The sequence below is a fragment of the Phodopus roborovskii genome, unplaced genomic scaffold (assembly GCF_943737965.1).
Source record: "Phodopus roborovskii unplaced genomic scaffold, PHOROB, whole genome shotgun sequence".
Lineage (NCBI taxonomy): Eukaryota > Metazoa > Chordata > Mammalia > Rodentia > Cricetidae > Phodopus > Phodopus roborovskii.
This window is the reverse complement of record NW_026126459.1, coordinates 30126785-30270963: the sequence shown is the minus strand read 5'-3', so window position 1 is coordinate 30270963 and position 144179 is coordinate 30126785. Positions and strand designations below refer to the sequence as shown.

At 40.8% G+C, this 144179-nt stretch overlaps 1 protein-coding gene across 2 annotated transcripts; it reads left to right on the top strand.

The window, feature by feature from the left end:
* The first annotated feature begins 49483 nt into the window (after positions 1–49483).
* Stat4 (signal transducer and activator of transcription 4) lies at positions 49484–143181 on the top strand. Of its 2 annotated transcripts, none has more exons than XM_051190145.1 (24): positions 49484–49588; positions 52727–52855; positions 54825–54969; positions 104238–104336; positions 107613–107705; positions 111596–111674; positions 115184–115269; positions 116741–116892; positions 120071–120229; positions 120782–120874; positions 123748–123807; positions 124052–124069; positions 124157–124250; positions 125227–125271; positions 133801–133884; positions 134204–134302; positions 136285–136420; positions 137824–137873; positions 138066–138160; positions 138405–138541; positions 138731–138922; positions 141094–141160; positions 141555–141663; positions 142894–143181. In XM_051190145.1, exons 2-24 carry the CDS (start codon positions 52728–52730, stop codon positions 142918–142920), a joined length of 2247 nt encoding a protein of 748 aa, XP_051046102.1. In that variant the 5' UTR covers positions 49484–49588; position 52727; the 3' UTR covers positions 142921–143181. The 2 variants fall into 2 exon arrangements, with proteins under 2 accessions (XP_051046102.1, XP_051046101.1); XM_051190144.1 differs by lacking the exon at positions 49484–49588 and adding an exon at positions 49916–50048.
* Positions 143182–144179: the final 998 nt, after the last annotated feature.

Genomic DNA, 144179 nt, shown 5'->3' with positions numbered 1-144179 from the left:
CTTCTTTTCTTCCTTCCTTTCCTTGTTTCTTTCTTTTCTAATACAGGGTTTCTCTATGTAGGCCTGGCTGTCTTAAAAAACCCACTATGTAGACCCAGCTGGCCTTGAACTCAGAGATTCCCCCTGCCTTTGCCTCCCAAGTGCTGGCTATTAAAGGCCTAGAACACCAATGCCCAGCCCGAGTCTTTTGTGAAGACTCTTAGAAATACTGAGTTTGAGACATGTTCCTTGTACTCTAAAATGCATTACCAACCTGCCATTTACCCCTGGCTATATACAAAGCCAGGAATGTCCAATTTCATGGATCTTTGTTAATGTTATTAATAGTCATAAAAAATGACTGTAAAAATCAGTGAAAGTAATATTTATTTTAAAAATAAAAATATATAACCCCCTTGAATTCAGGAACCCTACTTGTGAGTATTGGTTTTGAAAGTTACGTTCCACATGTGTGATTAATAAGGTGTAGTCAAAGCCTCTCACTGAACTGTTGTTATTCCTAACAGTGAATGAGTGGTCAGCCTAAATACCTATCAATGAGGAGATGCCAAATGAATGAATGTGGAAAGATATTGTAAATGTAGTCTTCAAATTTTAAAAAGCAAATAACATTACAAAATACTTCTGTTTGTATGAAAAGGTGGCATCAGGGTGAACACAGAACCAAGCAGTATATATGAAATCTAATTTACACAGGTTGGTAGGATAGTGCTACCAGGGGGCAAAACTCTGTGCAGTAGGAGGTGTCAGGTGAAAGATCTTCTCTTCTTGAACACTGAAGTTGTTTTGTTGGTAGTTATTTAAAATGAAACAGACAAAACAGCCATGTGTGAACAGAAGTCAGCTCTGCGTGGCTGCTATTTTATTTTATTTCTAAGGAGATGGGAAGGTGATCTTACACATGTTAAGCAGCATACCCTGCTGTGTTGGCTAATTTTATGTAAATTTGATGAAGTTAGAGTCATTTGGGAAGAGGAAGTCTCAGCTGAGAAATGCCTGTACCAGAGTGGCTTATGGGCAAGCCTGGGGTACATTTCTTGATTTATGATGGATAGGGGAGGGCCTGAATTACTCCAAGCAGTGCCAAACCTGGGCTGGTGGTCCTGGCTGCTATAAGAAGGCAGGCTGAACAAGCCGTGAAGAACAAACCAGTAAGTAGCATCCTCCATGGCAAATGCATCAGTTCCTGCTTCTGGGTTCCTGCCCTGATTTCCCTTAGTGATGGACTGTTGAAGTGTGTTATGAAATAAACCCTTTCCTCCTCAAGTTGCTTGTGGTCATGGTGTTTTATCACAGCAAGAGAAACCCTGAGACACTTACCCAGAAGATGGACCCTAGACTTTGAGAAGACAAGGTCCAAAGTGGAGAAATGATTAAGAATGAAGCATTGAAGCTCTGATTCTATGGAGTGACTACTACAGATGATGAAGTACATGATACATATATGATGATGAGAATGATAGGTCATGGTTCTTCGGAGGAGCCAGCACAGCCACTAAATGCTTCATAGTGACATAGTGCATTTAGCAATAAGCTATTCGTTCAGCTAACATTTGTGGAATATTTACTATGCTCCGGATACTGGGTTAAAGTGGAAAGGTGTCTCATTAATAGTTCTTTATCTTAGGACCATTCATCGCTGTTAATGGCTATGGTTGTTCTTCCTGAAGGCTAGCTTGCTCATCTTCCCCATCCCTTTTCCAGTCCCTATTCACACCTTGCTCTTTTCTTATTTCTCCATTAAGAGTTAGCAAATGCCACAGACCTGATTGAGTCTCCAGACATGACTTACTTGCTCATAGGGTGCTTAAATATATTTGAAATGGTGGGAAACATCGTAAGCCAGTGGCAGAATTTTTCTGAACAGCAATTTGAGACTGTGTTTTAGAGAACACTGCCACAGATATTCTACTTCCAAGAATTAGCCATTACAAAAGAAGCAGAAATGTACACACACACACTCATTTTTTTTTTTTTTTTAGAAAAATAAGAAGCCCTAGCAACAATGCAGCTCCAGGCTCTGAAATCCGGTGGACAACAGGAGTCAATCAGAGCTGACTTTTTCAGCTGGATCTCTTGACACAACCCTCTTCCATCGCCTTTCTGTTCTTGCTTGTTCCTGAAGATAGCAGAGGTTTCCACAGTTTAGAATAATGCCCGGGAAATGAATGATCACATCCTTGCTGGCTCACAAGTGGTCATGCAAACATGGGCTTTTCCTAATCCTGTCAGCACCAGTAGTTCCCTACTCACGGTCCAGGTCTAGTTTTGATAGCCACAGCTGGAAAGAGAAGTGAGGACCTTGGCCAGGGTACAAGAAAGAAGGCAATGATTAATGCATTGGAAAATAAAGCCTCTGAGGCAAGTTTTAAGGAACTGGATTTTTTCCTGGAAACAAAGGGGGGGGGCATGTGGATGACTCAATTGCCATCTTTAAGTGAACAAAGGGTAATTATGAAGGGAGTGATGCCCAGCTGCTCTCAGTCTGAAACCCAGCCTAGGAAATGTGTTTAGGAGTCCTCTAAAGAACCAAGGATGAGGGAAAGCTCTATCCTCTCAGGGCACCACCTGGAACAGACATACTTTTCTTTATGAAAATTATGTAGTATATCAGGTGATTCCTTGAATTCCTTGTCAGCTTTAATTCTTAACGTCTTCCTCTACCACAGTCTCTTTTATTTTTGTAAACTTACCAGAAAAAAAGTTATAAAAGTTCTTCCTGTGTAAGAAAACATGGCATGGCCCACTTAAAATTCTCTTTAACCACGTCTTTCCTTGATGTAACGCAATAAACAAAAGTGTGTGCGCTCTCTATAAGCACACAGCCAGAACACAGCTGGGAAGTGCACAAGACTCCTTTTCCAAGTTCACTTCCATCAGTCAAATAGTAATTGGTAAAATGTGTTCAAGAACTCTATGAAGACAATTTAGAACATTTAAGTTCCAGGCTTACATGGAAAATAACCCTCTAGAATCATCTAGCGTCCAGATTATGCATTCTTCTATGTTTTGATTTAATTTTAAAGGTAGCACCAATTTTTAAGTGTCCCTTCCTATGATGAAATCTGCATGTCAATGCAGAGGAGATAGAATTTCTCAACCCAGGAGCAATTAGTACACTATAGAGTCTGGTTGATAAGTACTTATGAGACATTCAATACTTCAAAACAACAATAGCAGCCCTCTGTTACCAGCCAAAGGTGTGCCAAATACTATTTATGGCAATCTTATAATGACTCTGTGAGGAAGGTATCGATGTCCTCATCTGACATGTTGGAACACAGACATGAGTAATTTCTAAGGTCACATAACTAGTAAATGATGGCATCCAAGTTCAACCTCAGGTCTCCTGGACCCAAGATCCCAAGTTGTTTCATTATGAATCTGTTCCTAGATGTTGGATTCACTTTGTTATATGAGTCCCCAGCATAGAAGTGAACAATTTAAGGTGTTATTTGGTCAAACTCTTGATGTCATCATTTGTTTACTAAGCTCAAAGATAAATAAAGATCATGTTCAATGATGACATCATAGTTAATCAGTCTGGATTCCTGTCTACATCTGAAATTGTACTTTTCCACTTCTCCATGTCATTATTTGCCCTGAAACTTTAAACCTTCAGTTTAAAGTCATGACTTTTAATTCCTACCAGTAAGCCTGGACCTTTTCCCAAGTTCCTTAAAGGCAATGCTTACTCTAAGTGTACTTGTAGAGTGATCCATGGATTCTTTGCCATAGCATAATGCATATTTGGTGAAACAATAAATCCTGTGCACACCATTGATTCTATTGAGTCAAAATCTGCTTTATTACAGTTTCTATTCTTTAAGAATTTCATATATGTGTGAAATAAATATGATCACATCCACCCCTATTTCCTCCCTCCAACTTCCTCTGTATTCCTCAACACCTCTCTCTCCCTCTCTCTCTCTCTCTCTCTCTCTCTCTCTCTCTCTCTCTCTCTCTCTCTGTGTGTGTGTGTGTGTGTTAATCCACAAACTCCAGTCAGTGCTGCATATTTGTGAGGCCATCCACTGGAACATAGGGCACCTGTCAGTGGCTACACCCTCAAAGGTTTATTCTTCTTTCCCCTGCACCTATCCACCACCAAAAACCCCTCAGTAAGGGGTGAGGCCTTCTTAATTATGTTGAAATTCTGGTTGGCTTGATCTTGTGAAGGTCTTATTCATGCAACCACAGCTGCTGTGGGTTTGACTACAACAGAGGCGTCATGTATGGAAAACAGCATTTCACAACATCCTTCCTATCCTTTAGCTCCTACATTTTTTCTGCTTTCTCTTTCATGAAGTTCTCTGAGCCTTGAGGTCAGGACAGGGATGATGAAGATGTCTGTTTAGGGATAAGCACTGGCAGTCTTTATTATCTGCCCTTTGACTAGTTACATACCTTTGCAATGACTGCTGTCCATTGCAGAAAGAAGTGTCTCTGACCAAAGCTTACAGCAGCCCAGGTCTCTGAGTATAAACATACGTGTTTAGAAGGCAATTTGACAGGATAACCATTTCCTGAAACAACACCATAGGTTGCTCCCACTCCAAGCCTATGAGCTCTCCAGCTAAGGGCTTTCAACTAGGGTTACAATACTAAGTATGGCATTCCTTCTTGCAGAAGGGGCCTTAGTTCTAGTCAGATAGCTGTTAGTTACCACTATTGCCTAAGTGGTGCCTCTGTTGCATAAGTGGGCATATCTTGCTTGACAGGTCAGCATTACACTATGCAGGTTCCACATTGGGTAAGACCAGTGATGTCTTTTCTTTCCTGGCAGCCTATATAATCCCCTCCAGCACAATGAAATCCAGCCTTCAGGGAGGAAGTTTCCTGGCCAGTGAGTTTGAGGCTGATTTCTCTGTCTTACAGCTAAAGTCTGTGGTGGCATCAGCAGCAAGGTTTATCATGTAGGTATTTTAGGTAATCAAGGGCAAGTGCCATAGCCTGTATTGTTGTGGGGACCTGAGTGAGAATATCTATATCTATATTTAATTTTGATTGATAGCTGAACAGCATCTGACATTACTTAGGAGACAAATCTCTGGACATGTCTACTAGGGAGACTCTAGATTGGGTTGGTTGAGATAGGGCAATTCACCCTAAGCATGGGTGACACCATCCTGTGGGGGTAAGTTCCTGGCTAATCATAAAGAAGAAAGACCGAACATGAGCATTCATGTCTCTCTGCTTCTGACTGTAGATGTGGTGTGACCAAGTGTCCACTCTCCTGCCACCATGATGGGCTGTACCCTCAAACCATGAGCCCAGAGATAAACTCTTCCCTTAAGTTAGTCTTGTTAGGTATTTAGTCACAGCAACAAGAAGGGTGATGGACACAGCATCTTGAGTCATTTGCACACACACCAGACCTTAGGTGTTCACTGTGATCACTAGGGAACCTCACTTTTTGTTTGTTTGTTTTTGTTTTTTGTATTGTTTTCTTTTTTAAAAGTACATATATATATATATTCTTATTTTACAAATCAATCCCAGTTCCCTCTCCCTCCCTCCCTCCCTCCCATGCCTCCCAAACCCCTCCAGTCCCATCTCCCCCTCCCCCACTCCACAGGTAGGGTGATGCCTTCCAGGAGGGGGGTCATCAAAGTCTGTCAAGTCATTCAGAGTAGTAGAGACTAGGCCCTCCCTCCAGCCTCTAGGCTAAGGGAGTATCCCTCCATGGGGAAAGTGCTCCCAAAGTCCTTTTGTGCACCAGGGATACATCCTGGTTCCACTGTCAGAGGTCCCTTAGATTGCCCAGGCCTTCTAGCTGAGACCCACGTTCAGGGGGTCTGAGTCGGTAAAATGCTGGTTTCCCAGCTATCAGTCTGGGGGTCCATGAGCTACCTCTTGTTCAGGTCAGCAGTCTCTGGGTTTCTGTAGCCTGGTCTTGACCCCTTTTCTTATCACTCTTCTCTCTCTGCAACTGGACTCCAGGAGTTCAGCTCAGTGTTTAGCTGTGGGTGTCTGCTTTTGCTTCCATCAGCTACTAGATGAGGGTTCTATGATGGCATATAAGTTAGTCATCAATCTCATTATCAGGGAAGGGCATTTAAGGTAGCCTTTCCACTGTTGCTCAGATTGTTAGTTGGGGTCATCCTTGTAGGTCTTTGGACATTTCTCTATAGTCAGTTTTTTCTTCAAACCTATAATGGGTCCCTCTATTATGTAATTTTTTTTTTTTTTGCTCTTGTCTATTTGTCCCCCAACTCAATCTTCCTGGTCCCACATGTTCTCTCCTCCCTTTCTCTTTTTCCTAACTCCCTCTCCACTAATTGGCCCCCCTCCCAATATGCTCAGGAGAGCTTGGGTACCTCACTTTTGAGCTCTAACTTCTGAGAGTCTGATTTGTCTGTGGGGTGGTCTGGACACCAGATTTTTCAGAGTCTACCAGATGATTCAAATACATATCAAAGACCATAATTATTGCCCGAGATCTAGAGTACTTTTCAGAATTGAATATTAAAATCACCTGTGGGATTGTGAGTGCCCAGGCTGCAGCCGCCCCCCCCCCAAGCCTCTGATTTAGTAGTTCCTAGATTGGATTTGAAGAGGCACTTGCTAGTGAAGTTCTAGACAAGGCCGGTGACACTCCTCAGCATCCTCTGTCACCTTCCGTCCCCAAACTAAACATTTTGCAAGTGTTAGTTTACTGTAGACTGATTACCATTATAAATAGAAGATTTACTAACATTTTAGAGAAGATTTAGCTTGAGATTGAGGGAGTGAAATCAGCATTCACTTGGAATAAATAACCGTGCTTCCTAAGCAAATTTCTCCATGTAGAGTGGGAAGGAATCCAATCAGTAGAGATCTATAAATATGTCGGTTGTTCCCAGTGTGCCATGGAAAAGAAAACATTTTTCCAAAAGCACATGGAGGAATCTTGGCCTTTTCATTTGGGCTGCTATGGTTAGAAAAAATAGGTATGGAATCAATGCTTTGGGGACCATGGGATAGAAGCAGGTCACTGTAACTGGCCTTGTCAAGACTACTGCAGGGGACCATGCAGCCTTAGGTGGGGTTATAGTATACCCTCCTGAATTATATAGATTTATGAGAAGACTAAATATTATTCTGGAGTTACAGAAACCTTAGCGATCTCTCCCCAGGCAGAAGACCTAGAAAGAATGAGAACCTATGTCCACAGGCCAGTGTAGAGTTCACTGCTCTTCCCCTACCACACACACTTCTGGTCCCAGGCGCTGGCTCTGGATGTCCCACTAGGGGAAGGATGAGGAGGACAACATAATCCTGGGGACATGAGAATGGATTTGGGTAAATCCTGCTGTCAACCCTGAGGGTCAGGAGAATCGCAGAAAGAGGCCTCTGAGTCAGATGACAACCATGAGTGCACAGGTCCTGAATATCCACCTGGAATTCAGGGCTTTCTCAGAAGCGTGGCTGGAGCTTTACTCCATAGCTGTGTTCCTTCGTGCCTCCCTTCCTGAGGAGCCCACCTTAGAACAAAGCTAGACTGCATATATCTGGGAATGAATGCTTCCATGTTAATTACCCTTATGTGAGTTGAAACTGGGCACCGTCCCATTTAGCTTTGGAAAGATGGGCATTATCAAATACAGTGTGAGGACAATCAGAACACTGCTGCTTCAAGCCCTTCCTCTGCCACTTGCTCTTTCTGGAACCTGCATGGGCATCATGTATTCTTAATCCAAGCACCTTCTGAGACTGAGAAACGGAGCTGGACTGTGGGGGAGTCTTGGCACTGTGACTCACTCAATCATGTAAGTCATCTATTTTTATGCTACTCTTCTAGGCACAAAGAATGAAGTCGGAGGCTGATTGCTTCTCCCAGGCATTTCATCTCAAACTCATTGTTACAGACTTGATCAAATGTTCGTGTCCCAAAATTCATATCTTGAAACTCTACATCCCAGTATAGCTGCATTTGGAGATAAATGGAGTCATAAGAGGGGGCTCCAGGGTCCGGAGAGATGACTCCGCAGTTAAGAGCACTGGCTGCTCTTCCAGAGGACCTGAGTTCAATTCCCAGCAACCACATGGCAGCTCACAGCTGTCTGTAACTGGTTCCAGGGGACCCAGCACCCATGGCAAAAACACCCATGCATATAAAACAAACAGACAAAGCAACCAACAACCAGGGCCCAGACCCACTGTAATTAGTGTCCTTATAAGAAGAGACCCTGGCAGCTTGTTTTCTCCAATTCCCATTTCTGACTTTCAGTTACAGAACTGCTTATCATTAGTCCATTAGTCAAGAAGACAGGCTTCACCAGAAACCAGATCAACCGGAACCATGATCATGGAAATGTGAGAAAATAAGTTTCTGTTGCTAAGCCACCCAGTCTGCAGTACTTTATTGGGATGTTTCTCTTCTCTCCTGTCCACAGTGAAGGCTGCATGGCTCTTACTGTGGTATCTCCCCCTCATCATCACTGCATTACAGTTAGAAAAAGGACTTCCACACTTGAATCTTGGATATAACAAATTAAAGATAAAATGTTTTTCTTCCTTCTATCCTAAGAAAGTTTCCATTTCTTTTTTTCTCACCTTTTCTTCATTCCTTGATTTTCCTTTCCTTATTTTAATTTAACTCATGTGAAATTCTCACCTGAGCAACACTCTCCACAGACAGGTGGGGAGCCAGGGCGTTCTGGCAAGGATCAGAAGCAGGCCTCCAGGCAACTTGATCTTTAAGCCAAACTCAGATAAGGGGAAACCTATTACAAGTGGGGAGTGTACTGACAACTTGATGGCTGTGTGCTAGTCTCCAAACAGAGCTGCAGAAGCAGCAAAATAAACAGCAGAAACAAAAGGCCAAAGAACAAAGCCATTTGACTAAGCCCCTTAGCACTGTTCTTAAGTAAAGTAACAGGAGCTCTCCTCACTAATGCTAGGTCTTCAGGCGTCCCTCTCTTACTCTCTTGTAATCTTTAAATTTTCAGAACTATTTGAGTCCCATTAGTTATCACATTTTTTTCTCTCATAAAGTTACTATGGAGGCAAGGACTGTGCCCCTTATTCATGAGTTATATAACAGCATTAATTGCCTAACATGAGGCCTACAGTATGTTGGGTCAATAGACAAATGGAAGGACGAAAGAATAATTTAGAAAACAAAATTCGGAAGAAGGTATGACTAGGTACATAATAGGCAGGGCATATTTAACTATAAATCACTCTTAATCCCCTTAATTATCCCTTTCAGGCTTCTAAAACAAGGAAAGAGCAGGGTTTGTTTGGGAGAAAGGAAGAGAAAATTCCAAGAAGAAAAGAAAGCAGTAAGGAAATGCGAATTAGGCTGTTGAGAAGTTTGGCCACATTGGCTGATACTCAAACACACTACACATCATTTACACACACACACACACACACACACACACACACACACACACACACACACACACTGCATCTTCTAATATCCATACCTGTTCAAATGGAGCAGACAAAAAAGGGTTACATAATAATAAAACACATATTTCTGACCCCAAGGCTGACCATGGCTCTCAAAAGCAGCCTTCTTATGTGCCAGAGTAAGGCCCAGGGACCACACTGGAGGTGGATTAATTTGCATTTTCTGCTGACTTTTCTCTCTCTCTGTAGAACTCTGGCTGATGAGTAACAGAAAGCCTGGAGGCTGGACAAGAACAACAAACAGGAAGAGGAGGAGAAGAGGCCCTGCTCTCTAGAAAGTGAGTAATAACTGGGGTAAACCACAGGCTTGTCATTCATTTTCCTACCCAGGAATATAACGCTCATAAAAATATAGTCGCAAAAAAGAGAAGACTAGAAGAATGACAGAACATATGACCCGAGTCATTACAGCTAGTGGTATGTTTTCTTCAAGGCTCTCAGAACGAAAACTTCTCCACTGTCATCTGTCAAAAGAGATGCAGCCATGTGCTCCTCTATGTCAATAAAAGAGACACAGATGATGAGTCTTCACTAAACATCTATTAGAATGAGAAAAAAAAAAAAAAGCCACCAAGGACAACTCATGGGGAGAGTAAAGAAGGGCCACTCAGACACTACCTCAGGGATGTAAAATGACAGTGCACTCTGGGCACATTTGGCAATTTCTTGTGAAAAGTGGTGTTCCCTTGCCACTAAAAAACATTCAATGTTATGTTTGTGTCTCCATCTAACCACTCACAGATCCAAGGACCTGTGACTCCTACTTTGTGTTCTCACAAGGGGTCACTTGTACACACACACATTTTTGGTTTCTGAGATAATCTCCCAGGAGTATAACTGCTGTCCTGTCTATGATGTTTAATTTCATAAGACAAGCAGCAGCCTACATGTGATGACACAGTATATACAGTATGTACACGTACATGGAAATGGATGGAAGGAAAACTGGGAAAATCAGGACAGAATCAGTAGACTGCACCAATGTCAACATTCTGGTTATGATGTCAAATTATGTTTAGCAAAAATGTTATCACTGGAGGAAACTGAGTTGTGTTTCTCTGCCTTAATTCTTTTAAGTGCATAGAACTATGATAGGGTCAATTTAAGGTGTGTGTGTGTGTGTGTGTGTTGATGAGATTGTAGAATGATGGAATAACGGAATAACAGTAAGTAAACAACACACCAGCAAAGCAAACAATCCCTTTAAAGATAATTCTGACCATTCCATATATCTGTAGTTTGTCTGTGTTTATTTTCAACTTTACGCTTGACTACTCTTGAGGCTTACCCACATCGTGCCCTCAAAGAACCTTGTTTTCTTTTTTTAAGGGTTAAACTTGTTCATGTAAATGATGTTGCAATATAAAAGACTAAAAAAAAAAAAAAGCTAAAATAAAAATGAGAAAAATAAAATAAATTTACATCTGATCCCACCACCCAATGGTAATTTGAGTAATACAATATTTTAAGAAATTACCATGAGAGGTATCATACAAGCCTGAGAACCTGAGTTCAAATCCTCGGCATCCTTGTGAAACAGCAAGATATGGCTGAGATATGGCTGTTGTTCTTTTGTTACAGTTTTAGGAGAAAACTGGATAAGTGGGAAGGTGGTGTGGCCCCGCATGGGGGTCCCAAGGTAAGGGACCATGTGGGAAAGCATAGCAGGTTCCATAGCAGGTGAGTGACCCAGGCGGAGGGAATAACATGTCAGGCAGATGGAGCTTAAATGAGAAGTTTATTTAGAAAAAGGGACCGAAGGCAAAGGGAAGAGACATAGAGGCACCAGGAACAGAAGAGGTGAGGGAGAGAAGGAGAAGGAGAGAGAGAGGGAGGAGGAGGGGGAGGGAGAGGGAGGGAAAGGGGGAGCTGCAAGGCAAAAAAAAAAAAAAAAAAAAAAAAAAGAGCATAAGTAAGCAGGGGTCTGACTTTTAAAGGGGTCCTTTACACCTGCGTGCAGACTAGTACTCATGGAACCCTGGGCTGACCAGAGTACTGCCTGAGTGCATTGTGCCAGGTGACAGGAGCAGGCCAGCTTAATGCCTGAATCCTTACAGTGGCAGCATGTGTCTATAACCCCAGAGCTCCGAAGACAGCATCAGGATGATCCCTGGAGCTCACTGGCCTGCCAGCCTGGCTGAATCAGCACATTCTCCCTCTGTTCAATAAGAGGCTGGCTCAAAAAATAAGGTGGAGGATTTGATGAAATTACTCAGCGTGTAGAGGGGCTTTCCATGTAAGCCTGGTGACCTGAGTTCGACCCCAGAACCCGAACAAAGGGGAAGGAGAGAACCAACGCCACACAATTGCCCTCTGACCTCCGCATGTATATTACGGTACATGCACACACAGCCTCATATCATGTGTATATACAGTAGTTATTAATTAAGAAATAAGGCGAAGAGTAACTGAGGAAGGCGTCTGACACCCACTTCTGGCCGGCCTGCGTACCTGCACACGGTGCACTCACATGTCTCAGTCAGAGTTTCTATTGCTCTGATGAAACACCAAGACTGAAAGTAACTTGGGGAGGAGAGGGTTAATTTCAGATTCAGCTCTCAGGTCTTCCAGAGGAAAGTCAGGGCAGGCACTCAAGGCAGGAACCTGGAAGCAGGAACTGAAGCAGGGGCCTGCTGGCTCATTCTCCATGGCTGGTTCAGACTGCTGTGTTGTGATATCCTGGACAGCCTGTCCCAGGGTGGTACCAACCACGACGAGCTGAGCCCTCCCCCACTAATCATTAATTAAGAAAATGCCCCAACGCTTGCCTACAACCTTGGGGAGACATTTTCTCAGTTGTGGATCCCCTCCCTAGATGACTAACTTGTGTCAGGTTGACAAAAAAAAAATTCAACCAGGACAACATACCATAAACATGCACGCACACACACACACACACACACACACACAATGCCAAAAAAAATTATAAACTGGGTGGTGGTGACACATACCTTTAATCCCAGAGACAGAGGCAGGCAGATCTCTGTGAGTTCAAGGATAGCCTGGTCTACAGAGTGAGTTCTAGGACAGTCACAGCAACACAGAGAAACCCTGTCTTGAAAAAACAAGACAAAACAACACAACCCAAACAAACAAAACTATGCCATAAGTTATTTTTAGTTATTACATTTTATTATAATGAATGAGGGAATGGATATGTATCTATTTACTCCATGTAGGTTGGCACAAGGTTTCCAGCATACCTTTGAGTCCAGAACACAACTGACAGGAACCAATTCTGTCCTGCCGTTTGGGTCATCAGGCTTGGCAGCAAGCTCCTTTACCTGCTGAAGGCCCCAGTCTGATAACTCCTTCTCCCTAAAATAATGAGTATGTTAGGGGCCATCAAGATGACCCAGTGGGTAAGGGGCTTGTTGCCCAAGCCTGACAATCTGAGTGTGATCTTTGGAAGTCATGTAAAACGCTGGATGCTGTGGATGCAATTCCTGGAGGTTGTCCTCTGACCACTACATGTATACCATGGCACATGGCACAAACACAAATAACTCTTCTTTTAAAAATGTGTATTTTTAACACTGTTCCTGCTTGTTAGGATCAGTAGGTTGCATCAATGTGAACACCTGGGTCATAACTGTAAGCTATAGTCTTGCATTTATGCAGATGTTGCATGCTATGTTTCCTCAGAATCATCCAAGTGCTTAGGGGAGTATCTTGTAAATTCAGACACATGAAAACACAGCTGCTGCTCCTACCAGGCTGATCCCAAGTACCGAATAAAGCAGGTGTGGTGGTACAAACCTGTGACTTCAGCACTTGAGAGGTGGAAACAGGAGGATCAGAAGTTCAAGGTCACCCTCCCTCAGTTACATGATAAGTTGGAGACCAGCCTGGATGTGTGAGGCCCTGTGGAAAACAACAACAAAACAGAAGCTTCAGAGATTGCTCCCCCTGGATTACTGGAGGCCTTACTAGACCTTCTGGGCCTGAGGAGTATGTGCTGCCAAAATTGCTCAATGTATAACGGAGCAATGAAGGTGATTATGTGATTGTGTGTGTCTCAGTCCTTAGCCCCAGGATGCCACAGGAGGGCAATGGCCTTCTCTATATGGAAGGGATGACTCGGGCAAGGCCACATGAAGGTAATGGAGTCACTGTCAGGAGAGGCTTTTTTTTTAAGCACTCAGTAGCATCTGGTAGGCCCAAAGAGCAACTCACAGTAGTTCAAATGCTCTCCTTGCCCAGCTGATGTGACAATCTTGCCTCCAGTGAATTGTATTTGTCTGCATTTTTTCTCATATCTGTATATCTTCTGTGTTGGAGGGAGACCTGAGAGAGTGGGGATACTTCCTCCCCCAGCTCTGCTGCCATCTTCTCACTCTGGTTTGCTTTACCATGAAGTCAGAAATGACATTCTCCCTTTGGCAGAAGACACCCTGAGCCAGCCTTGGGGCATATGGTGGTTGGCATCTACTCTTGGAAATCTGAAGCCAGCTAGTCTGTTTTTTTTTTCCAAGCTGAACTGGGGCAGATACTCAAACAATTAGGTTGCCAGGCTAATTTAAAACATGATAGGAAACAGATTTTAGCATGCAAGAAGTAAAAACAATATTTTTTTTTCTCAGACAGGAAGTAAAACAAGAAGTTTCACAGGATATTATTTGGAACATAAGAAGAAGGAAGAATGGGGCCGGTGAGGTGGCATAGTGAACAGAGGCGCTTGCTAATTAAGCCTAAAGTCCCATGTTCGATCCCCAGGTTCTACACAGTGAAAAGACAGAGCCGACTCACCACTCAAATTGTCCTCTGACCTCCACACCTGCTCCATGGCATGCACAGCTCCCAGCAAAATAAATAATAAAAAGTAATAAAATTCTTTTAAAGAAAAAAGAATGGTGGACTCAATGGCAGCTTTGGAAGCTCCAGACATTGGGTGATGGAAGGCAGAGTTCAGACTTGTACCTTTCAGCACTATGTACCCTTTATCACAGTTACCAGGAGAGCAAGAGTCTCCAAATGGAGCCCCAGGTCAAGTCTGTACTGGAGATATTTCCTGGAGACATGGTGTTTCTATTCTAGGTGCTCATCTATCCTTATGATGGTCACACACGTCTCCTGGCAAGCTGTGCTACAGGAGCTCTGAGTCCAAGGCTTCAGCTTACACAGGATGCCAAAGTCACAGGGGGAAACCTCCAAGCTGTGCTTCAGGGACAGGCACCCCACACAGTAGCTTTGTTGACAGCGCTTCCTTCTCTGGCTCATGCCTGATCTCATCTCTAACCATGAGCCTCTCTCTGCCTCTGCAAAGGCAGCTTCTTGCTACATACACCAATTCATCTGCGAGGAAGGATGATACTGATAAAAGGTTTTTTTTTTCCTCCCCAAAACAACAGGATTTCAAAACCACATAATGTTTTTCCTTCAAGATGGCTTTTAGACATTACCTCACTAAACTAACACCTACAAGAGACTAGTAAATACAAAAGTAGAGCACTGGAAACCCCTCCCACCTGCTCTATTGATGTGATACCAGGGGATGAAGACTGGAATGGAGGCGGGCAGCCGCCCTGCTCCATGAGTGTTTATTTGACTTGAGAGTTCTCTTAAGGCTTCTAAAATTCATACTCTCAGACAGAAAATGGAGAGCCTGAACCAAATGATTTGCCCAGAACCTTCTACTTCTTTAGGTCTGTGAAGGTCTAAAGTGAGAGAGGAAAGGTCTTTAGTAATTTATCTTTAACATCTGGCCTAACTGTCACATCAGGCTTTGTCTCCTTCAGAAATCCAAATTCCAGGAATGTATGCACCAACCCTTTTGGTGATTGGAATTCTTTTCGAATCCAAAGGACCCCCAACAGTTTATCCCAACAGTGCGGTGTGAGTCCAGCCTTCTTCTGTTCAGCCATAGGTTGAGAAGCATCAACAGATACCACCAACCCAGGAATGAGATTCCTGAAGGCACGTGCTGCCTGGGGTTGGCCAGAAACTGATGCAGAAATCCTAAGATGGCCAGCTGGTGGAAATTCACTCCAGATCCCTTCCCCTTCTGAGAAGGCAGAGACTCAATGATACAATGGGGCAGTGATACAATGGGGACAGGCTAACCTTCTCTGCCCACAGTGTCTCTACCACCAGCTGGGGACCCACAGAATGCCTGATGGACTATCATTGTATATATGGCAGAAGAAATGGCTCATTTTTCAGTGAAGGAAATGCAAGAATAAACAGGATATAAAGTTGGCTAGTTTTAAAATGTATTTCTGTTACTTTAAAGAAATCCGGAATGAGCTAGGAAGGCAGGAAAAGGACATTGCCTGTCAGGTGAGTGGGGCATGTGTGTGATGGCATAGGAAGGTGAGATATTAGACAAATAGATGATAGATAGGTAGATAGATAGCAAACAGATAGATGCTAGACAGACAGGTAGATAGATGATAGAAAGATGATAGGTAGATTATAAATAGATTGATTGATATATAGATAGATGATAAGAGAGAGATAGGTAATAGGTAAGTCTTAGCAGCATTTCTGTTGCTGTGATAAAATACTTTGACCAGAACAACTTTTAGGTAAGGAAGGATTTATTTTATCTCACAGTTCTAAGTTGTGATTCTTCATATCAGGAATGTCAAGGAAATAGAAACTTAAAACAGTCACATCACACCAACAGACAAGATCAGAGAAAAATGAATGCATACATGTTTGCTTGCTTACACTTGGGTTGATTTCTCCACTATTACATAGGTCAGGGACCTCTTGCATAGGGAATGGTGCTGCCCACTGTAGACTGGTTCTGTTCATATCCAATAACTTAGTTAAGACAACCCCCACCCACAGACATGTCCTCATTCAGTGAGATTATAGAGTGTGTCGATGACAACCGAAGCTATCACAGATAGAAGACGAGAGAAAACAAAATGATAAATAGACCAATAGACAATAGAGGAGGACTTTGTAAGAAAGCTTGAGAATTTGAGCTGCCCAGCCCCACAACTTTAGTGTCTGGTACTCATTCTAGAGTGAAAAAAATATCTGTTCCAGTTTTCATTGAGCTTGGGGATTTAGACGATAACTCTTTGCTCCACGTGTAATTGATGCTGAGTCCCTTGAGGCATGAGGGTTGCTGCCACACCCAGGGATTTAATAGCTTTTGTGCTCAGTAGTGTCAATCAAAGGATAATTGTTCAAAAGTGACTTGATAGGACTCAGGTTCTGAAGGCAGGAGCCCCTCCACAATGGAGACCTGCACCAGACAAGCAATAAAACTGAGCAAAATTGGGAAATAATGAGAAAAATGAAGTTGGATAGATGAGCTGACTGCCACCCTCAGGAAAGCTGCAAAGGTAGACATGGTAACTGAACCTGCTCTCTCCTTTTCTTTTTTTGAGATCATAATGTAATTACATCATTTCCTCCTTCCCTTTCTTCCCTGTAAACCTTCCCATATACCCTTTCTTGCTTTCTTTTAGATTTATGGCTTCCCTTTTGTTGTTATTACTTGCTTATATGTATATGCATATATATTACTAAATAAAACTGCTCAGTCTGTACATTGCTTGCTCATGTGTCTCCAGGGCTGACCATTTAGTGTTGGATAACTAACTGGTATGCTCTTCCCTGGAAGACTATTTCTCCTCTGTCCGCATCCCTAATTGCCTGTGGTTCCCTGTGTAGCCTTGAGGCCTCATGGTTAGCAACCCCATCCCATCCATGTCAGCAGCACTGTTGCTGCTCCTGCTCAGCTCATGTTTAGGCAGTCATGTTTAGGAAGAGGATGTGACATCCCTCTTCCCCATGCTGCCTGTGAAAAAGATACCTCACAGAAAGCTGAAGGAGTCATGGTGCCAGAATCATGCCCACCCTCAGGCTCTGAAGAGAGCAGAGGGGCTCCTGAGAGTCCTAGCTGCAAAGACATTTCTGACATGAAGGTGGGAGGTGATCCCAGACTCATGTCTGCCTTCAAAGGCTCTGCTCCCCCCAGCTGGACCTGCTGGAGCCATGTCTGCAATCCAGCATCAGTTCTGGAAATAAGAGCCTGTGAGTGCTGCCCTGAGGGTGCAAATTGGCCAAGAATCTCAAGTGCTCTGCAGAGGCAACAAAGCATGGTGTACCGAGGCTGCTAATCAAGTTCCTCCAGAATCGGCAGAGTCACCAAGGATGGAGCAGACCTCCTGCCAGACAGACAGCTGCTTCAGCAAGGCTAAGTGAAGCAGAGAAGAAGAAAACCTTTACATTAGCACACTCTGTTCATGCTAAATAAAACTGGCAGTGTGTGTGTGTGTGAATGTGTGAGTGTGAATGTGTGTGTATGAGCATGAATGTGTATGTGTGAGTGTGAATGTGTGTGTATGAGTGTGAATGTGTGAGTGTGAATGTGTGTGAGTGTGAATGTGTGTGTGTATGAATGTGTGAGTGTGAATGTGTGAGTGTGAATGTGTGTGTATGAGCATGAATGTGTATGTGTGAGTGTGAATGTGTGTGTATGAGTGTGAATGTGTGAGTGTGAATGTGTGTGTATGAGCATGAATGTGTGTGTGTATGAATGTGTGAGTGTGAATGTGTGAGTGTGAATGTGTGTGTATGAGCGTGAATGTGTGTGTGTGGTGTTGTGATATTGTATGGGCTTGTTTGTACACATGTAACCGTGGTCCAGGGAAAAGGAAAGAAGAAATTCTACTTTTTCCCTCAAGAGAACCAAGAAGGCCAAGTGGGAAGACTTCAAAAAAGAATGTAGATCCACATGAGCCTGTTAGATGTGAACATAAGAGGAGGAGAAAAGAGGGCCTCAATTCTGTTCTTTTTTTTTTTTTTCCTTATTTTACATATTGAGTCCAGTTTCCTCTCCCTCCCTCCCTCCCTCCCTCCCTCTTTCCCTCCCTCCCTCCAGAAATCCTGGAATCCAGATGCAGAGAGGGAGGAGTGATAAGAAAATGGGGGCAAGACCAGGCTACAGAAACCCACAGAGACAGCTGACTGAACAAGGAGGAGCTCATGGACTCCCAGACTGATAGCTGGGAATCCAGAATTGAACTAAATCAGACCCCCTGAACATGGGTCTCAGCTAGAAGGCCTGGGCAATCTAAGGGACCTCTGGCAGTGGAACCAGGACTTTGGGAGCACATTCCCTGTGGAGGGATACTCCCTTAGCTTAGAGACAGGAGGAGGAAGGGCCTAGTCCCTACTTGGAATGACTTGACAGATTTTGTTGATCCCTCTTGGAAGGCACTCCCTGTGGAGTGTGTGTGGGGGGGGGGGAATGGGATGGGAGGGGGGCTATAGAGAAATGTTCAGAGACCTACAAGGATGACCCCAACTAACAATCTGAGCAACAGTGGAAAGGCTACCTTAAATGCCCTTCCCTGATAATGAGATTGATGACTAACTTATCTGCCATCATAGAGCCGTCATCTAGTAGCTGATGGAAACAGACATCAACTCTGTTCTTTATGGAAATCTCTAGGCTGCTAAGCCATTGGATAAATTGTCAGATGGCTGGAAGGGCTGTCCTTGGAGTAAGACAGTAAAAATAATGACCCAGGAGCAGAGAAGTGTCCAGTCTGTGGAAGTGAGGATGCAATGAACTAATCTGGGTGTTTCTGCACAGTTGGTACCACCCCCAATTTTGTATTCTAAGCACACAGGTATGTGATGAGCCATAAGAAGACTCAAATATTTGAGTGACAAGTACTTATTTTGAAAAGTTGTGGAGAAATTGCTTTAAGCATTCAAAGATTCGAACTGATCTAGTAAAAACTTTTTTCCTCCATTAGTTCCATACATGCATATAAAATATATATTTATATAGATAAGATGGAGATTAGAGGGGAGGGAGAGGAAAGGAGAGGGGGAGATGGAGGAGAGATAGAGAGAGAGAGAGAGAGAGAGAGAGAGAGAGAGAGAGAGAGAGAATCAGTGTGTTAGTTAGGTGGGCTCGAGGCCCAGGAAAGAGTTGTGGCTGAGGTGTGAAAGTCATCTGTTGGCAGGATGCTGCCTTCATGGGAGTGGAAGGAATTCAGCATTCGTTTTTATTTATTTTGTTTTTCTTTTATTTAGACTTTCAACTAGTTGGATGAAGCCCACCTACATAATGGAAATAGTTTTTTTTTCAAAGTCCGATTTAAATGTTACTTATTAAAAAATACCCAACAGAAACATTTAAAATGATATTTGTGTAAATGTTATAGACAGTTCATGAGTGTATTTAGCTGGATTTTCATTTAGTTTTCTGCACTAAGGCACTGAGTGCATTTGATGAATCTGGGAGAGGAAAAACATGAATGCTCTGACTAGATTACTAAAGAGCACCTTTAGATATGCATGGATTTGTTCTCTGTGTGGTCCTAAGTGTCACAGGCCAGCTAACATCCTAAAGTGTGTGCTGTTTAATTATAAGGTGACAGGTTTCTTGGCTTCCCTGGGACTTTTGGGATGTTGACACTGAAACCTCCGTGCTCATAGGACCCCTCCTGTCTTGGGAAAACTAGGACAAAGATTGCTATAATATGCTAAGCAGCCACCCACATCCCTCCAGAAGCCTGGAAATAAGATGATCACTGTTTGAACAGATAGAATCACCTTCTGAAGTTATTCACCCTCACTGGTGGAAATGCTAAAATAAGCAGATGGCCAGCCACATAGTGTCCCCCTGACGTAGCTCCATCATTTGTGAAGGCTGGTCAGACACTTCACCATGAGCTGTCACGGTGATCTATCCAACAACAGATTTGTTTCTGTGGCCTTTGGCAAAAGCCAGGGCCTGTATTAGGGGTTCATGTCCTTGCATCAGGCATTAAGCAATGCCTGTGACTAGCTCTGGTCTCATGTAGGCCATAGGAGCACCCACGACACAGAGCTGTCACCTTCATATGGCATTGGTTTGCTTCCTGGACCCATTCATTTAGTCAGTATGCAGAAATACTTGGAGTATTCTAAACTTAGTTTGGGGCTGTACATAAAAGCCACAGTGTCTCTGGAAAATGTCCGCAGGGAAAGATAGAATGGCACTGATGTCCTTTTCATTTATTTTCACATTGAGTACCCACACCAAATTGCTTAAAGAAAGTATGAGTTCTACTGAGAACGTGTTAAGTAAAATATAGCGAAAAGTATTTGTAGAATGATTATCTTTGTAGACATGATTTTGGATACTTTAAATGAACCCACTACCACTATCTTCAACAGCATTAACATCTTTGCCCTTTCCTATCCTTTCCAAACATAGAATCCCTCTAGCTTCCCTTTAAATGTAAGGAACGAGAACTTTTTGGGTAAATGCAAGCACTGTCCTTTTCTAATCGTGTGACTGTGACAAGTGAGCTGCAGCTATTGGGGCTGCTGTCCTCAGTGAGTTCGGAGATAAGTGCGTGAGACAGCACAGAGTGTAGAGTTCCTGCCAGGAGGCTGGCTGACACTACAACCCCCCCCTCCCCCGCTCTGTGTCACTGTCCACTCGGCACTTTCCTCTCTCACTACCCTCCTTCAGTCCACTTTGTTCTGGTTTGGGGAGCCCCTCATGTTCTGGCAGAGAGACTGAGTTGCTGTGGGCTTGGGACGGCAGAAGATTCAGGAAGTGACACTCACAATGCCATGCTGCTCCCATGCCTCCTTCCCTGCTTTGGATTAGAAGTTCCACTTTCTTTTATGGCTTGGTCCTGCCACAGCCTGGGTTCAGATCCTAACACAGGGAAGGGACATGGGTGAGAAGAAATGAATTCTCCTACTACCAGATGAGTTCTATGCAAGTGGCTGGCCCCGGATAGTTCCAGCCATCTTCATACATCAAAATCAAGCATGTTTTTCTATACTAACAAACAAGTTTTCTCCATCCTCCAATGTTAACCTCTGGCAAAATTACATCAAATATGTTCCTCCCCAACTTATATCAAAATATCTTTTAAACCCAAAATCAAACTTACCATTTTTCTAGCTTGGCCAAATATGAAGCCAGGAACATCCTGTCTTTACAAAATTAAAAGGTGGTTGACATAGGCACACATTTTCAAGAATAACAATCTCATTCAAAACTTAACAAAGATTATTTACAGAAACAGGGGTGAATTGCATCCAATCCTGCCAGCACTCAATCAGGACAGCTCCCAGGATCTGGAGTAACAGCTAGCATCCCCAGACAAGAAACCCAGGAAGCATCAGCTCCCAAAGAATTTTAGGGGAAATATTTGAAAAAAAAAAATGGGGTTTCCAGGAATGATCACATCTGTCCCATGTGTGACTGACAAGTGACACTAAAACTACCAAGGGAATTATCAATATTATGAGAGAGAAGAGAGTGTGCAGGCCTCAAGGTCTCAGTAGTATTTTGCAATGTCCCACAGTCCACTGGTCCTTGCCGAGTGAGACTGTTTATAGTCCTTCATGGAGGTATATCAATGCAGGAAGTCAGGACAGGAACTTAAGCAGAGGCCAGAGGAATGCTGTTTACTGGCTTGCTCTCCACAGTTTGCTCAGCCTGGTTTCTTATAGCACCAGGTGTGCTATAAGGTGCTATAAGGTGTGCCAAGGTGTGGCCCTGCCCACAGGGATTAATGATAACAATCATTAATCAAGAGCCAAGAGTCACCTAAAGACCAATCTAATGGTGACAATTCCTCAAACGAGATTCCAAGACATGTTTAAGTTTGTGTCAAATTGACAAAATCAACTAGCACACCCGTGTGTGTGTGTGTGTGTGTGTGTGTGTGTGTGTGTGTGTGTATGTGTGTGTGTGTAAACCAGATGTCAACCTCAGATGGCTTCTAGATTACCTTCTATCTTTTTTTTTGAGATAAGCATCTGTCACTGAACCTGGTGCTCACCAATTTGGTCAGCGAGCCCCTGGAATCCACCTGTGTCCACCTATCCCCAGTATCACCACAGATACTCCATCCAGTTTTCCCAGCACTAGGGTTACAGGTGTGCACAACCACACCCACTTTTATATGGGTGCTGGGGATCTGAACTCAGATCCTCATGGTTATACAGCAAACACTTTACTCACTGAGCCACCTGCCCAGCCCTTGATCTGCCCCCAGCTGTGGTCATGTTTCCCTTCTGTTGCTCATTGTTTTTACTCTTTTGCCTTCTTTTGCTCTTTTGGGAACCTACCACCCAGCTCTCAAATAAATCACACATGGAGGCTTATTCTTACTTATAAATGCCTGGCCTTAGCTTGGCTTATTTCTACACAGCTTCTCTTATATTATCCTGTCTATCTTTTGCCTCTGGGCCTTTTCCTTTTCTTCTGTATATCTTACTTTCCTTCTTACTCTGTGGCTGGTTGTGTGCCTGGGCGGCTGGCTCCTAGGGTTGTCCTCTCCTTATTCTCTCCCTCCTCGATCTTTTCTCTCTCTTTTTCTCCTTCTGTTTCTCAGCCCTGCATATTCTTTCTCTTCCCTTGCTATTGGCCATTCAGTTCTTTATTAGAACAATCAGGTGTTTTAGATAGGCAAAGTATCTATCTAACACAGCTTCACAGAGTTAAGCAAATGCAACATAGAGAAATGCAACACATCTTTGAATCATTAAACAAATGTTCCACAGCATAAATAAATGTAACACATCTTAAAATAATATTCTACAATGCCCTTTGTGTTTATTTTTAAATTAGTGCATAAAAATCCTTGGTTCTGTCTTAGCATTTTCATATATAATTCCCACCTCCTCCCTTCCCTGTGCCCTCCCACCTCCTCCATCCTCTGTGCCCTCCCACCTCCTCCCTCTCCAGTAGTCCTCTCTCTACCTCCAGTCACACAGGCTTTTCTTCATCTGACTAACCTCAAGGTTGACCGGATGCCAGCTCCTCAGGGAAGTTTCCCCTTTCTCTTCCCATCTGAATTTGAGGTTCTCCTCAGTGCTCTACCACAGAATGTACCATAAGACCATGAATGACTGTAAATATTTTGCTTTCTGTAGGACTGCGGAAGCAAGCATACTTTAGTGAGTTCTAAGAGGATTGTCCTACTGGAGACGGGGGTGGGCCCATGTTTTATACACTGGAACCCAGCCCACCACTCTGTTCAGCAGAGACCATCTGGAACTGTCTGAGAACCTGACTAGAACCCCTGCCCTGCCGCCTCAATGTTAGCTTCCACTCACAGGTGTGCCAGTGCTGTCGTGACACGCAGCAAGGCAGACGCCAGGCTTTCCATCCCCAAAGCCCTGACTTGGGGAGTCATATGTGAGCCAAGGCTTGGCTTGTTTCACTTTGAGCCCATGTGATGACTCTGGTAACAGCCAGGGTAACTGATTCTCTGAAACAGCTTGGAAAGAAGAACTGGTTCCATTAGATTCTCTTTATTGGAAAATATGAAACAAATTTGTAATCAGTAGTGGAATGGAGCATGGGAGAATTTCTTGAGACTGAATGAAAGATGTGCAAAATCAAAAGCACCACCTGGAACTGCCAGGAAGCAGAAGAAACATGGCTCATGAAGGAGACGTCACTGGGGATAAGAGAATGGAAGTTCTATGTAGAGAGAAACTGACACCATGAGGTGGAGAGAATATGCAGAGAAGGAGCTTCACAGGAGGGGGATTAAAAAAAAAAAAAGACTTAGAAAGAAACCAACGTCTGAGGGGTGAGGACCGGTCCTCAGGAAGGTAGGTGGGGGTAGTCAGAGATCTCCTGGACTGCCACCACCTGCTTTGTCCCCCAAACTAGAAGTCTCTGTGACTTCTCACCCATCACCCACATCCTCTTGTCAATTCATCCTCCCCTCGTGTCCCTGAGATGCAGCTTTCTTCTGTATTTCTGTTGTTGCTGCTATGATTCAGGCTTTCTGCAATGGCTGGTCCTTCTGCAATGGTCTCCTTCAGCCCGTGCCAGTGCAGTATCATGACTCATACTGCTCCATCCTTTGGATGACAAAGGGATAGGTCTTTTCTATGCCTGACATCCTGTTTTTCATCTGCAGCATCTGGCCTCCAGCAGATCCGGTTTTTCCTGACACAGTGTGTCTGGCCTTTGTTCCTGTGAATTCCTAGTCCTTTCTTCTATTTGGCAGCCTCCTACTAAAGCCTCCAAAATCCAACTCCAAAACTACCCCAGGGCTGGTGAGGTGGCTCAGTGATGAAAGTACCTGTGGTCCAAGCCCGGCAAGCTGAATTCAATCCCTGGAACCATATAAAGGGGAAGGAGAGAACAAATACCACACAGCTGTCCTCTGACATCTACTTGTGTTCTGTGGAATGCACACACTCACCCAACACAGGGACACAGACACACACAAGCACACACACACACACACACACACACACACACACACACGTTACCAGCAGTTTCTCACCAGCCTGGTCCCACAGAGACAGTGTATTAATTATGAAACTTTTGGCCAGTTACTAGCATTTCTTATTGGCTAGCTCTTAAATATTAACCCATTTCTATCAATCTAAGTGTTTCCACATGGTCCTATCTTACCAGAAAAAGGGTCTGGACCTCTTCTGTCACATCTTACATCTTTGCTTATCTCTACTACATCTCCCATAGTCCTCCTTGTCTCTTAGTCCCTCCTACCTTGCTTTCCTATGGGCCAACCGGGCTTTATTTAGTAACCAATAAGAGAATCATATTTACAGAATGATGTCTCCCATCATCTCCTCTTTTCTGTCTAAAATAAAAAGAAAGGCTTTAACTTTAACATAGTAAAATATGTAACAAAACAGTTATTAAATAAGAACTATAGTTAACAATATTTAGTTCATTAACATTATCAGGAATTAAATAAAATGTTCTATCATCTATCCTACCTTTGTGAGTCTTAAGTCTTACATGTAACTTATCTTTAATCCTAACTAAGGAAAACTATAACCGTAACTATCTGTCTTCAACTCCATCTAAGACCATAGGAGGATAATATATAAACTCTAGAAATGACAGAGATATTGCTAACTGGACAGTCATCCAAAGTTCTTCTGTAAATTGGGGCATCCATCTTTGGTCCATAGGCCATAGTTTGTCTGGCAGACTCCTCAGCAAAGCAAGAAACTGTCCACCTGTATTGGCAGTTTGTCAGTCACTTTTCTCTGTGTCCTGCAGAATGTCTGGCAAACTCTTCCATGAAGCAGGAACCCTGTAGCAATGTCCATCTTGTTTCAGCAGTCACTTTTCTATGGGTCCTGCATGTCCAGTTTATATAGCATAAAGTCAAACAGTCCAGACAAGAGCAGTATCTTGCCCAAATGACTAGTCATGCCATATTGGAAGCAAACTCCATAATGAGTTTCTTTGATGTCCATCTTCCCTTCTGACACAGTTGGTGTTGCCAGGAGCAGTTGTGCCTCACTGTTAAGAAAAAACCCTAAACCATTTTAAATGCCATATTCTGACGATCTTTGGAAGGTTTGAAGAATGTCTATCCATTGAAATATATCTCTGTATATCTATAAAAACCTAACTATAAGTTTTGACTATTATAGAAAACTATCTATAACTGTACTAAATTATACATTACATTTTTAAATGAGCTATACAAACACAATACATAAACAAGAGGATAAATACGCATATCACAAAACTGACCTTAAATTTGTATCAATAAATGAAAATCCATTCCAAAACTAAGTATTCATTTCTATACCATAATCCCCTTTTTACCTTTAAAAAAAGATTGGTTGTGATTATTAACCATTTATAACCAACCCCATTTAGATGAAAAAAAATTATGGACAATATTTGGGAATTTGGGGTTGTTCTTTCCAAACTGCTTCCTGCTGTTAGGGGGGCACTGTTTTGGGGATCCTAAGAAGACACAGGAATCCTGCCTGAAGTGGTCTGCAAGGCTGCCTTGTCTCAACTGATTTAAATGTTGGATCACCTGGGACTCTGTTTCAGGGGGTCTTATTTGATCAAACCATGTTAGTCTGGAAGGAATACACAGCTTTTCATTTTCTGTGGAAACAAAAATAGAAATTCTTTTCCCCAGTAACCTGTCCTTAGACTTAAATTTTGAAGTCAAAGTATATATATATACATATATATATATATGTATATATATGTATATATATATTATATATATGATTATATATAATATATATATATGATTATTTCAGCATCATTGATAATCAAGTGTATTTTAGCACTTGTTGTTACTTCCTTAGCAATTGAGGAATTGAGCAATTTAAAGACAACATAAGAGCATATGGTATCCAGACTCTTTGTGTATTTCCCATTTTTAGGTGGCTTTTTTATTACTCTATTTCTTCTACTTTTATTCTTTCATTTTTTTGAAACAGGGTTTCTCTGTGTGCTTTTGCCTGCCCTGGAATTCATGATGTACACCAGGCTGGCCTTGAAATCACAGCGATCTGCTTGCCTCTGCCTCCAGAGTGCTGGAATTAAAGGTGTATGCCACCACACCCAGCTACTCTTTCTTTTTCTTCCTTCCTTTCTTTTTTAAGCCACTTTATCCTGTATCTTTTTCTCTCCCAAGCCTACATATATTTTAAGCACATTGTAAACCTTTAGAGGTTGTTCTTTATCTTAATCTGTCTTTACTGTAAATCTTTATCTTTTTTTGGCCACGAGTCTTTTATCTGCTAAACAAGAATATTGCTTTCCATATGGCAGGGGCAAGTTTCCTGCCAGCACTGAGAGCTGTGCTCACCTCCTTGGTCTATGCTGTTGGCTTGGAGATGTGGTCACTGCCACCATCTGCTTGTACACTGAATTGTTAGCAGGGCTTCTTTAAAGAGCCCTGCAGTTTTTTGCCACTTATGCCAAGTTAGGAAACCTTCCTTAAAGGAGTTTCATGAGTCTCTGTTTGTCTCTAGCAAAATAGAGCCCACCTGAGAAAAATGCTGCTACCAAGAATTCCTGCTTGTCTCTGTTCTTCTGTTTTAAGCTTTTGTCAAGTTTTAAGTGGAAGTTCTTAGTACACACATTGCAGGCAACATTTTGTTACACACCATTTCCAGCCAGCCTGGTCCCACAAACACAGACACAAATACAAAGACAGACACACACAATCACACACAAAAGCACACACATAGACACACAAGCACACCCACAGACAGACAGACAGACACACACACACACACACACACACACACACACACACACAAAAGCACACAGACACATTCATAAGCACATCTACACACATGCTGACAGATACACACACACACAAGCAAACCACACACAAACACACACTAAACAAACAAGCAAATAAACATTTAAAATTTTTTTTTAAAAAAAGCACTAAATTAAACATAAGCAGCTGGACACAGAGGTGCAGGCCTGCCATCCCATGTGGGACAAGGACACTGACTCCAGAAGATTAACCTTAGAGTTCTATCCTTAGTTGCACAATGCAGTTTTACAAAAATAAAAACCACAAATCTTAAGTTTAAAATGAAAGAAAAAAATAGTGTAAAATAGCTCAGTAACCCATTGTGGTACAGAAACGCATACAGAAGGTGCTGGCGATTTGCATGTTTTATTCCTCTGGAAAGTGATGACAGATTGAATAACATATTTGTTCAAGAGAAGAATCCCAGTAGCCTGGATGGAGGTGTTGAACTTGGAAACCTCTAGTGGCCAAGCATGATGCAGGGCCTGCTCAACATTAATTGTAGGACTCATGAACCTTGTTGCTTCCATTGGCTGAACAATGATTTCAAGTCTTGAACTAGATTGTAAGTCTTTTCTTCTTTGGTTGTGACTTCCACTTGATGGTATCAGATAGAAAACGAACAGGAGTAGACTGTTGCCAATCCAAGGAAACAAGTCTAGACTGGGCATAACACCATGTAGTACTCAAGACTGAGTGCAAGCCCACGTTTTCAGGCCCTCACTTTTGTAAGCTAGCACTCGACCCCTCCTAAGGTGCCATTTTAGAGGTGCATATGATGTTTGCCATCTAGAATGGAGTGTGCACTTGAAAGGCATCACCACCATGATCAGGGAGGGCATTCCGGGGCTGGGAGACCAGCTTCATTGGTAAGAAAAGAATGTCATTTCAGCTAGGATTGTACTGACAGCCACTGCACTCAGAACACCCACCCAAGGCCCTCAGAAGAGGCCTCCTGGGAAAGAAAAGGCTCACTGTGCAGCCATAACACTTTTTCTCTGGTGGAGTCCAGAATCCCAGTTACTGGGAAGCCATGGATGCTGCCCTTTCTTGCTGAAGGGCAGCCTTTCTCCAGCCAGCTTGCAGGGCTCCAGTCTTGCTAACCACAGATCTTCAGAGTTACCAGGCACCCTAAGAGCCATTTCCTGCCACACCTGTGGCTGTGATTTCAGTGTTTTCCACACCAGTTTCTTTCACACTGAAGGTTTGGGCCCAGCTCACTGCTTCTTCCTCTCTGACTGGAAAATGAAGCTCAGATCTGGTTGACATTTCAAATGGGCCAGAGCCAAATTTTTATTTTTGTGCTTCTGTTACTTAAAAAGAAGAAGAAGGAGAAGGAGAAGGAGAAGAAGGAGAAGGAGAAGGAGAAGGAGAAGGAGAAGGAGAAGGAGAAGGAGAAGGAGAAGGAGAAGGAGAAGGAGAAGAAGAAGAAGAAGAAGAAGAAGAAGAAGAAGAAGAAGAAGAAGAAGAAGGAGAGAATGTGTGTGTAGGCCAAAGGCCATCTTCTGACATAGTTTCTCAGGAGACATCCACCTGGTTTTTTATTTGTTTTGAGATAGGATCTCCCCTTAGTCTACAGTAGGGTAGGATGGCTGGCTATTCAGCCAGGCCCAGGGATGTCCTTGTCTCTGTACTGCTGAGATTATACATACGTACCACCATGCCCTGCTTTTTATGGAGGTTCCCATGCCTATAAGGCAAGCATTTTACAGGCTTCTCTATCTTCCCAGCCCTATTACTCATTTTTGAAAGAGGTGTGGAAAGAAGAAAAATGCATCAGGTATTTTAGGAGAGCGGAGACCTATCACCGTGAAACACATTTCCTCCACACGAGAAAGATCTGTCTGAGCCCAGCTCATGATGTGAAATGCCTCAGATCTGTGGGAGGATGATAAGGATCACATAGACTTAAGGGCACCTGAGAAGATTTGAAAAGTCTTAGAAGCAAACAAACTCCATTTAGGAGGACCATAGTCTAGTATAGAGTTTTTACCTGAAGTGATGCAGCCAGAAATTTGTATTGAAGATGAGCCCAGATCCATATACTACTTGCTTCTGTGTCATAGAACTGTCATTTACAAATTCATATTTCTGATGACTTCTGAATATATCTGTGCTAAGTAATGCATCAAACTGCACCACATTAAAAGCCAGTCTTGCCTCCCCATTGCTGTGTGGCCTTGAGTAACTGACTTGAACATCCTGATTCTCCATCTCTTCATCTATAATATGGGGATAATAATAAGTATCTTGTGAGAATTATCTTAGGATTAAACATAACCAGATCTCTCCACTGTTTACCACAATGAAGCTCCTGATTCTGGTCCCCTGCCTAGCCCACCTTCTTCCCATCTCAATGTCTTCTCCCAGTCACAGCCAGAAACTGAAGCACCAACCATTCTCCTTCAAAGACCTAATCACCTTGCAATGGCATGTACATGTTCTAGTCTTATTTGTCTGTTCAAGCAATTGAAAGGATGATGCATATTTTATACAAATAAACAGGTCACTTCCGCCCATGGCTCCACCCCCCAATGGGCGTGGTCAGTGGCACAGAAGGACTATCTCACTACAAATAAGTGTCTTGGTTTTAACCTACTATGGTTCTTGTCCATTGTTGTTATATGTGACAACATATATACATGGTAACTATGTGTGTGTGTGTGTGTGTGTGTGTGTGTGTGTGTGTGTGTGTGTAAATGAACCACAATTTTAGGCACCTATAAAAACCTTTAAGAAAAATGTTTAGTAATTGCTTAATTTAGATGTTTTCTATCAAGTTCATAAGTGAAATATAAGAATTCTGTCGAGAAGTAAACTCTTGCCAGAGATGTTCAGATGAAGTTTCTTTAATGAATTATTTTGCAAAATAGCATGCATAATAACTGCAAGCCACAGGAAGTGGGAGTGTTATAGAAACATACATTTAAGAATAAGTTTCCAGGCCTATAAGGAAAGTAAAAATAAAAGGGAACATTGGGAAGATAGAAATAATTTTCTTTCCATATGCTTTGTTCTATGTTTATTTCTGACTGTGACAAAAGCAAAAATGCTTTAAAAATGTAACTTTGGGGGGGGGTAAGAGCAGGGTATTGGGCTAGCAACATAAGGAGACTGTATAGAGCAACAAGCAAACAGTACTTTAGGAAATATTATATCTCACCTATCAAAACTCTAAGTCCAAGACAGTGCAAGGGAGCCCAAGTTATAGTTGAAATGGTTGAGTTTAAACTTTATACACTTTTACTCATTTTTTAAAATCATAACTTATTCTAAATTGTCAAAGTAGTAGAAAAAGGCAATCAGGAGTTAGTTTTGTTGTGGTTGCCATTTTTTGATGCAATATATAAAAATTAGTTGTGGTAAAGCAATGATCAAAATGCTTTCCAACACCACCATTATCATTGGGGAGATAGCTAATCAACTAGTGATCATTTTGATTTTCTTTATCCCCAGTAACTCATTTTGTGAATAAGACATTTAGTGTGGGGTCAAATGAAGTCCTGAGTGGAAGTGTATTGTTGATATGGTCACAGCCATTTCAAAAACTAAATTCTCAGACCCATATGAGTGGCAAAGCCTTCCCCAGGTTAGGGTTAGGGGAATGGCAAAGCAAATGCTGACAGTGTGTGCAGAAAATTTCCACAGTAGCTTTCTTGCACAAATATTTATGGCTTAAAGACTTCTCCCCTCCAGAAACTGCTACTACTGAGATTAGCTAAACCTATCTCCTTGCTCATCTGTACACCATAAACTCTGCCTCCTTATTTGTAGGTAATAACACTATTTGCAATAATCCCATCCTGGTTAAACTCTACATGGTAAACATGCTGAGCATCCAGGTGCTGTAGTTTCTCCATCAGAGAGCCCAACCCACCTGATCCCAGCTTTTCTGTGACGCTGTGTTTGTCCTTTATTCCAATGCCATCCTAGTTAGATCAATCCCTAAAGCCATTCAGAACAAGGCAACTCAGGTTTGGAAAGAAGTCTGATTAGTGACATGCTGGCTAAGCAAGCATGAAAACCTGAATTCTGGTCCCAGCACCCACATAAAAAGTGTGGTGTGGCAGTGCACATCTGTAATCCCAGCACCAGGGAAGCAGAGAGGCCCATTCCAGATGGAGCCTTATGGTTAAGCAGCCTTGATGAACCCAGGAACTCCAGGCTCAGTGAAAGACTGTCTCACAAAACAAGAAGGGGAGCCATGGAGTGACTATTGACACTGACCTCTGGCCTGCAAACTCATGTGAATGTGTACACACACCAAATAAATAAAACAAGGCATTCGGAAAGTACTAGTAAGTAAATGAGTTACTAGAAAGGGAACGAAGAAACAGCGCTATCAAAAGCAGTCAATGGCAGCTGTTCACCATCTCAGTTAGAGAATGAAACTCTTAACACAAAAGGTAAAAACCTCAAGGTAGATATTGGGGTTCAAACTGATGGTCAGATAAGCAAAGCAGTCCGCCAGTAGCTCTTACCTCTATCTCAGGCCGAAAGGGTGATCCAGCTTAGCTCCACGAATCCTCAGAGGCAAGATACTCTCTCTGTTTGGAAACTAAATCTCCACATGAGACTCTTTGCTTCTTCCTTTTATACCTCCCTAGTGCTGGGATTAAAGGCATGTGATCCCAGGTGCTGAGATCACCTTTGTGTGAGCTGTTTCTCTTTGGGACTGGATCAATTTTGTGTAGCTCAGTGTAGGCTTGAACTAACAGATATCCATTTGCCTGCCTTATGAGTACTGGGATTAAAGGTGTGTGCCACCACTGTCTGGTTCTATGGATTGTGGCTAGCTTTGCATTCTGAACCTTCAGGCAAGCTTTAGTAAATTATAAATAATATATCACTGCACTAAACAGTCTTTCTAGACCCATGCTTGGAAATTCATTTAAATTAGCATTTTCTTTCTTTTTTATGTGTTTGTTGATGCAGGAGGGTGCATGCCTGTCATGGTGTACATGTGCCCATTTAAGGATAGCTTGTGGTCTCTCCTGTCATATGGGCCTTAAGGACAAAACACAAGTTGTCAGGCTTGTCTGCACACCTTGACCAGATGATCTCTGCTTCCAGTCCAGAAATTCAATTCCATTTTTTACCAGCTGAAGGTAACTTAATATCTTAGATGAACTTAATTTTCTTAGGTTTTGATCCTTGTTCCAAACACCACCCTAGCTCTGCTCTCTACTTCTTTTCCTCCAGCATTAACATGGTTCCTAGGGCTTAGCTCTACATCATGTCCTCCCATTTTCTTATGGACCTAGATCTAACCCGCAGATGCTTATGGGTCATTTGTCGGTACTAAGATATTAGATTGGCCTGGGAGGGGTGTAGTGCCTGTAAAGTCAGTATCTTATTTGATTCCTTATTTACTGTCGAGTTTTCCTCTCCTGCTCTAAAAGGAAACGTTTCACCCATCTTTACACAACTGTGTTATCTTGGTTCTTTCCCCAAGTGTTAAGCAATTGTTACCCTGCAGAGAAGTCAGCCATGTCAACAAGGACTCTACAAAGTAAGTCTTGCCCTTATAGGGTTGAATGCGACTCTGTAAGCATTCTGCTGCCTGTCTCTCAATTCCTTTCTAGAGCTTTCTTTCTCCAGGCTTACAAAGATGGAGTCAAACTGGGTGCCCTGATTGGTTGCCCAAACACATGAGTCCAAAGTAGAGGTCATTAAAAAAAAAAAAAAAGTATGTATAGACAGAGGCTTAGGCATTCCTCACAACAAAACCTAAAATAAATTGGGAATGTGGCCACCATAGTCTCACATCCCAGATCTCATGAACCTCACCTTGAAAATTTGAATTAATTGCAATCAGGATGTAAGAAGGACGCCCATCGTGTAGAAGTGAGAAAGTCTGGGTTTCAGCTGTGCTATTGAAGAGATCCAGTCTGTGAGCAAACAAATCCAAACAATGGGCACCCTGAGCAGTCAGAGCTCACTCTGCAGCCACCACAAAGGTGACTATGTGACTCTTTTCCCAGGTTGGCTTTGTCTCACGGTGTTGGGGGGTGTGTGGAGGGGGTGGGGAGTGGTAACCTGACCTTGAGTTTAGTGCAGGCACCATTTATGAGAGTTAATTGCCTGCCACCAGATAGAATTCTTGCCACTGGTTACCTCCAAGGCAAAGAGCAGCACTGTTGGAAGTTCCCATTTAAGGCATTAAGTGGGGCATGAGTAGAGCCAACTAACAGTTCTGTGCTGTCAGGGTTGAAGGGAAGACAACGGAGTCACTGTATGTCTTACTCTTGGCACAGTGTTAAAGTCCCAATCTGGAGATCCTGCCCTTTGCAGAAAGATCTGTTGTCTGGATGATTTAACTGGGTTTTCCCCTGTTAATCCCTGTATGTAACCCATTGTTATAGTAATTAAGCAGCATCCTGTGGAAATTTCTGGAAACGATATAGAAATGGTTCGAAATCTAAACACAGGGAACTCAGCCTGCCCTGATGATGTCAGTTTCTGTTTTAGTTTAAATATTTTTGTGGAAAGCCAAGTTAAGCCAGACTTCTTGTTTACAATGGGCAGTATTGAGTGTGGGCAAGAAGACAATGCACTTATAGTAGCGTTACCACTGTGCGGTTGGTTATGTCAAAGTTTCACATTACAGCTCGTTAACTGGATGTTTCTGACAGGGCCAGACATGACAAGCTTCTTCACCCCGAGGGGATCAGCAGGCCAGGAGCCATCTTTTAGGGAGCCAAACACATAGCTCTTCACTGTATTACTATGGACCTCACAATCCCTGGTTTTGTTAATCTGACTTTTACATAATTAACAGGACTTGAAATGTTTTATTCCACAAATCAATGAGAAAGTGAATGTAGGGGCAATGTCTTTCTATTATAAGTGAATTTGAGTTTTATGTAAAAATGTTCTTTGTAACAAAACAAACAACTTTCCTGGCTCTAGGGTTTTCCTAAACCAAGAGCGTAAGAAACAGCAACTTACTTGGAAGGAGCAGTCAGAGCACTTGTCCCAGCAAAGGACTTTGCTACCTGAACCCACCATCTTTATTTAGATGACTTGAGAGGCAGGCATTCATTATGGTAGGTGCTATGAAGAGATGGGAGGCCTGAGCCATCTTTGAAGTTACCACCCTCTGGAAATTTGACATCCCTGAGCATCCAAGACATAGAGTTTGTTTAAAAAAAAAAATTTACTTATTATGAATACAATATTCTGCCTCCATATAGGCCTACACACCAGAAGAGGGCAGCAGATCTCACCATAGATGGTTGTGAGTCACCATATGGTTGTGGGAATTGAACTCAGGACCTCTGAAAGAACAACCAGTGCTCTTAATCTCTGAGCCATTTCTCCAGCCCCATTAAAAAACAAAACAAAACAAAACAAAACAAAACAAAACCCGAATTAACTGCATGCCTAGCTCAGGCCTGTCCCAAGTATGTATTAAACCAAAGACCCTGTTCAGGTGTTCAGCTTCAATAATGCCAAGAGTAAACTCTCACGGTCGTTTGGCATGGCTAGTCTTGTTTATTTCCCCTTCCCCGCTGCATTCCCCCTGGTGTATAGGATACCAATACACTGCCTTTAGCCATACAGCAAGGTAGTAGGGTTGGGCTTGTCACTCTGTAAAGCCTGTGATATCACCACGGCAAACCATTACTTGATCACAGGTGAGAAACAGCCAAAGATAATGCCATCTTGTTCAAATGTGAAAGGAACTTAGGGATAAATGAAAATGAACCCATGTCTCCATTGTTACACTAGTGAATTGCTTTCCATAGGAAAATGGTGCCCCCTGGTGCACAGATAGAGTTCCTCAGAGTCCTTCAGAGCAGGCCAAGGAAAAGGCTAAAGAAAAGGGACTTTCACAACTTGACAAATGTCAAAGACTTACATATGGACATGATAGAGTAGTCATCCTTAAAATTGTGCTAAAATTGTGCTTTTCTGTTTCATTTTCTTCTTTCACTGTGTGTAAGATTACTCCTTACAAATGATCTTACATGAAGCCAAGAATTTGTAGTTCCCACAAGAGCAACAGAGATACCACCTATGCAAGTTGGTCAAGGATGATCTGACTCCATGTAATCAAATACTTCTGGGAAAATAAGACATGCTATTAGGTTTCTTAATTTCTAGGAATGAACCCATTATTTTCACACACTGTGAAGCTGCCTAGCTCAGATCTACTGAACCTTCTGTGGAAATATCCAATTTAGATTGGCTTCTCTTAGTTTCAGACTATATAGCTATTATTGACCATTTCTACACAAGGGAGACAAAACACTGTACTCTACTTTCTAATGGTGGATTTGCCACAATTTTGATGTTAGTTCCTTTGGATAATTTCTGTGTGTAGCAAGATATTCTAAGTTATGATGTTCATCCCAAGTCTTTTGGGGGAAAGGTCTGGTACTCATTGCTCTCTGCATGACTAAGAAGCAAGTTTGAAAGTTTCACTATCAGGTAAGTCTATGTTGGGTTTCTCATTCTTCATGAAAAGACTAAACTGATTAGAGCAGAGATGTTTCACTTCCCATCTCCCCAAATGCTTAATATTCAGTCCTCTTTCTAAAAAGCACTATGTTTGGCTTAGTTCTTTTGCCTTCCTTCTTCACATCCTCTCACCTCTTGGAAGATCCCCAGTAGATACTAGAGTTGTGTGCGAGTAATCATGGCTGTGTTAGCATGGGTAAGAGAAGTTGGCATCTATACCAACAGATGTACGTTATTTGGCTAGCGTATGTTAACAAGATGTAATTCAGGCAGTTTTTCTTACAAGTCCAGATTGCAACTGCCTGTGGGAAGCTGTGCCATGGGCCCCAGAATTGGTGGTCCCAACAGGCCTTTCGGTTTCCAGTTAATGATTTCACTGAATGATCAGGCCTCAGGGAGCTAGTGCTGAACCTGAGAGGAAGCCTACCAAAAACCTCACCAGAAGCCCTTTCAGCTCTGTCACACTTCATCTCCTTTGTTCCCTGCACCAGCAAGACTGAAGCACCCCTAGCCCTGTCTCACTTTATCTTCTGAAACGACTCAGTACAGAAATGTTCATGCGCACTGTGCCTCTCACCATAGCAATAGCCAAGAAGAATCCAGCCAATTAAAGAAGCAATCACTTGGAATTGCTTGGGTGGAAGACACTGGAGTTTCTTTCAGGACTATGAGGTACCTTACCATTAGAGAAACCTCTTTATCCAAGTAGATGTAGCTCTACAACAACAGAGCTCCTGTCTCGGGGATTGGAACAGTTTACATATCAATCCCATTTGCCCCTCAACAAGTCACTCTTGCTCAAAGGACAAACTGAATAACTTTTCTCAGAATCTCAGCACCAGCTGAATTTGTTTACAATGCTTCCATAGCACCTTTTATTCAGGTTCTTTTCCTCACAGTGCTGCTTGATTCCCCTCCGATTGATTTATTTTCATTTCTTTCTTCTTTTCTTTCCTTTCTTTCTTTTTTTTTTTTTTTTGATGATTGAATTTTTTTTTGAGACAAAGTCTCAAGTAGCTCAAGTTGGCATCAAACCGCCATGTAGCCAAGGTTAGTCTTTAGCTCTTGATTTCCTTGTGCCCAACAAGAGCTGGGATTACAGGCATGCACCACCACACCATGTCTTCTAAGGATGCCAATTGCAGTCCTGCATCAGCACCTGCCTTAGGAAAGGCTGAACCTAGAGCTTTTCCTGTTGCCCAAATAGTTCTGCTTATGGACTGTGAGCTGTACCCTGACTGCATCCAGGAGCTCATGAATACAGTTCTAGTCCTCTCTTCATTGACAGTAAACTTCTCTTAGTATTTTCTCACTGCAGTTACTTTTAGCAGCCTTTTTGAGTTGTTAGGTATTTATTCTTGTTTGTTTTTTGTTGTTACTTTTTTCAACATAGTATTTTTATTGATTCTTTGGGATTTTCATATCACACACTCTGATCACATTTTGCTGGTTCTCCCATGTTCACTCCCCCCACCCCATCCTTCTGACCTCCCCAACTCCCCTACACACACACACACACACACACACACACACACACACACACACACACGTGCACGCGCGTCCAATCTGTGTTATCTATACGCTCACTGGAGCATGGTCAACTCTCAGTGGCCCTGCCCCTTACATAGAACTGAGTTCTTCCCTCTCCCTCACCCCTGCCAGGAGCCATCAGTTGTGGAGAGCTACACTTCAGCATCCTTATCACACCTTTTAAGAGTTCTCTTCAATGATTTCCTGTTTAGGCTTTGCAGGAAAGGGTTGAGGGGGGTGAGATAGGGGTTGTCACAGAAGCCTTCCTTGTCCTCTTTTCTCAATTGTGTGTCTGCAGTTATTGATACAATTGTAAAAGTAGTTCTTTGCTCTTTGTTGTTTTTTGAGATAGGGTCTTTTTATATAGCCCTCTTCATTTGTCCTGGAACTCACTATGGAAACCAGGCTGACCTTGAACTCAGAACTCTGCTAGCTGAATTAAACAGATTTTAAACACTGTTACAGCTTTAGCACCTAGGAGAACCACTGGGAACTTCTGCTATTGGATGTGATATTGTCAGATAAAAGTGTAGGAAGCCCTCTTAAGTTTGAATTCCAGACCATCTTATAATGTGAATGTGGGTCATACATACAGTAAAAAGTATATTGTTGACATGGGATTAAAATTTAATGGGGGTTCTTAATTTCATTTTTCCTTGCTAATGCTGTCAACCATTCTGGTGTAGATTTATCCTCTTTTTAAGTAGTAGAAACAAGCAAAATGGAAAATTGGCCTTCAGACATTGGCTAACAGGCAGTGCAATGGTGTGAGCCCCAAGAGATGAGGACAGGATAGTGCTAACTGGAGAGCGTCCCCAGGCTTCCCCACTGCAGAGGGAACTCACAGCATGGCAGCCTCTCAGAGTTGAGGTGGTACATATGAATCTGGGGATGCCTGTCTGGCTAGAGTTTACAGAGCAGACTCTTCACCTGGGTGCTAGTTTGCATGGAGAGAAAGATTACACTGCTATGATTTTGAACCTTGCACAGGCAAGGCCTAGAAGGCAGGATTGTCAAACCGAGTAATGTTCAAGACCCAATTCATATGCTACCGGTAAGAAATGCACTTAAGATATAAATAACTACAATAAGTGAGCAGACTGAGAAAATGTTGTATCAAGCTCATACTAATCACAGGAAGCTACAGTTCCTGTAAATACAGGTCAAAGAACAATGGTAAAGTGTTCTGTAAGGAAATGACCATCATGTCATACTAGCCAAGATAATGGTACAACATGGGCTGGGGACACAACTAGGTGCAGCATGTGCCCTCATTTCCATCTTGGACAACTCCTCAACTGACTCCCTCCAAACAGCCCTGAGTGTTTCTACAAGTAATAGCAGAGTTTCAAAATACATAAAATCAAAATTGACAGAGTGAGAATGAGAATGAGAAAGAGACAAGTCCAGATTTATAACTGAAAATTTCAATAGTCATATGATATCAGATGGAGTAAATAGAAGGAAACATATACAAATGTGAAGAGAATTGCCAACCAGCTTGGCCTGACTACAATTGGCAGAACTCCATCCTTCAAGTGGCAGGAAAGCATTAGTCCTAAATATTGATGAAGGGAGACCATACTTTGTACCATAGAACAAGACTCAATAAGCTTAAAGTAATTAAACAGAGCAACAACAACAAAAGCCTACAACTTAAAAGAGGTCATAGGCAACCATGAAACATTTATGAAACATTTTCTTTCTTTCTTTTCTTCAAGATAGTGTTTCTCTGTAAAACAGTCCAGGCTGCTGGGCATTGGTGGTGGACATCTTTAATCCCAGCACTCAGGAGGCAGAGGCATGAGGATCTCTGTGAGTTCAAGGCCAGCCTGGTCTACAGAGTAAGTTCCAGGACAGGCTCTAAAGCAATACAGAGAAACCCTGCCTCAAAACAAAACAACCCCCCAAAACAAACAAACAAACAAACAAAACAAAAAACTGTCCAGGCCATCACTGTAGATCATGCTGGCCTTGAACTCAGAGATGCCCCTGCTTCTGTCCCCCAAGTGCTGGGGATCAATGGTGTATACCACTATACACGGTTGGAACATTTTCAACTGGATGAATGAAAATTCACATGCAACACATTAAACTTTTTGGAACTCAGACACAGCAGCAAAAGAGGGAAATATAAACAGGCTTGTGGCATGAAAACAAGTTGAAACAAGAGGAGAAATCAACAAAAATGATGAAAAATCAATGAAACCAGAAGCTTATTCTTCAAGAAGATCAATAAAATTGATAAAATTCTAGTGTGACTTTTCAGGAAGAAAAGCAAAAAAGGACAATTAGTTACCATTATCTGGGCTGAAAGTGGCATCATTGATACAGAACCTACAGGATTTTGTCTTTTTAACAGTAATTGAATTTTGAAACTGGGTCTTACTACTTGTAGCCTTGGCCAGTACGGAACTCTCTATGTAGACTAGGTTGGCCTGGAACTCACAGAGATCTACCTGCTTCAAAAGTGCTGGGAAATCTATTTATTTTAGTGTGTTACTGTGAATTTTTTCTTCTCCTTCTTTCCTTTCTTTCTTCCTTCCTTCCTTCCTCCCTTCCTTTTTGTTTTTGTTTTTGAGACGGAGTTTCTCTGGCTGTCCTAGAACTCTCTCTGTAGACAACGCTAACCTTGAACTCAAAGATCTGCCTGCCTCTGCGTTCCATTGCTGGGATTAGTGTGCCACCATGGCCTGGCTCAGTTTTGGGGCTTGAACTCAGGCCATCAAGCTTGGCTTTACCTGCTGAATCATCTCACTTATTACTTACAGATATATAAAAAGAAATAGTATAATTTTATGTCTATGCTGTTTAGATAAATTGATAAATCATTTGAGAGACTTGTGCTATTAAAGTTCACTTCAGGGAGATAAAACAAATAGCTTCAGTAATAACAGACAAGCAGGGTTTAGTTCAGAAATACATGCATAATTCTACCATTTGAAAGCCAATTTAGTTCATGATAGTAACAAACTAAGTAAGGAAGAATATGCTTGTCTTAGGTACTTTTCTGTTGCGGTGATAAAATCATAACCCTGGCAACTTATAAAAGAAAGCATTTAATATGGCTTATGGTTTCAAAGAGGTAGAGTCCATGACGGTCGAGAGAAAGAATAGCTGAGAGCTCACATCTTGATCCACAACTGTGAGGTAGAGGGAAAGACAGCTGAAATCACCATCTTTTGAAACATCAAGACCCAATGACACACCTCCTCCAACAAGGGTACACCTCCTAATTCTTCCCAAACAACTTCACCAACTAGAGACTAAACATTCAAATTTGTGGGGCCACACACACTCTCTCTCTTTTCAATTTATTTATTTATGTCCATTGATGTTTGCCTGCATGTATATCTATATGAGGATGTTAAATACCCTGGAACTGGAGCTACAGACAGTTGTGAACTGCCATGTGGGTGCTGGGAATTGAGCTTGGGTAATCTGGATGAACAGCCATCTCTCCAGCCCCTATGGGGGCCATTCACATGCAAACCACCACAATCATACAAATAAATGCAAAAAATTCCCTTTGTGACAGTCTGTCACATTTATTTATGATAAAAATCATCAAATATATTTACAGAAGTAACTTTAATGTTCCAGTTAAATATCTATTAAAATCCAGTTAGTATTATAGTTACAAGTCAAAATCAGGATATTTTCCCCAAGAATGAGAACAGTTCAAAGTATATCTTCCTAGCAACCCCAGCAACATTGTTTGAGAAATCCTACCAATTGTGATAAGACAAGAAAAATTAATGAAAGGAACACACATTGGAAATAAAATAATCTTTATTAATAGAAAAGATGATTGTGCATGCAGACACTCCCAACAACAACAACAACAAAACCAACTCCTGGAATGCAAGAATTTAGCAATATCATAGAATATAATCTCAATGCACAAAACTTAATTGCAATAAACAACTAGAATTTAGAAGTTTAATGTGATATTTTCACTCACAACAAGAAAAGTAATTTGGCACAAATCTATCTAAAATATGTGTAGGATTTTACACTGATGAAAGAAGACCTAAAGATATCAAAGGACATACCACATACATATGTGTATACATATGTGTTCCCATGTGTGGGTTCATATACACATTTGTGCTTATGAATTTGGGGGTCAGCAGACAACCTTGGGTGTCATTCCTCAGGTACATTCCACCTTTTATTTGAGACAAGGTCTGCCATTGGCCTTATCTTTGCTACATTGGCCAAACATGCTGGCCAGCAAATTTCTCAGAATCCTCTGTCTCCCATCTCACATAGCATACTTTTTAAAAACTTCTCTTTCATTTCCTTTAATACCACAGAAACTGTGGTCACTGGAGAGGGTTGTATAATGGAGACACAGCTCAATGGAAATCATTGGTCATTGGTCATTCAGCTCTCACACCAGAAACTTTTCCAGTGTCCTACCTTTTATTTATGTCTTGGAACAAATCTTATTTTTCTCTTTGCTCTATTGTTCCTATGTAAAATTTCAAGTGAAGTCCTGTAATTGCCCTTTCTTTCTCCTACTGTCTCAAGCTAGTTAATCAAGGTATTTTCCTCTCTCTCTCTCTCTCTCTCTCTCTCTCTCTCTCTCTCTCTCTGTGTGTGTGTGTGTGTGTGTGTGTGTGTACATGATACATGTGTATTCTGTAAGTGTAACTGCATGTTGCTGGAATTTCTTGTCCCACCAGGTCCCATAGTCCCTTCAGCCCCAGGTAAGCATACAGAAGCTACATTAATTATAAAATTATTGGTCTATGGCTAGGGCTTCTCATTGGCTCTTAATTATTAACCCATTTCTATAAATCTATGTATTTCCACGTGGTCTTGGCTTACTGGAGAATGCCTGGACCGGTTACACCTTTGTAGTCCACATGGCATTTCCTTCTGGCAGGCTCTCTTCGCCCACCTTTCCCAGAATTCCCCTTGTCTCCTAGTCCCACCTATCTTCCTGCCTCTATTGGCCAAACAGTGTCTTATTCATCAACCAATAAGAGAAACATACATACAGAAGGACAATCCCCATCAACTATAGGCTCACAGATGTCACATGATACATATGGAGGTCAGAGGACACTCTCAAGTGTTGGTACCTCTTCCTTTACCTTGTTTGAGGCAGGGTCTTTTTGTGGCTGCCTGATGTGTACACCAGACTAGCTGGTTTGCAAGCATTCATGGATTCTCTTGCTCGCCCCTTTCTCTCTCCTTAGGACCACTGGGATTCCAGATGTGCATTCATGTGCCCAGCAGTTTATATGGGTTCTGGGGATTATACCTCAGGTTAGGATGTTTGCATAGCAGTAGATTCTCTACCCAGTGAGCCATCTGCTTAATGTCCTAAGACCTGTTTTTAAATAGAAGATTGCTAAAATATTTCAGAAGGAGAAAGAGGCAATTAGCCTCAGTGGAATATTATGTAATGATATTATTGACTTTGTATAGCTATTTGTAAACATAAAAGATAAGAAATTCTTACAACTTTTTATGGCAATAGCAGTCTTGTGGGAATGAAGAACCTGGACAAGGCAGGCTACTAGAAAGACGTCTCCAAAGAGGACAAGCTGTAGTAATGTAGCTCTCCATCAGCCCTTCCCTCTGTTTACTGGACAGATAGTGAACACTGTAATAAGTTTTTCTCTATCCTTGGAAGCTCCCAAATAATGACCCAGAAGCTTAGATTAATTATGAAAGCTTGGACTTGTTTCAACTAGCTCTTATGACCCAAATTAACTTAATTTGTATTAATCTATGTTCTGTCACATGGTGTTACTACTCTTCTGTCTTGCATCTCCTGTTTCTTCTCCATGTCCCCTGCACCTCTCTGGCATAATCTATGTGACTTGATTCCTCTTCCTTTTCCTGTCTCTACCTGGAAGCCCCACCTATCTCTCCTGCTTAGCTATTGGCCATTCAGGTCTTTATTAAACCAATCAGAAGGCACCTTAGGCAGAGATATATCTTTATAGTGGACACAAATACTCCACAACAGAACAGGCACAGGTGGACACTGAGACATGAAGAAAAGTCACATTCAGTCTTGATACCCTAAGTACCCAGCTCAGGGAGATATCAACATATAAGCACACTCATGAAGTATAAAGTGACTAGGGGGAGTTTAATTGATCAGACAAATAAGTTTTTGGAAAGAAACTACAATTTAAATATCTTGTCCACTTTTCAGATTTCTGCCTCAACACTGACAGTCCTCCTGTGGACAACACAGATGATTCTATGGAACCAGACTCCTTGCCAAATCTTCTGAAATTCTTCTGACAATGTCTGTCATCATGGTGTGCTGGGAAATTTCAAATGCAAGTGTATGTCCAAGGATGCTGCTGATGGGTCCTGTTTTTGTTTGTTTGTTTCTTTTTTATTTTTGTTTTTCAGGTCAACTTGATAAAAGCTAAAATCATCTGGGAAAAGGAGGAAATTGAGAAAACACTCCCAATAGACTACTGTAGGCAAGCCTGTAGAACAATTTCTTGATTGAAGATTGATGTGGGAAGGCCCAGCTTATTGAGGGTGGTGCCATTCCTAGGCTGGTGGTCCTGAGTTTTATAAGAAAGCAGGCTGAACAAGCCTTGGAGAGCAAGCCAGGAGGCTGCACTCCCCTATGGCTGCTTCTTCTGAGTTCCTTTCATATCGGGCTGTGATGTGGACTGGCACTGAAATAAAGCCTTTCTTCCCTAAGTTGCTTTTGGTCATGGTGTCTTATCACTAGACTAGGTGGGTAGACTCTATTTCTAACCAACAGACTATTGTGTTTTGAGCACTGGCCACAACAATGAAGTGCTGTGAGGATTAGATAAACAACACAGATGAAGCTCTTAGTACCATGTCTGATGGCAGTCCAGCCAAGTAAGTGCTTTTGGTATTTGAAGAAGTATGATTTGTATATTGCAATGCTTGGACATGACAGTAGAGGGAGCAATGTCATTAGGAATGAGACTTGAGAACCCTTAGACCAGAGGTCTCAACCTCTGGGTTGTGATCCCTTTGGCAGGGAGGTGTGGAACCATCCTTTCATAGGAAACACCTAAGACCACTGGAAAACACAGATTATTTACATTATGAATCACAATAGTAGCAAAATTATAGTTATGAAGTAGCAACGAAATCATTTTATGGTTGGGGTCACCACACGAGCAACTGTATTAAAGGGTCACAGCTTTAGGAAGGTTGAGAACCACTGCCTTAGATAGTAATACTTCTTGAGGCAGGGTTTCTCTGTGTTGCCCTGGCTGTCATGGAACTCACTCTATAGACGAGGCTGGTCTTGAACTCATAGAGATCTGCCTGCCTCTGCCTCCCAAGTACTAGAATTAAAGGTGTGTACTACCACCACCCAGCTAATATTAACCCCTTCTTAGAAGAATTTGTTCCAGTTCTGATGATTCCAGATGATCTTGGAAACCCACATCAGACTGTCTTGTCACAATAATGTTCACAGTACCATTCACCTGATACTGGCACATGTTACTGAGGAATGGGATATGGTTTCATGTATGTGTATATTCTGTTTGTCCATCATCCTAATCTCAAGAAATATAACAGAGGAAGCTTAGAGAAGGGAGATAAGGCCTACCACAAGATAAAAACCAAAAAAATGCTTGTTACTTATACAAGAACTGGGAGGAGATAGATCTGACTTAATTCTATTTCTGGTAATAACAGTGATTCCCCCCCACCCCACCCCCCCTCTCCTCCCTTCTTTTTCTGGCCTCCAAAATAAGTAGCTGTCCTTGGTAGAAAGAAAAATCCAGTCGGATGAAATCCAGATCCATTCTTCTCCTTGTTTGCAAGAGTGATCTGCTGCCTGGGCCTCTCCATTTGCTTCTATTTGCATTAGTATAATAAGGGGGATGAGAAAGTGGAGGAACAATCTCTGACCTTCAAAGTTCCCCATAACTTGACAAATTATTCTGTTACAAACAGCTAGTATCGACAGGACAGCGTTAGCCCTCTGATCTTCCCAAACATTTTACATGGAATCTGTATTACTGTTTCTACAGAAAAGAGTTTGACACTCAGAGAGTTCAGGTGAGTGGCACTACCAGAAGTAGGCACAGCAGAACCAGAACCCTACCTGTTTGGAGACCTACAATTGAGAATTTCCAGGCGGTGGTGGCGCGCACCTTTAATCTTGGCACACGGGAGGCAGAGGAAGGTGGATTTCTGTGAGTTGGAGACCAGCCTGGTCTACAAGAGCTAGTTCCAGGACAGCCTCCAAAACCACAGAGAAACCCTGTCTCAAAAAACCAGAGAGAGAGAGACAGAGACATAGACAGAGACAGAGACTGAAAATTTCCCTCTTGGGAAAGGACAATGGATCATCCAGCATAAGATTTCTTTCTTTCTTTCTTTCTTTTTTTTAATTTCGATAGTTTCAGTTTATTCCCTCCCAAAAGACCAACCACAATCAAATGAGGTGAGTTTCTTTTATTGTCTTCATAACAAGATCAGCTTAGAATTGGATCACTTGGCCCTTTCTCTTCTTATCACCTCCCAGTTCAAAATGCTTGCATCTCTTAATAGCCAGCATCTGCTTAGATCTGCAATTAGGCTCAACACACTCAAGCCTCAGCACAATCTTCTTTGTAATTTTAGCCTTTTTTTGGAAAATGGGCTTAGTCTGCCCACCATATCCACTCTGTTTCCTGTCATAACGCCACTTTCCCTGGGCATACAAAGAGTCCTTGCCCTTCTTGTACTGCGTCACTTTATGGGGCTGGTGCTTGCCACATTTCTTGCAGAACGTCCGGTGGGTCTTAGGAACATTCACCAGGTTGGCGGGAGCAATATTGGCACCCAGCATAAGATTTCTAATCCAGCATAGGGTAGTGTCTTGTAGGGAGGAAAGGGGAGTATGTGGCCTTTTAAGTTTGAGAATTCATTGGGAATTCGTTTTAGAACTTAGTTTGCTTGTTTCACTTGGATGTTTTTCATTGTTTGGTTCTAAGGTGGGCCAGGGTCAATGGAGGGACTTAACTAGTCAGATGTTATTAGGAAACAGTGGGGTGGGGTTAGTGCCCTTCCTGAGATGCCTCCATGGAATGGAGAAACAAGAGGATGAAGACAGATACATCAAGAAAGATGTATGCCTTTAACAAAGACGCTCCCAGGAATACTCCTTGGGTAAAGTGATTGCAGTGCACAGGGGTGTCCACATGTGGCTCCAAGATATTCTTTGGGGCTTTGAGAGATTAAACTATTTTTATAATAACGTTTTGCTTTTCAGTAGCTTGATGTTTGCATTTGTTACAAAAAATGCTGGGCAAAATAGTTGATGCCTTAACACACATCAAAGGAGGCAGCACCAAATGATGCCATCACCTCATACACTTAAAAAAACTTTAGTGCTATTTAGCTAAAGAATATTATTGATAAAGTGGTTAAAAAGTCTTACCAAATCTTAGACCTTCAAGGTCCATCTTTTTATGTATGGTGAAAAAAGATGAAGGCATAAATGGACCTCTCAAGGAAAAACATTTGTTCAGTTATCTGACTTGCCAAAGTGAGGCTGTCACTACTGGGAAGCTAGAGAGCCCTTCCAAGCCAAACCCCAAATGGGGAAACTATTCCCCACCACCAGCTCCACAGCTTCCCAGGATGAAAGAGGTCCACGGTGACATATCCGAATGTGAACTTCTGCCATCGCAAATGAACTGTCCCAGCATTCAGGGTGTTTGCATAATTCAATGGACAGATGACCAGCACAATGCAAAACTGTATATGGATAGGAGTTCCACCAAAACACAAAATACAAAGGGCTAATCCATGGGCAGAGTTCTTGCCTAACATGCTCAAGGCCCTGGGTTTGATCCCCAACCCTGAGGGGAAAGCCACACAATGCAGTTTGCTTGAACAATAGACACAAAGGCTTTTGATAAGGTTTCAGGCTATACAAAATAGCTGGCTCCTAAGAAACTACCACTTACTGAGTGAGTTTCAAAGCATAATATTGTAATAACTTGCCCCCTTTCAACTGTATAGTGATATCAGTCTAGATTTTCTTCAAATATCTCAATAAAAATGATGTTTTACAACACATGAGCTGCAAAAGCAGATAGATATGAGCATCCAACCATCCTCAAGACAGAGGTGAAGGAGATTTAAAGAATGTAAACCAGGACAGGAGAGGTGGTACATCCTGTAATCCCAATTTGGGGGTCAGAGGCATATTCAAAGTCATATTCCAAAGTGAGTTTGAGGCCAGCCTGGGCTACTTGAGACCCTGTCTCAAGACCTGTTACTCCTTTGGTGTTCTACATGGCGTCTGGGTCTGGTGTGCTCTCTCCACCCACTTCTCCCAGAGTCCTCCTTGTCCTAGTCCTGCCTATCTTCCTGCCTCATTGGTCAAATAGTGTTTTATTTATCAACCAATAAGAGAAACATATATACAGAAGGACATCCCCCATCAGATGGGGTGGTGGTGCTCAGCAATTTTAAGTATTATGGCATCTCAAGAACTGCTTGAGAATAGCTAGAGGAGTCACAAGGAGAAAGAGAAGACATGCTTTGTGCCGCAGGTACTCAACAGTTAAATGTAACAATAAGGACATGAAAACCAATGTGACTAACACTCTAAGGCAGGAAGTAAAAGTGTCAAGTCAGTGGCCTTTACCTTTGCTGTCCAGGACGGTAGCCACTAGCCACCAGGGACTTTTAGACACTTGAAAGAAATGCAGTCCCAACTGAGAGTTACACATCTTTAGTTGTTCAACGTGAAGGAACACTGAGTAGCCAATGTAAGAATATAAGTTTTTACATTGATTATATCCAGAAAGGCTAATACTTTGTAGATATTAGGCGATTTGTGCTATGGAAGCCGGTTTTACCTATTTCTCCTATTTAATCATGGCTGGGCCTGGGGAAATGGTTTTGTGGGTAAAACACTTGCATGTAAGTATGGAGACTTGAGTTTGGATCTCCGGAACCCATGTGAAGCTGGACAGGAAGAGGCAGGGGAACCCCTAGCAGCTTTCAGGCTGCCTGGGCTGGCTGACTTGGTGGCAGCGGTAGACCCACGAACAGGTTACAAGGCAAGGACAGACACTGCCCCTTGTTCTCTGACTCTCACCTGGCCTGCACACACACCCACAGCCTGGAATTAAGGGGGGCGGAGAGGGAGGGAGGAAGAGAGAGACAGAGAATAACATGAGGTAGACCCAAAAAATCCAAAGATGAATTCTGTTTCTCTCAGACACTGGTGGTTTGGAAAGAAGAATAACTGATATTCAAAGCAGGAAAGAGTACTGTGAACTTGGGGCATTGTTGAAGTCTTCACAAAGACTGGGATTTCACTGTGTGGCTGGAGCCCAGATGCAGGGAGGGGATCATGGGTAGTGAATGATGACAGTGCCAAACAGGATCCTCTGAGTTGCACCAATCTGCTCCTGGGAGAGAGAAATTTTTCCTGGGTAGGTTGGGGCCAAACTAAACTGCATTTGGGTGCCAAGAATATGGCCTTGTAGGTGTGTAAGCAGAGAATGATTCTGAAAAAGACAACTCAGAGTTCTCTAGCAGTCTATGGATTGCCTGAAGTAGGGCTTTATTCATGTGGGAACTGAACAACACAGGTTTCTAGAATCTTCCCTGTGGCCAAGCAGTCATGATCTGGCCTTCCTGAGCCATAAATGTACAAAGTTGACTACAGTGTTGGTTGACACATGGTGTGGAGTGGGTACATTTACGATATTTTGTCACTTGGGAGAGAAGGATCCAGGTGTGATCTTTGTGAGTGTGCCACATGCTTTTTGCCTCGGAATTCTACCTTAGACACACGTGTGTCCAGACAGGGCATGGTTTTCTACCTTGTAGTCTGCTCATTTATTTTGCTGAACCCTTGTAGACCGGTTTAAGGTATTAATATCTAAGGTGATGGATGGCTCAGTGGCTACACTCCTGTGTAACTTTCCTCGCTGCCCATATAACTTTCCTCAGGGTCTTCAGACAGAAAATAAGGTTTAGAACCAAATGGGATCGAGGTTCCACCCAGCTCCATGATTCTAGAACAGGCTCATGTCACAAAGCACACACCATAGTTACCAGGACAAGGTTACTTAGAGTGGGAGGGAGCTGGCCAGAGAGGGCAAATCCTGGGAACCTTCACAGGAGTTGGCCCAAACCTCTGAGGGAGGCTGGTCTCTCATAGGCGAGCAGACTTGTCTGAGGTTAGTGTGTTGGTCCTGGTTGCCCAGCCCTCCCATTCCAGGGCTGGCTCACCAGAAAGAGTGAGGTTTTGTTTGAGAAAGCAGGGATCCCAGGCCCTTAGTTTGGGGGCAGAGGATCTCTTCTTGCCTGGGAAAGACTGAAAAAAAAAAAAAAAACCAAAAGCGTGTAGCCCTTATTCGAAAATTTCTGGTTCTCTTGGGCTGTTCGCATTTGTGAGAGTGGCTGCTAGGGACGGGCAGTGCTCTCTGCAAGGGGGCTTCAGCCTGACTTTGTAAAGCATTTCTAGAACAGAGTGGGTGGGAAGCAACTAGAGTCCCAGAAACACTGACGCACAGGAAAGTCAAGTGGGTGGAGAAATGCAAATCCCCTAGTGGCATGGCGTCAGCGGCTGTGGACCCTGAAGTCAGATTCTGACTTTAGACTGGAGCAGTAGCAGCAACTGGACAGAGGGAGAGCCAGGTAAGCCGGACAGCCAGCATCGGGTTGCGTGTGGCCTCTTTGCGAGAGGAAGAGCTGCTCTAGGCAGTTGGAATTGTGTTGCTTGTTTGAACGTGCCCGGGGAGGGGTGCCTGTGAAAAGAAGGGACTTACTTTTTGCACTCAAATCACTCACTGAAACCATCTTCCAAAGAGCTGACTTTCTGGCGCGGATCTTCCTGGAGGAAAGGGAAGCCGAGGCATCCTGAAGCTGAGCCACCGGTGGGATAGGGGCTGTGGCTGCGGCGGAGGTGTGTCCGCTGGGGGCTGGAAAAGATCCCTCTTCCTTTTCTGTAGCCAGTGGAGAGCTGTGATGTCTGACCCGAGATGGGCATAACTGGGTTTCAGAGAAACAGCACCCAGCTAGGGTAGTGGGTAACTGTGGCTTTGAGAAGTGTTGAGTGGTGTTGCAGGGTGGGCCGCCCCCTTTGCAAAGGGGTCAGCGTCAACACAGTCCTGCTGGCTCCAGGACGATAAACTCAATGCCCGGAGGAAGCTGCCAGGCACCCAGGGTTTAGATGGAAAAAACCCGTTCTGCGGCAGGAAGAGTAAGTCCCCTTAGAGGGTGAAAACAGAGACATCTGGAAGCAAAACAGCAACAACAACCCCCCAAAATAAACAAACGAACAAAACCCTTTAATTTCTTAAAGTTTCACTTAACGTATTAATGTTTATTAACATTTATTTAATGTTTTAGAAAAGTAATTTGAAAAGTAAATCATCAAATCCGTTCTCCTCCCGTACTCTCGAATCTTCTGTTCTGCCCAGAGTATACCCTCTCAACTTCATGGGCTGTTTTGTATTTGGGTTCAAACCCAATGGGTTCCCTTAGTGCTACCTGTGTTCGCATGGGTGACAGATGTTAGACTGTCTACTGGAATCATGGGCAGCTTCAGGGACGCCATCCCTGAAGAAACTGACACTCCCTCATCCCCATGCTCCAGCAACCATCAGTTGTCATAGCTCCTCTGCCAGGGGCAGACTTCCTCACAAGCTCAAAGCCAGCAAGGTCTGCAGGCTTTCATAGCCAGGGTCAGTCCAGGAGAGGAGGGTCCCTCTTCATCCTGTCTGGGCCTTGATTCTAAAGAGTGACTTTGTGGAGTGATTTAACTGTTAGATACATTTTTAGTTAGAAAACGCACTTGCATTCAAACCATGGAAAGGATTTAGCAATAGAAGCAATGAAAGCTTCTCCATCCCATCCCATCCCATCCCCACCCCACCCACCTCCTTCACTGCCCCAAGGCTTTGTTGCTGGTAGAAGAATACTCCTATTTTATTTCCAGATCAAGGAGGTGTCTCAGAGGTGCACACTGTTGTGGGTAGGGGTCACACCCCCTCTTTGGCCCTCATTTGTTTCAGAGTTTGTAAACCCAGAGTTTCTTCCTATCCTGCCTATTCACGGTGCCATCAGGAGGGCTGTGATGCGTCATTAAACAAGCATTTATAGCTCGCTCACGATGTATCTGCAATGGCCAATTGCAAGTGTTCACGAGCAGAAAGTCATATTCAACAGCAAGGTGGCTTCTCTCCCTAACTACTTGGTACACTTCAGAGCATTTAGCGGGAGCTCAAGGAAAAGACATTTAACAATTGTCCCCTGGAATCTGAAGACTATATATACTCAATTTGCTCTGTAAGCAAAAGGAAACATGCTGCACCTCCAAGATGTGTTGAAATATTGTGATTTACAGTGTGAACGTATTTCCTTTGACTTAACATTATTAATCCAGAATTTTGCACTCCAAAAGAGCAAAATATAGTAACTTCAGGGGGATTGTCACAAACGTGTTTCTAAGCTAGGAAGTGCTGGCCAGAGTGGGGATATATAGGTTATATAACAGGAACACACTTCTCTGTGTGTTTGTCATATAAATGGGGTGGCTTATTCTACTTTAACTTGAGAACTTAACCATAGTCAGATGCAAGGTAGACTTTGTATGTAAAAAGGCGCTACCCAACCATAAATCACTAGAAAAAGAGAAAAGTGTGTATTGGTTTAGAACTATTTTGCATGAATATAACTAGAATCCTGGAGAAGTAAATACATGCAATTCCTCAGGCAGTTGCTATAGAACTAGACTCTAGTCCAGTGCATAATGCTAACTGTAGAGTCCAGACAAACATGAAATAAAGAAAACCAGGCTGGAACATTTCCATGTCAAAAAAACTTTGGAGAAGAAATGAGTGAATAAGCCTTGGGAGGTACAGTTAATGTGGAGAATTTGTTTACTTTCTCCTTGCTGAGGGAGGGACACCTAGGGAAGCAGTTTGCTGACATTACAGCCTCTGTGATGGAGTCTATGTGGACAGTCTGGGTAGGGCATGGGTGTTTCAGGAGGAGGGGTGGGACTTCCTGGAGAGGAGGCATAGGAGGTCATGGTAGAACAAGGAAGGATGTGGTTTGGGGGCAGATGAAGAAGACTGTCCTGCACTAGGGATACCTTTTAAGAAAACACTAAGAGGAATTGCTGAACACTGGGCTTTAACTGTATTTTCTCTTTCCTTTCTGCTTTGAGAAATTATAAAAGCTGAGTCTCTCCCCCCCCCCCAAATTAACCAGTAGCTAACTGCTTATTCAGGTCTGAGGCTAGAGAAACCCAGTCTGATGGCTCCCAATGAACAATATTTTAAAACTCCAACTTTATCCTTCTTTTATAGCATGTCTCAGTGGAATCAAGTCCAACAATTAGAAATCAAGTTTTTGGAGCAAGTGGATCAATTCTATGATGACAACTTTCCTATGGAAATCCGGCATCTGCTGGCCCCGTGGATTGAACATCAAGACTGGTAGGCTAAGACGGATAGATGCTCTGTGTCCTAGCCACATACATGTGTTCTATGGTCTGCATTCGTTGAGGTTCCATATATAATATGTGCCCTCAAGGTTTTAGAAATCCTCCTCAAAGGTGAATTTTGTTTCATCCACTGTAGGTGAAAACTTAATAGAGTTAGTGCATTGTCTCTAAGTGTCTACCATCACAATTGCCTTAGTTACTATTCTATTGCTGTGAAGAGGCACCATGACCAAGAAGACTCTTATAAAAGACTTTAGTTGGGCCCTTGCTTACAGTTTCAGAGGCTTAGTCCATTATTATCGTAGCAGGGAGCATGGTGATGTATAGAGCGCTGGAGCAGTAGCTGGGAGCTACATTTTGCTCTATAGGCGGCGGGGGTAGGAGGGGAGAGACAGACAGATAAGAGAGGTGGGGGGGGGAAGGCCTGGCTTAGAGAAGGCCTGGCTTAGGCTTTTGAAACTTCAAAGCTCACCCCAGTGACACTTTCCTCCAACAAGACACCTCCTAACCCTTTCAAATAATGCTTTTCCATGGGATTAAGCATTAAGTGTATGAGCCTATGGGGGCCTTTCTTATTCAGACCACCACACCAATGTTTTAGGCATAAAAAGTCCCACAGAAACAAACCCATTAATATCAGTTCTGCTATCATAGGCTCAATGCCAGAAAATATTCTTTTTAGGAATCCCTTTCTACCTTCAGTGGGAAATATTCACCTCTCTCAAAAATACCATGTCCTGACTCACCCCCCTCGTTCCTTTTTTTTTTCAACAAGCTTCTTCCCTGTCCCTGGCAGCCTCTAACTTATTAGGATTAAAGCAAGATGAAGGCAAGCAACATGTTCAGCATTTACCATACCAAACTTTGTACATGAGAAATAAATCAAAACCAGCTTTTCTATATGAGTATGAAACTGTCCAGTTAATAAACTTTTTGCAAAGCTGTTTCCCCTTTATAACTAAATTTTGCTTTTTGCTTCAGTCATCTTTTCTATTGTGTCAAAATATAAACCACAGAACAAAGGATTTTAACCACTCTGAACTGTACAGTTTACTAGCAGTAACCGTGTTCTCATGGTTCTGCAGTTATCACCACATCTGCAGTATGAAGTCCTCTCTGTCTGAAATTCTGGCTCATTAAATAGTAACCTTGCTCTTCACAACTCAGGTCCCATCTCTCTCTCTCTCTCTCTCTCATATATATATATATATATATATATATATATATATATATATATATATATCTCCTCTCCTACAAATCTGAGTACAGGAGGTACTGTGTATGAAGGAACCACATACATTTCCTTCTGTGGCTGACTTATTTCCCTGAATGTAACATTTTTCAGATTTATTCTTGTCATTGCATATACCAGAATTTTATTCAGAGTTGGAGCTGAATAGTATTGCCCTGTGTGGACACACTACATGTGGACACACTACCTATGGTCAGAACCATGTACATACTACCTATGGTCAGAACCTTGTTTCCACTGATGGATATTAGTTATTCTACCTTTAGGCCATTGCCAATGCCTGGTCTCATCCTGGCTGTTTGTGTGTAGACCCAAATACAGACCTGTTGAGTCAGCAGGCAATTACATGTACTATAAGTAGCTGTTAAACTTTTCACACTGTTTGTACCACTTTGCATTCTCATCAACAATATGTAAAGGTTTCAATTTCTTACTATTCTTATCAAGACTTATTTTCTGATTTTTGTTTTGATATTTTTAAATAATAGCCATTCCATTGAGAATGAAGTGGTATCATATTGTAGTTTTGATTTATAAAGCTCTGATCATTAGTGATGTTGAAGTTCGATTTAACTTTTAAAACACTTAAATGTTTATCACTGTGGAATAAGTCTGACATTTAAAAATGTATGTATATGGTAAAGAAGTAAATATTTTATTAATTGTTTCTTATAAGTACTAACACCTTGGCATTTTTATTTAATTTTAGGGAGGTGGCTTCTAACAATGAAACTATGGCAACAATTCTTCTTCAAAACTTATTAATACAATTGGATGAACAGTTAGGTCGTGTTTCCAAAGAGAAAAACCTGCTATTGATCCACAATCTCAAAAGAATTAGAAAAGTTCTTCAGGTAAGAATGCATTTCTACTTTTCAAAAAAAAAGGAATGTGCAAGTCTTAAATTTGGGATAAAACTTGGATATGTACCCTTAAATTACTTTCAAAACAGGTTTAAAGATAGAATTGTTTCTTCATCATTTAATTTTTTTCTGCTTAGTTACTTTTTGTTACTATATTTGTTTTCAATACAATTTAGCCTAAGATTCTATGAAAGAAGTCGTGTGTGTTACTCATCTGGCTTATTTCCTAATTATCACCAAGTTTTATATCATGAAAACAAATTCAAACCAGCAGCTATTCATGGCTGTCCTCTGACCATTCCGTGTCTTCATCTCTTTCATACATTGTTTCATACTAACAATGAGTTAGTATTCTCATCCGTAAATGTAAGCATACACATGTTATAATTGATAAATAATGTTGATAGATTATTTTTAGCCTACATTCCAAGAGTCAATAAAGATGAATTGAGAATAAGTCTGTGGGTTTTAACAAACGTGATGTCATTCATCTACCATTACATTTTACAGAAGAGTTTCAGAGTACAGAAGTCTCCTGTGTTTTAGTCATTTTCTCTCCTGTCTTTACACTGAGTGCCTGAAATTAGTGGCTGTTTCCTCCCTGAAGTTTGCCTTTAATGTCTTACAGCTAGGAACATACAGTTTGTGACTTATTACTGGCTTCTTCCACCTAGTGGCAAGTACTTAAAGGCCCTATTTCATGGTGTGATAGATTAATCACTAAATAATATTTCAGCGTACTTATTTTATTCATTCTAAATAAAGCTACTGTTAGGAATTACATGTGGGTTTTTGCAAGGGTCTAAGTTTTCATTTCATTTGAATCATTACCCAAACCATGATTTTTAATGTTGCTATCCTTGGACTTCCTAGTTATTTTTATTCAACTTCCTTTCTTTCTCCCTCAGATAGAATGAAGCATATTCATAATAAAAATGGAAACAACATAAAAAAACACAAAAAGCTAGAAACTATCCAAAACCTAATTCTTGGAAATAAGCATGCTAATATTTGATGAACATCAATGCAACACTTATTTATACAAGTGTATTTTCAGATAGCTCAATAAATTGCAACTACCACCTGTACAACTTTCTGTGCAACTCCTGTCTCCATACAATGCACACACACACAGACAAAAGGTGGGACAGTTACTCTCCCTCTCCTTCTCTCTCTCTCTCTCTCTCTCTCTCTCTCTCCTCTCTCTGTCACACACACCACAAACTCTCCATGTCCTTTCCTTTCCTTCATCTTTCTATCAATGTGTGGTTTTTTTGTTTGTTTGTTTTTTTTGTTTTGTTTTGGGTTTTTTTTTTTTTTTGGCTGTCCTTGGAACTCGCTCTGTAGACGAGTCTGGCCACCAACTCTGCCTTCCTCCACCCAGTTCTGGGATTAAAGGCATGTGCCACAATGTCTGGCCTGTAATTTCTACTTCTATTTATTTCTTGTCTGAAGAATATAATCTCCAGCAAGGGAAGGGCTTTGTTTCCTTTACTCTTATATTCTTAATGCCTAGGCACACAAAAGGTGCTCAATAATTTTCATAAATAAACACTAATATAAGATTGTTTGGAGTAAAAGTAGAATAGTAATATAAATTCTTCTGAAAAAATTTTATTTGTATTGATGGACTATTAAAAGTTGTTTATCAAATAAGTGTTTCCTCACTTCCACAAAGATTTTTTCCCAAAGCATTTCCACTTAAGTTAACAAAATTATCAAAAGCATAAAATGGTGAAATATACACACTATCTCAAACTATATTTTGATTTTTAAACAGTTATCTGTTGACTATCTTTAAGATAGTAAATGTAGTAAATGTGAGGAAATTGTGGTCTACCTGTCTGTCACCCTACCTCTGTGTTTATTAGTTATACTTCCCCATCCTGCTGTCAAACTGCAACATGTTTTCTTTAATTTCATATTTTATTGACTTCAATGAACACAAGAACTTTTTACTATTAGTCCTTCATTCATAAGATTAAAAAGTTTATTCTTAATAGCTTAGATTTTATCTAGTTTTTTTTCAAGAGGGTCTAAATGGTAATATATTTGAGAACTTTTATGTGTTTAATCTTTCAAAGTAACTATTTATTCATTGTGAATGACTTTTTATGTATGTTTGTGGATCAAGTGTGCCACTCATGTGTGTGGAGATCAGAGAACAACTTTCAGGAGTTGATTCTTTCCTTCTACCTCATGGCTTTCAGGAATTAAATTGAGGGTGGCAAACTTGTCTATTAATGCCTTTACTCTTTTTAGCCCAGGTCTGGTGCTTTCAGGGACACTGTGACTGGGTATAAAAACCTTAGGTTGCTTTCTGTACAGATACTGAGGAAATGCTAACTTATCAGATGTTTGCTTATAGTTAAGATGATCATGATGCTGCTTCAATTAAGCTAGTATAAGTACTGATCATTTGAAGAGATGCAGCATGCAATAATCAGCCTCAAAGATGCACAACTGCTATGTACAGCACTACTTATAGTGAAGGTTAAAAAAGAATAGCATGCCTTCTCACAAATCTACATAATAAACTGGCCTTTCATGTGTGCTGGTTCCCTGAGTTGATTACAATTGTTTAAGGACCATTTAGAAAAGGCATGAATCTGAATGGACAAACTTGTTAGTTCAGTCTGAATATTAAAATGAGACCATGCAGTTTAGCATTTGTCTACTATTTCTAATACAAAACACCATGGATGGTTTGCTAGAGCTTTATAGATGTTTTATTTATCTGAAAAGTCATGTAATTCCTTCTTAACTCCAATCTGCTCCTTCCCCACCGAGAGAATGATATAAAGTGAGTATTTACCAGTATCTTCTGTTTTGTTGCTGTTTTATCTTGTATGTTTGAATCCCTAAAGAATATAGAGGTTTGCCACCTATTGAATCTCATATAAATGAGATCACACTGTATTTACACTTCAACAATGTTTCATGGTTCCCAAGATTCATCAGCACCAACCTTGGTTGCAATACTCTCTTCATTTTTAGTCCTATACTGTATTCCTATATATAGATATATCAAAATTTGTCTATTTTATAGTTGGTAGACAGCTGACTTATTTACCATGTTCCTTTTCAACATCAAATATCATTGCCCTGAACAGCTTGCATGTGTCCCTTGGTATAGTGCAAGAAATTCTCTTCAACATACATCTAGTGGTACAGTTCCTGAGCTATGCAGTTTGTATGTATTAAATCATGCTGAATGTTTGTGGTATATGTGTTTTCTTTTTATAGATGCATTTAAAATTATTTTAACAGATACTTTTGTATATTTCAATCTGTAATTCTTTCATTGTATGTAAATAATCCATAATGCCATCCTTGACTACTTCTGCCTAGATAAACTTTAAAATGATCCAACTACACACAAATACTGTAAAATAAAGCATAAACACACCTACCAAATTTAGAGAATTATAGGATAGTATTTAAGAAGCAGCTATAAAGTTACTGTAAGTGGCAATAGGCAAAATGATTTCCATACTTGGCACTAGAGAAAACTATATATATATATATATATATATATATATATATATATGTACATATACATATATATACTATACAGAGAGAGAGAGGAGAGAGAGAACAAAATCAGAAGCATACAAAGAAAAGAGACTGGATGCTAAGCTGGAAAGAAAACAGTTTCTTTACAAAACTAAAATACAAAGTCTATCAACTTAAAATTCTACCTAAGTTCTTAGAGGATTGAAATTTTCCACAGAAATTTGTTTGATCATCAACTATTTAATGAATACTGGTTGTGTACCTCACCACTTTTTAAGTTAATTAGGGGATGTCATGGTCTTGCTGTTTAAAGAGTTCACTCTTTCTGTGTTTTGGTTTTTAAATTTAGATGAAATTTTGTGGGTACTCTTCAGGTCTGAGATGGGGGCAGCGGGCAGGGGAATCTGCTCTGATGAGAGAATCTTTTTTCCTGTCAATCAGAAAGTTCTGTTTGTAGTCTTGGTGTTAGTTCTGTGGTTACTAATCCCACCACCTGCACGGTGCTCTTCACAGGCCGTGGTGAGAGGCTGAAACTCAGTGGGTGAGGTGACACCAGAAAGCGTAACCTTTATAATACCTGGCCTACCCTCTGCCTCACCATGTCCTCTGTGTTAGAGGGACTTGAGTGTGCTTGAATAAAAATAAAAATGTGCCCTTAGTTCTCTTAATGTGACCAGCTGAGTAAGAGACATGCTTGGCAATGCCAAGAAGATAAAACAAATCAAGAAATATTGCTTAACATATGGAGCCCCCCTGAACTCGTCAGATCTTAATCCTCTAACCCACTGCTTTCTCAGTTCACTCCTCTTCCTTCCCCTCTGTACAACACACACGCATGCGCACGCACACGCTCACGCACATGCGCGCGCGCGCGCACACACACACACACACACACACACACACACACATACAAAGAGAAAGAGAGAGAAAGTAAAGAGATAGCCACAGCCTAAGCCTGAAAGGAAAGTGCAGCCACTTTGTGTAAATCTATGAGTAGAAAGTTTACACTGTCAAAACCTCCAAGTAGAAGGTTCTGTATTCCCTTTTCATTCTGCCGCTGAACAAGTCTGCCAATTTGGCAATCAGTTCACAGAGCTGAGTTACTTCCTCAGCCTGACAAACGCTTCCTCGAGGTCTGTCATCTAGACAGCTGTCTGGTACCCACCTCACAGCACTCAGACACCTGGGTGTTGTTAGTTGTCAGGACAGTGTGGCCTGATTTGAAACGGGATAGGTGGATGGTGTACTGTTAAATTCCTTGTTTCAGGAATTTAATCACACCAAACTGGAATCCAACACCAGTGACTGATGTTTCTGAACAACTCAATTTCCATTCATGAATTTCTTTATGCGCATTCCTTCAGCCCTTTATCCTCTCTAAGACAGCTTGGATAGCTCTTTTGAAAAATTGAATCTTGGGCTGTAGGGGTTCAGTTCTCAGCACTTACATGATGGCTAACAATCATCTATAACTCCAGTTCTGGAGATCCAATGCTACCTTCTTAACTATGAGAGCACTAGGTGTGCACATGGTGCAATACATGCAGGTAAAGCACACACACACACACACACACACACACACACACACACACACACACGAAATAAAAGTAAATTAATCTAAAAAATACTAAATCTTAGTGAGTTAATACTTGAGTACATAACAACCTGTCCTTTCCCTGAATTTTGAATGTGAAGAAAATTGATGCAAGTGTTTAGGGCTTCTCCATGGAATAGGCACTTTTGTATAATATAGAACATGCACATTCTTTGCTTGTATGTGGCATGTGGATATGTGGTGGTATGTGTTGTGTGTGCATTCATTCACCCATAAAGGTGCCGTAGGAAGATGGCGGATAGCCTGTTCTATTGTGCTCTGCTTTATCCCTCTGATGTGGATCCTCTCACTGACCCTGACACTCACCTTTTCACCTATGCTGGCTGACCAGCAAACTCATAGGACTTTTGTCTCTACCCTACCGGCAGTGTTGGAGTTACATACACCATGTCCAGGTCTATGTTGGTGCTGAGGATTTGAACTAGCATCCCTGATGCTTGCATGGCAAGCACTCCTAACCACTGACCCATCTCCATAGCCCCTGTGAGTCTTGAATGAGCTTCAGTTATCTATTACTATAATCCTTTGATTGACTGCTTTTTCAAGAGCATCCTATTGCCACCAGATGCTCTGTGGTCTCCCAAGTACAGTGCACAGTGAAGTATAAGTTGGTATAGGCAGCTGTAATGTTTAACACTGATCATCCAAGAACCATGACTATCTAAGAGACAAACTTCTGGGCATGCTGATCATGGAGCTTATAGATTTAACATTTAATTGGGAGGACTCTCCCAAAATGTGGGTGTCCATGCCTTGGTCTGGGATCCCAGTCTGGGCAAAGAGGGTAAATCAGGCTGAGCACGAGCATTGGTTCCTCTCCACTTCTTTGTGGTGTATATTGCTCTCATGGTGCTCTCATGGTGCTCTCATGGTGCTCTCATGGTGCTCTGGTGGAGCAGTTGCTTCATGCTCTGGTTGCCATGTTTTCCCCACCATGATAGGCTGTGAACACTCAAACTGTGAGCCAAAACACACCCCTCCCCCTGGAAGTCGCTTTCCTCAGATACTTGGCTGTGTCAACAAGTAGCCAACAGTAGCCAAGAGCTATGTTGATGCTTAAAGAATAAGACCCGTGTCTAAGCTCTTGATGCCAAGAAGCTGCCTGTCATCTAACCAGGATATCTGCCACAGTGCATAGACATGAGAGGGAAATTAAGCATGCTTTGGGACACTAAGACAACCCAGCCACCCTTTGTAACTTGCCCCCTGTCCATCATTTAGCATTGCAGGTGTAGATGGGGAGACATCTTTGGTCATTATACAAGTCAGCAAGAAAGAAAAAGGATGCAGATGTAGGCAGGGACAATGGGATAAAGGCTTTATGCTGAAATTGTGAGATAATTTGATAAAAGAATTGATGTATAATGAGTGAATGGATACAAAGTATGAGAGAATTAAAAATGAGATGATTTAGTCACTTAGTTTGGGCTATTGTACAGATAGTAATGTATCTTAAAAAATTAGTTGGGAGGGGAGACTGGAGAGATAACTCAGAGGTTAAGAGCACTGGCTGCTCTTCCAGAGGTCCTGAGTTCAATTCCCAGCAATCACACGATGGCTCCCAACCATCTGTAGTTAGATCAGATGCCCTTTTCTGGTGTGTACATGTGTACATGCAGATAGAACACTTGTATACATAAAAGCAATCATCAATCAATCAATCATTTGGGGAGATAACAGATGAATTTGATATGTTCTGTGCTGTTGGAAACAAACATGAAGAACTTGGGACTGCATTGTCATATATATTTAATGCTTGTCTCTTTCACAAGACCAAGTTCCCAGCATACACTGATCTTTGCATTTCCAGCCCTTAACAAACACCCCAAAGTGTAGTACAGGGTCTGGGTCTCATTTAACATGAACATTGTCCTATTTCCCGACTATCCTTTGACCAGTGGATCAAATGTTCTACCATTGCAAATTTGGTACAGATCAATACATACCTGACTTCCTGAAGTCATCAGTTTCTAAGGATGGGGGAACTAGTTTTAAAAGGTAGTGGTTAGGACAAGTGGTTGGAGAGGGAAGGTTAGGCTTCTAACCCAGGCATATGGTTACAAGAAACAAGAAGAGCTAGGGAAGAAAGCTAAGAGAAAAAGAGTAACCAGAAACAAGAAAGGACTGACACAGAATGCAGCTACACACAAGCTCCTTAGAATTAACTTCCATAGGAGAGGCTCTAGTGAGCTTTCTGAACCAGTTTCCACTCTCCAGGAGCTAAGTCAAGCGTACTGGCTCTTTGCAATAAAAGAACATAGATCTTGAAGTTCCTCATATGTCAAAACAAGAAAGCAACTGAGAGATACAAAGTCACTTAGAAACTGCACAAGGTTTCTACCTCTTTCCCTTCTCCACTGGCTTTCATGAACAGGTGTGTAATCGACTGAAAAAGTGTTAGTGCAATGCTTAGGACCAAGTTCATCACTTTAAAAACTGTTTTGTTAGTATATGGTGTGCAGGTAGGACAGCCTGCCTGAAGCTCAGTGTGACCACCAGCAATGCCTCTCTGTGTCACTTCTGCAACCAATTAAACCATTTTCCTTCTCTCCAGGTAGTGCACAGAGGAGCTTATTAGTGAAGGGAAGAATGTCTTGTCTTTGAAATTTTTTCTTCATATGTTATATGTTCTGTATATTGTGGGCTATTACTTTCCCATGTCTTTAACCTTTATTTTTAAAATCTTTTTATTATTTAAGAATAATGTAATGTGTCTTGATGAAACCCACCCCACCTCCTCCCCTCTAATCCTCCCTTATTCTCACCACCACATTTCTCTCCTAGCTTGTTTTACAGCACACAGAGCTCACTTAGTAATGCTTGTATGTGCATAGGTAGAGGGTCATCTCATGGGGCATGGGAAGCCTCTTAGAGGCCACATCCCTGAATAAATAGACTCTTCCTCCCTGTAGCCATCAGTTGCCAATATCTCGTCTGCTTGGGGTGGGGCTTCTTGAGCCCCCACCTGATGCATACTGGGATTTTGGCTACCTTGATCTTGTGCAGGGCTTATGTGTATAGTCCCAGTCTCAGTGAGTTCATGTGTGTGTGTGTTGGTTTGGTTACCTTTACTGCAGATATAACTCTTTTAGCTCTACTAAACATCTATAAGAGCATACATCCCAATCCCAGAATTGTTGATGAATTAAAAATACATACTTGGTAAAATATATATCTTACACAATGCCTTTTGACATGTGCATAATTGATGTTGGTTTTGAGTCGTCTCTTATCAGAAGTAGCCAGTTCTCAGATGTCATTGAAAATGCTGCCATGGGAACCTAGAGCCATGTAGAGGCAGTTATTTTTGGGTTCCTTCATATGTTTTTGATAATGCAGTTTGATATATACCAACTGAGTTTTTAAATAGCCAACTTTTAATTTTTAGAAATGTATCTTTTTTATTTTATGTGTATGGGTGTTTGCCTACATGTATATCTGTGCATCGTGTGTATGCCTGGTGCCCACAGAGGCCGGAAGAGGTCATCATATCCTCTGGAACTAGTCTTCTGTAAGAGCAGTAAATGCTCTAAGCAATGAGCAATCACTCCAGCCCCTTCGATAACCGTTGTATCACTGAGGTAATATATGGCTAAGAAAGTTCAGAAAATCCACATATGTAAACAACCTGAAATCCTATCTTTAACTAACAACCACTATGATCATTACAGCATAATTCTTGACAAGAATAACTTTGTCAACAATTAATATTGTTTTATCACCTTCTTAAACAGCCAACATCTTTTCATATCATTATTTTTTTGATCATCTTTGTCTTGTTTTCTTTTGAGACAGGGTCTCACTGTATAGCCCAGGCTGGTATCAAACTTGTGTCAGTACTCATCTGCCTACTTCTCATGTGTTGGGATTAGAGGCATGTGCCTGATTTGATATCATTTTTATTTACCTCTTAGTTGGAACTTTATTTTTTTCACTACTATTATAGGTGGTTTAACATACCTGTCTTAGTTAATGTTGTACTGATACAAAGAGACACCATGACCACAGCAACTCTTACAAAGAAAAATATTTAACTGGGGCTGGATTACAGAGGTTAAGTCCATTATTGTCATGACGGGAAGCATGGTGGCATTCAGGCAGACACGGTGCTGGAGAGGTAGCTGAGAGTTCTATATCTGGATCAGCAGGCAGCAGGAACAGAGAAAGTGAGCCACTGGACCTAGCTTGAGCTTCTGAAACTTCAAAGCTGATCCTTCCCCCCCACCACCATTGCTAGAGGTTTTTGTCTCTCCTGGTCTCACAACTGCTTTGCCCCAAATAAACATACAGACACTATACAAAATTGTTGGCTGATGGCTAGGGCTTCTTATTGGCTAGCTCTGTCTTAGTTATTAACCCATAACTACTAATCTATGCATTTCTACATGGCCTTATCTTACCAGAGAATGCCTGGCTTGTCCTATCCTCCCAGTCTCTAGATGGCACCTCCTTGTTGCCTGTCTCTTCTCTCTCTAGCATTCTCCTTTCCTAGCCCCGCCAATTTTCCTGCCTCTATTGGCCAAACAGTGTTTCATTCATCAACCAATAAGACAAACATATATACAGGACATCCCCCATCACTCCCCACCCCCCAACACATTTTCTGTAGTAAGGCCACGCCTACTCTAACAAGGCCATGCCCTAATCCTTTCAAATGATGCCACTCCCTAGAGCCTATGGGAGCCATTTTCATTTAAGTTATCACAATACCTATTATAAAATTTTTGTTCATGTTTGTGATTGTTTTGTTAGGACAGTGTGTTTTCACTGTAGGCATCGCAATCACTTGTGATATTGTAACTATTTAAAAATGTTTATTTTTGTATTTTCTGTGTGTTGTGTGTCTGTGTATGGGTATGTGTCCATGAGTTTATTTGTGGAGGTCAGGGGTGTCACACCTGCTGAAGCTGTAGCTTTGGGCTGTTGTTAGCTGTCTAACATGGAGGTGCTGGTAACTACACTTGGGTCTGCTGTAGGAGCACTATAGCATGCATTCTTAACTTCTGTGTCTTCTCTTTGTGCCCCAATGTTGTAGTTTTTAATACTCACTGCTATGATCTAAGCTGACATATCAATGAGGAGAACATTAACTATCAAACAGCAAAATTTTGTTTATTGCATAATATACCACCTAATGCTCGTTATTCTGGTAGATAAATTGGTGACTCATTCTTTCAAGGTGATAAGGAAATCTAGGCTCCTCCCCCTTGTGGCTCAGCTTCTTTGTTTGTTTATTTGGCTCAGCTATTTCTAAGAGACCTGAATGCCTCTGCAGACAGGAAGAGAGTAAGACTGTAAGTTCACAGATCTATCTTTAAAATGCTGACACACTGAATACACACCCAGTTATCAGAGACTCTACATCTTATCCTCATCTAAACAGGGAGTCCACAAATGCAGCTGACAAGCTATCAGCACTACCTTGCTGTCTTTTACTTTACTTTTTTTTTTCCAAGAGGAGCTGGAATTTAAGTGGACAATTAGGTGTGCCATATTTGACTAAAACATAAAAATTTTAAATATTTTGGAAAATAATTTTCAATATCTAAGTTTGATAACTAAGCAATCCATCTCTGAGGATGTGTCCTATATAACTGTCACATAGGTCAAGAGAGGGATAGACATCAAAGAATGGTCATTGTCTTACCAGTCATAATAGCAAAAATGTGAAAGTGTGATCCTAAACACCCGTGCTTTAATGTCTGCAGAGACTGGAGTATTTTCCCATATACTATCAAAATATTAAAACCCTGCCAACTTAATGAAGTGGAATAGAAGAAATTCTTATAGTTGCTAAAGTTCATTTATGGTAATGCTAATCTTTGTGAGTATACTATAAATTGCATAGTGCAGTTTTTTTCTGTAAAGAATACAATTATACCAAGTGAAATGGTTATGGCTCATATATAATGAAAGGAATATCTACTATCACTAAGAACCAAAGGAAACAAAAACGAAATAAACCTGAATACAACGGTTCCCTACTTAGTGATGGACACATCTGAGCAGTGTGCCATTAAGTGATGTCATCATTGTGGGAGCATCACAGAGTGTTCCTATGCAGCCTGGATGGTGTTGGTAAGTCACTTACCAGGGGCTTTTGATGTAGACAAGATTCTCAGTCATGAGACATGGGAGGATGATGTCTGTGTTTTGTACATACTGCTTTGCTGCTAGGTTTGCTTACTGTAATAGAAAAACAATGCTAAACTAATGCTAAACATTATCTGTGCTATAATTTCATATAGCTGACAAGACAGCAAGTTTGCTTACACTGGTGTTACCACAAACACATGATTAGGGCACTGCATCCTGGTGTGGCTATGACATGGCATTTTACACCTCCATAGGATTCTTACGGAATCATCCCTGTGGACTGAAACATTGTCGTATGGCACATGACTATGACCTGAGATGGAAGGACTGCTACAACGTGTGTCTCTAACAGTAAAAAGAGCGGACACTATCTGGTGTGACTACTCAGAGGCAGTAGGGGAGAAAGTTCTCACTATCAACATTTCTATTAGTTGCACTTTAAAGGGAATAAGCCCAAATCATATAAGTATTAAAATGAAAATCACCAGATTCACAAACCTTTCTCTCTGACAACCCAGGGAGAGGGACCAGAAATCTGATTCATGGATGTTTCCTGGTGAAGTGCCAAGGCTAAAACCACAGCCTCTGGACACATTCCTAGAAGTGGAATTGCTGTGCCAAAGGAGTGAAAAATGTTAAGGCTTATGATAAGAATTGCCAGGATGTCCTCTGGTAATGTAACAGTTCACATTCCCACCGCAGCTTATTTCATCGCCTGTGTGGAGTGGGATAGAGTGTTTTAATCTTTGCCAGTTTGATAATGAAAAATGGCATATCTGATTTATTTTGACAGAGGCAATAGTTGGTTTCAGTTGGTTCTTTGTGGGGGCATTCTGTCCCATCCGTCTTCCTCTTGAACTGTGTAGGTCGATTTGTCTCCTTCAGTCAGTTCTTGGTGATAACAATCACTCGAGGAGCTTGTTAGAATGTAGATTTGTGGCTCCCCCTGTAATTCTGATTGTGCAGGTAGAGGCTGGTTTAAAAATGAGAATAGGCAAGGGGTGGTGATTCACAGACAGAGCTGTGTGTCCTGGGCAAGAAGACCACAGTTACAACAAGCAATGGAAGATACCCACTATGCATAATTTCTGTTCCTCAAATGGACTCCAGCTCATCTGTGCTTTGTCCCTTCCTGGGACATAGTTTCCTACCACTCCACCATCCACCATGTCCCAGTGGCCTTTTTTGTGTGCTATTAAAATCTGCATTGCTTCCTCCCTCTTCTGTTTTTCATAGCTCTTAGTGTCCAAACAACCCATCCTGACTTGATTTGCAGCTACCACTTTAGATAGGTAACAATCAACTGATAATAGTAATTGATAATAGATAACAGGAATAGTCTAATGAAGGCAGTTGAAGTATTTCAGAGCAAGAGGCTAGCCTAGAATATAACTATGCAATAAATTACACACACGATAGCCCTTAGTTAGAGGCAATGGCACTCTTTAGATGGTGGCATCTGAAGTCAGAACAGACTTAAAGATTTAGACGTAGGAGCTGGAAGAGAGGGCTTAGCCGTTGAGGGCACATTCTGTTCATGTGAAAAACTTTAGTCTGGTTCCCAGAATTCACACAGGGTAGCTCACATTCACCCATAACTACAGTGCCAGGGATCTGGCACCCTCTTCTGGATGCTCTGGGCACCCACACTCACAGTTGTACATACCCAGAAACACATACAGTTAATTAAAAATAAAACAAATCTTTAAAAAATTGGGAATCAAGAAGTTCTCTGCAAGTATAAGTTTTACCTTCCAAAAGGCAAAAATTAAACGCTACATGTAGATGGCTGTGAACAGGGCCACTGAGGAGCCTTTCACAGAGAGGCAGGCTTTTTGATCATCATTCTCAGGGTGGTCGATTTTAAAGATTCCCACAGGTGTATGAAAAATCAGCCATGCTCAGCCACATTCTAGAGCTTCTGTTTCAACTGAGAACTTTTTAAGTTCTTTAAGTATTTATAACAGGTGTAGCCAAGGTGGAACGGAACCTCGCTGTCCATAAGTAATGAAAAGCAGCCATATGAATTTCACACACACACACACACACCCACACACACCATTATTCCCTCTCTCTCCAGAAGGAGGGAACACTTGAGTTGCCTTGTGGAAGTGAGTCCCCAAAATGTAACAACTCATGCCTCTTGTCATTTCTGACAAGTCTGAGTAAATTTGCTTCTAGTCATTCACTCATTCAACAACTGTGCATTGAGGAGAATATAGCAGGCAACAAGTAGAGAGGCCCTGTCAGCCTCTTTGACACATAAGATCCAGTGGAGAGAGCATTAATGAGTAAGGAAGGTTCTGCTTGCTTTTGCCAAGGAGACAGCCTCTTCAAACGTGCTGCCTTTCCTAAATCAAATGCAAGACGGTCGAAACAAACATTCCACTTCTATACACCTATGCCTTCTAATTTATCAGGAATATGTACCATACATCTCTGCCTTCTACAAATAGTGCTGATATTATAGAGAGACATTGTAGGTCAGTTGGGTATTTTTTGGGGGGGGGCAGGGTGGTATCCTGAAATAACACTTGTTGGCTTTATTTCAGTGAGTATTGTGTTATAACTCAGCTGGCTCTCCTTTACCCATACTTTAGCTGTCAGCTAGAAGAGAAGTCGAGGGAGGCACCAGCCCAGGCTGGAATTATAAAATGGAAGGATCTCATAGACAGGATACTCACAGATCTTTGCAGACTACCAGCCCATCTGGCTCTTGCTAGCCTCGATGGATGCAGCGAACAAAGGGACATATTCTCAACAACTTTCCAGACTCAGCCTACTGAGTGCTGGGGTTTCAAGTGTGAGCCATTATACCTGGCTAACACATTTTATTATTTTTTTCCCTTCAGTTCTGGGGGTAGATCTCAAGTGATCTCAAATGCCAAAGTACACACAGTCTTTAGACAACCATTTCCCATGTCATGAGAATTGTTTTTTCATAGGGATTGTAGTTCTTCTGACAACTCATTGGTATTCTCAACTTTCCCCCATGATTCCAAACGAATGCCCACCAGTACCATCTAACTTATACAGCCTTGTCTGAACTGTTAGGTAGCCATATAGGATTAGTCAGCAAAGAACATAGCATTTTAAATCAGAATACCAAAGCTATGGATATGGCTTACAAGCAGAGTGTTTATCCAGCAAGGGGGAAGTCCTGGGTTCAATTCCCAATGCAACAAAAACAAGACAATATCACCAGAATGCAAATTTAACCACCCACCATTGATATGTGCTGAATGTAATCTTCGTATAACATATGCAAGAAACCACATAGTTTGTCAAGGACTTCTTCATTCTCTGTAATGCACAAACTAACTCCATCATTATCCCTGCACCAGGAACCAGATCAAATTAGTTCCCACTGCACCTATCTCCAACCTCAGGGACATGGCACTCTCTGAACTCTGAGCTCCTGCATCACGGGTGCCACTAACTGAAAAGCACGTCACCCTGCTCTCAGGCTGGTTTTCTAATAGCTTGTGAGTTTTTGAGAGGAAGAGACCATAATCACATTGTAAGTGGGCTCTGGGTGAACTCATTTCTAATGGCTCAACCTGGAGGTCAAATTATGTGATCAGTGGGATCACAACCCTTACTACAGTATCTAGCATGTGATGGGTGCTCCAATGTGTTTGTGGAAAACTTTTTTTTTCTGGTTATACAATAATATATATCCTTGCTTATAAAGCAGAATCAAACTGTAAAGAAAATGTTTGGGTTTTTTTTTTAATTTTTTTTAACCACACAAGCAATAGAACAGCAACATGTCAGTTCTAAAATCACAAATAACGACAGAGTGACTGTCACATGTGGAGACCATAAATCTGGGTCATAGTAGTGGGAACAACCTTGTTGCCTGAACCCAGTGTGCTGTGGCGGCCACACTGAATTAGAGGCACACCTCATCTTCTGTCACTCTCGTACTTGCTGTCTCCCCACTCTGAAGGAAACCCCTAATTTTTGTAACCAAGGACAGTCGGGATCCATATAACATTAGCTCTGTGGTGGGCGAGACCCAGTGATGTGCAGGGGAAAATGATGTCCCGAGAATGTGGTGTTAGGATGGTGTCCCAACTGAGGCTGCCTATGCTCAGGGAGTGGCAAACACAAGCTGCGGGAGCTCAGAGTTGTGACTTCCTGTTAACCCTTATGGAGGAGGTGAGAACAGCAAGAGAAACTACACCGGAGTGCTTCTGTGGTGATATTACGACTCTTGTGCTTTCACCAATTTATATCGCACAGAATATTCCACATTGTCTGCTTATTACAGTGTATTCAGGGAACTTACAAAAATAGCATTCTAGGTACGGGGAGAGACTTAGGTATAACTGATGTGTATGTAACAACTTATCAACAAAACTCATATTGAGGGGAAGAATTATGGTAATATATGGTATTCTTACCATGGCTTTACCATGACATCAAGCCATAGTGTTTTTCACCTAGTTAACTTTAAAATCATGTTAACTTTCAGCTTTAAATACAACACATAAGGCTTGAGTTTTCCATTGCTTTCATTAATAATTACTGCCTTGATGCTAGCAATTCAGTCATAAAACAATAGCGGCCCAGACCTAATTATAACAGCAGCTTCCTGTATCTCACACCTGGGCTTAGACCACAGCTTTCTTCAGAAATAACGTGTATTGACAGCTCTTCACTCCATGGAAGACTCCTGCTGGGGTGGCTGGGAGCAGGGGGCAAGAATATGAAACATGACACATTTGAAGATGTGTTTGTTACATAAATCACTTTCTCTGTGTTAAACACTTGTGACCCTGGCCTTCTCTTCCACTCTTAGGGAAGGTCCTCTATGAGAAAATAGGAAGTTAAAAAGCAAGAGCCACCCACAGAGTCCAGCATCCTGCCTGTGGTTATCTGCTATACTATTCCCCAAGCCCTTTTGTTAAAATACCAAAGTGAAAAACTCCATTTATCTTTAGCTATTATGTTCCTCTTCCACAGCAACACGGCCTTAGTGGTACCCAGCTGCCTTAGGAGACCTTTCCAGAAGCCCAAAGGTTTATTAGAATCTCTTAAACAAATCAACCTTGTTCAAATTTGCCAAGCTTTGGCTGGAGAGATGGTTCGTCCATGAAAAGGGGCTCACAACAAAAGGCTCACACAAAGGTTTGCTAACCTCATGTGAGTTTTTGTGAGCATTTATTTAAATGAAATGATTTTGTTTTTGGTCCCTTCAAATGCAATGCTTTGTCTCCTTTTTCATCATTTTTAATTGTTTGTCTCAAGTACATCCTAAACTTTGTGATCCTGTTGTACCCCCAAAAGTAAAGGACACACAACAATCTGAAAAGAAAGCTAGAGGTCAAAGCCATGAAGAGCAAGACAAAGGAAGTGATGCTTGTGTGATGTCAATCTTTGCAACACCCAGAACAAGTGTTGAGGATTATTGATTACAAATGTGTGGGGCAAATGGCATCAGTGGCATCTGGCACTGACAATGTCTGCCGGAATTGGCTTTGAGTACACGGGGAGGGTAGCAAAAAAAAAAAAAAAAAAAAAAGGTATGAGCAAGTGTTACAGGCAAACCAGACCACATGTGAAGGTACAGGAGGGGTAAGGCAACAGGAAACTTAGGGAGTTTGGACTAAGGCCAGTTGGAGGAATAGCTGAAGGCAGGTAGAACAACTGTGAGGATTGAGTTTGCCTTTTGTGCAAGGGGCCACAGAGGGATGCAAGGATGAGTAATTGTTTTAAAGCTTTCCAGTATTTGACCAACTAGAAAGCTAGATAAGGTGGATTTCCCCCTTTTGGCTTGTCTGCAGAATCTGAAACTTGAAGGCAGTATCTTTGCTCCCTTAGGAATATACCAGCCCAGATGGGTGACATAAACATATGATGTTTATGAAACTCATAACCATAATGATAAGAGCTACTTTTTTACAGCTTGATTTCTTACTGCTTCTGAGTTTACCACAACTTTGTGCCATGTGTAGACTGAGCCATGCTATCTAAGTGAAAATTTACAGGCATAGCCACACAAGTGCATCCATATGCATGTGTAGGGATGCTCACTACATGCTTAGCTCAACAGATCACTAAGTGCTTTTATCGCCTCGGCCTTCAAAAACTCCTGGCGGATACTCACATTTCCTCCATTTTATAAATGAAAGGATCTATCTAGGCTTGGAAGGTGATGAAACTGCCAAAGGTCACAGAGCTAGAGTTGAAAGCATTGAGATAAACCTGTTTTTCCAAATCCAGAGCCTGTGTCCAAAGTGTTACATAGGTAGGTTATTTCCCCAAAGTGTTCCTTTCTTCCTCTCTAACACTGGTTTATGATATTTTAAGATCTTTATTAAAAGCTTATGGTTATGGAACCACCATCACAATAAAATCACAGTACTTAATCACCCTGAAGTTCTTCATGCTGGTGTGGACTACTTTGCTCAAGCTCCAGAGCCTGATAACTTCTGATTCATTTCTCTGTTCCTAAGCATCTGTCTTTTCCATGTCATGCACCTATAGTAACAGAATGCAGCCTTGCACATTCACTCCCATCTCAGGAGGAAAATGCCTGGGGCTTCTAAGCTCAGTGCTGTTTGAACCTAGCTTGATCATGGTTTGTGTAATCCCCAAATTGTAGGCTTATGTCTCCTGCACTTGTGATTATACATTTCACATGCCCCACTTTAATTTTTGTATCTTGGTAAGGGATAGTCACTAAATAGCAATCATTAACATAAAACTTTGAGGTATTGACATAAAATGAATGTGTACAGACACTGTCCAGTTTGACAGATTTTAATGTAAGGGTATTCATGAGAAGCCATTTCCCCAGTAAAGATAAAAAACACAAGCACTACCTCTAAATCCACCTCATAACCTCTCCAATCCTCCTTCCTACCTCCCCCCCCCCTTTCCCCTTTCCCAGCAACTCACTGGTCTAGAGTTTTAATAGAGACACACAGTGCACACTCTTTATTTTTATCTTTTAAAAGATACATTTTAATGCTAATGTATATGAATTTGTCTCTGTGTATGAATGTATGCCATGCATGCACAAATGCCAAAGGAGGCTAGGAGAGGGCCTTGGATCTGGAGCTGAACCTGCTAAGCTTCTGCATATGGGTGTTAAGAACCAAATTCGCATCATCTGGAGGAGAAGCAAACGCTCCTAACAATAGAGACCAGATGGGCCCATCTCCAGGGTCCTTGTACTCCCTTTTAATTGGCTTCTTAGGTTACTGTTTTTCAGGTTCATGCATATATTTGAATTCATCAACAATAGTTCATTCCTTCTTATTGCTGAGGAGTGCTCCATGGTATAGACATATTACCACTTGCCTTTTTTTAAATGATTGTATTTAATAATTATCTAAACTTTGGCATATGTAAAGATTAAAAACAAATCAGATTTTAAATTTAAATTCCATTCTTTAAACTTAATACTAATGCATACATCCTTGAAATTTAAATGAGTATTTAAATAAAAAAAGAATCAGATGAGAGAGAGAGGAGAGGAATGGAGGAGAGGGTAAGGAATTTGCCATAGAAAGAACATCATTCCTATCTTCTGGTACCATAAAGAGCTAGGTATAGCTCAGTAGTAGGGCATGAACCCAGAATGCACAGGTTTTGGGATCTATCTCCAGAATCACAGACAAAACCCATAAATTAAACTTCACATCTGATTCTAATGCATGCAAATAGATCATACAACTTTGCACTACATATACAATATTCTGTTTGATAGTTTATATTTCTATAAAATAATTCAATGTGGTGCTATTCATTATTGAAACACTGGATACGTGCTTCCCTCTGATCAGTTAAATGAATGCACCTTTTCTTCGGTAATGTAGTTGTAACTAGGCAATAAATTCTCCCATTTTGGATACATTTGTACTACAAAATAAGAAGATGGATGGCTGTTTTCAACAGACTTCTGATTGGAATCCTGTGATGTCTTGCTCCAGGTAATATGCTAGGGTGACTCATGAAGTCAGGTAGGCTGCAGCCAAGCTTCCTTGACCCTTACTTCCCTGTCTATAAAATGATCATCACAGTCTTGAAAGGCTATATTGAGCTTTAAGTCAAATGGTATTTGTGAGCACATAACACGCAGGAGACATTTGTAAATGTTCTTCCTTGGTCCTGCCCCCCCCCTTTTTCCCTGAAGATATGCTTAGACAGGTAGATTCTTTCCCAAATTGTGCTTTAGCCTATTGTGTTTTGGCACTTTTCACAAGTGCTTCTTAATACATATACTACTGAGCCTGAGCACAGGGTAATGGAAGCATCCTTGGATAACTATCTGAAGGAGACTGTGTCTTCTTAGCATTGGCATCAAGCCAACTCTGTGACTGAACTGACTGGGGAAAAGAAGGGCTTGTTTTGTGATCACATTTCAAGGAGTGACTCAGTGAAGGATTAATACTCTTGGGTAGCTAACACCCTCCACAGGGCCTTTGGGAGAAGATATAGTGGTTGGTCCCAGGTGGAAGGGAACAGCTCGTATTGGAAACCAGAGGTCTGGGTACTGTGGTCTCTATGAATGCACTCTGGGTACTAATAACTCTTGGGTTAGCTAGAGTGTTCACACAACCTTCACAGGTGCTAATTAGCAAACCACTACTGTGAGAAACCCAAAGAAGTTGCCAGGGCATCCTACTTGGAGATTGCTAGAGGATTTTAAATGCTCAGAAACATAGACATGTTGAATTAGAACATGACCACATAAAGGCACAGTGTGGTTGTTGCTGAAGTATAGATATGGGAGATGTCATGGTGGAATAAGGAGACTCCAACAGAACTTAAATATTAAAGAATTGTTAGCATGTAGAAAACTCTCCCTACACTACAATAGAAGGGCTTTCAGGGGGCACCGAAACCTAGCTTGAGTTTCAGTCAGCCTCTTAGAAGTTGTATGACCTCACAGAGCAATTCATTTCACAAGTCCTTAGTTCTCCTGTCTAGGAACAGGTGAATCATAGGACCTATGCTACTGAGCGATGTGACAAGACTAGGATAGACACTAAGTGTTCTGAGATATTGGCCAAGTGAAATCCGGAAGGAAGTAAATGGAAACCATCCTTCTAACACCCCCTTCTCCTGTTCTGTACGTTTCTAAGAACAACTGAATTTCTCAAATCTTTGGGTGTGTCAATGCTTAGATACACACACACCTTTTAAAAGAAAATGGAGGTTCTGGGGAATTGAACTCAGGTCCTCATGCCTGCAGCAAGCACTTTACCACCTGAGCCATCGTGTTAGCTATGCTGAAAGAATTTATCTCACAAGTCATCAGTTTCCGTTCTCTATACAGCGGGAATGATTCCATTAGGCTTCCAGAGGCCCTGACCATGAATGTGAATGTGCCCACCAGACATTTCAAACACTTTTTTTCCACTGGAGGAAACACAGCACACTGTCTCTGCTTGTCAGTGTGTGAACAATTCTGATCGTTGGCAAGTGCCTTTGTAGATAGGAAAGTAAATAAAGTAAATATCTGGTGATTTTCCAGTAGAAACTCAGTGGTTTCTGTTTTGCCAGATGGAAAGAATTGTCACACAAATGCTTATTTTTCAGATATTTTGGTAGACTTGGAAAATTTAATTGACTAAAACCCTTTTCTTTTTTTAATGAATCTTCATGACAACTGAGTGGCTTGTCCTGAGTGTTTTAGAAACTTAAGGGAGTTTCCATTAGTGAGCAGTGCTTGCTTTGGCTGTGACCTTTCGGCTGGGTTGCTTCTGTCAGGCCTGACCACAGAATCAAGGTCCCAGGCAAGGCATTCGTTTTTCTCTTTTTAGCTCATTCACTGCCCAATTTGCTGATGCTAACCAAAAAGATTTCCTTTTCTAAGTACAAAAACTCACCCGCCTTTAACTGTTGCATAACTCGCACGCAGGAAAGTGGTGAGTGAGACCTGCAGTGTCTCACCTGTCTCTTGCCTTCTTTCTCCGTGGCATCTCTCCATCATTTACATTTGATGTCCTTATCCTGAGGTGTCTTATGTCAGTTTCTGAATCTGTTTCTCAAAGTGTGTGTGTGTGTGTGTGTGTGTATGTCTCTCTGTGTGTGCCTCTGTGTGTCCATGTCAGTCTGTGTGCCTGTGTCTGTCCGTGTATGTGTGTATCTCTCTCTCTCTCTCTCTCTCTGTGTGTGTGTGTGTGTCCATGTGTATGTCTCTCTGTGTGTGCCTCTGTGTGTCCATGTCAGTCTGTGTGCCTGTGTCTGTCCGTGTATGTGTGTATCTGTGTGTGTATCTGTGTGTGTGTGTGTGTGTGTGTGTGTGTGTGTGTGTGTGTGTGTATGTATCTGTGCATGTGTCCAAGACAACATTCATCTATAGAAGACAATGTCGCCACTGTTCTTAAGTTATGGTGATGGTGCTCTAGTTTAAGTTATTTCTGCTGCTTTAATGATGGGCACTATCCCTGTCTCATCTTTGATGAACATCATAGATGATAGGTCTTTGAAGATCACAGAAATAACCATTCTTTCAAGAATACAAACATTAATCATGAGAATTGTTCTGGGCTGTGGCTATAACTTAGGTGGCAGAGTGCTGACCTAGCATGCACGAAGGCTTAGGTTTGATACTCAGCACCGAATAAACTGGGTGTGGTGGTGCACAGCTGTAATCCCAGCATCCCAGAGGTGGAGGCTGGAGAAGCAGAAGTTCGAGGCTATCCTCAGACACAAGGGATTTGAAGGCCAACATAGGCAACCTGAGACTCCAACTTAAAAAAAAATTGTTCTATAGATACTTGGGGGCTTTTACCCTACAGAAATTTAGGGGCCTCCCAACATAATAAATACTTGCTTTAAAATTATGTAGTTCCTCTATTGAGATTCTCTTTATATAGAAAGATCAAGAAGGGATGATAATATGATAGTAACTAGTTTGAAAACAAAGGAATTAGATTCTTAATATCTTCTCTTTGCCAGGGAAAACCAAAGGCACAAAGACTTTCTCTAAAACCAAAACATAACACTAGAGAAAGCCACCCTCTGGAAAGAGTGTAAAGTGTAGCATATGCTGGTGTGTGTGTGTACTCATGGGTCAGCCTCCATGTCTTGATTTGTGCTCTGTTACCTGCCTGGCTTTTAACAGCTCCTTGTTCTCTGGTCTTCCCTGAAAACCAGGGACAGCAGCAGGACTGTGTCCACCAGCGACATCAGGAGGTTATTGAGACTATATGACATAAATCGAAGAACTTGACACAGTGCTTGCCACTCATAGAGTCATCCAGGCATATCATTTTATCACATCTTGAACTGAGTGTGGATGGCACGTATTTCTAAGAGTATTAATCTTAGGCTGGAAATCAATGAGGAAAAAAAGGCTATATTGCTGTCCCATAACTAAACATACTCTATACATACAATGAGATCAACACACTCAGGTTTAACCATGCCATTAAAAGTACTTCCACACCAAAGATTTTCAAAAACACAAACACTAATTTGTGAGGCCTTTAATCATTTTTCATTTTGTTGAATTCATTAGACCCAGTGTACCAAACACATTTTATTTCATGATGTTGAATGTGTGGGGCACATGGATTTATTATGGCTGACAATCTAAGTACATTGACAAGCTCTCAACATCTCCTCTCAGCTTGCTTTGTAATATCTTCCTTCCATGGAGGATTCCAGGAACATTCCCTCGTGAAAATGGAATTTCATTTTATACTCCAGAGAAGAGGCTCTGGGTGCTGTCCTGCTGGGTTCTTAAAGGATGTCTGTTTGCTTTCCTGAAACCATCTATTGATTCAAACACGTTTTCCCAGAAAGCTCCTTAGATCGGACATACTTAATTTCATTTTCAAAGCATCCAATACATCAAAGAACTTGAACAGCACTGGGCACGTGTTTTGATTTGTCTCCTGCTCTACTCAGCCAAGTTGGAAAAGTTCCCAGGCCAAGTAATTTATTTGGGGGAAAAAAAACTCTCAAAGAGACCTCAAGAATACAGGTTCTTTTGTAGCATGTGTGTTCTAGTGGGTGGATAATTATTTTTGTCTTGAGATAAGCCAACACAAAAGCAGGAAAATTAAGAGATGGAAATCCACTGCCACTCTAACTTGTGATCTTAGTGATGCTTCTATCAAGGCAAGGATGACCTGAGCAGAACTCACTGGCAGCAGGGCTGTTCAAATGCCTTTATGGTCCCTTCTCTCTACCCTTTAGTCATCCCAGAAAGCCCCAGTGGCAGATTCTGCATCTCAGATCATCTACGAGGCCCCGTACTGTTGCCAACATTTCCCCACTCCAGGCTGCCCTGGTTACTTGTTTTCCGTTTAACAAAAATGCTGAAGTTCTGTGGATGTGTTAAGTAGGGGCAAACTTGGAGTTTAAGGTGGAAGTGGCCTGATAGATCGTGGCCCAGCCAGACCATCCAACAGTACACATTTGCTCACTATTCTGTTTCTGTAGACTCATGTAAAAATGTTAAGTGAAAACTACAGACTACAAACAAGCATCTGGAGTACACATTCTACATGTAGGTTTTAGGTGAAAACTTTAGATTGGAAGGAAAGATACCAAAATGTCAGCCATGCTTCTCCATAGTGTGTCTCTGTAATGATTTGTATTTAACTTTTTCTATCTTCCATATCTTCAATAATAGGTATGGCTTTTATTTATCACCTGAAAAAAAAACTTTAAATAAAATAATCCATTGTACTAAAAACCATCATAGAGGGAAGTTGGCAGCTGTACAACTGACCCTTTATTTTAAAAAGGATGTTTGTTTATTACGGTTATCATATTATCGTTGTACATGTGTGTCTGTGTAAGTGAATGCTGCCTGTTAGGGTGGGAAGGGTGCCTGCAGGGGCTAGAAAAGAGCATCAGATCCCTTGGAGCTGGAGTTACAGGTGGTTTAGAGATACCCTACATAGATGCTGAGAACTAAATTGGGGTCCTCTGGGGGAACAGCAAGTGGTCTTAACCAGGGAGCCGTCTTTCTAGCCTTCCCCCAATCCCAATTCTCCTCTTTTTAAAAAGGACATGTAAGTCTGTACTGGGCACCAGACTCTATGTGCAGTCACACTTGCCTTTGGTCTGCACAGATACTGTGCAATTGAGAAGATATTGGGGAGGGGGTGGGATAGGGGAATGGTGTGATCCGAATTATATTTTAACATGGTCACTGTGGCTGCCATGTGGAAGTAACCTTGTGGGGAAGCAAGGGCAAAGGCAGGGAGCCTAGCTCCAAGATAGTGGTAAACCAGGCTGATGAGAATACTGTGAGAAAGGTGTGGAGGGGGCTGGACTCTGGCTAATTATCCATCACAGCATTAAGATTTTAAGACTATTTCCCCACAGCCTTTGTATTTGATGGGTAGAAGCTGTGATGAATCCAAAAAGCATTGGGTATAAGAGGGCTTCTCTCTACATATTAGTGCCAAACCTGATGTTACCCGACCCTGTACCTACAGTGATTCTGCCTCTAGGAGCCAGATAAGACAGGATTTTGTATCCAGAAGCAGGAGCAACAAGAGAGTTGAGTCTCAGTGTGACAAAGTCTCAAACACCACCCAGCGGTCTTATTTAATATGCGTTTCACCAGCTGGCAGTATAATATGAAAACTAGAGTTTTTAATTGTCATAACTACTCCTTCCAAGGGATATTGCTTTATGCTATGATGATATGCATTTTTCCAGTCAGTTGGGAATGTTTAAAAATTTTTATTGTTTGTTAATATTTTTGTGAATGTATGTGTGCATGGTATATGCGTGTGCATGCATGTATCATGATGTATGTGTGTCGTGGTGCACATGTGGAGGTCAAGGGAAAACTCTCAGGAGTGGGGTCTTTCCTCTTACTGTGCATTCTGAGAACTGAACTCGGGTACCCAGGCTAGCACAGCAAGTGCGTTTTACCTGCTGAGCCATTCTGCTAGCTGAAGAGATGATGCTGCATATGGTGTGGCTGTGGTATGTCCTTTAATATGTTTATTTCAACCCCAGAATCTTGTACTGACATTTTCTGGTCTGTTAAATCCCAAGTCTTGAAAACAAAGGTGATTTTCTTAGTTGGGTGCAGGGGGCTATCTGGGAACTCCAGAGGCTGATTCCTCTGAGCTCCTGGAAAGCTTGAGCTACACAGTAAGTTCTGGGCTACCCAGGCCAATGCAAATAAATGAACTAAAATCTTTCGTATATACCCACTGTGAATTTTTTACTCTTTGGGAAATACATAAAAATGGCAAGCAGTTATAGAACTTTGTATCTACAACACAGTCTTATCTTCTCCCAGAAATTGTTAGACCTGAACATGAGGGAACCCTGTTCATTGGTGGTTCCCATACCAGTGGAGCCTGTCTGTTCAGTTAGAAGAAGTATGGATTTTTTGTCTTATATATGAGTACTATATATTAAGTATGGGAATTTTGGAAAATAAAGACAAATGAAAAGCAAGTGATACCACTTCCCGTAGTCTTATAGTGGTAAGCTTTGACACTATGAGGCTCCTGTACATGTCTTCTGTTTGAGTTTAATTGTAGATGAAGAGATGCATTTTTTTCCACAAAACAGTGTTATGTGCTATTTGAGTGGTATTTTACATTAAAAGATTATAAAAAGCTCTGATACCTAGAACACTCCAGCCCTCACTGGTCACAGTCCCAGACTTGCTCACCAGAGATGGGTAAAGGACTCTACACAGGCTGTAAGACAGGAGCCCAGGAGAAACCATACATCTCACTGTCTGAACAGTTTCCTTCAAGTTAAACAGAGAATAAGAGATATTAAAGACATATTAGTACTCGACGAGATTTTTCTTAAAATTAAGAGTTAAGATGAGAATGGGAGATAAATAAAAGGAAATGGGTCGTTGAACTATTTTTACCTTATTTATGTAGTTTAGTTTAAAAGTTAGTTTAAGAAATTTAAATGTCTTTAATTGAAATAGAACTACATCACTTTCCCTCCCTTTCCACCCTCCAGCCCTTCCCAGAAACCCTCCTTGAAACTCCTCCCCCAAGTTGATAGCTTCTTTTTCTTTGAATAATGTCGCATACACACAAACATAAGAATGTATGTGTATGCACAAACATGTATAAACACCACCTGCTAGGTCCATATTTGTTGTTTGTATATATATGGCTTCAGGACTAACCACCTCCACTGGACAACCAATAAGAGGGCCCATCCATGGAAGGAGTACATTCTACCTCCCCTGGCAGTTACCAGTTGTCTGTGTTTTTTTCTCCAACAGAGGGACTCCTGTGGTGACATATTATTTAGGATTTGTTAAAGCCACTGGAGATCACACTAGCAAATCAGTCATACTGGTTAGCCATAGAAGCCAGGCAGTGGTGGCACACACCTTTAATCCCGAGACTCCAGATTAAGAGGTAGACAGATCTCTTGTTAGTTTAGGGCCACACTGACTAAACAAAATTGATCCAATCCTAAACAAAACAGGTCACTCAAAGGTGATCCCAGCACCTGAGATTGCATGCCTTTAATCCCAGCACTAGGGAGGTGGAGACGGGAGTGATATGGATGGGTGGAGAAGGGAATATAAGAAGGAAGAGTCTGGATCTGAGAGTCTTTTGCCTCTGAGGATTTGTGTAGACAGGACTTCCATTTCATCTGGGTAGAGGTTAAGATCTATTGACTTGGCTGCTTTGATTTTCTAATCTTCAGCTTGAAGCTTGAACCCTAATATCTGTCTCTGAATCTTTTATTTATCATGCAACAGACCCCATGAAATTTTCTCCCTTCCATGTGAACATGTCTGTTGATACTATTCCCGTCCTGTTGATGCAGCCATTTCTGGGAGAGACTGGTGCACAGCATTATTCCTGGTATTCTGGCTGTTAGTTTTCCTGCCTCCCTCCCACAAAGAAGCTGCCATAGATGCAGGAGCTGTGATGCTCATGTGGGGCTGTGCTCACCATGGCCTGTTAATATCTGGATTGTGTTCAGTTGTGGTTTTCTGTGATGGTCTCCATTTGCTGTAAAGAGAGCCTTCTTTTCGAATGAGGACTTCAAAATTATTATTAACATGAAAATATCTCAGAGGTTTTAGGTAAAATATATGAAAGGGCCAGGTAGTGGTGGTATACACCTTTAGTCCCAGCATTTGGGAGGCAGAGGCAGGCAGATCACTGTAAGTTGGAGGCCAACCTGGTCTATAAAGTGAGTTCCAGGACAGCCAGAGCTGTTACAGAGAGAAACCCTGTTTCAAAACACACACACACACACACACATACACACACACACACACACACACACACACACTCCATATCCATTAAAAACCCAATTATATATATTTCCTTTCATATACATATGATATATATGTAATGCAACATTAAAAGCTGAGATGACTGGATTTTAATTCTGAAATGTAAATGAAATATATGCAAGATCTAGCAGAAAAAAAAATCACAAAACCAACCTTGACTCCCTAGAACAAAAACCTTCATGCATGCCTTAAGTATCAGAGGGTAGACTTCCGAAAATGATCTATTAACAATGTGTTGTCTGAAGAACTTCCTAGGGAAGGCAGAAATTAAGAGAACAAATAGTTTAGAATGAAAAATTTAAAAGAACAATATGCAAAGAGAACAATAGTGACTAACATAAGAAAGGATCCCATGGAGGGAAAAAGAAAACAGGTAGAGTCCTATAGAGAGCACAAAGAAGACACCGGAGTCACCATATGGGAACATGAAAGAACGTGATGCATGGGTACCAAAATCAAAAGAACCGACACATGTGATTGGTGGAGAGAAAACAAAGCAGAAAAAAAAAGAATGGCAATTGAGAATAAGTTCTAGAGCAATTTCCTAGCCAACTAAGAAACCATGTAGGCACAAATTTGAAATATTTGAGCCAGTGAGATGGTTCAATGTATCAAGGCACTTGCTGCCAAACCTGTGTGATTTGCATGAGAATGGCTCCCAATTGTTAAAGCTCTTTGGGAAGGGTTAGGAGTTGTGTTGCTGGGATGATTTCTGAGGTCTTAAGAGCCATGCCACTCTCCAGTTATGTGGTCTGTCTCTGTCTCTGTCTCTTTGTCTCTGCCTCTCTCTCTCCCCTATCTCATTTTCTGCTTTGTGGTTTTTGTCTCAAGATATGACCACTCAGCTACTGCTCCAATGCCATATTTGCTGCCACACTTCCCACCATGATGGTCATGGATCACCCTGTAAAACTTTGCCAAAATAAACTCCTCTTCTATAAGTTGCCTTGGTCATGGGGTCTTATCACAGTAATTGAGAAGTAACTAAAACAAAGTCTGGCAATCGGAGTTTGACTCTAGAAGCCATATGTTAGAAGAAGAGAAGCAATTCCTACATGTTGTCCTCTGACTTCCACAGGGACGATGGCATGCACCCCACTCCCCACTACAACATATGATCAATGTTTAATTAAGATACGCCAGGTTTGTTATCTGCCTTGGAAATGTTAAAACTTTAGTTTTTATTCCCAATAATAAGATTCTGTCTTCAACGGCAGTGCCCTCACCATGGAGCACTGTGACTGGTGCTAGTGAAAGGGTGGCTGTAGGTGGCTGAAGTGGGACCCATTCTGTCGGCACAGCCGTGAAGGTGAAGTTATCCTCGTGAGGGTGTGGGTAGTAATACAAACAAGGCTGCTTGCAAAAGTACTTGCGGTAAGTTCCTAGTCATTGCTGTTAGTGCAATAGACTATGTATCCAAATGTTTGGAGAAGATAAAGGCAACAGAGAATGTGTAGCGACAGACAAGCAAGAGAAATGGGGGACGACAGAGCAGAAGGGGCGGTATATTAAAGTGATAGTGTAAGCTGAAGGAGTCCTCCTGTTATTAATACAGTTTCATTTGGAATCAACCTAAAACTTAGCTCTGATCTTCATAAGCTGCCAACCAGTGATTGAGCTATTGGCAGAACCCAAAGCAAAACACTGAGTTTATAATGATACATAACAAAGTGTTGTCACCATGTTATTTTTTTTAACATAGAATGAAAATGAGAGAATAGATCTGACATTAATTTGGCACTAAGGACATGCAGCATTTAATTTGCTGCTTATGAAACTTATGAAGCCATTTAAAAATGTCAATTTTAAACCCCAAAGTAATAATCGAGACAATTATTGTAATATTAGAAGAGACAGTTTCAAGTGAACATTTATGAATCAGGTTTACAAAATCTAGGGCATATTAAGTAATATTAAAGTTACTTTATGAAGTAGAAATTTTAAACAAAAGTAGGCGAGTATGGAACATTTTAATGTATCTTGTTTATTTTTCTGACAAGGTAAAAACATTATTGAGAAAGATCTAAGTGTTATAACAAGTTTGGGTTAATAATAAAATACTTTGATGGTGAAAAACAATAATCTAAATGGAAAAATTGTTTTTAAAAAAATAAGTCCATGATTAAAATAACCATTCAATCACTATTAAAGTTACATTATTGAAGAATTTTAATGTAATGAAGTATCAGTTAAGTGAAATACAGGTTAACAATGATACATAGCATGCTTTGAAATGTATTTTTATATGTGCCTATAGACTACACACATGGAGAAAATATACTGGATTTAGATAATTTTATTTTCTTGTGGATTTTCCCGAATCTTAGTGAATTTGCATTTTAAAAATTTCCCACAAAGGATATTTTTATTTCTGCAATTAAAAATACATATACAATTGACCTTAATTTAATAATTGATTGTGAGCCTGGGGACATCTCACTTAGTTCTCACCACTTGGGAGAGAAAGCAAGGCTGAAATTTCCCCAGGGTGGGGAGAATCAAGGCAGAAGAAAGGAGGTGGCCGGTGGCCTTTTTCTAAATGTCATGATTGACAATGGCATGAAAGGATTTAAAGCTCTGATTTCGACCTTGAATCCCGAAGATGTTTCTGGGCATTCATTTAGGTTAAACCATCACCACAAAGGCTGTGTTCAAATGTTGCTGGGTCAGGCTGCCAAGTGCATCATTCATGCCCAGAGAACACAAAATACACAAATGTATAATAGCTTGGTATGAGTTTTTACCCAAAATTATAAGAGAAAGGTGAATAGTCTCCTTAATGAGCTCTAAATCAGCAAGGGACTGACGGAAGCAAGCAAATACATTTGGCTTGAAGTGGAAAGTGGAAAGATGGTCATGGAGGACAGGGCCAGCCACCCTAAGAGGCTGACATTTGAGAAACACAGAAACTCTATTAGCATCTCCTCACAGTGTTCTGATGGAGGAGGGTGTCCACATGCAGACATTTACAGTAGCAGAGACCACTGTGAAATTCACTGTAGGTGCCAGCACACCAGCTTCGGCACTCTGAAGAGGTCCTGGGTCCTGTCCTCATGTCTGCAGTTGGCTTATAGGTCATCCAAGCACCAGCCCTCCATTATTTACGGGCCATTAGCAACACTTTCAGTTTAATCTCTCACAGTGTTTCAATGAACATCCATGCTTCCACCCCACTTGCGGGGGGGGGGGTCAGCATTTGTTCGGTGGAACATGCATTGAAGGCTGTTTCTCAAATGTCATCCCACAGTGTGATTTTATTTCTTCTGATTGGAAGATTCTCCACTTCTTGTTTTAAGATCTAATGTCCTGTATTTTGATCATTATATGAACCAATTTTTAAAATTACCAATAAAACTCATTAGAATAAAAACTGCTGTGTGTTTTACTAACTGCTTAAATTATGTAGGCCTTTGTGAGAATTCAAATGATAATGACAGGTCTAGAGAGGAAGAAAGAAAGGAAGAAAACTCTAAAATTCCACCAAAATAATGCAACCACTTATTTACATTTCAGTTGCCACCTTTTTGTACTTTTGCTTCACAAACACCCAAATATCACTTCCCCTGAAGCAAACTGAATCACACATATGGCTTTATTAAAAAATTTCTCACTTGTTTATTCCTCACTTCCCTGCACACATCACCTCCCTTGCAGACGTCAGTGTTAAGAGCTAAATATACAGGCTTTCATATCCATGATTCCATGAGTAAATAAAAGTAGAAAGTATGTGAATTATGCCCATGGGAATGTGTGCATGTGGTTACAGAGTTTTGTAAGTGATGATGTCAAGAGTTTATCACTTACAAAAACGAAACTTTATTATTCATTTCTCTGCTTTCCAAATTTCACTTCACAGAAATCCTCTCTTATCGATGGTAACAAACAGTCCGCAATGTGGGTGCACTGCGATTTACCGGGCAATTCCTGCTCAGGATGTAATCTCCGCACTTCCAGTTGTTCATAGATGATGAACCCTGCTTTAAGTTTTACAGGCTAGGGGCCTGGAAATGAATGTGCTTACTAGTTAAAATCATAAGCATTTTAAAACCTGGTCGATATAAGATTGCTTATTCTAAGATGTCACAAATTAAAATTCATCAGCAAAATAGGAAAGAATGACTCTCTGCATTTATATATGTATATATACATATACACACACATATATATGTTTTTAAAACCTTAAAACATCTTTGCATATACTAATAATTCACATGAGTTAATATTTCCTTAGTTACTATATGTCTTTTTTATTTCATTATCATTCACAAAAATTCCCCTTTTAATCCAATGAAAAGTCTATTTTTTTTTTAAACAACATTTCTGAAAGTACTATCTTGGTTTAAAAAGGCCCCTCCAATCTTAGATTATACATGTAACTTTGTCAAGTCTAATAGTTTTTAAAAACTAATCTTTTAATTGATATGGAACTCTGCACAAAAAAAAGCCTTGCCTTTCTGCTGAATTGATACACATGTAAACAAGTTACAAATTTTGTCTGTTTTATTTTGAGACATGGTCTCACTGTGTAAATAAGGTTGGCCATGAACTTGCTGTCCCTCTGCCTCAGCCTCCTAATACAGGAGTGTGTGTGCCACCAGACATGACTCATTTTTCTCACTTGAATGGAACTTCCCTGGTTTCCACATATTTCCCACAATGCTCTCTTACATTGTGCTTACCATACAGCTAACTATTGTCAATATAGTGTACTGCGTTTGCGGTGCATTTCAGAATCTGCAAATGCTTCCCCCATCAGTGTGGAAGCAGCAAACTTGAGAGCATATTGTTAAGAGCCATGTGACACCTGGGAATCCCTCTGAAGCCTTTTCTAATGGTGCAACCCTGTCTCTGCCTGGTTCAGTTATCCATGAAACCAGATGAAAACACACAGATGTAAAAATTAAAAGTGCAAAACAAAGCACTTATAACATTCTTGGATGCTTCAAGCACTGGAAAATTTGTATTTTTAATAATTCATTTAGTTATTTTTAGGCATTTCTTCCTCTGTATAAATTTTAAGATCACTTCCTTAAATCATTCCTTCCATCTCAAATCCTCTAAAGCAATCCTGGGGCCCTGACCTTAATTACACTCCTCTCTCTCCCCCTCTCTTATTTTGATGACACAGTCTTACAATTGGGAATTTATGTTTATATGTTATTTTTTGTTATCCTTTCTATAATTTTAACATTTTCATATGACCTTCGCTTAATTCATAGAAGACCTATATTTTTCTTCTTGTTTTAAGAAAAGATTGTTTTCAATTTATAGATATATGACTATTATATTTTGCATATTTATGGAGTACCATGTGATTTACCTCAATACTTGGATACATTGTGTGTGTAATATTTGCTTCAACTTAACCATGCCGTGCTTTCCTAATATTTGTCATTTCAGTATGATGTGTTAAAATTTTAAAATCATTATTCTTACTATTTTTAAATGTAATTCCCCCTCTAGATGATTATTTTGTGATCTTGTCTATTAATAATGTAATTGTGAGTTCTTTTATCTTCTAGATATACCATTATATCTTCAAGAGAGATGGTGTATATTTTCTTTACCAATATTCACATTTAAGTCTATCTCCTATAATCTTTTCTGTACACTTTTCTTTATAATGACAATGGTGTATGAATTATTGTCCTGGCAATAAAGGACAAAAGGTGACTGGATCATTCTGTAAGAAACAAATGGCTGTGGGACCTGAAGAGATGGTTCAGCAGTTAAGATATAGATGGTCAATGAATCTGTCTTTGTGTATAAAGAGCAAGACTAATGTTTGGATTCTTCCTGAAGCAGGTCAGGACATTGTTGGAGAATTCCATCTAACCCTTCAGAAGCTAAATCACCATCTCACACCAGAAGATGCTCTCCTCCCAAAACAATCTCAAGAACAGTTTTATATATTCCTTACTTTGGGAGGAGTTAAAGGCAGGCATTCAGCTACACAAAGATGATATAACATGGTTTTTAACTTGGCTTTTAACTAGGAGTCCTACAGCGGTCACATGTGGGTTCACTCAGGGTGTCTGCAAATTTAGTGGGTTGCATTACTTGAGGAGAACATTGAACTTGAGGAACTTGCTGCTTTTATGGCAGGAAAAGCAAGCCCAGTCTTTGGACAGAAGATCTGCATTACCTCATTAAGGCTGCTACTGAGACTATATCCCAGAGGGAACAGGAGTCAAGGCCTTTGCATCCTCAGCATTCCTCATTAGGTCCCACAAGGGCACATGGGAGCACTCAGCAGCTGTGGTGGGCTGCCTTTATCAACAAGCAGAATTTCCAGAAGTTCATCAGACCTCTGAGACCTCAGCTAAAACCACCTATTTCATAATCAGAATGTGGCATCTCTCTATTAATTGTTCTGCCTTGAACATGTTTCTTATAGAAAATAATAGAAGTCTGATAAAGTAAAATAAGTGCAGTTATGGTTCATAGTCTATTAACCAAAAAGGTATCAGGTTGTTATTATCTTGAGGTAGCAGTGATTTGGAAAGCCCAAAGTTTAAAGTTGCTTTTCCTTGAGTTTCTGTTCTGTGACTCTTTACAAGTGGCATAATAACCACCAATGGATATAACACCAGTGCATCCTAATGTGTACCTTGTCAGATCTACCTAGGATTAAAGCTGCCTGTAATTTGCTACGTACTGGGTACTTAGTAAATGCAGGGACTATTTTTATTGTGTTCAGCATGAATGATAAAGTTAGCATCAACCTTTGCTCATTTTCTATTTAAAAGTAAGGTTTATTGCAAGCTGTGAATTCCCTATGGGCATGAAATTTTCGTCATCAGAGTGGTCTACAACTTCCCTTTTGACTTGACTGACAATTTTCAAAAGATAATCTACATAACTCAAAGTGAAAAGATCTGCAATGTATATAGACATATTGTATATGTTGTTATAGTGCATGCTTCATCAATTCTATTTATTTTTAATCATTAAATCAACACATGCTTAAATATTTAAAAGAAATTCTAATATCAAAGAATTGTAATAGAGGTAAAAATTTCCATCTTGAGCCTGCTGTCAAAGGCCATTGCTGCTGAAGGCTGGGCACTTACTTTCCCTGCCTTTTCTATGCAAGAAAAAATGTAGCATTTGGCGATGGCTTTGCTAACAGGTGTGGGCTGAGAGCTAATTATTTTATTCAGAGCCACTTTTGGTGCCTTTCTTCTGAGTCCTCAAGAAATGCCAGGAAAGTCCCCACTGTCATTTAAAAGAAAAACAAGCACAGTTCATATTTTTCTGAAACCTCTTTTATATTGTAGTTTTATATCTTATATTTGAGTTCCTTTTATACTTCCTGGAACACAGATCAATCAATTTGGCCATGTCAAACTAGGAAGAAATTAGGTTGTTTTTTTTTTTTTTTTTTTTTTGCTGTTTTTGTTGTTGTTGATGATGATTTATGTGCATGAGAGTTAAAACTCCCCCAGTATATCCTTGAAGCAATACAGAAATCCTCTATTATTTAGAGTGCTTTGCAAATTACAAAGGTCTTTCAATTGTCTGACAGGCATTAGTCTCTTCACAAGCATTAGTCTCTCAGCTAATAGGGCACATGAAGCAATGAAGATTAACATGCCATTTACCTAAAGTCACAAAGTTAATGTCTGAGGCACGGAGTCAGAGCCTGTGGCTGTGACTGTACAGAGCAATCGTGTCAAGTAGATTATGTTTTCATGGGTGCATTAGTTCCTCAACTTGTTGTGTGAAGAGTATCTGACAAAATCACTTGAGAAAGGCAGGAGTGTGGGGTGGCTGGTCACACTGTACCTTAAGTCAGGAAGCAGAGACAAGTGACAGTGCCTCTTGCTGGGTCCTAATGGCTCCCTCAGGGAGGGGGCAAGAAGGCTTGAAGTCAACAACACAGGTCTCAGGAGTCAGGTGAAAGGAACAGCAGGCCCTTTGTTTAGCAATAAACACAAACTTAATACTTTCCCAGGATTCAGGCATTCTGATCCATTGACACTGTATAGTTGCCCCTCATTGGCTAGGCATGATCAGTACCTCTGACAGCTCCTGTTGCTAGGTCCTCAGGAAGAATCACATAGTCCGCCCTCATTGGCAGAATCAGTACCACTGATAGCAAGTGTCAGACTCCAGGTTGGCTCTCTAGGCCTGGTAGGCTTTAACTTCCTAGAAGCACCCAGTCCAGGAGCCCCAGCACGTGGAGGGGTGGCACTCGCTTTTGCAGTGTCTTCCTACCCCAATTGAAGTAATCTAGAAACTCCCTCGCAAATGTACTCAGAATTGTGTCTCCCTGATGACTTTACCGTAAGTCTGTCAAGCTGACAATCAACAGCAGCCAATCAAAACAGATATAGAACATTGTGCCAAGAATGTACTCAGAACTTACAGACACTCTTAGTGCCTTTAGGAAGTGTGTTCTTAAGAAATATACAAATGAATACACACACTTGCAGCTGATTTTTAGCTAGTTAAAGTGTGTTGGTGTTGGCATGAATAAAAGTCATTAAAAATGTATGCCTTTTGGAAACTGGGTGTAGTAGCAAAATCCTTTAGTTCCAACACTCAGAAGGCAGAGACAGGTAGATTATTATGAGTTTGAGGCCTGCCTGGCCTAATAGTGATTCTCTGTTCAGCCAAGGCATACAATGAAACTTTTTCTCAAAAAACAACACAAACAAACAAAACCCTTGACAACCTATAGCTTTGTGCTGGGCATGGTTGGGGCACACACCCAAAACTTTAGTACTGGAGAGACAGAGATGTAGAGGGATCTGGAGTTCCAGGTCATCCACAGCTACATAGTGACCTTAGGGCCATCCTGTGCTATTTAAGTCTGGAGACTTACTTCACTCATTTCTATTGAGAGGGCAGCTTGAGGAGGGAGAGGGTAAGAACTGTCACTTCCATAGATAGATGGATGGATAGATGATAGATAGATAGATAGATAGATAGATGATTCCTGAACAACTTAGTGGCAAATACAGAGTTACCACATGCATCCTACCCATCCTCTCCCTCACGAGACAGTCTCTCTTTATTTGTTAGAGTATAATTTATATGTAATAAAATATTTATGTACATTTTACTCACCATTTTAAATTGTTAAGATATAAATCCCAATGGAGCTTTCTAAACACAGCAAATTTTGTAGCTGTGTTCATAGTCATGACACATGTCTCAAAGAAACCATTTCATGCTCACATATACTCCTATATCCTCCTCTCCCCTACTAATAGTTTATCTGTTTCCTCTATCTACAATGTTTTCCTTCTTTTTATGATAATACTTTTATTAAATTAGAAACAAGCTTGCTTTACATGTCAATCCCAGTTCCCTTACCCTTCCCTCCTCTCCTGTCCTCCCCAAACCCCCATCCCATCCCCTTTCTGCTCCCCAGGGAGGGTAAGGCCTTCCATGGGGGATCTTCAAATAGACAATCTCTTAAATATTGTATTAATGTGATACATTTGTCATAGGTGATGAACTGACAGTGTCTTATTAACTAAGATCTATAATTTACATTATCATTCTATGGGTTTTAACAATGTCATGTTCCCACCACAATAATGTTACACAAGATGGTTTCACTACTCTTCCTGCCCCCATATCTTCTGTGTTCCTCCCCTCAAACCTCTGGCAACCACTGACTCTCTTACTGTCTTCCTACTGTGTGTGTGTGGGGGGTGGTACATGTTTTCATGTGGGTGCAAATGAATGTGAAGGTCAGAGGTCAATTCATAGTGTCTTCCTCGGTTGCTCACTACTTTATTTCTTGGGACAGTGCCTTTTTCTGAACCTGGAGCTCACCAATCATCTACATTGGCAGGCCACTTGAGCTTCATGGACATGCCTGTCTCTGCCCTACAGTGCAAGCATTGCACACGCATTTCACCATGCCTAGACTCAAGACACTGAATTAAAGTTGTCACACTTTGTGGCAAGGACTATTATGTGGCCAGCATTGACCAAGCAATCTGCCTAGCCCTACCTCCCTAGTTTTAAGTTTCTTTGAAATTATAAAACCAGAACCCTTTCAGACTGACATGTTTCTTAGCAGTGTGTATGTAAGTTTATTTTGTCTTCTTTTTAGTACTAAATAATACCTTGTTTGTATGTATAATAGTTTATGTGATCAGTTCTCTGACTGAAGGATGTTTGCCACCTCTAAATAATAGCAATTATTAACATAGCTGTCACAAAACTTCCATGTATAGATGGTGTTTGTGTGTAAATAAGTTCCCAGCATCCTTAAATAGATACTAAAAAGTGATTGCCAAATTCCATGACAAGAGTGCGTTTAATTTTATTAGAAATTGCCGAACTCTGTTTGCTGTTTACTGCCCCTCCACAGTGGCGGAGAACCCTCCCCTTGAATCAGATGATGCATCTTATATTTGACACCTCTTAATTTCTGTTGCCGTAATGGTCCCTGTGTCATTGTCATTGTGGGTGATGTGAAATTAGGTCATAACTATTCGTGTGGTTGTCACTTGACTTGAATTATACACTCTGTTGTAATAACACATGCTGTTTAATTGCTTTTTAAATGTCTTCAAAATAGAACACTAAAATTTATAGTTTGAACAAGTAGCTGTGTGTACAGAATGAGTCAAGAACACGTCAACATTTGACATTTGTCTAATGCATATTTGTTACTAGCTAAGTGATTCAGCTTCATATTTTCTTGGAAAGCAGCAATAAATGCTTTACAGGATGTAAGAAAGGAATTCACCTACCAGGAGATAGGTTGGATTCTATGACTGAATTCATGACGCACAGAGCACCTCACACTCAGAGAAACAGCATTAAGAACAATGGCCAGATTCCTTAGAAGAGATGAAGAACCCTGCATGGCCAGAAGCTGTAAGAAGTGAATCCTGCATTGCACAGCTATTGCGGTTAAATAAGGATCAGGATAAACAAATAGGCCGAATAGATGTTTATTCAGGGAGAAATAGCTTACAACCTAGACAGATGAACAGCAGCAAGTTCCACCGGATGCTCTCCTGTCCGAGTCCCACTAGCAAGAAGCTTTCCCTGGCTCTTCCTCAGACCTCCTTCCACAGGTGACTTCCGCCCATGGCTCCATCCCCCAATGGCCATGGTCAGTGCCACAGAAGGAGACAAAATAAATATCTCACTACAATTCCCCTTTTAGTCTAAAGAAAAGATTTAGGCTTTATACAAAACTATATACAAAACAGTGAATAACAAGTGTCCTCTAAGAAAAGGAAAATCGAGAACAAAATTACCTACATATCTAGTCCTAGGGTGAAGGCATAACAGAGTTTACAATAGAGTTGTCCTAAGCTAGAAAACCTAAGTCTAGTACCTAATATATCTAACTAGGAAGAGAGAATAATAGTTGTCATAGTTTAATCTTCAACCTCATCAAGGCCTGAGAAGGAAAATAATGATACTAAGGTAGACAGGAAGTGAGGATGGGCAACTTCCAAAAGGTGCAGCAAGGACAGAAACAGCAAGCCGCCTGGACAGTCACCCTAGGTCTCACAGAAATGTTGGTACACCCAGTTTTGGCTAAGGCCAAGAGAACTTGACAGACCACAACAACAGCAGGGAGGTAGAATGGCTGTCTTACCCTGACTTGGCAAGGTCAAGCAGTCTTCTATATTTGTCTCCTGCAAGCACATAGGACTGCATGTCCAAATCAGTGGTCAAGGTGGGGTAATTCTTTGCCCAACAGGCCATTATCTGAGGCGAGAATGAACTCCAACAGGAGCAACAACAGTGTCCAACATATTTTCGGGAAAGTGCACGGTGCTGTCAGGAGCAACAGTGTCTCATGTCAACGGAGTACTAATATTAAAACATTTAAATGCCATGTTCTGCATGTCTATGAAGTGATTGAAGATTAAGCATCTATATCTGACTAATCTCATAGGTACAGGAAACATGAGTGAAGATAATCTGTAATACTCAGGAACTTAGCTAAAAAACTGATTAAAACTTCCCTGAGTAAAGCAGGAACAAATACTTAAACAATATAACTATATACATATACATACATATAAATCCCTAAAATAGAGGTAAAGTAGAAATGTCAAGACAAGAGGTAGAACTATAAAGGGCAGCATGATAAATATCCCAAATTGTATCAATATACAAAATGTCTTGAACATGAGTAAAAGTATACATACATAGAATATGGTAAAAAAAAATAGTGTGCATAAAACATCATAAGTGGAAAGATTTCACACAATATAACAAAATATAAACTTAATTTTACATAGCTTACCACATAAGAATACATAACAATGTAAGCTGTAAAATACTATCTCATTCTTATTCAAATTCTCAAGAAAATAGGCTAAATCTACCTATATCCCATCTAAACCATACCTTTCCCAACCATTCCCTATTCCTGTCTAAAAGATAAACCCGAGGGTAAGCATCACCTTCCATACCCAACCCTAAATAACTAAAACCAACCCAAAGACGATGACTATTATCTCAAAATTCCAAGGGTAGGGAAAGGGGGTGTCGTTATCTTAAGGTTACTTCCTGCTGAAATGGGACAATGATTGCTCCAATGGATCCAGTAGGAAGAAAATTTTTAGAAACCAAATTTCTCAACAGAACTGGCTGTGACATATGTAGCTACTCACTGTGTGGCAGAAAATTCTTGACTGTAGTTCTATTTTAAACTCTGGCCAGGGTGTAATAAAAAGGTGCACCATTACAGCTAGCTAGTCATGAGTTGTCTCGAGCAAAACAGTCTCAAACCAGTTTTAGGGTGATGTTTGTAGTTCAGATGCATCAGGTTGAGTCAAGTGGAAACGATGATGTGGGGCCCCATCTTCTTTCTGCAAAGTTCAAAGACTGCTGTTAGGAATTGTTATTATTCCTTGTGGAAAAGTTACACATCAATATTAAAGTAAAATTTTCAAGTTTTAAGGTATGCATTAGGGAAAGACAACAATAAGCATTAAAAGTATGTGAGAAAATTAGGATTTCAGAGAGAAAATTGCATATAAGTAATTAGTCCCCAGATTTTGTTTTCTTCTGCCTTACACCAATTGGCTTCTTGACTTAAGGCAGAAACCATGAATTTAATCTTAACAACATGCTTGAATTTAGAGAAGGAAATCCAAATCCAACTCCAAAGCCAGCATTGGTTTACATGAATTGGGATTTCAGGAATACTAGATAGTAGAGAGAAATAGATTTCTGTATAGAAATAGTTTACTACAATTAAATATTTTTTTTTTTACCATATATCAGATTCTGCTTCCTTAAGTGATTGTCTCTGAAGAGCTGTCTTCTCTTCTGTAGGCACCTACATGTTGGCGGTTTGCTGTTCACGTGGTGTTTCTTATGAAACTCTGAGGCTTCTAGCACACTTCCTATCATCAATAAACGATCAATTTCATCATTGCCTTGTGCTAGAGGACCTGGCAGACCCATATGGGATCTGATGTGTGTTATATATATAGGATGAGTCCTCTTTCTGATAGTATCTTGTATAAACTGTATAAACAATGAAGTTAATTCTGTATTGTCAGGAATAAATTCTGCAGTCTCAATGTGTAAAACGACTCTCTCTGCGTATTGAGAGTCAGTAACTATATTGAGGGGTTCTTTAAAATCCATAAGTACCATGAGAATGGCATACAATTCTGCCTTTTGTACAGAATTGTAAGGGCTTTGAACCACTTTGCTAATTTTTCCTGATTTATATCCTGCCTTACCTGATTTGTTTGCATCCGTGTAGAATGTATGAACTCCAGAAATAGGTGTTTTTCTTACAATGCATGGAAGGATCCAAATCGTTTTCTTTATGAATTTGATTCTCTCAGTTTTGGGATAGTTGTTGCTAATCGTTCCCAAAAAGTTACTGCAAGCTCTCTGCCAATATTCGTTATCTTTCCATAAGGAGGAAATTTCCTCATTAGTTAAAGGTACTATAATTTCTGCTGGGTCTCTTCCTATTAGCTGACAAAGTCTTAATTTACCTTTTATAATCAAGTCAGAGATCTTTTCTATATATGTTTTTAGTTTTTTATTCTGTTTATATGGCAGGAATATCCATTCTGATACGATATCTTCTCTCTGCATCAAAATCCCTGAAGGATATTCTCTAGATGGTAATATAACCAGAATACAGTCTAGGTTTGGATCCACACGGTCCACATGTGCCTCTAGTATCCTCTTTTCTACCCATTCTAATTCCTTCTCAGCTTCAGCTGATAGTATTCGTAGACTATTCAAGTCCTTAACTCCTTTTAGAGCCATTTTCAGGTTTTTCAAATCATGCCCTTCTACTCCAATAATGGTTTGCAGTTGAGAAATCTCTCCTAGTAATTTTGGAAGATCATTAAGAGTCTGGTAGCGATCTCTTCTGATCTGTACTTTTTGTGGTCTAATTTTCTGTAGACCTATTTTATATCCTAAGTAGTTGATAGAGTCTCCTTTTTGTATTTTCTCAGGTGTAATTTGTAATCCCCAGCGAGGTAAAACTTCCTTTACTTTCTCAAACATTTTTTCTAATATTTCTCCTTTAGAGTCAGCTAACAATATATCATCCATGTAATGATAGATTATGGATTGTGGAAACTGTTTACGAATTATTTCTAACAGTTTTTGTACGAAATATTGGCACAGGGTGGGGCTACTTAGCATTCCCTGTGGCAAAACCTTCCATTAATATCTCTTCACCTGTTGAGAATTATTGTAATTAGGGTACCGTGAAGGCAAATTTCTCTTTATCTTGTTCTTGTAAAGGTATAGTGAAGAAGCAGTCCTTTAAATCAATAACTATAATAGGCCATTCTTTGGGTATTAAAGAAGGCAAGGGCATTCCAGGCTGTAGAGAGCCCATTGGCTGGATAACTTTATTGATGGCTCTCAGATCTGTAAGCATTCTCCATTTACCAGATTTCTTTTTGATCACAAATACAGGAGAATTCCAAGGGCTGGTTGATTCCTCAATATGTCCAGCATTTAGCTGTTCCTGAACCAGGCTTTCTAAAGCTTCTAACTTCTCAGAGGTCATAGGCCATTGTCCTTCCCAGACAGCCATTTTAAAGATAGGGCTTTTGGTTCCTCTGTTTGTTCAGCACTTGTATTCTGTTTTTGTACTGCCTGGATATTTGGTATCTGTCTTGTATAGTACTTAACAGTATTTTTTTCCACAATCATGAGGTCGTCTATGGTTCCTATCTAATACTGGAGGAATGTTAATCTGTGTATTCCATTGCTGTAATAGATCACGACCCCATAAATTTATCACTACATCAGGCACATATGGTCTCAACCTCCCTCTCTGTCCTTCTGATCCTATACATTCAATCCATCTCGTGCTTTGTTTTCCCTGAGACAGGGTTCCAATCCCTAAGAATTGAACATTTACCTCATGCAGGGGCCATCTTCGAGGCCAAGATTTATTAGATATGATAGTTACATCCACCCCTGTGTCCAGGAGACCGTCAAACAGTCTATTATTCATCTTAACTATCAATCTAGGCCTATGACTATTTATAGAGGTTTGCCAAAATATACGTTTTTTTATTTCCTTCTGTCATGTTTGATTCAATTTCCGTCACTAGTTTGTCATCCAGAGCAGTATGAGTTTTTATAATAGGCACAGAATTTTCTAATTGCCCTGTGGGAGATTGTCTTCCACTGTGACTGGGAATGTTCGGACCACCTGTGACGTGGGGGCCTTCGAGAGGCCCCCCCAAGGAGTTTTCTGATGATAAAGGGTTTCCTTGCTTGTCTCTGGTCGATCTACACTCATTTGTCCAGTGTCTGCCTTTGCCACACCTTCTACATAACCCAGGAGGCTGAGGCCTTCTGTTTGATTCATTCCTGGGAGTGTTATTTCTAGGGAAGCTTTGCCTACAATTTCTTTTTAGATGTCCTATCTTACCACAGTTATAACATCTGACATGTTGATATCTCTTCAAACCTTTGGAGATGGCTTCTCCTACCCAAGCTTCTAAGTCACCATAGTAAAGAACTCTGTTATCTTGATGTCTTCTCTGACCTTTAGGTATGGCTTCTCCTACCCATGCTTCAGTCTTATTGTCATTATACTCAGTGTTGCCTGTATATAGGACCCATTCATCCAAGGGTGCTGATCACATTTTTAAAGGCCAAAGCACCTGTTTGCATTGAGGATTCGCATTCGCATAAGCTAAAGATTCTATGAGTATTCGCCTAGCATCTATGTCTGCTACCTCTAATTGTATTGCCCTAGATAATCTTTCTAGAAAGACACTAAAGCGTTCTCTAGGTCCTTGCCTTATCTTGGTATAGGATTCTATCCTCTCTCATAATTCATGAACCTTATCCCAAGCATTCAGAGCTGCTATACTGCACAGAGAAAAGATATGTTCATCATAGGCAGCTTGGGTTTCTGGGTCAGCATAAAGACCCTCACCAAGAATTTTATCTTGGGGAGCTTTATAACCTTTCTTTAAGCCCTGAAGTTCAAGAGCTTTTGCTTCCTCTCTCCACACAGCATCAGTTTTAAAGCATGCATCTGTATCAGAAGCATTCTACATTGCATAGAATTGTCTTTAAAACACGCATCTGTTCAGAAGCATCCTGCTGGCTGAGGAGGATGCGCCTCACTTCCAGCACAACGCCACTGCAGAAAAGTGAAAAAATGTGCTTAATCAACAGCTAATGCTAGAGGGTGGGAGGTGGACTTGCCTTGGCAAGACCTAAAATTACATTATTTGCAGTTCTGGGGATCTTTAAAAAAAATGGAAAGAAAGAAAAAAACTTTTAAAGGGCATAAGATTCAGATCATAAAAAGCAACATCACTGTTACCTTCTGTCAGTTGATTACTACAATTGCACTCTATTTAATTTAAACTCTACAACAATATCTAAGAACAATAACAGGGGCTGGAGAGATGTTTCAGAGATTAAGACCATTTACTGCTCTTCCAGAGGACCCAGGTTCAATTCCCTGCACCCACATGGTTTACAAGCAACTGTCATTCCAGTTTCAGGGCATCTGATGCCATCTTCTGACTTATGCTGGTACCAGATTGCACAGGGTACACATATTTACATGCAAGCAAAACACTCCTACACATAAACAAAAGAAGCTCCTCAGTGGTTTCACCGGAAGTGAGCCATAGGTGGAAAAGGACAGCTAGGTGAGCAGTTTATAGCAATCTCCCCAACTGAGCAGTGATGTGGTTGGCAATCATGATGATATGACTAGACCACTAAAACTCTTAGTGTGTCTGTCAGTCAACAAGCCAGCTGGCCATCCTGGAAGGGATTCCAAGGGCAGTTCTCATCTGAAAACCTGCTACTGAGAACTTCTGGTGATAGTTCCAGTATGAAACCTTACAGAAAGGAGAGAATAGCTGTCTGTGCTCTAGAGAAATGTATCGCTGGTGTCTGGACATCCTGAAGGACTGCTCTGTGGAAAATACAGCAGGCTATGAATCTGAGCTTAAATGAGGTTCAGAAAAGTTAATTCTTAATATGCAAAGAAGGGTTGGAAATGTGTTAGCCATGTTTATTTCACATGTATTTGCTATTTTATGCATTTATGATATTTTGCTCAATTAAGTATCTATATCCACTTTAAAATAGAGTTCTTCAAATGAGTTAAAATGTTTGTGACTAAAAAGCATTATGTCATAGTCATTTTGCTTTAGGATAAGAACCATTACTGGAGATAAAGGTCAGCTCATAGCCATGAAGGACTTTAATAACAAGCAATATATTATATATCCAAATATTTCTATCAGAAATAGAACAACTTCCAAAGCAGCTTTTGACATAATTTTTCAACAACTTATACAATTGATAGTTAAAACAAGCCAGCACCAAGACAGAAATTCATGCAAAATGACATCTGGCTTAATAAAGCAGAATAAATTATTTGTTCCCAACAACTATAGAACCCTCATTCCTTGCAAGTTAGCACGAAATTTTTACATGTTACCCATATGCTGGATCACAAAGCAGATATCAGCAAACTTAGTGGCTGAGGCCATTGGAATAGTCAAAACTCAAGGGTAGACGTTGTGAAGCCAGGCAGTGGTGGTGCACTCCTTTAATCCCAGCACTTGGGAGGCAGAGGCAGACAGATCTCAGTGAGTTTGATATCAGCCTGGTCTGCAGATCGAGTTCCAGAACAGCCAGGACTATTACAGAGAGAAACCCTGCCACCAAAACAAAAACAAGCAAAATAAGTTGTGTTGTAGGAAAAGTAGAAGATCCCTGTGTTTGGAAATTAAGCACTATACTTCCAAACAAGTCTTGAAGGTGAGATAGAAATGAGACAATTGAAAAGGGTGGGGGTTCTGGCAATGTTGCACAAGAGCTGATTAGTGGGTATAGAAAAATCTAGAAAAATCCACAGATAAAAATTTAGAATTTCAAACTAATATTACAAATACATCATTAGAATCCATAGAAGTCAGCAACTTTGGCTATACTCAAAATCAAAACACAAATTTAACTGTTTCTGTGTAACAGCCACAATATGAAAGTATCAGATATTCTCATATCAAAACAGTATCGACTAAACAGAAGGAGCCCCAACAAAAGATGTTTTGGCTGTCCTATGGGAAATTAAAAATATTTAATACAGAGACATTTACAATCCTGATGTGGCTGGATCAGAACAAATCCATATGCATGCTCCTCAACTGTTTTAAAGATCCAGTGATATTGAAACTGAAAATAGTGATCGTGTGTGTGTGTGTGTGTGTGTGTATGTGTGTGTGTGTGTGTGTGTGTGTGAGAATGGGTGAGGTATGTAAGTGTGTGTGTGTGAGATTGTGTGAATGTGTGAGGTGTGTATATGTATGTATGAGTGTGTATGTATATGTGTGTGGATGAGATTGTGTGAATGTGTGAATATGAGGTGTGTGACGTGTGTGTGTGTGTGTGTGTGTGTGTGTGAATATGTGAGGTGTGTGTGAGAGAGAGAAATTTGTGTGAATTTGTGAGGTGTGTATGAGATTGTGTGGGGTGTGTGAGTTGTGTATATTAAATTGTGTGTGAGACTGTGTGAATGTTTGAGAGGTATGAGTGTGTGTGTGTGTGTGTGTGTGTGTGTGTGTGTGTGTGTGTGTGTGTGAAGGAATCTTACAAGCTGATTCTGGAATTTGTATGAAAATGCAAAAAGCCCTATTTTGCTGCTATCAGGACTTCCCAGAAAGCTCCAGTGACAACCTCACTGATTACACAGAAATGGATCTCTAAGATGGAAGCAAGGACAAGAAGAAGACCTCTCATGTTGGTGGGAACAGGGGACTTCCGGCAGAATTGGGCCAGAACTGGGAACAACGGTTCTCAATGAATCTTGTTGGAACTGCATATCCAAAGGAAAAATTAAAGAAACCCTCCTCACTAGAAAGCTCCAAACAAAATGCAATTAACAACAAAGCTAGTATATTAGAGTTACTAGTGTTGTTACTCTTAATATTACAAAGTTACCCTTGTTCTACAAATAGAAGGGCTGGCTAGAATGTGCAGTGATAAAATTGTAGCATCAGTCATAGAATGTAAGAATGTTTACAACCTACAATCACAGTACTCATTTAGACTGAAAAAGACACACACACACACACACACACACACACACACAATCCCCACTCCAGAAACTTAGTAAAAGGTTTATTAAGCACATCATTAAAAGTCCTAATCGCTGGGGGAAAGACTAATAAAGCCAACTTTGCTGCAATTAAAAGCCTCTGTTGATTGACATTAGGAGACAGTAAGAGGACACTGCAGAGAGCATGGCCTTCACAATACCTTGACATAGGAAGAAGTAGGACACCCTTGTGTAATTGAGAAATTGCTCTTTTCCTTGTCACCAACACATGTTGAGGTTCATTTTATTGCTATTCTTGGTTATATATACATAGCCACTACTCAAAGGTGAACATGAACACATCTTTAATACTGAGGAAAGTGAAATCGTAATTTGATGTTGAATACCAAGTGTTTTTTCATACGACATTTTTTCGTGAATATTTAAGTGAGGCATTGAATTAGGGGGTGTTGAAGAGGAAAAGAAAAACATATTCTTCGATGAAAAAAGGGCTGATGCTTGACCCTTAACAAAGGAAAGAAACAAATGCCTTAACTTCACAAGGCATGGAGCAGAGAGGAAGGTAAAGGAAGATTACATTTGACAGGAGAATGAAGATGAGCTGAGCACAGCAGAGTGTTGAGGACAGCACCTCAATGGGAGATCTTCCATAAAGAGAAGAACAAAGACAACACAAAATGTACCTGCACTGTTAGAGGGACCCTTCACCCCAGAAGTACAAATTCTCAATTTATATTAATAGCAGAGCTTCCAAATTAGTCCTGAAAATAATAACCCTTTCTTCTAACCAATGAAACAATTCCTAATGCCCTTCAGGGAAAAATGAGAAGACATAGGTTTGGGGGAAAACACTTAAAGACAAGCAAATGAAAAGATCCAAGAGGTGCCAAGATTAGCAGGAACAAACTCAAATAGACTCTGAAGTTGTAGATGTTATAGAAACATGGTACACTCCCACAAACTGAGCAGGGTCACTTTCATGTCTGTACCTTCCAAGTTTCAGTCAATCCCCTTGTTTTATGCTAGAAATTTCTGATTTAAAGAAGGAAAAGATTTTTAAAGACTGAATGTGGAAGAACAGGGACCCAATTTCATAAATGGAAATGTTAATTGATATAGAATCTGATATTATCATGGAAGTTACAACCAATAACCCTCATTTTTCTACCCAGAAAGATCCTTTGGTTTAGCTGTGTGTATAATCTGTTTTTGAGTTTTTGATTGTTGTTAATTTTCTGATTTTTGGACTGTTAATTTTATTTATTTATTTATTTATTTATTTATTTTGCTATTGATCTTTTGGCCATTTCATGGGTCTCAGTACCACTTCAAGAGAGGAGGGCAGAGATTCAGTTAGTGTGCTTGTCTCCTGTGCCTTTTGCTAATCTTTCCTCAAAATAGTCTAGTAAAGAGGTTTTAACACTATGGGTTAAATGATGGTGTTCCAGGGAGTCCTGCAAATCAAGGTTAGAGGACACAGCTCTTGTAGATAAATAAATGAGTGCAGGCTCATTGCTAGGCACTGACACAATCTGAAGGGATTCCTAATTTCCATTTACAAAAACGTATCTGATGGCTTGATTAGTGCCTTGGGCTGCCAATTAACAATATATGCATCATTAACCTTGGTGATAAAATGTATGCATGCTTCAATGTCAAAATACTACTGCTGAAATGTGAGTGTAGTTTTGCTTGAGTACAGTGTTAGTTATGAGGTAGTTGATTGGAATGTCATCAACTGTGGATCACAGCAGAAACTGTTAGCCTGAAGCAGAGAGCTGCCACATGTACAGCTAGTACCCTTCTTGAGAACTCATAGGGACATAACCACCATATCTAAAGCCTTCCTATTGCCTAAAGTAAACTGGCCCTCCAGTGTGTTCAGGCTCTTACATAAAGAAGAGTTCAAAGAACAACTATTTAGAGTTTGGAAAGCAAAGATATCAGCATTCTCTCATTAAGAGTCTAGGATATGACAGGCATTGGTGGCACATACCTTTAATCCCAGCACTCAGGAGGCAGATGACTCTGTGAGTTCAAGGCCAACCTGGTCTACAGAGTGAGTTCCAGGACAGCCAAGGCTACACAGAGGTATCATATCTCAAAAACAACTCATGACATTGTAAAGGAGTAGATTCTGGAACAGATCCCAATAATTGTGTAAGGAGATTATTGTTTTCAAGTATGGCACTGCCTTATAACTTATATGTGTTTCTTCAAAGCTTTTTATGCTGTTTTTGCTTACTATTTTTCAGGGAAAGTTTCACGGAAATCCAATGCATGTAGCTGTGGTAATCTCTAATTGTTTAAGGGAAGAGAGGAGAATATTGGCTGCAGCCAACATGCCTATCCAGGTAACGTTTTCTGATCCATAGTTGTGTGCATTATCCACTGCATTGCTGACTTACCAGGTAATAGTATCTGAGTTTGTGATCTTGCTTTCTCCTTGAGTTTAGTTTTCTGCAAAATCAGCTTCTTCTGTGTAGCTGGTTCAACCAGCCTCCCAGGCACTCATGCCCGCGGTCTTGGGCTCATCTTTGAAAAGTTTCTAATCTTTTTTGCATATTGACACAATTACCAAGTTTTTTCACATTCCTATATAATTAGCTGAGGCTTGCATTGTATTTGGAATCTTTCTGTCTTCCTTCCAAATGTGGGAGATGTGTGGCACTAGACTGGTCACTCTATATTTCTTTCTATTTCCATGGCTAACTTCTGGTCTAAGATTTTACAATATTAATCTAGGAACACAGTGATCGAGTTTCAGTTAGATTCCCAATTCCCAGCTCCAGTTTGGACTCTGCCTCCCCGTGTGTCTGTCTTCACAGCCTGGACTCAAATAACGCTTCAGTACCTACTTCTCCAACAGGAATTTTGACTTGCAGAAGTTCTCTAAGTTCTTGTTTGACTCTTCTTTGCCCTAATGTAGTTTACACTATATTCTATCTCATTCTTCTGAATGTGTTAAGAACCTAGCAATGGTAGTAAGTAGAGGAGTCAACAGTCTCTAGGGCACACTTCTCAGTTAATCCTGTAACAAAAAGTTCATAAAACAATACATTTTCTAAACACAATAAAAGCAATATACAGCAGACCAACAGCCAACATCAAACTAAATGGAGAGAAACTCAATGTGATTCCTCCAAAATCAGGAACAAGACAAGGTTATCAACTCCACATCTCTTCAGTATTGTACTTGAAGTTCTAGCTAGAGCAATAAGACAACAAAAGGAGATCAAGTGGATACAAATAGGAAAGGAAGAAGACAAGCGTTCACTATTTCCAGATGATATGATAGTTTATATAAGTGACCTAAAAACTCCACCACAGAACTCCTCCAGCTGATAAACTATCTTGGGGTATGGCTAACTAAACAAGTGAAAACAATACATTTTCTAATGACATTCTCCATACTTTAGTCATACAACTTATGAAGAGTTAACAAAAGCATATTTTTAACTGTTTAAAATTCAAGTTACTATCAGGTTATGGATGTTTTTGAAAGACTTTCAAGTTTTATCAACTAATTATTCTTGGATGCTAAAGAACGACATTGTTTTCATTTGAAAACTGTAGTTTCTAAGCTACTGTTTAGAGCTGCCCATTTTTATACCTGTCACATATATATATACTCATTCCCATCTTCTCTCTCTCTCTCCCTTTATATGTATGTGTGTGTGTGTGTGTGTGTGTCTTGTGTATATTCTCTATTCTCTCCAAATGTCAAATATTAGTCAAGTCAAAACATTGAAGTACATACTAATCAAAGTAACCCAAAATATGTTAATATTGCATACTACCGTAAACAACGGACTGGGCAATTTTTTTTTTAATTTCAAGTAGGGAGATTTAAAATGGAATAATGGAGATGGATATGATGAAAGGGAGTTTGTTTCCTAATCTGAAGGGTGTGGAATAGTAGTTATAAGACACTCCACCCAGAGTTGAAAGCATGAGCTTTCCTTGAGGTCCCACCACTGCTCTGCTATGTATTGTCAAGTTATCAACCTTTGTAACCCCGTTCTCTGCACATCTGTATGGTGCAGGTGGCTGCTCACATGTCTTGTTCCCATCTTCAGATAGCTGTGAACTTTGTGTTTGAGGTGCCACTCAGGGTCAGATTATTAGTGTGGCCAAGACACAGAGCTTGGAGGAGCCACTTGGCCTCTCTGCTTAACCAAATCATTTTTCCATTTTCTTTAGTATGTTCCCTTTGCTTTAAAGTAAAAATAAATCACATCTCAGGAGGTTCAACACCCTTAACTGCTAATTTAAGCCCAAGTGAATGTGATCTTATAACACTAATTTAAACTTACATGAAGTCCAAGAGTAATGGAAATAGACTGTAAGAAATTATGAGCAGTTTTTACATCATGGAGGTAGAAGCTGGAAAGATGGCTCCATGGTTAAGGGTGCTTGCTGTTCTTCCAGAGGACTTCAGTTCAGTTTATAGCACCCATGTTGGGTACCTCATAACTGTCCATAATTCTTGCTGCAGGGCATGAGACTTCTAGACTTTGCTGTCACATGTGTGGCACACACACACACACACACACACACACAGAGAGAGAGAGAGAGAGACAGACAGACAGAGACAGAGACACACACACACAAAGAATAAAATTGTAAATTATAAAATGACACATAATTTTACTATTTAGTGTTAGTATTACATTTTGGTATATGTGCTATTTTTGTCATACCTACTTAATTCCAAGTATCGATGCATATAGTCATATTCTTAGATATATACCAACATGAATATCAAAGTAGAAATTATGTATAGTGTTTTATAATCTGCTTAGTTGTTTAGGTTATAATACTGTCTACATAACGTTATTTAGTATTTTCTACAGAGTCCAGAGACAGAATGACCCAAAATTTTCTCTAAGGTCCCAATGAAAGGACAGAGGAAACTAGTTCTGTATCCTTGTCCAGGAGTGGGTTTATCAAAGCTGGTTAGGACTAGAGCCATTGCCTTCGAGGAGCCAAGTTGTAGATAATTGGAACCAAACTATTGCCCCTGGATTGCGGTTATCTGTCCTTAGGCAACTGTCTGAGGTATCCCATTTTTTCCCATGCCAATATTGCCTGACTGAGGTCTATGTGACCTTGGCTTCCACCTCTCCCAAATAGTATATATGATGCTATACTTCATAATGAAGTTAATTGGCATAAGTGATCATCTCCTTGGCTCAGCCATTGCTGCTTCTTCTTCTTTATTTCTTGTCTTCTACTGGTTGAGGATGAGTGGAACCCAATATGAGGTATGTGTATGGGTCAAGTGGCACCCAACATGGGGCACCACTTGTCCTCAACCAACAGAAATAAAGACACAGAACTAACATTCTCTTTGTCCTTTCATATGAATCTGAGAAAATCTTCAGTTGTTCTGACTGTGGACACTACAAGCATAATTTTTTTTCTGTTATGGGAGTGGGAACCTGGAGCCTTGTGCAGTCTCTCTGCCAGTGGGTTATATGCCCAGCTCTTTCAACAGGAATTTTAATGACCACAGAATATTTTGTATCCCATTGATCTAAACCTCAGGTCAAAGTAGTATGTCCTTTACAATAACCATAATCATGTTTTATCAGTGACAGTGGAATTTCAATACATTCTTTTTCCAGGGACCTCTGGAGAAATCCTTACAAAATTCTTCAGTTTCAGAAAGACAGAGAAATATAGAGCACAAAGTGGCTGCCATTAAAAACAGCGTGCAGGTGAGTGGCATTATATAGATGTCTCAGGTGAGTGGCCTTAGGTAGATGTCTCAGGTAAAAGTGACTTTATGTAGACATCTCAGGGGAGTGATTTAATTGGATGTCTCAGGGGAATGGCTTAGCTAGATGAGATGTCTAAGGTGAGTGCCTTTATGTGGATGTCTCAGGTGAGTGGCTTAGGTAGATGTCTCAGGTGTCTTCATGTAGATGTCTCAGGTGATGGCCTTAGGTAGATGCCTAGAAAAGCTAGTGGCAGCTTGTGTGCCACAGGCCAGTGCAGACAGATCTCAGAGGACAGTGTTTCTCGCATACTTCTCATGTTTCTTACATAAGGATTTTAAACTTAACTTGCTTCTGATATTGAGTTGCCACACTATGTCTTCTAGAGTAAGTTTGGTAACTTGTGGTTCTTAAAAAGTGTATACATTTCATCTAATTGAGCTCTATAGTCTATTATTAACCTTTATTTGTAAACCTTATTATGTCACTTATTTCCTTCGGTATTGGTACATTTTGGTTTGTCCTCCCTATTGGTCTTATAGATTTGTTACTTTCATTGACTTAGAAAAGATTATTTTTAGGGGGATGGACTTTCCACTGTGTTGTATATAAGGATAATCCCAACTTCTCTTTCCAGAACCTATGTAGTATTCATTTGCTTGTTGTCTTTCTATGGAAATAACAATTCTCTAAAACCAAATCAATTCATACCAAGGTAAAGCTCTCCATACACTGAACTGTAGGTGGAGTTTAAGTGAATGGACTTCTGAGCTTTTATTTCCAGACCATCAATTAAATGATCTTCCATAACAAGCAAACAAGCAGACATGTCTTTGCCCCCACCATGGCAAAACAGAATCAGATTTTCAGTGTTGACCTCAGGCCATTGTTAAACCAAGGACTGTACTGACTCCATGAGTATGTAAAAGCGGACACTGACTATTGTATTATAATAATGATACATCTGCACACTAATCAAGTACACAGATGTCTCTGGTATATTTTGTGGGTACTGGTGTATACTAGGACTGAATCCAGGACTTGGTACATACTAAGCCAGTTCTCTGCCACTGAGCTCCATCATTCTCGGAGCCCTTGTTAACTCCTGAGATCTTTGGTCACTATTTATAGCTCTACCCTGATTTTTCCCTCAGGCCCACATATTATCCCAAGTCTGTGAATACTGGCTAAGTGCTTCTTTGAAATTGCCTATCCAGGGAAGGCTAAGCTATCTTCGGATGCAGAGTGAATGGCACAGTGGAAAAGAAAACACCAGATCTGCACTCACACTGCTGTTAACTCTGTGGCTCAGATCATGCCCCTGAGTTCCTTATGGGGTCCAAGCTGAAGCCCAATACAGACCACATTCTTGCTCAGCTCCTTCCTATCTTATTCCTATTCAGGTTGTTCTTTCTGAGAACACACCCTCATTAGATTCCTGAACCCAGGCTAGGGCACAGACTCTGATCCCATGATGCCAGACCTGACCCCTAGACAGAGCAGTAGTTTTCCACCAATGGACTTTGCCACTTAGACCATAACCTCCCCCTCTCTGTAGAGTGTTCTAGACTGTAGCATTCACAAAAGGATTTTTGACCATCATGAGAGCTTTTGCAAATTATTACCATTTTTGCAAACAATTTGCTATAACGGATGACAATACTTTACTGTTGCTTTTTAAAGGCATGGTTTAATGTACTTTTTATTTCTTTAGCTTTTTGGTTAAAAGACTCTGAAAACACCTTTTAATTCTGAGGTCAAACAATGTATTTCTGCTTTAAAACTATATTTAATTTTATATCTCTCTCGAGTATGTGAGTTCCCCATCTTCTAGTAGATCTTTGCTCTTGAGAAATGTAACATCCAAGTGAAACGCTGCAAGTGTGCTGACATGGGGCTAGAAACAGGGAAGACTGAAGCTAAACTAGCTCCAGATGGCTCTGCGTTCTCACCCGAGTGCTTCCTGCCACGTGCCTATGAGTTTTTCTATATGCAAAAGAGAAATATTTTTTGTGGTAGGTTGCCAAGAGGACAATGCGTATAAGACTCAGACCTGATGAAGCTGTGGGACACTGTGGTGTTGCCATCAGGTGGACAGTATACTGCAGAGTCAATAGCCAATGCCTTTTCTATTATTTAAAATGTCGAGAGCATGAAACAGCAAACAGAGGAAAAGAGGAATCATAACGGATGTTGGCGAGTCGTGTGCTTGAGAATAGGCAATGTTTTAAGCACTATATACAACTTGTGTGACCTGACAAGGCTCCCTGAAGCAAATGTAACTCTGTCCTTCCCTTTCTCCCTCCCTTTCCCTCTCCTTTCCATTTCTTCCCCTTCCTCTCTCCTCCCCTCCCTTTCTTCTTCTCTCCCTCTCACCTCTCTTTTCTATGAACAGGGGCACACACATTTTATGAACTGCGGAGCACACCTTTAATCCAGCACTTGTAAGCAGAGGCAGGAGCATCTCTGAGTTTTCGTCCAGTGTGGTCTACATAGCGAGTTCCAGGAAAGCCAGGGATACATGGAGCTTGTCTTAAAAACAAACAAAACAAGAAAAAACAAACAAAAGCCCCCCCAAAAAACAGAGGCTAAAGTTTGAAACATAGATTTATGCTCAAGTTCATAAACTCAATTAGCCACAGAGTTGAGGCATAAACTTATACTGACCCCAGATTTGGTAGTTTTCCTAATCAGTAATTTAAATGGCAAAACTGAGAAATTTTGCAGAAAGGGGAGGATGTATGCTTCCTTAGAGAAGACCTCTTGGGATGAGGGAAGCAGTCTAAATGCAGAATTGGGCAGTCTGGTTTGGATTTGGGGGCCACAGCTGTGCTGCTAGGTCTCCCAAGACATACAACTCACTCACATAATTAAGCTTGTTTCTCTCTCTCTCTCTCTCTCTCTCTCTCTCTCTCTCTCTCTCTCTCTCTCTCTCTCTCTCTCTCCCTCTCTCTCCCTCTCTCTCTCTCTCTCTCTTGTCTGTGTAGTCCTGGCAGTCCTGGAATTCACTCTGTAGACCAGGCTGGCCTCAAACTCACAAAGATCCACCTGCCTCTGCCTCCCAGGTGCTGGGATTAAAGGAGTGCACCACCATCAGCTCAAGCCTCTGTTTCTTTGTCTGCAAAAGCATGAATGGATACAGTGGACAGGAATGGATACAGTGGATGCTCCTGATGCTCCTGAGAGTAGTGAGAGGGCTAGAAATGATACATGAAAACCAATACTCAAGATCTCAATTATTATGACTGAACTGGGAACATTAATGGATTTGGAGAAAAAAGTAAAAAGCTCAAATACACAAGTAAAACAAATGGGGGCCTATTTTAAGAAATAGAAAGAAAAACTACCTGGGCAGCATTGTCATAATCTGTACTTCTCTGGTTATTGTACACTAGTACAGAGAGAAGCAAAACCTGAGAGGACAAAAGGATTAGTTTTCTCCAGCAATGAAGTTATGTGGTTAGCAGCTCTTGTAACTAATTGAGAAAATGAGGGGAAAAAAATCTGCTGAATGATTTCCTAATCAGGAAGGAAGAAAGTTGGGAGAGGCAGAGAGAGAGGCGGGCAGAGACAGACGGGGGGGGGGGGGGAGCTCAATGGCTAAGAGCTTGATAGCTCTGTGGATAAAGCTTGCTTCTCTTGCAGAGGACCTGTGTTTGGTTCCCAGGTGGCAACTCCAGTTCCAGGGAACCTGATGCCCTCTTCTGACCTCCTCAGACACTGCATACATGTGTGCTCATAAACATAAAATATAGATATTTTAAAGATACTATTGGAGGCTGGGACCTCCAGTGTACTATTTGAAAGTATATATGCTGTTTCTATGGGTTTCTTAAATATTGCCACATAGTTTGGTATTTTCTTTTGAGCATGTTTTATTTTGTACACAGATGACAGAACAAGACACCAAATACTTAGAAGATCTGCAAGATGAATTTGACTACAGGTATAAAACAATTCAGACAATGGGTAAGTTATTGTTTTGTCTGTGATTCTACATGGGGACATAAAAGTGGCATAATTATTGGGCTTCTTCACTGGCAAGAATCAAGTTTCAAGCTAATTAGATCATCTCCCTTATGTGAACTCCCTACCAATTTCATTTTTGAGGAATGTAAACAAGAATATTTCCAGTTCTACTTTTCCCTTCTCTCCATATAGGTTATATACATAATTTACTTACTAATCAGTTCAAAGCAAATTACATTGTTGCATGAGAAATGATGCCCACTGCAGCATATGTCTCTCCCTGGAAGAGCATTCTGAGGAATCAAGGCTTCAGGCTGGGTGTGGTGGGCATGCCTAGAATCCAAAGGATTGGGAGGCTGAAGCAGGAGGGTGGAGAATTGGAAGCCAGCCTGAGACACATAACAAGAAACTTCCTCAAAAGAAAAATAAAACCCAACTAATAAAAATAAAAAAAAAATAACCATCTAATACAGGCAGGGAGTTATTGATAGATGAGTTCTTATAATTTTCAACAATTAGAAAGTAGAATTTCATAGAAGAAAATTTGCAAATTAGACAAAAGGATTAAAAATAAAAACCACATGAAATCTTCACAATCTACAGATAAACATGTTTAAAATATATTATACTTTCTCTACATAGTCACAAACATATATATATAACATATATATATGTATTTATTTAACTTCCAAAGAATTAGACATCATATGTATATGTGTGCAATTTTAAAGTTTCATTTTTAAGTATTTTTAAACCATAATTTTCATAATTGAATAAATGTCAAAATATAAAGATACTGAATTTATTTGACTCTGTGTACTTAAACATTACTTTTGTTAATATTTAGATGATGTTTAATAAATAGATGGAGAAAATGAAAACATTTATAAGACCTGAGATGTACAAGTAATAGTGGATTGATAGTCTAACTCTGCTAAAATTATTGGGATAGTTGTTGAGATTCTAGATGGTTCTGTCTTAGTTGACAGAACTATGGCCAGCATAGATCTGTCTGCTTTGATCATCATGTTGTGCTTGTGTCAGACAACAGAGGACATTAGACAGATAGAGCAACGTTTAGAAGAAAGCATTTTATCAGGGTTTGCTTATAGTGGGGGACATGGTGGCGTGCAGGCAGGCAGGCGCTGGAGCAATAACTGAGAGCTACATTCCCGTCTATAGGCAGAGAAAGAGAAAGACTCTGGGCCTGGCATGAGGTTTTGAAACCTCAAAGCCCAGCCCCAGCCCTAGCCCCTGCCCCAGCCCCTGCCCCTGCCCCAGCCCCTGCCCCTGCCCCAGCCCCAGCCCCAGCCCTAGCCCCTGCCCCAGCCCCTGCCCCTGCCCCAGCCCCTGCCCCTGCCCCAGCCCCTGCCCCAGCCCCTGCCCTAGCCCCAGCCCCAGCCCTAGCCCCTGCCCCAGCCCCAGTGACACACCTCCTCCAACAAGGCCACACCTGCTCCATTCCTTACCAAACTATTCTACTAACTAGGGATTAAGCATTCAAACATAGGCGCTATGGGGCTATTCCCATTCAAATCAAAGATGGGGACCCAGTAAATTTTTACAGTTTCACTTATTTCAAAATATTTTTAAAAGTTATTTCAAAATATTTTTAAAAGAAAGCGAATATAAATATAAACATCTGTTTTACAGAATCCCCGTTAACTATTCAAATGTTAGGTATACCCTGATGGCAGTATGGATGACCATTATCAAACACTTAATTACTTAATTCTTCTGAAGAAGGTGTTTTGTATTCTCCTGTCATCTTCAGGATGTCATGACTGCCATGAAATATTCAAAATGTTCATGATTATTTACATGTTCCAATGTTCTCTTTAGAAGAAATAGCACAACTTAGGTTTAACCACTTATCAAAGGGATCCGTGATCCTAGAAAAGCCTGGAAACGCTATATTTCATCAAGTGTCCTTGGAGACAGACTTATTACAATTTCCACATAAACTATGAAGTTTAAGGATTACAATATAACAAGATACATTAAACAATAAAACTATTTTGCATGTAGCATTTGTTATTTATGTTACCTCAATGTTTGTCAGCTTTCATGTGCATTGTAAAGAATTACAACATGAATCCAGTTGTAGTGGTTTATACCTAATCATAACCTAGCACTTAGGATGTGGAGGCAAGAAGAGTTCAAGGTCACCCAAAGCTGCACAGGATATAAGGCCAGCCTGGGTTGTGATTGCCTGTCATAAACAGACACCAAAAATGCTTTAAAATGATCATTTTTAATGAATTAAATCAACAAATGTTTTTCCCACATGGATACAAGTGAAATGAAAGATAACAAGAGAAACACATTGTAGAGAACACTGGAAAGTACTGGCTAATGAAATTTCAGCCGGTAAAGCAATATACCCACATTTCACTGTGTGTAGCATCCAAGACGTGCAAAATTTGTGAACTGTTACATCCACAAATAACATCCTGAAGATTAGTGACAATTTGTAGAGAAATTTGACAAAGTGGGGATTTTTTTTTTTTTTTTTTTTTGCAATTTTACAAGTTAGATAAGCATCCCCAACCCTCATCAATACGTTTACTATTCAAACTAAGTAATATGGCATTGTTTTATTGCATATCTTTCCATCCAAGAGGCTAAATAATTTTTCACTTTGTTTTATTTTCAATTCTTTTCCCTGACCAATTTTGCTGTAAGCCTAGTTCATTTTGTAAGAAAACTGGAAAAGTAGAAATTTTGATTTTATTGGTTCCTGTAAGTTCATTAAGACTAACTAACTCTACCAGGCAGAGAATGAATGGATTGGGAGAGATGGGTAAAGGCTGCAGAATGAGTCACATGATTTAATCTTGATCACAAGGAATCACCTTTCCTTATATCAAGCATTTTTCCCCCTTAGTGCAGGCAGAACCAGTAAAACAAGTCCATTAAAAACCCTTCCTTTAACCAGCATTTATCCCTAATGCACAATGGGCTTTGGGAACCCATTCCCTATGGAGAGATACTCTCTCAGTCTAGATACACAGCAGGGGGTGGGGTGCTAGGTCCTGTCCCAAATGATGTAAGATGAGGCAGCTTTAATGATCCCCCATGGGAGGCCTCACTCTCCCTGGAAAGTGGATGAGGGGTGGGATAGGGGGTTTGTTGGGGGAATGGGAGGATGGGGGGGAAAGGGAACTGTGATTAGTATGTAAAGTAAGATTGTTTTTAATTTAAATAATAATTTAAAAACTTCCTTTGTCCATCACCAAAACTGGGTACCAGGTGAAAAGCGCCCTCCTTCCTTCGTGTAGATAGATAAAGGGTCCCTGTGCAAGTTTGGCTGAAATTCTTTCCCGGCAGGATGAGAACATTCCCAGACTGGACTTTCATGCTCAACACCTGGAGCCCATTTTGTCTCTGACAGCCTAGACCTCTGGCCCTGTCCAGGGCTGGTTTAGGGGTGGATTGAGATGGACTTGATTTTGGGGAATAAAAGGTTTGCCCCAGTCATGATTCTGAATCTTCTCTCCTCTTTGCAGACCAGGGTGACAAGAATAGTATCCTGATGAATCAAGAAGTTTTGACACTGCAAGAAATGCTTAACAGCCTGGACTTCAAGAGAAAGGTTGGTGAAGAATTTTAATCTGCCATTTGCCAGGCTTTCTTTTCCTAAACCTCATCCTACCAAACATAACCCAGGCCTCAGATTATATCAGTTCCGTTTACACTGAATGAAATGGTGCCAGTGTTTCCAGGAACTGTCCTCCGTGACTGAGTAAACTTGCATAGTCACAGTGACCCCCAACCCCCCAATCTGTGAAATGCTGCTGGAGGAGTCATTAACTTAAGGTAGAAGTTGTACCAAGGTTTATTTTTCACTATTTAGCAGGCTGAAGTGGGTTATACTACATACTTATAATTAAAATTTTTTGATGACTTAAAACTTTATTGGAAAAAAATTAGTGTTCTATATTCCATTCTGAGGATGACATTGTTAAATATTGTCCTATTCATGAAATATTCCAAGCTTCAGAGTAGTTTATTGGCAACCAAGCATAAGTATTTTTTTTAGCTTAATGAATACTCCTATTTCAATTTTCTACCTGCCTTTAAAAGTACATGTAACTGGTACTTAATAACTGTTAAATCAGTAGTTCATTTCTAAGTGATCACTTTTTGGCAGATGAACTTATGTGAATCCAAACAAGTTTATTTTCACCTTAAGTTTATTATAAATATAACTAGGAATACATAATATTTCAAGTATGTGATGAATTAATCCAAGCTGAAATGTCAGGCTTTTATGGATAATATTTATGTTTGACATGTACAATCTTATTTTGCTTGAAAAATAAAATTCAAGAGAGAAGGAACTCTGAAAATAATTGAGCCCATCCACCCAATTACATATATGAGAAAACTAAGTTATAGCAAGGTTATATGCTATTGGAAACTCCATCTCCTAATCCCTATACCTATAAAAGTCACTTCACTATGCCTCCCTAAGCTCCAATAAAGTCTGAAGACAAAGTAACACAGAAAGACCCAAGTTTTAATCAATGTATCAATGTATTTGCAAATAGATGGATAACCACATTTGGGGGGGGGCGGGTGGATAAGGTAGAAATACGCGCTGGGTTAAGAGTACCTGCTGATCCCCAGACAAGGCAGGTTCTATTCTCAGAACCCACATGGTGGCTTGTCACCAAGTGATCCACTCCTATGGGGTCCAGCACCTCTTCTGGCTTCTGTAGGGACTGCATACACATCATCCGGACATGCACACCCACACAAACGTGAATAAGTAAAACAAACAACTGTTCAAATGTGTGTTTAGGACAGCCAGATTCAGTATTGGTCCAGAGGTTCCCATTGGACACATTAAACCTGAAACATGAGAATGTCAGCTGTGGCTAAGTTCTTGTAATGCTATCCAATTGTAGTGCCTTTATTGTCTGGAAAGGCAGTGCTATACCAAGTCAATCAAATATCTGGTTGATTTTAGTCAAACCTTCATCTCTCGTAGCAGTGTGCTTTCTTAACAGAATTGGAACCTGGGTGTTCTATAGACCTCTTCCCCTGGTGTCTGTTTTTAGGAGGTGCTCAGTAAGATGACACAAATAGTGAATGAGTCGGACCTGCTGATGAACACCATGCTGATAGAAGAGCTGCAGGACTGGAAGAGGCGGCAGCAGATCGCCTGCATCGGTGGCCCACTCCACAATGGGCTGGACCAGCTTCAAAACTGGTAAAGCAATCAACTTTAGTTTCCAGTGAAAACCACAGGAAATGCAGGCTTCAGTGTGCTCAGAGAGCGCAGGTTACACCAAGCTGGAGATTACTGACACAAAGGTACCACTGCTCAGTGTTCTTAGCATCCCTCCTTTGGGAAGGAAAAGGAAGCGTTTCCCATGCCTAAGAATTCCTCAATATGCAGACATGATATCTTAAAAGATTCCAATGATTTTTTTCCTTTATTTAAAAAAATATTTCTAATTTTACACACCAACCCCAGTTCCCCCTCCCTCTCCTCATTCCACCTCCATCTCCTTCCTTTCCACCCCCTCATCCACGCCTCAGAGAGGGTAAGGCCTTCCTTGGGGAGTCAACAAAGTCTGCCATACCAAGTTGAGGCAGGACTGAGCCCCTCCACTTGTATCAAGGCTGAACAAGGTATCCCACCTAGGGAATGGGCTCCAAAAGCCAGTTCATAGACCTGGGATAGGTCCTGGTCCCACTGCTGGGGGCCCTTCTAACAGATCAAGCCACATAACTGTCACCCACATTCAGAGGGCCTAGCTTGGTCCCATGCAGGTTCCCCAGCTGCCAGTCCATAATCTGTGAGCTCCCACTAGCTTGGGTCCAGTATCTCTGTATTTCCCCATCATGATCTTGACCCCACCACCACCACCTTGTTCATATGAACCCTCCTCCCTCTCTTCAACTGAACTGCAGGAGCTCAGTCCAGTGCTTGGCTGTGGGTCACTGCATCTGCTTCCATCAGTTATTGAACATAGGTTCTATGATGACAATTAGAGTAGTCACTAATCTGATTAAAGGGGAAGGCCCATTCAGACACTCTATCCATTATTGCTGGGGGTCTTAGCTGGGGTCATCCTTGTGGATTCTTGGGAATTTTTCTAGCACCAGGTTTCTTCCTACCCCCACAATGGCTCCCTCTATCAAGATTTCTTTCTTTGCTCTTCCCATCTGTTCCTTCCCCAACTTGGCCTTCGGGTCCCTCATGTCCCCATCCCTCATCTCCCCCTTTCTATCTTATGACACCTTATGCTGGAGAGGGTGTGAAGTAAGGGAAACACTCCTCCATTGTTGATGAAAGTGCAAACTTATACAGCCACTTTGGAGATACGTATGCCAGTTTCTCAGAAAACTGGGATTCTGAGCAGTACCACTCTAGGACATATACCCAAAGGATACACATTCATACCACAAGGACTTTTGCTCAACTATGTTCAGAGCTGCATTATTTGTAATAGCCAGAACCTGGAAACAACCTAGATGTTCCTCAACCAAAGAATGGATAAAGAAAATTTGTTACATTTACACAATGGAGTATTACTCATCAAAAAGAAAAACAAAACAAAACAAAAAAACAATGATATCTTGAAAATTGCAGGCAAATGGATGGAACTAGAAAAAGCCAAAAACCATCCTGGGTAAGGTAACCCAGACTCAGAAAGACAAACATGGTATGTACTCACTCATAAGTGGATATTAGATGTAAAGCAAAGGATAACCAGTCTTCAATCCACAACCCCAGAAAGCTAGGTAACAAGGAGGATCCTAAAAGGAGGCAAATGATTTTTTTTAAGCCAACAATGAATTGTCTTTAAGAATATAATAAACATTAGCTTCAAAATTCTTTAAAATAACTTTTTAAAATGTGTTTCTTATGAGCTAAGCATTTAGTTTTATGCTTTCAAACACAATAACTTTCTTAAGGCTGTTGGTCAAGGATGCAAAATTTTAGTGGGAAAAAATTATCATGATGACTGCAGTTAGCAATAGCTTATATACTTGAAAACTACTAAGTAAATTTTCTGTTCTTACAAAAAAGAAGGTTGTGTGGGATAATACATATGTTTTAGTTTTGATTTGGCCATCCTTCAATATGCAAATATATCAAAACACCATGTATAAAATTAAAAATATGCACAGCATTTGCTAGCCAGTTAAAAAGATAGTTAAGCTAGGCATAGGGACACACACACCCATCTCAGGGGAGCCACACATGTTCCAAACCACCCTCGTCTACATAGCAAGACCCTATACAAAATTATAACACAATAACAAGTGACATAATCTCCAGCAGTCATTACAACAAGATATCTGTACTTAAAACACAGACAGGACATTGAATGTAGATACTGTCTTTTTACATTACAAGATAAAAAAAATGTTGATAAAGTTTTCTGACTCAAATACAAAATAAGACTGTCTGAGAACGCAATCAAAAAAAAACATACATAAAATCAAAATCAGTTAAAATTCAAAGTTGCTTTCTAATTGCAGAAAATGGAAGTATGTCATGCCCTTGCTTGTTCGGGCTTACTTCTCAAGAGAAGTAAAGGCATGTGCTCATTTTAAAGCATACTGATTTTCCTCAGTTCTCTAAACCCAAAGAACCGCTGTGAAAACAAGACAAGCAACAAAGGGGAATAATGAAGACTGTTCAGTAACAGGGCCTACAGGGAAACTTAGCAGGGGCCACCGCTCCTCCCTGATCCCTTCTGTCTAATGCTTGAGAAGACTGGCTGTAAGGACAGCTGAAGCATTCTGTTCCTCCAGCTGGAGCGCCCTACTCTTCTTCATCTGTTCCAACTGTTCTTGTTCCTCTCCAGCTGTCCTAACCCTCATCTCCGTCTCTAAGGCAAGATCAGCACATAATGAACAGAATTTCACTCAGGTATTAGGAGCAAGCATTCCCAAACACCGTGTAACTTCCGCCAGAATGACTCAGCCATCACTTTCCACTAACACCCAGGAACTGTAAATGTGGGTAGTGGGGGAGGAAGGTGGGTTTTACGAGTAACATTCTCCATGGCTCGTACTCTGTATTTTAAATTGGCCTGTCTCTGACTTAGTGAAAGCCATATTCTTAATATGAACACTTAACAGGATCTAAAGGCCAATTAAAAGGGATTTGGCTCCAGATGCTGACTATTTCATAAAGGGTGTCTGTAAATTTAAAGCACAAATTAGAAAATTTAACATGATACATATTCAAGAAGAGACGGCTTACAAAAAAAAACCAATAATTGTCATAAATCATAATTGGAATTAAGAGATTCGTTTAATTAATGTAATCATTTAATTGTGTATTATTTATGAAATATGATCAGTTGTTAAACTAGCTCAGTCACTAAGTGGGGGAAAAAAAAAAACTGTCATTTTCTGTTCAATAGCTTTACCCTGTTGGCAGAAAGTCTTTTCCAACTCAGACGACAGCTGGAAAAATTAGAGGAGCAATCTACCAAGATGACTTACGAAGGAGACCCCATCCCCACCCAGAGAGCACACCTGCTGGAGAGAGCCACCTTCCTGATTTACAACATTTTCAAGAAGTAAGTGCATGTCTGTGACATGCCACACTGGTCCATGTGGAGCAGAGCCGTAGGGACCCCAGGAGGCAGTGCCGGAGCCCCACTCTTTACTCCTTTCCTCAGCAACATGCCTCCCGGAAGTGGAGCAACCCCGCCGCCCACCTCCCACTCAGCTTTCACATGTCAGAGAAGACGAAGGATTTCTTCTTGAGAACGTATCCAAGAAATGAGGGTCGGGAGCATCTGGTGTAAAGAGAAAAGAATTCTAATTTTTGGACCATAAGTCCCAACATTCAGTCCAAAATGTCATAAATTATCTTTTGCTATATATAGGATAAGCATGAACCTTTCTTGAGCCCATAACTGGTAATTAAGAATTACTAATGTTAATTCAGGCATTTTTTCCTGTCATTTTACACTTAATGATCTGGGAAGCTTTTGGGAAGACAAGTCGAGTAGGGGTTTCACCGTCTTCCGGGTGTAAAAAGTTTCGACTCTGTGGGAAAAATAGCATCCAGTTTCTTTGTGGTTAACATTTTTAACCTTTTCAAATGGTATTTCCCTTCCATCTAGTTCATTTGTGGTTGAGCGACAGCCGTGCATGCCAACACACCCTCAGAGGCCGATGGTACTTAAAACCCTCATTCAGTTCACTGCAAAGCTGAGGTAGGCAGAACCCGTTCTGTTGTTTTATGTCCATGGCACTGCCAACCACTGTCAATCAAGGCCCTCTACAGTCAGCTGTCCTTCACAGAGCACCCGCTGAGGTCCCAGGCTGAAGTTCAGCAAATCCCTGCAGAAAAGTCATGATGAGAGCTTGCTTATGAAGAACATGACAATGTGGGCTATTAATGAAGATGTAAGGGCTATTAGCATGAAAGTATGTAATCGTGACATCAGGCACTCTGGGATCGATGGCTGAAAAGTTAATGTGAGAAAAGACTGGAAAGACAGAAGGGAAGAATTGTGGGAGAGTGAGCATACAGAAAGACTGGCTGAGTCTGTTCTGTAACAGAGTGGAACAGAGAGAATAGAATAGAAAAGACACACGGGGATAGACGTGGGAGACGGAACATCCGGGAAATGAGTGGCATATGCTTCGCCTGTGATTAACCAGTAAATGGCTTACTGGGTTTCCCACAAAAACTCAGGGCACTGCAGTCTTCAGTACATCTTTGCTGAGCTCCTGATTTAGAGATGTGGGCTTGCATGATTTTCACTGAGCCTTCATTGTGTATCTGAGACATCTTTATGAGCATGGACAATGAAAACCTAGGTTTTCTTTAGTAAACTTAAGGCAAAGATTTGTATTGTGCCTTAAACTCCAGGCCCAGGGCTACGTATTCCTAATCACTAGGAATGCTGAACAAATTAAGAAATCTTTATTGATTCCATGGTGGAGAGCACCTGAGGGTTCTATGGCAGAACTCTTGGCCACCTGGCAGCACTGGAACCCAATTTTTAAAGGGAAGGCATTTTTCAGTTTGCATTTCAAAACCCCTGATTAAACTTATCTCAGTGATAAGCTGTGCGGTGGTGGCATATGCCTTTTAATCCTGGCACTCAGGAGGCAGAGGCAAGTGAATCTCTATGAGTTTGAGGTCAGCCTGGTCTGCAAAGCTACACAGAGAAACCCTGTTTTGGAAAATCCAAAAAACAAACAAACAAAACAAAAACAAACAAACAAAAACCCAAAAACTAACAAACAAAAAACCCCCACCTCTCATTCTCTTTCTTTGTATGAATTTTGCACCAAGATACAAGAATGGAAAACAGGTGGTTAGCCAGGTTTCTTTTCAAAGTTTCATTTTTCAAAGTTGTTTATTCCTCATCTCCATTCCTCTGTGAAAGCCAGCAGACAAGTAACAAGGGAAGCAGGATGGAGATGTGGTAGATATCCTACTTTGACTTGAGACATCCATGTAGAGAAAGGAAGTTGAAATGATGTATGAGAAAATGAGGAGATAATAGGACTGTCTAGAAAACATTCAGAGTGGAAGAGGCCCTGAGCAGGTAGCAAGTAGCATTTGTTTGAAATGAAGCCTGACATGGACCACTGTCCTGGAGTGGGTGTCCTGGCCCCTCCTCAGCTTGATTGCTGGGTCATCATCTTCCTTCCCTGACTTAGAGAGTTTTCTCTCTAAGACTGCTCTCTGCCATAGCATTGTGCTCTCCCGTTTTGAAGAGGGTGCCATGGGAAGACCCTTGGACAGTGGTTCTCCTCGACCTTCCTGATGCTGTGACCCATTAATGCAGTTACTCATGTTGTGCTGGCCCACAACCAAACATTTATTTTTGTTGCTACTTCATACTGTAATTTTTCACAGTATCCTAACGTAGATATCTGACATGTGACCCCATAGGGGTCGTGACCCCCAGTTTGAGAACCGATGCTTTGGAAGCTGTCATCAGTGCCTTGCAGTGGACCAGATCCTTTCTGGAGCAGAATGAGGAGGGCGATGGAGAAGAAAATGTCTATGAGCCCGCACGCCCTCTTCACCATCCACTACTTACTTTATACAAACACAGTCCACAAATGGAGATAGCCTTGTGCTTCAGTCAACACATCTAAGGAGCCTTGGCTTCATGGCATGTCTCTAATTGTAATGCATTACCTCCATGTTCTGTAAACTGCATCTGCTTGTCTGGATTCTTTTCTTTTATACATAGCTACTCCACCCTTCTCCATTAGCCAATCTTTGTTCAAGAGTTTTCAGATATCTGAGTTTATACTAAATATACATAATGAGATCAGTATATGTGAATGAATGTATAAGGCTTGAATGAATGCATGCATACATGGATGCATGAATGAATGGGTAAGTGAATCAGTGAGTGTGTCTGCAGATGCAAGAAACCCACAGACATAAGCATATCATGGATACCTTGGGGATTTGGGGGTGGGGGAGCAAAAGAATAGAAGAACTGATGTCAAAAGAAGGAATTCTTATCTGAGCATCAGTTGTCCCCTTGTTGGAAGTTGGGTCTTTTTTCATTACAAGAATATTTGCTGCTTTGAAAATATATTCCTATTCTTGAAATTACAAATATAGTTTAATTGGGATTTTCTATATTCATTTTAGAATTTGGGCTTTCTCAGTATTTTCACCATCAAAATTCTCAAAAATATTTAGTTTTGCTAAGTTTACAAAACATTTGTTTCTGTAGTATGGAGAGAAGATGGAGTCCTGTTAACAGACTTGCAAAGAACTTTTCTTAAACATATATGTCACCCAGATTTCAACACAAACATACAGCTGTTTTTTCTGAATGGGTCAGTCTATCTAGCACCTATCAACTGAAAAAAAAAAAAACTGCAAACAGCAAATGTTTGTCAGTAGTGACATGGGCTGGTGCCAGGAGAGTCACTGAGCAAACTCAAGAGGTTTTTACATTTTTCAAGCACATTAACATGGAAGTGGAGACAACGTTTTACGTATATGTACATGCTAGAAAGATATGTAATAATTTAAGTGCAGAAGAAGATTATATCACTTCTAAATTTTTATCTTTGATTCTTTATTCCAATCTCTTCCCAGACTACTAATAAAATTGCCAGAACTCAACTATCAGGTGAAAGTTAAAGCATCAATAGACAAGTAAGTTTCCCAATTTCTTTCAAATATGGTAATGAAAGGCTTTTAAAATTTTTACTTAATAATTTTGAACTTTTGTATCTCTCTAACTTTACATATCACTCTACTACAAATACTTGATTTCAAGTTCAAACATTTAACTATGAAGACTTAAATGGTGCGTCATATGTTGTGACTTAAAGTTGCTAGTGATATCTTCCTGGGTCTAATAACCAGCTTACTTTAAAGGCTCTTCTTGGTTTTACAGGAATGTTTCAACTCTAAGGTAAGAATTTTTCTTTGCAGATTTTTTTTCTTGCCATTTAAATATATGTTGACCCAACCCCCTTTTTAAAAGTATTTTTCCATCTAGCAATAGAAGATTTGTGCTTTGTGGAACTCAAGTCAAAGCCATGTCTATTGAGGAATCCTCCAATGGGAGCCTGTCAGTAGAATTTAGACATTTGGTAAGTAGGAAATAAGGTGACGGCATCTCCCCCAACCACCCACCCACCCAGACACTGCCCAAGCTTTGCTAACAGGCTGTGTAATTCAGAGTATTTTGTTGTATTCCTTACATGAAAGTTTCTTAATGTACCATAGTTTCTTACTTAGTTTACTTACTATGAAATGCAAGAAGTTTCTTACATATTCCTGCTTCTCACTATGCTAACACTAAACACCATAGTGAGAAACAAAGCTGCCATCATTGAAAAATTAAAACAGTAGAAAGGACATTGAGCAAGAACCCTGACAGTGAGTTCTGAACAATCGCAATGCAGAATGGCCAAACATTCACCGTGACTGGCTCATGTTGATCACAACAACTGCATTAAGTGCAGAACAGTTCTGCTTTCATTTTTAAAGTGCCCCCGGGAAATGACATCCAATAACGTGTGGCAGAAAGCACTTTCATTTCAGAACAGGCTGGGCTGTTCTTGGGGTTTCCCAACAGACCCTTGTACAGTCTGCCTTGGCACTGTCTAGAAAGCTCTGACCACGCCCTATCCTGTTGCTTCTCCTGTGTACCACTTCCTCTTGACCTAGAGTTCCCCCCCCTCTCTCTCAGTTCTTAGTTTTCCTAAGACCCCATTGCCTTTCTTGCCACCAACATGCTATTCCTCTGGCTTATTAACACTTAGCCAGCATCCACCTGAATGTTGGATGCTACTGCATCAGCTGGAAGGGTCCACTTTCTAAAAACACAAAACTAGTTAGCAGGAAAACACCTACAAAAACAAATATGTGATGATTTGGAGTTTAGTTTGGTTTTCAATATTAACTTCTGTTGGATCTAGGCAGCAAAGTGAGGGTTCAGTGTGTGAAATGACACAAGTTATTGTTAAAGAAGCCAAAACTATGACTGGGAAAGTAGCAGGTGTGACCAACTTAATATGTTCCTGACAATGATCCTCCATCCAAACGCTGTTTTCTTTCACACAGCAGCCGAAGGAGATGAAATCCAGTGCTGGAAGTAAAGGAAATGAGGTAGGAAATATAAACTCTTGGGAAATTTTCCTAGGAAACATCCTGTAACACCATTTCCCCAAAGCTCTTAAACTTCTTAATTTTTGTATCAAATATATATAAATATTTATCATTGTAGATAATATTTAAGTTTTTTAAGGATAAAAAAACTACCTTTCAGAGAAAACATTAACCTTCTGTCTAATCTTCTATAACTCAAAAATATGTCAGCCAGGCATATGCCTTTAATGTGGTGGCACATGCCTTTAATCTCAGCACTTGGGAGGCAGAGGCAGGCAGATCTCTATGAGTTTGAGGTCAATCTGGTCTACACAGTAAGTTCTAGGATAGCCAGGGCTACATAGAGAAACCCTGTCTCAAAAACAAAACATATCATGTCATAAATATCATGCCCAATCCTTTTAGAGAACATGGTTTAAATTGTTTCATTATATTACATTATATATAGGTGTCATGATTTCTCTAATTAGCTCTCCATCATGGTAATCTATCTTAAAATAATTTATTTGTCCACAGATGTGAAGTTTCAAAAATCATGGCACATTACATAAAAATAAGAGCTGAAAAATAATTCTTTTATTGTGTAGTATCAATTACTTTGGTCTTTAAAGTTCATATTTGAACTGGACAAACACCCACATTCCAGTCAATAGACTAGCCAAGTCTTGACTGTGAAGGCCATCTTCTGATCTGGCCTGGAAATTTTAGCATTATATTTTTTGTCTTCATGTTTGAATATGGGAAATGTAAGTTTGAGACCACATTCCTAACAGTGACTGAAAATGTTATCTTTGGAATCATATGATAGAGAAATATTGTACTCTTATGTTCTAAGAGAGGAGATGACACCTGACACACCTGCCTGGAGATGCTGCTAGTTAAGCCCGACTCCTCAAAGCAGTTTCCCAGCTATTAGGAGTATTATAGTCCAGTTTGTACAGACTAGCTACTGGGCTTTTTAAATCCCAGCTCTTAGGACAGAGATGTTGGACTCCTTTGGAAGAGCTGCATAAATCCAGCATTGAGTGGCAGCCTATCACACACCCCAGGCCACATGACCCACCACCGGGTTTAACAACCAGTCATGTTCCCCTCTAGGAACTCTTCATCCTCTCTGTGGTACCTTAGACATTGCCACACACTGTGGCCTGTCAAGAACAGACGATGCTTCAGGCAGAGCCTCAAGCAAGTCTCTCTTCCCATGAATGGAACTTTTGGGTTTAAGGGTTCTAGTAAAACAAATATGGAGGAGGAATTCTTTCCCATAAAGTTTTTCCTAGGTTTCCTGAACTACTGTTATAAACAAAAGCCTATTATACACACACACCTGGGTGGAATTTTGAATACAGTCGTAATATATCATTCAGTTTGACATCCCTGAATGTTATTATTTACAAGTCTGAACAAACCAGGCACAATTACTCTGAACTCTTCTTAAGCAAATGGGAATACATCTAATATCACATTGTCATCTTTATCAACGTGAAATCAGAATCTGTACTGGAGAATCCTTGGAGACAGAACTCTAAGTACATCGTCTTCCTCTATAGAAAACCCAAGCGCTGTCTTATTAGTAATGTCTGCTTATATTGCTTTGAATTTATGTCCTCTTATTTTCCAGTTGATAACAAAATCATACAGCCATACAATGACTTTGTTTCCTTTTTATTTTTTCAAGTTTGCTAAAGCAGGGCCACTGTGGTTAAGATATTCTTCGAGCTCCCCCTATTGACAGGCTCTTAGTATGACGCCAAGGTACATTTAGAACAAGCCCTGGGCTCAAATGCTGTTTTGTGTGCTCAAGAAACAATTGATTGGTAGGAAACGTGGAGAAAAGATGATCCAGTCACCGGGGGGTTGGTCAATCAGTAGAAATGATCAAAGGAGCATGAGGAAAGGTAGACTCATAGGCATGAGGTGGTGTTCATAAAGCCACAGGGCCAACGGTCAGTCATAGTGACACATTTTGGGAAGACAGGAAGCAAGGATACCATGACCCTATTTTCAAGCTTCAAAGGTTGCGATTGCTTATCTAGGAGCACCAGCAGCAAGTGTTCATACCCTGCTGAGAATTCATTTAACAGTTCCCCCTGATGTACTGGGTATTCGGTGCTAACACTATTAAGTGGGGTAGCATACACATTGCAGTTAGGGAAGCTGAACTGAGCTCAGGTTTGCACAGGGAGTTAAAGACAAGGATCAAAATTAAACCCTGGCAGTCTGTACTGCTCACTCTTCTCTGATACATCCTTTTGGGATCTTACAATCTCTGGAAGACGGGAGCGTCTCCTCCTTCTAATTCACTTCACACATTGCCTGCTAGTTCAGAAATGGAGTTACCTCAGCCTAGCTGGAAGGAAATTAGCATAACAATTCCTTAGGAAATGTTAATGTCTCTTACCTGCTGGTCCCCCTTTGCATCCCTGCTATGTCTGTGGGGAATGTGAAGACAGCACTTGATTTGGGCTCTGCTACTCATGGGAAAGCTAACCTGGGCAAGCCTTTCTTTCCCCCTCTCAATTTCCTGATCTACAGAATATGGTTAATGTTACCCTACACTTCCCAGGGTTTTGTGAGGATGGTGTGTGAGTTGGTTCTCCATGGTATTTGGGCCAAGGTTGGTGTAGCTCTTACAGATCGGGGCTTCATGCTGCCTGCTCTGAGGAGAGCAGGTGTTACATCAAAGGGAAACTCACATTCAATGACCTGAAACAACCATGGGTCCTTGTCCTTCTCTGCCCAAGTGCCACATACTTACCTGGAAACATGGCCTCTTTCATGAGGGCACATCCCCAATCTGTCTGCAAGTCTTATCTCAAGTCTGCAAGTCTCCCCAGACTACATTTCAAGTATGTCCCCTTTTGGAAACCTCTTGAGTTTCCTGGTAGCACCCTAAGGTCCCCTGCACTGACCCTGCCATTATACACACACACACACACACACACACACACACACACACACACCAAACCAAACACATGCACACACATAACTTTGGATTTTTTGTTTTGTTTTTGTTTTTCAAGACAGGGTTTCTCTGTGGCTTTGGAGGTTGCCCTGGAACTAGCTCTTGTAGACCAGGTTGGCCTCGAACTCACAGAGATCCCCCTGCCTCTGCCTCCTGAGTGCTGGGATTAAAGGCGTTCACTACCACCGCCCAGCACAACTTTGGATCCTTAAATTGTGGTTTTGTGGTTGTGAGACTCATATTGGATAGCTGTTAAATGACAAAGGAGATGGCAAGGTGTTGGGGATGACACATTTCTTAAGTCTCCATTCTCCCTTAGGTTTAAAGCACCCTGTAACTGACTTAGGCAAGGGGAGGAAGTTGTCTTCCCTATTCTCAAAGCTCCAGGGGACCAAATGGGCTTCAGGCCTTCCCACCTTGGATTGGGGATTGGACAACAGTGTTGCTCTGGGTTTTTCACCCTTGTTTATTCCAGGACAGCTTTACTTAATCTTATTTACAGATGGGAGCATGGAGATTATTAAAATGTGCTTTGAGGTTTAACAAAACAAGGGAGCTCTATTAGTGAGATGGCTCAGTGAGTAAGAAAGCTTGTCACCAGGCATGCTGGTCCATGTTCACAAGAGTAACAGCCCACACAAGTTGTCCTCTGACTGCCCTACACGAGTTGTGGCATGTGCCCCTCACCTCCCACACACTAACCTTTTTTATTTTTTTTTAACTCATTAGAATAGATGATAATCTCTAAACAAGCTTCTTTGACTAAAATTTTACAGTCCTCAGAAACACAGTAGAGGAGGAGCTTCACAGTGTTGTAAATGATCTTTAAAACTTTGGTTTGGAATATCTCTCCATACCTAGAGGCTAGCAATCACTGCCTCTCTCTCCCACTTTGTTCCATCCCCGGAAGAGTCATAATAACACTAAATAAACAAATAACATGATTCTGTCATCTCTCAAGTGACCAGACTTTGATGCTACCATTTGGTCCTGTAAAATAAGCATTCCCTGGAAATGACCTTTCTCCTGGGTCCTTCGGGATGGAGAGCTTGCCAAAGAGAGACTACTGAAATACAGAAACTGTCTGCAGAAGGGGGCTGGGATCGCATCTCTCTGGCTCCCGCTTTGTCCATAGGCTTGACTGAGAAGTGAGTTTTAGCCACAGACTGAGGTGTTGTGGTTATAGGTGGCAGAAAGTCGTGAAGTACGAAGAAGCTATTAGTAAAGCCTGGGTGGTAAGTTTCACTTCACAAAACAGCCAGACAGATGTTCTTTCATGGTTCGGTGTTCTCAAACACGGGCACACTACTCAGGACCCAACTAGCCCCTGGCATTTCACAGCAAGTGGCTTTCCTTTGAACTGAATGGAGTGGCAACACTTTCTTTAGGAGAGACAGTGGTAGCAGTGTCTTCCTATTAACCCAGCCCTTTGTGCCCGCAATGTCCATTCAGGATCTTCACTGTACATGTGCAGAAGACTGTCATTTCACGTGAGTCTGTGACTATGGCATTGTACCATTAGCTCTCTCTCCTCCTCGTTACTTGCTAGCATCCAAGCCAGTTCTTGGTTTTGGTTTTGTTTTTGTTTTCAAGGTGCTATGCAAATATTTGCTGGAGTGATTGTTTTCTAAGTACTACAGTTTTTCCTGTGCTGTTATGTAGGTTATAGCTTGTTTAACAAGCAAAGGGCTGGATGTGGTGCACACCCATACTCAGAAGCAGGAAGACTTCAAGGTATTCGCCAGCTCACAGCAACTTTGAAGCCAGCCTGGGTTACAGGACACCTATCTCAAGAAATCAGACAAGCAAACACAAAGTATTAAGTATTTGTTCATGTTGTTGAGGTTTCCAGGATGTGCTATTAGACAGCAGAAAAAATAATAGGGACAGACTGGAGAAATGACTCTGGGATGATGAAACTGAGTGTTGTCTGGCTTAGACTACACTGACAAAATAATGATGACTTTGATTGATGGCCATGGGAGTTCTGGAAATTAATGATGCATCTCTCCGTCGGACTTCTTTTATCCAGTCCTGTGTATTGGATATCAGCCTTGTTGCCATATTTTGTTGTAAATGTGCATCCTAATGGATCAGGGGATTTCAGGTAAACAACATAAATTGGTTAGAATCACCAAGAAGACTTCTTGTCATCCAGATTTAAAAACAAAAACAAAAACCCTAAAGCGTGAAATTTTCCTCCAAAGCTTTGTTTGTAGCTTCATTTTGCCTTCTCTATTTTCAAAATTAAAATGTAACACCATTTCCTTTCTCCCTCCTACACCTCCATGTCACTAACCCTGCTCCCTCCAAAATCCGTGTGTGTGTGTGTGTGTGTGTGTGTGTGTGTGTGTGTGTGTGTTCTAAGACCCCACGTTTGCACACTAAACACATGTGTCACAACTTTTAAAAAGCAGAGGAAAATATCCATAATCACTATTACATGCATACTTACTCATATGAATTAAGTTATGGACTAGAATGAGGGGGAGGAGAGATGGTGCTTTTTTACTCCTGCAAGGATATACAACTCTGAGGTGCTAAACTAATCATTTAAGTTAGGTGAAGGCTATATGTCAAAGCAGGGGACTAGACCACATTGTAGCGATTTGTTGACTTGATTTAGTAAATATTTAAATTTAAATATTTATTGGTTTTTCATTTGCATGCTTGCTGGAGTCCTCTCAAATAGTTTGCACATGCTTATCTACCATTGCACTGGATTTTAAAAAATGAACACTCCTAAATGAAAATTAGGTTCCCCAGTTGTCTTGGTGATGTGCACACCCATTGTAAGCACCTTTCCCCATAGCTAGTGAGCTTTTCTTCTTTAAAAATGCAGTTTGGTGCCCTAATGGAAGCCAGCTCTGGTGCCCTAATGGAAGCCAGCTCCTTTATCTTAAACTCAACCAAAAGAACAATGGTGGATGTCAGTGCTCTATGGGGAAAGGAAATTGGCTAGTTGGTACGTTCATATACTAGCTGGCATGTTCACATACTAGTTAGTACGTTCATGTACTAGCTGGTATGTTCATGTACTAGGAATACTTTTAGTGGTTGTCTAAGGGATTTATAAGCAGCATTTATTGTACAAAACTTTCTGTTAATCTAATGCCATGTGACTCAATCTACTCATTTCACTACATCCCGGCAATCAAGCATACAAGATCCTTCTAGCCCAAAGAAGAGAAGACTTTTCTACTCTGTGCTTTCTTCCAAATAACACATCCTAAGTTTAACATTATCGGCATTACTAAAGTTCTCTCATGTAGCTCTTATTCATATTTGGCTAATTTTTATTATTTTAAAATTAACGCAGAGGGTTCAGAATTGTTGCTACTCGGTGTTATTCCTCCTCTTCTCCCAGGGTGACCCTGTCCTCTGCGGATTCACCTGACTTTTTAAATTTAGACAAGTCCATTTCTGCCCACTTGTTCCTTGGCTTGTTTTATGAATGGTTTAAGCTTTCTGTCACAGAACTTCCCACATCCCTTTTGAGACTAAATGAAATGTTAATGGACCACATCAAGAATAATTGCTTCCCAAATTCTACCTGTAGTTCTTGTTAAAATGTAAAATCTGATTCTGTAAGCCTGGATTAGACACACCATTTTTCTAATAAGCTTCTAGATGATGACAGTTCTGCTGGTTGTAGGCATAGCCAAGTACTTTAGGGTGTCATCAAAGAAAAAAGGTAATTTCTCTCCCAGTCATTCCCTTCTAAACTCCTCTCTTGAATTCCTTTTTAGAGCTGCGAATAATTCTATTTCTTAGGTTTTTAAATTTTGCATATTACATTCCTAAATTCTGTCCTGAATACAAGATTAAACTATGACCTTTTAAATGGTAAGTATTGATACATATAAATTTGCTGCTACTTTCATAGTATTATACAAAGCAATTACAATTATATAAAAGTTAACATCTAAGCTAATTTGCATACTATGATCACATTCCAGTTCTTGCATTGCTTTCAGTTTCCTTGGGGTATAGTGGTTCCTTGAGTTTTTACTTAATTTTAGAACCTGTCACTCATGTAGCCCCAAACTTTCCATCAGAATGAGAAGTTCCCTCATTTACTGTCAAGTGTGTCGATCTGAATCTCTTTTTTCTTTTTCTTCAATAGCTATATCTCCCATACTCATAGCTAGTCAAGTTTCATGTTGCTTAGAAATACAATTTTGATCTGATTTGATCTGTAATTTCTCCTTCTAGTCCTGCCTATTCGCCTTCCAATTCTGTTGTACAGTTGATATTTGGTTTGTCTTTGCTTGATTGTTAGGTTTTCTTTTCTGGGTTAAAGTTCTTTTCATCTGTCTTTTAGGGGTGTCCTCCCATTCTTCTGACTAGATTTGTGACCTACTCTTTCATAACTGACTTTCCTTTGATAGAGGAATTGTTTCAGTAGCTTTCACAGACAAAGTTTTCTGGAACTAGCTTCCAGAGGTTTTGCATATCTCAAACACTCTCTGTAGGCATTCTTGGCTAGGCATTTGGATGGGTATAGAATGCTGACCTACACACAATTTTCTTCAGAGTTAAAAAAAAAATTAAAACAACAACTAAAAACAAACAAATAAAACAAAAAACAAAAAGCAAAACAAAACAAAACAAAACAAAAGAAAACCCAAAAACCCCTGTATTCTAGTTATTTTATATTCTGATTCACAATCATTTGCAAATGACTCTGTACTTCGTTTCTGTACTCCTGAAACCCTAGACTTCCGATTTAAACTCTAGTTTTCTAGAAATTTATAGTGATGAATATTGGTATGGCTTTTCATTTATTCATTGTGATTGGCATCTTTGGAGTCATATGGTTGCTTGGCACAGATTGGTGGCAATAGCCACTCATGACAACCAGTCAGTTTTTGTTTATTCATTGAACACACTGAACCTGGCATACATTTTTCACTTAAAAAACAAAAAAACAAAAAAAAACTTTTGCTTTTTGTACTTTCTTCAGAGGTTTGTTTGTTTGGCTTGGCTTTTTGTTTGTTTGTTCTACACCTGTATTTCATGTGAGAAGTTTTGTCAAATGTCTAACAATCATTAGCTTGGCCATTTAGAAGGTTCTGTGCATATGTTGAGATTGCAGAATCAAGCATAGATTATTAGGAGCTGGCTGTTTCTTGGGGAGCAGATTCTGAAAGGAGTTTGCCTTTGGTCTGGTTAACATCCAAGATGTATTTCCTGACATCAAATGTAGACAGGGACTGGACTTTAGCACAGACTTCTACAGAACTCTCCTCCATTTAGCTTGACATTGTGTCCCTGCCCACAAATTGTCCTCTACCCAGAATGCAAAGTTTTTCTAATTCCACTGACAAGGAATGGTATAGAAGTCATTGTATGGGCTGGGACTCTCGGGTGGTCTGTTTGGGCATTTCAACTACTGAAAACATGAGCAAGAACTCATGTTTTGGAAACTGAAAATCACTGTGGAAAAGACAAATTTTCTAATACATGATTTTAAAAACAATAGTATGGATTTTTTGAGGATATTCCAGATCTCTAATAGAAAAGCTGTATTTGTGAGAAAACAACTCTTGTTTTTCTCATAGGGCTGCCACATGGTGACAGAGGAGCTGCACTCCATAGCCTTTGAGACCCAGATCTGCCTCTACGGCCTCACTATTGACTTGGAGGTGGGTGTTTCAAGAAACATTTACTCAACGGTAATATTCACACCAACAAGTCATCATTTATAATGAAAGCCTAGTCATTCTAGGTTTTTGTATATTCTTCACATATTATTTAGCATCGATGCCCAGAAAGAGTTCCTCTTCCTTTTCTTACTGTACTCTGGCTTGCATGTGCTCAGAAGTTCTTCACATGGCACCTGGGTACCAGGATTAGAAGAAGGGGCTTAACTTGAAATGGCCTTCTAGAAGAGAAGGACAAGAGTAGCATCAGTGCTAGTTTGAACTGCATGTAATACCACCCCCCCCTTTTTTTTTTAACTAGACAAGCTCATTACCTGTGGTGATGATTTCTAATGTCAGCCAACTGCCCAATGCTTGGGCATCCATCATTTGGTACAACGTGTCAACCAACGATTGCCAGGTAAAGTTCCTATTCCTCTCTCTCCGTTTCTCATCCTACCTAACTTTTTCTTTTAACAAACAATGTGCATGTGGCGGTGGTGAGAGTTTTTCTAGAAATGAGTCACGTTAGGTCGTGTTTAAGGTGTTTGGCTCAAGCTGATGTTAGATCTTGTTTAACGTGGCCAGCTTGGGCTGAGCATGGTGGCTCACGCCTAGAATCGAAGTCTAAGGTGGGAAGATTGTGATTGGAAGCAAAGCTGAGTCAAACCTGGGTGACACAGCAAGAGTCCCCCTCAAAATGAGTTATAATAATGAGGAGGAGGGAAAAAAATTAAAAAAAAAATAATAATGAGGAGGAGGTCATGTGTTTTAACAGACTCTGAGAGTTCTGGCTAGTGACCATGACAGGTGCTGGCTATTAATTCTGAGTTCTAACCAGCTCCAGGACTACATTACTGTGAGTGCTAAGGCTGTCCTGTGGCTATACTAACTAGACTACAGGGAAACACCTTGTTCCAGAATTTTCTGTCTAATGGCTGTTAGAACTTGCTATCTAACTACCTTCACTTCTGGGCACACTTTTTCTTGGTCTTTTCTAGAAAGGCACAGAATTCATTTCCAAATAAATAGCCAGGATGTCCATCAATCTTGCCAGAGTTCTGACAGCACAAATTTTGCAGATGATTGGGTATAGATTTGAGCCCCTCAAAGTTTAGGCTGGATGTTAGTGCCATCTGGTGGTTATTTGAGGCACTTGCAGTCAGTGTGCCAGTGGTTACAGATGTTTTTACATGAAAACTAGGGAAGGGGGTGGATAGATTATACCACGTTCCCTTTTGCTCTGTTTTTAAGACAGAGAAAACGAAACTCCAGACTTTGTGTTGTGTTGCCAAGTATTTAGTTCCAGAAGAAACAACTCAAATAAAACTGTATTCAAATCAGTTTCTGTCAGAAGAATTCTTTCCACTGGGTGACCGTGTAAGGCTCGATCACTAAATAGGCCAGATTTCAGTGTCTTCTCCCTTTAATGCAATACTCCTAAAGGCAAACCACACAGAAAAATGGCTCATCCCTATTCACCCTTATCCCCAGATGCCTAGGCATCTGAGACAGATTAATGGCTCAGCCCTCATCCCCAGATGCCCAGGCATCTGAGACAGATCAACTGCAAAGAGGAAGGCTGCTAGGGGATCAGACTCCTCTCAAGCCAGATAATCCAATGGATAATTCTATAGTCTTTAAGGTCAAGAACAGCCCTTGGCACTAAATGGTGCTTCCCTTTAAGAGCTACATGCCTGTTCATCTCTTCCAACTTTAGGGCATGGGAGGAAAGTGTGGTGCCTCTCTCTCTTTCAGCTTCAGTGTGGCACCATACTTGGGTTTCCTTAGCAACATCTGCTAGAAAGCCACCAAGGCCACCAGAATACCCTCCCAAGGCAATTCAGCACCACCATGAAGATCTGAACACTGAAGTCACAGCCCCTTCACAAAACCAAACCAAACAAATTGACTTACTAATTATATCTCCCTTCAAATGCCAAGCTCTTTTGCATTCATTAGGCTGCCCTCGCTGGTCATTTTCCAGGCACACTTCTCAAGGAGAGAATGGTGTCCCTAGAAATTCTTTCACTTCCCTCCTCCTCTTCCTGTCTTGTGATCTTTGTTGGATACAGTGCCCCCTTTCATGATGAGTCAATTAAACAGGTTTAAGATGAATAGCATTTCAGGGAAGGTTATCTTTCCAGTTGCTGTTGGGCAGTCACTACTTGTATAACTTGATTGCTAGTTGAGTTGGTGTTCAGAGGACGTCAGGAGATGTCAAGTGATTCTATCAGGAAAAGATGGGTCCCTGAGTTCTATTATATTAAGCACCAAAAAGACCGGTTTTTAAAACAATGTTGTTGATGTCACTTGACCCCAAATTTAAAACAGGACTGTGATGTATTCAGTGTGGTGTTCCTGGTGCGATTAACAGATATAATCACCATGACTCTATTTCAGAACTTGGTTTTCTTTAATAATCCTCCATCTGTCACTTTGAGTCAACTCCTGGAAGTGATGAGCTGGCAGTTTTCCTCCTATGTTGGCCGTGGCCTTAATTCAGACCAGCTCAACATGCTGGCAGAGAAGCTCACAGGTGAGGGGGCTGGCACAGGTTTGCCTGTTGGTGACACCAGGCACCAGGTTTATAAGTGTTTATAAACAGTTGCATCACTACTGTGGATGTCATGATGGTTGTCACACTTTATTAAATGCCTACTAGATATTGCCAGGCACAGGGGCTAAGTGTCATTTCACTTTCAATTCTCACAATGTTCCTTGTGGTCAACAGTACTGTATTGATCTGAGGACACTGAAGCTCAGAGGGGAGGTCACAGCCTCACTGCACAACTAGGAGGCAGCTGACCCACACTGTGACCAGACCAGTGCTCCTCCACAGCCCTTTTTTTCCAGTCACACTGATTTCCAGGCGTTCTTAAGCCACTTCCTCTGAATGTGTGGTGACTCATTCTTGGTGATGTTAACCAGCTATAACTTGCTGGGCCAAGTACAGAAAGTGTAACAGAAATTTAAAAACACCGGCAATGACCGTTAGGGGATGCTTCAGCATCTGAGTTTTGCAGATGCCATCAGCACTTCATGTATTAAATGCAGTTGAAGCTTTGCCTGGATTTCTTAAAGGTGCCTGAATTTTGACAAGAGGGCACCCTCAGCACCAGGGAGAGCTCACGCTGAGTGTGCAAGCATTTGCAGTAAAACTTGTAGTAAAGCTTGACCTGCACAGAATCTGTGGCCACAGAACGGCTGGTGAAGCTGGCTTCCTGGCCACCTGCACTTATTGACTCAGCAGTAGGTAGTCAAATACATCCGGTCTTTTGTCAGTGTAAACACTTACTGAATATATTTTCTTTTTTTTTTTTTTTTATCTTGAGTTCATAAACAGCAGTAGTAGATGCTGGTAAATTTTTGTTACTGAGTAGCCAATGCTTTTAAATATGTTAGTAGCAATAGTATAGATTAGTATGGATTGTGACTGTTCTTGGGATCTTTAGCAAATTATTCACAGAAATGCAGCTTCCTTAGAATTTTGATAGTATTAATCTTCTCAGTGTTCTAGATCAAAATAGTTGTTGGCTGTTTATTGCCTACATGATTTCTAGTCCATTCTTTTCACTTTAATGGGCAAGCCGCCACCCTCAGTCTGCTTCTGCTGTTCCCAGTAAGTGCCCTACTCTTCCCACAGAACCTTGTCCTCCATTGTCCTTCCTCCTTGGGGTGGCTTCCATTCAGCCCCTGCCAATTTATCTCACCATTCACAGAGCTTCCTAAAGCATTGTTGGCTCCCCCCCCCCCATGAAGCTGTTTATTAGACTCTGAGCTCTTTGGCACCAGGATGACACATGAGACCTTACACAGCACTCATCCACTGAAAGTCCATAAGAGACGCTTGCAAAGGAGGAGGGGAGGAAACTAAGTCAAGCACAGAATGAAAAGTCTCACTGCTGTTAAAATTTTCATTTGGTTTTTCTTTCATTTCAGTTCAGTCTAACTACAGTGATGGTCACCTCACCTGGGCCAAATTCTGTAAGGTACAAATGGGAGTGGGATGTCCTTTGGAAAGTTCTTTGCCAGATGCTGCCTTCCATGTTATTGCCTATGCTTTGGAGGAGTTCCTCCTGGGTGAGGGCAGCTGTAACAGAGCTGTTCTGCTCAAAGGCAACAGTTGTGAAAGTCTGAATGGGTTCTGTCAGGGTTTAGTCATTGCCCTTCTCATATGATAGGAACACTTGCCTGGCAAACCTTTTACCTTCTGGACCTGGCTTGAAGCAATATTGGACCTAATTAAAAAACACATTCTTCCCCTCTGGATTGATGGGTGAGTTTTCAGACCATTTTTCATATGAATACTTTTCTTCTGCTTGAATTATATTTTTTCCTTTTCTTTAAAGTGTGTTTAGGGGAAAACATATTCTTCAGAGAATATTGTATAATAATATATTGTACATATATACTACATATGTATGCATTGTAAAGTATATGTGTATTCTTTATGAATGAAATAAGTGAAGATGCAATAATAATCAGGTGAGACTATGTCTTGCCCCTTGCTCTAATTTTAGGTATGTCATGGGCTTTGTTAGCAAAGAGAAGGAACGGCTTCTGCTCAAGGATAAAATGCCTGGGACATTTTTGTTAAGATTCAGTGAAAGCCATCTTGGAGGGATTACCTTTACCTGGGTGGACCACTCTGAGAACGGTATGTAGTCACACTCAGGGGTTTGAATATGAATTGGTCCATTTGGCCTGTTCCTAAAGCCATCCTCTCTCACACAGACAGTCTGCACTGACCAGACTTCAGAAGGCCATACTTTCTAGCTATGGAGAAAAATGGGGTTAGGAGGAATGACCATAAAGCACCTAAATATTCCAGTTTCTGTGTTTTCAGGAGAAGTGAGATTCCACTCTGTAGAACCCTACAACAAAGGGCGACTGTCAGCTCTGCCATTCGCTGACATCCTGCGAGACTACAAGGTTATTATGGCTGAAAACATTCCTGAAAACCCTCTGAAGTACCTCTACCCTGACATCCCCAAAGACAAAGCCTTTGGTAAACACTACAGCTCCCAGCCATGTGAAGGTGATGCACTTTGTATTTACTTTCCTCTTGAGATTTTGGGAAATGATGTCATATTGGAGCAAAGCGAGTGAAGTGCCTCTTGTTCTTTACTTTGATCTTTGTAATATCCCTGGGTCAGATGGAGGTAGAGTCTCAGGAAATGAGGTGCTATGTCAGTGGTTAGTGGACTAATATTCATAGCTGCAACTAGACTTCACCCTTTGTAGAGCCTGGAGTTCATCCTCCCTAACAGAAGTGCTGATCTTTGCACTTCTATGGCTCAGGGAAAGGAAGGAGGAGCTGATGATGGCAAGCTTTCAGGAAAATGAGGCAGGTCTGTAGACCTGTATTTTGTAAAGAAACTTTACTGTAATCTCTCTCTCCTTCTTCCTCTCTCCCCACCTCTCTCTCACTCTGTGTGTTTGTGTGTGTGTGTGTGTGTGTGTGTGTATGTGTGTGTGTGTGTGTGTATGTGTGTGTGTGTGTGTGTGTGTGTGAGAGAGAGAGAGAGAGAGAGAGAGAGAGAGAGAGAGAGAGAGAGAGAGAGGAGAGAGGAACTCAGGCTTTAATGGATGCTAAGCCGATACTGTAACACTGAGTCATACACCCCATCCAACCTTACTGTAATCCTTACTCAGAGTATTTATTCCCTGCCCAAAGAGAGACATGAGGATCTGTGCTTCATTATCCTACCTTGGCATATTTTTCTTGCATGTACCCTAAGGGCCTAGAAGAGTAACTGTCCAAATAGGCATTCAATAAATAGTAAATACATAAAATAAAATTCATAAACTCAGCTGTCTGAGGTAAGGAAACTCACCATTCTCTCCCATGAAAGCACAGTCAGCTTTGTATCCACAGTTTCCATGTCTTATTCAGACAAGCAAAGATCAACATTAGTGTTTCAAAATGGCAACTGCATTGAATATGTAGCCCTTTTCTTCTTTCTTCTATAAACAGTCTAGTGTAACAACTATTAAAACAACATTTATATTGAAGCAGTATTGCAGGTAAGCTGGAAATGACTTAAAGCACACAGAAAGGTGTGCTTAAATTCAAAACAAATGCAACACCATTGTACACAAAGGATTTGAGCACTGTGGATTCCGTACCTGCCAGGGTTCCTAGAGCCCAGCCCCCTCCAGGTACCAAGGGATAAACACAGTGCAGTCTCTAAGGCTCTTCAGCTGTAGTGAATAATGGGATATTGTCTGGTGGAATACTCCACAGCTACCACAGACAGTGTAACTTTTGCCACCCAACTTTATCTGAGACAAATAAAATACAAAAGAAAACAAATACAAAGGACTGGCTTTCAGTTTCAGTTTCACTCTGTGTCTAAGAGACCAGAACACAAGTGTCAATACAAGTTAAATCTGGGACACTGTACTGGCACTAGATTGGCATGGGGCACTCATGAAGACCAAGGTTTGGCCATTGTGTTTCTGTGTTACAGTGGTGGTTATCATGGTGTATGGTTACTTCCAGGCAAGCTGATGAACATACTTCAAAAGCTCTGTGTAGTAATGAGGTTATGATGCGCGTTTTAATGAAAAGAACTGTGTTCCTATGTGTGTCAAAGACAAAGGTTTGCTGGGCTTTCAGTTTGGAAGGTTTCAGTCTATGGAGGTTGATCCCATCACCTTCAGGCCTACAATGAGACATCATGATGGAAGTATATGACCTGGAAACAAAGAATAAAGAGGCCGGTCTCTCAATCTTCATTATAAAGCACACATACCTAATGACTTTCCTTCCTCCAGGCCCCATTTTTTAAAGGTTTTACTACTCCCCGGTAGCCCCACAGACTGACAGGCAAACCTTTAAGGCAAGGACCTTTGAGAGACACTATAGCACTATGAATTTCCTGATATGCAAATAAATTGGATACTACTGACAAACTGAAATGCAACAGAAAGGGCAGATGATGAAGCAGAGTCTCACTTGTCATCAGATATTTTAGTCATTAATATGTGAAGTCACATCAGCCTGCTAAAAGCTTCATTGCTTGCCTATGCATTTCATATTCGCCTCTGGGGCTATTTCTTCCGTTCAACTAAAAGTTTTTGTGAATTGCAATTCAACCATATTATTTTCTTCTGAGCATTGCAGATACTCTCCTAGATGTTTTATTTCCAATTTTTATCAATGATGCTTACATTTCTTCCTAACACTGTGCCTTTCTTTTTCAGTTTCAAGGCCAACAGAGCGGGGAGACAAAGGTTATGTCCCTTCAGTTTTTATCCCCATTTCAACAATGTGAGTAACTTTAGTCACATATAAAATATTTATTATTGAATTGATTTTTTTTTTTCAAAAAAAAGCTTTCCTAAAAGATTTAAGGGCAGATCAGAGTCCATATAACTGAGGATAAAGCATGTTTAATGCTCAATAAAGCATTTTGTGTCTCATTCCTTTGAACACATAAAGCCGGTCTTCAGGGCACACTCTCCAGTCTATTAAGGCTGGAATTATAAAGCTGCCTTTTTATATGCCATATATTCCATAGCAGATTGGATGCTCTGATATGAAGTGATGAATTAGGCAGCTCAGTGTCACAAAGAGATGAAGCACTAGAGAGTCCTGAACACAGCAAGTTCCCATGAGCTATTATGTTATAATCCTTGTAATATTCTCCTGTTATCTCTTTAAGCCGAAGTGATTCCATGGAGCCGCAGTCTCCTTCAGACCTTCTCCCCATGTCTCCGAGTGTATATGCTGTGCTGAGAGAAAATCTGAGCCCTGCCACAATTGAAACTGCGGTATGCCCTCCCCCTTTCAATGGTCTAGGGTGTTTGCAATGAAACAAAGGTGGCGTGAATCCCAGGGGTTACAGCACTGCCTGGGCAAGGAGAAAGCATGGTTGCTAACATGAATTCAAGAGCCTAGAACAGAAGGTGCTGTTTGTGTGGCATGCGAGTTGCTAAGTGTATAGAAACTAAGAGCAAACAACATAGCTTGTAGAACTGCTTTAAGGTGTTTACCATAAAATCAGAGGGCCAAATATCCTTCTCTCCCTGGTGCAGCCATGGGCCATACCACTCCCTGACACATACAACCAAAGCCTATATATATCTGCTTTGGCAGTTACTTAAGAAGCTCAAGATCCACAAGTCCCAACTTCTCTTGATTGTTTGTTTCATAGCCAGTCTCTGTGGCTCTTCCATCTAGAACTTGAAGAACAATAGAAGCATAAGTATTTTAAAAATGAATTTATTTAACTTTGTTTTATGTGCATTGGTGTGAAGGTGAAACTAGAGTTTCAGACAGTTGTGAGCTGCCATGTAGGCGCTGAGAATTGAGGCCTGTCCTCTGGAAGAGCAGCCAGTGCTCTTAACTGCTGAGCCATCGCTCCATCCTGAGCATAAGTATTTTTTAAGAACTGTATCACCGTCTATAATGTTACTTGGAATACATCCATCCCCCAGTGCTGTCAAAGGGTTCAACATCCCCGATTTGCATAAGGTGCATATACCACAGAACAAAACCTTGCAGGGATCTGGATGCCCAGGAAACTGGTACCTGGCTAGAAGTCAAATGCTATTAAATTCTTCAAGACTTCCAAGGATGGAAAAGCCATGCAGTGTTGGATGTCCTTATCTATATCTATATCTATATCCATATCCATATCCATATCCATATCTATATCTAACTGAACTTTTGCTACATGTTGCATCCATTTTCATATTATTATTTTTAGTGTGATGGATGGATGTTTTAGTTTTTAATTACTGTGTGTGTTTCGGGGCAAGCATTTTCACCTGCTGAGCCGCTTTGCCTGCCCCCGAGAGTGGACTTCTTAACACAGTTTTTAATCTACTTGAATTATGCCTTTTATTTCAGGCTGATCAGCCCTAATTACTTTAATGAATTCTTAGTTAATTGGTAGAAAGATTACAGATTGTTTAGTAGACAAAAGCGTGTTTACTGCCTTGAAACTGATTTGTTTGCAAAACAGCTTTCTTAACAATCATTTCCGTTTTCAATTTTAGATGAAGTCTCCATATTCTGCTGAGTGACAGTATAAAGTGACTCTTCAGAGAAGAGAGCAGACGGAGACTGTTTTTCACCAAAGGCCACAATTTATTTCTTCAGCTTTGTAAATACCGGTTTCTAGAAAATGGTAGACATCCGAAGCTTTCCTCTCTCTAGGTGACACCCCCAACTGGGAGTGCTGTGACCAAAATGCTAAAAACCAAAGCTTCCGATAAATGTGCAAGAAAGACAGCTTTAAGAAACCAGTGTTAGTAACAATATAACAGAAGATTCCTTTGCATGCATTTGTTTCTGATTTTGTTTCTCAGGTCTTACGATTTTGGCTCTGGAAGCTATGTTAACATTTCAGGGTGGGTTGAGAATGCAACATAATATCTGAATTACTCAAAACCAGGGAAAGGTTTATCAGAAAACCCAGACAAGAACCATCAATGTAGATTCAAGTTGAGGGAATGACAGGACATGAACAGCAGGGATTCACAGGCCACAGGGGTGAATCATGAAGCCTCTAGATTGCCAGGCCAACCTCGTCACATCTGGGATGTTCCCAGCTACTGGTGCCATTACCAAGGTTGGGTCTCTCAGTAGGAAGAACGAACCAGAGACATCCCTGTATGTTGGGCAAATGCACTGACATTAAAAACACTGCAAGTGGACATATGGGTAAAAATCTTAGGAAATGAAGGCTGGGAAACAAACAGCAACCTGGACCTTGGATTCCTGATGTCACCTGTAGGTTGTACAATTTACATCTTTAGAACGTGTTAGACTGGGTGGGTTCAACAATCCCTTGTGATTCCACTAGCCTATGGTCCTGGTAACTTAACCTGAGACTACAGGTGGGGCAAGACATTTCTGCTTCTCCAGTGGAGAGAAGGGAGGCACTTTACTGAGTAATTATGAATAAGGTCTATGATGTTATTGCTTACTCTGCTTTGGGCCTTTTCATGCATATATATTCATCTACACACACACACACACACACACACACACACACACAGAGGGGAGGGCAATTATCCTTATCTTTGCTACACACCCATATTTCTAGCTAAGCCATAGGCTACTTCTGTGGAGCAGCTCTCCAGTTTCCCAAGCCTAATCCTTTACCCTCTGCTCCCGATAGTAGTCTTGGGTACATGACTGATGAGGACCCTGTCAACTCCAGGACATACTCAGTTCCTACTGCCTTCTGGAAATCAACTTCCTGAAGTTGCCTGTAACTGACAGTCCAATTGAAGGAAATACTATAAATTTGGGAAGTATAGTAATCTGTTTTGTAATC

Excerpts from the sequence above, each read along its gene's own strand:
- Stat4 (XM_051190145.1), top strand. The coding sequence starts at position 52,728 with ATGTCTCAGTGGAATCAAGTCCAACAATTAGAAATCAAGTTTTTGGAG. Across the intron at positions 136,421-137,823 it reads GCTGGCAGAGAAGCTCACAG|TTCAGTCTAACTACAGTGAT; the intron begins GTGAGGGGGCTG and ends CTTTCATTTCAG. Across the intron at positions 141,664-142,893 it reads CTGCCACAATTGAAACTGCG|ATGAAGTCTCCATATTCTGC; the intron begins GTATGCCCTCCC and ends TTTCAATTTTAG.